Source organism: Periplaneta americana, chromosome 14 (assembly GCF_040183065.1).
Source record: "Periplaneta americana isolate PAMFEO1 chromosome 14, P.americana_PAMFEO1_priV1, whole genome shotgun sequence".
NCBI lineage: Eukaryota > Metazoa > Arthropoda > Insecta > Blattodea > Blattidae > Periplaneta > Periplaneta americana.
In genome coordinates, this window is record NC_091130.1 from 77,376,732 (window position 1) to 77,502,802 (window position 126,071).

The 126,071-nt window shown below is 35.3% G+C and overlaps 2 protein-coding genes across 5 annotated transcripts; both read left to right on the plus strand.

Annotated features, from left to right (window-relative positions):
* Positions 1-27,244: 27,244 nt before the first annotated feature.
* On the plus strand, positions 27,245-114,336 carry Syx7 (syntaxin 7). Of its 4 annotated transcripts, none has more exons than XM_069845609.1 (10): positions 27,245-27,366; positions 27,757-27,907; positions 28,608-28,677; positions 35,500-35,599; positions 48,925-48,966; positions 64,721-64,871; positions 70,523-70,647; positions 73,817-73,972; positions 84,564-84,665; positions 92,591-114,336. In XM_069845609.1, exons 2-9 carry the CDS (start codon positions 27,793-27,795, stop codon positions 84,657-84,659), a joined length of 855 nt encoding a protein of 284 aa, XP_069701710.1. In that variant the 5' UTR covers positions 27,245-27,366; positions 27,757-27,792; the 3' UTR covers positions 84,660-84,665; positions 92,591-114,336. The 4 variants fall into 4 exon arrangements, with proteins under 4 accessions (XP_069701710.1, XP_069701712.1, XP_069701714.1 ...); XM_069845610.1 differs by lacking the exon at positions 27,245-27,366 and adding an exon at positions 27,373-27,555; XM_069845611.1 differs by lacking the exon at positions 84,564-84,665.
* Positions 114,337-114,452: 116 nt separating this feature from the next.
* LOC138713479 (histone-lysine N-methyltransferase SETMAR-like) lies at positions 114,453-121,381 on the plus strand. The gene is made up of 2 exons (XM_069845608.1): positions 114,453-115,689; positions 116,015-121,381. Exon 2 carries the CDS (start codon positions 120,121-120,123, stop codon positions 121,192-121,194), a length of 1,074 nt encoding a protein of 357 aa, XP_069701709.1. The 5' UTR covers positions 114,453-115,689; positions 116,015-120,120; the 3' UTR covers positions 121,195-121,381.
* The last annotated feature ends 4,690 nt before the right edge of the window (positions 121,382-126,071 follow it).

Genomic DNA, 126,071 nt, shown 5'->3' on the forward strand with positions numbered 1-126,071 from the left:
AGACGCTAAATAACCTAGATGTTGAATCAGCGTCGTAAAATAACGCAATAAAATAAAATAAAACAACAAACAGTAACAACACGCAGTCAGCTGTTCACTCTACACTGCACGATAGTCAACTAAACTAGCTGCGGATTGCTCTGGATGCCAATACAACGTGGGCATGCGCGCAATGTACGTTGAGCTCTGTTCACACCGCGACTTTCATACAAATCTACAATACTCCGTAATTATTTGGGATAGGTAACAATTTTATTACGAAAAGTTGTTCCAAATAACGTCAGAAACATTCTCTGTTACTGGCGGTAAAACTTCGTGAAACGCTCTGTATATCCATGTCTCCTGGACTATGCTGCGTACTTTAACAAACAGAAATAGACTTTTCATGGAAAAAAAAAAATTAAATACAAGACAAGATGAGAAGGAATGACACATATCCTAATTTTTACACAATGATAAGTGATTGTCAAAATGGAAACAGGATGAGATAAGTCACTCCGTACGCCACAGAACAATATATGATTGTAAAACGGAAAACCTTCATAACCTCTAGCCTTCTTTCGTTGCAATAGTGATCTTAAAAAAAAAACGAAATCTTGAACTTCGCAGTTTCTTCATTGTGAGTTGTAAAATACTTTACAGAAAGAAAAAGTTGCAGCATTGAGCCACATGAAGCCTTTGGAAGCTAAACCAGGTTCATGTACCGAAGATGAGCTTGCTGCGATAGAACATCAATTTAATGAAGTGATAAAAAGTGATATCTCTCCATATGAAGATTCGAAACTCCCCAAGCAAGGGAAGAAGAGCCTGAAAGCCTACTGCAAGAAAAGATGGCAGTCATTGAAGGAGAGAAAGACATGTTGGCTGCAAAATCATCATTGCTACAGCCACTTGTGAATCAGAGAATTAGACATCATTTAATTTACAAATACTAAATTTTTTGTTTGTTCCGTGTCATAACATAAGCATAATTCTTCACTAAATTTTTTGTTTGTTCCGTGTCATAAGATAAGGATAATTCTTCACTAAATTTTTTGTTTGTTCCGTGTCATAAGATAAGGATAATTCTTCACTAAATTTCTTGTTTGTTCCGTGTCACAAGATAAGGATAATTCTTCACTAAATTTTTTGTTTGTTCCGTGTCATAACATAAGGATAATTCTTCACTAAATTTCTTGTTTGTTTCGTGCCATGAGATAGGGATAATTCATCACTAATTTTTTTGTTTATTCCGTGTCATAAGATAAGGATAATTCTTCACTAAATTTTTTGTTTGTTCTGTGTCATAAGATAAGGATAATTCTTCACTAATTTTTTTTTTGTTCCGTGTCATGAGATAATGATAATTCTTCACTACCTTTTTTGTTTGTTCTGTTACATATGATAATGATAATTCTTTACTAAATTTGTTGTTTGTTCTGTTACATATGACAATGATAATTCTTCACTAAATTTTTTGTTTGTTCTGTTCATTAAATAATGATAATTCTTGAAGTGATTGTAGTGGTTTATTGTCAATAAATTTGTTTTTATGTTTCCTTGATTATTATTATTATTATTATTATTATTATTATCATCATCATCATCATCATCACTGAAACCTGTGTTTGAAATGGTGTTCTATTTTCCCAGTACAATTATAATATGCGTGAGAATTTAATTTTCAAAGCTGGATTTTTTTTCAACAGTTGACCAATTCAGATATCTTGGTGTCATGATGGAACAATAGTATTGGCCTGTATCCACCTATATAATTTTTATGGAAAGCACGATATTAGTCCCGTCGCAGAATTTCAAGGTAGTGGAAAGAAGGCCAATTTTGACTTATTTCAATAGATCTGTGCCAAGAACTTACAGCAGAAAACTTTCGGTTCTTAGAAAGCTTTTCTTTACGCCTCATGATTTTCCTAAACAAACATGACGTAGTTGGATGCAGGCCGCTATCTTTGAGAATGGAGGTGATTTTACTCCGGACACTATTTTTCAATTTTTGCAGGGTATGTTGATCATTTCTTTACACATTATATTCTGAAATTCTGGAAAGTTAATGCTACAGAAGTGGAAATTTATCCTTCGAAGAGGTGGAGCAACAGTAACAAATATAAATGACATCCGGGAGGAAATTCAACGCAGAATAAATATGGATTATTCGGTTGAGAAGCTTTTGTCATCTAATCTGCTGTCAAAAATTCTGAAAGTTAGAATTTTAAAACTGTTATATTACCGGTTGTTCTGTATGGTTGTGAAACTTGGACTCCCACTTTAAGGGAGGGATAGAGATTAAGGATGTTTGAGAATGAGGTTCTTAGGAAAATATTTGGAGCTAAGAGAGATGAGGTTACATGAGAATGGAGAAAGTTACATAACGCAGAACTGTATGCATTGTATTCTTCACCTATATAATTAGAAACATTAAATCCAGACGTTTGTGATGGGCAGGGCATTTAGTATGTATGGACGAATTCAGAAATGCACATGGAGTGGGGACAAGAATTTGAAGAAAAGAAACACGTCTATTAATTTTCTATTAGTTGGGAGGCCAGAGGGAAAAGACCTTTCAGGAGGTCGAGACATAGATGAGAGGATAATATTAAAATGAATTTCAGGGAGGTGGAATATCATGATATATACTGAATTAATCTTGCACATGATAAGGAGCGATGACGGACTTATGTGAGGGCGGAAACGAACCTCCGGGTTCCTTAAAAGCCATAAGTAAGTGAATAAAAAATATACTGTTTATTCATTTGAAAACTTTCCACTTTGAATAATGTGCTGGGGACAAGAATTTGAAGAAAAGAAACACGTCTATTAATTTTCTAGGCGGAAGTTCAAACCCATTGCTAATTGGATTAATTCCACTCGTTCAACCCCACTTACCCCTCTTCATCATCATGAGCCTTCATTGGAACTGTTACGGTCTCGTGACCGTGTATTTTAGGTCGTCGTAAATTTCTTCCTTCTTTTGGAACATAAGAATTTGCTTAGGCGAGCTAGTACGTTCCATTCTCTTAACATGCTCTTTCCACTGGAGTCTATATTGATGTGGATTATTGACGATAGAATCAATTTTGAGTTCTTTGAGAATGTCTTCATTCCGACGGTGTTCAAGTAATGAACATCCTTCACTTCTTCGCGTGAGTCGCAGCGTTCCTATTGTATAAGGTATAAACAGAATAAATAATTTTATTTTATACATTATCAGGGCGCAGTACCCCTTAGAATCCCTTATCCAACTTTTGAATTTCAAATTGTACATCCTGTCTTAATTAAAAAACACAAACACATAAAAATAATAACATTCATCTTTAACAACCTTTATAATTCGATCAACAAAACCACCAATATCGTGCTCCAATTTTCAAATGTTAAGTTTCACAGTCAGACCACCAGCAGCGCTCTATTTGTTTTCTGTTTCCTGTCGTAACATGCGTTGTGCTCTTCTATTAAGATAGGCGCTCACTTACCGGAAAAAATTCATTCCTTGCGTTCGGATTTTTATTATAGTATCGCTCACTTGTCCACATTTCCGAATTAAGCTATGCGCTCTCTTACCTGAAAAAAATTCGTTCGCCGTGTTTGGATTGTTATTATTTCCATTATTTTAAATGGAGCATCGCCCACTTGGCCGTATCGCTTCTGTCCGCATGACCGGATTCCGATCAGAATTCTGGTCAGAGAATTTTAAACGGAATTCCGTACGGTCCAAGATCGAAATAAAGAATGTCATGGCCATCTCATGGAAAATACATCGTTTGCAAGGCCTCCAATCGCAGTGATATTGAAGGTAGGCCCTATAACCACAGTCTAGTACATACAGTCACGAAGCTTGAGGTGATTTTTTTGCATTTCTCGCGATACAATGCTCCAAGCGATTAGCAACTGAGAGTACTAAGAACAATAGACTCTGCGATTGTAGCGATCCTAGTGGCTAGCAACTAAAGTTGAACTGTCATTGGATGCATATTCCCTACGTATTGAGCTTCGTGACTGTATATACAATATATATATATATATATATGATATTTCAAATGTCAGTTCAAAAATTAAACCGATATAAACAGTATAATATTTGAGATAGATAAAAAAAAACATCACAGTGTTGGGCAAACAAAGGGGTTCTCAAAACATTGGGACGATGTCCGCCATTCTTTTGTTCAACGTACAGTACTTTGTCTGCGACACCATGCACAACATTTTGCAGATAATGTCTTGGAATATCTGTAATATATTGCGAGATGGCAATGTGTCAGGAAAACTCGTTCTTTAAGGTAACCCCACAACCAAAAGTCTGCCGGATTGAAACCTGGAGATCGCTGTTCGATGATTAATTACGAAATGTGAACAAGAGAGCGATACTATAATAAAAATCGGAACGCAGCGACCGATTTTTTTTTCCGGTAAGTGAGCACCTAGCTTTATTTTGTTGTTCTAGGGCTAAAGCTGAATACTAGCCATTTATAACAAGTGACAATAGAAAAACAGAATCAGAACAATAGTTCACTGCCTACTGATGAATATACAAAGATTATACACAATCGTAAATGTTAAATCATGTATAAATAAACTTAACGAAAGAAAAAAATTGCCAGACAATTTCATGATAACAGGAGCTGCAGTCTACCGAGCAAACAACAGATTTGTTTTCTAATACAGGAATAGCACAGTACCTTCATATTTTTAATTGGTTATTTAACGACGCTGTATCAACTACTGAGTTATTTATTGTCGATGAAATTTGTGATAGTAAGATGGTATTTGGCGAGATGAAGCAGAGGATTCACCAAGTTTACCTGAAATTCGCCTTACGGTTGAGAAAAATCTCGGAAAAACCTAACCAGGTAATCGTCCCAACCGGGAATCGAACCCGCGTCCGAGCGCAACTCCGTAACCTTTGTAATATGTCTAACATCAATATTCAAAGATCCTACAAACAGGTTCCATTATTATTATTATTATTATTATTATTATTATTATTATTATTATTATTATTATTTATATAGTTTTCTGCCAATGGGCGGGTCTTTCACTGCAAACCTCGCATTCTCCAATCTTTTCTATTTTCTACCTCATTCTCTGTCTCTGCGTATGATCCATCCTTTATCTATATGTCATCCATAATCTGATATCTTCTTCTGCCCCGAGTTCTTTTCCCGTTGACCATTCTTTCCAGTGCATCCTTCGGTAGACAGTTTCTTCTCAGCCTGTGACCCAACTAATTCTTTTTTCTCTTTCTGATCAGTTTCAGCGCTATTCTTTCTCCACCTACTCTTTCCAACACAGCTTCATTTCTTATCCTGTCTGTCCATATCAAAAGCTCCATACTTCTCCATATCCACATTGCAAAAGTTTCTAGTCGCTTCTCTTTACTTCGTCATAATGTTCATATTTCTGTCCCAAACAATGTCACTCCACACAAAGCACTTCACTCGTCTCTCCCTTAGTTCTTTTTCCAGAGACCCCCAGAAGGTGCTCTTTTTTCATTAAAAGCTCCTTTGCCATTGCTATCCTCATTTTGATTTTCTAGCAGCAGTTCGTGTTACTGCTTATACAAAGAGAGGCAGCGAAAAGTTATGCAGGGGACGTCGGGGAACAGATTGTTCGCAATCCATTGCTCAAGGGTAGGCATGGTCGACTTTAGTAGAATGTCGGAAGGCGGAAACTTGGCAATATGTGCATCAGGCATCAATCTTCTTACGAGCGTGTGGTGTATACGATTTAAGCCTAGCTTTCGCGTATTGAAGTGTCTTGACAATTTATACTGAGTCTTTCTTTAAACGTTTTGGCATGAAATCGCCCAAGTATGGATTTCTAAAATGATCCTCGGAAACACTTGAAATACCAGACGATATAGAACCGAAAGAAACGAAATGGTAGATGTACCGATAGCTCCATTTTTTATAATTATCCAAGATCTTGATACTTTTAGCTTTGAAGCTGATACATCCAGCCTTCTGAACATATCAGCTTATGTCTCTTTCAAGGTATCCTCAAAATCACATTGCTCACTTCGTATTGATTACTTGGTAGGGAAAGAAACCAACAATCAAGATATTTAAAATGACAGTTTTAATCGAGGAGGACTTTACTCTTCCTTCAGATTTTGTACTTTACATTGCAAGAATTGCCCATTACTGCATTGTAAATACATTGATTTCAAACAGTGTTCATGAAAAAACTATGTAAAATGTGGAAATCAAAGGAAGTTGTTGAAGTTACTTTGTAAACTATGTATGTCCACGTGCGATGGAATAAGTTAAACTTTCTGATATAATACTTTCAGTCATTATGAACACAGTTAAATAATAATAATAGAAAAGAAGTAGACAAGCACCAATTATACAAGATTACTTCCGATTGAGAATCTGGCTCATATCTATTAATAAACAGCAGTACATCACTTATATGTCAGAGGAAGAGCAATTGTTTGTATACATCTGATTAGTGAAATAGGTTACTAATCATCGATGAATGCAGTGGAGGGAGAAAAGAGATGACAAGTCTATCCAATTATCTCCTGGCTTAGTTGCTTCATGAGTGATGCCTCATTAGTGTCACTTATGAGGTTCAAACCTGTCTTCGAACAGTTGACTAAATAATATTTATAACAAGATTTATTGCCACGCGAAAGTTTGCCACAGCAAATGGCACTATTATTATTATTATTATTATTATTATTATTATTATTATTATTATTATTATTATTATTATTATTATCATTATTATTATTATTATTCCTGGCCGGGACCCCCTTGAAGATAGAGCCCTAGGCAGCTGCCTGGTTTGCTTAGACAGAAGTTCGCTGCTGTTCCTATGTAATGTTTATATATTTCATATTTAATTATTTATCTTTTGGTGCGACACCGTACGATGTAATATTTTGTGTGTATTGTTAATTTGAAAAATTGATGTAATGAATTTTTCTTCTAGTGTTTATGTACTGTTATTCAGTATTTATTATGAATATACTTGGCTTTTTTACTTTAGTGTATTTCTGTTACGGTAACAAGAAAATAAATTTTAAAGGAAACTCAGCTCTTATATCACATACAATTAAGTATAACAGGTTTTTATATTCTGAGGTTAAAGTATAGATACCGGTTGAAGCAGTAATTAGGAGAGGGAGAGACCGATTTATTAGCGAAATGATATCTCCATATTTTTTTGTTACATGTATTCGCGGGGATGTTCTGGCGACTTCGTTAGAATTAGCTTCCCCACACAGGTGTTTCGTCACTTGTCAGCATCGGACAGATTTAGGGCCACCTTGTGCGTGATTGTATATAGACACTCGGCGATGCGTAAAAGCCGGAGTTAGACTGGACCCGTGGGAAAGATACTGCCAAGCTTGGGTTTTCCAAAGAACGGGTATTCTTGAGAGATATACAAACTAATTAGATGTTATGGGAAATCCAAAGTTTAAATTTAGAGATGACGTATTTCGCGCCCAATAAGAAGAGATCTTGGTTTAACTTATGAGGTCACTTTGGACCAATAGGGAATAGATTTTAGGCCGGTTAAGTGACGTCGTTTTTAACCAATAGGATAGTTAGTTTTAGCGTAGGATAGGTTTTTATAAATAAGGGTGACGGGGAGCGGAGATGAAGGACAACATCTCATCGTGTCAGCGGCCCTACATACAGGGCACAATCACTAATATTCCGCTTCGTGTCGACACGATCACAACATCTCATCGTGTCGGCGGCCCTACATACAGGGCACAATCACTACTCCTTTTCGTGTCGACGGCCCTACATACAGGGCAGAATAACTACTTCGTTTCGTGTCGACAGGATAACTACTTTTCTTCGTGTACACGGCGCGACAACTTTTTTTTGTGTCGGCGGCCCAACCTAATAGTCTTTCTTCCGGCGAAGACTCGATAGTTAGAACTTTGTCATCGGCGAGACCACTCGTCAACGTTTAGGAGCTTCGATCATAGTGTACTGGACAGAGTATTGAATTTATAGTATCGGATAGAGCTTATTCAGAGCTGCCATAGAGTCGATGCAGAAGTGCGACCAACGATTGAATTATAAGTCAGCCGGAAATACATACTCTAGGGTTTACCAAGTGAATACGACAATAAACTTATAGTTTTGGAGTTTACACTGCCTTTTATATAAGTAGCCGGCTTGGTATTATTCCCGACATCATCCTACACCACAACCGTACCTCGGCTACCCTGAGTGAATCTCACGCAACACCGAGACGCACCCACCCTCAAATGGTCCCCAACGTGGGGCCTCAATAACGACCACTTCACCCTCAAATGGTGCCCAGCGTGGGGCCACAATAACCACAATAACCACCCTCACGGTACCTATAAAAATCGATAAATTTAGTTAGGCTTACATTATTTTACATTGGATGTAAGGTAATTAAATTTGTGACAAAACAAAAAATTATACAATTTGGACGAATAAATCTTTCTAGTTCAAAATATATGTTTCGGTTTATACCAGTACTACAGTACAGCATATGTTTAAAACTCTATGAATATAATTGTGCACTCTTCTTATATCGTAGCTATTTAACTTTTATTTTAATTTAATCTTTACTATTCCCAACACATATTTATCCTGATCGAGAGTAGTGCATGTAAATATGTGGCCTAGATGAGGCAAGAGATTTCTTTTATATAGGCCTACTGCATTTGTTTATGGTTTTAATATTTTTATATTGGTACGGTATGTACTTTTTAAAGTTCGAAGTAATGTAGAGCACATTACACTTAATTTCATTTAAGTTTAGGGAATTCATAGTTCATATTAAATTGAAAGAAATAGTTCAAGATAACCCAAAATATAAATAATTTCAATATGCATACACGGACTTGGGCGGTAACACCATTGTAACAACTGTGTTAGAAAGAGAGAGAGATTCCCTCACCAACATGGCGACGCGCGAACTAGAGCTGGGGACGGAGCGAGTAGAACTGTTGAGTTACTCGGTTCTATCGGTTTATGGGCTTGGCAGCGGAGCAACGAAGTTACTCGGTTAACCAACCGTAGCCGTTACCGGTCAGTTCAAACGTTCAAACAGAGTTCACGTGTTTTACTTAATTCTAGCAGACAACAACGTAGGTACTGCTGTATTTAAATATTTTCTGCTGCAGAACAAATTATTTCCTTATCCCCAAGGCGGGCTGAAAGGCCTCTAGTATTGAAGAGGAGTTCATCCTATTATACGACCTGTCAAGTGGGCCTAATGAACACTGCCAGTCTGAACATATTACTGTACATAATAATAATAATAATAATAATAATAATAATAATAATAATAATAATAATAATAATAATAATAATAATAATATAGAGAAAACACGGGAATTTTACTTGAAGCAAGTAAAGAGATAGGTGTGAAAGTAAATCCCAAAAAGACAAAGTATATGATTATGTCTCGTGGCCAGAATATTATACGAAATGGAAATATAAAAGTTGGAAATTTATCCTTTGAAGAGCTGGAAAAATTAAAATATCTTGGAGCAACAGTAACAAATATAAATGACACTCGGGAGAAAATTAAACGCAGAATAAATATGGGAAATGTGTTTTATTATTCGGTTGAGAAGCTTTTATCATCCAGTCTGCTATCAGAAAGCTAAAAGTTAGAACAATTATATTACCGGTTCTTCTGTATGGTTGTGAAACTTGGACTCTCACTTTGAGAGAGGAACAGAGGTTACGGGTGTTTAAGAATAAGATGCTTAGGAAAATATTTAGGGCTAAGAGGGATGAAGTTACAGGAGAATGGAGAAAACTATAAAACGTAGAACTGCACGCATTTTATTCTTCACCTGACATAATTAGGAACATTAAATCCAGACTTTTGAGATGGGCAGGGCATGTAGCACGTATGGGCAAATCCAGAAATGCATATAGAGTGTTAGTTGAGAGGCCGGAGGAAATAAAACCTTTGGGGAGGCCGAGACGTAAATGGGAGGATAATATTTAAATGTATTTGAGGGAGGTGGGATATGATTATAGAGACTGGATTAACCTTGCTCAGGATAGGGACCGGTGACGGGTTTATATGAGGGCGGCAATGAACCTCCGTGTTCCTTAAAAGCCATAAGTATTGTTGTTATTATTATTATTATTATTATTATTATCATCATCATCATCATCATCATTATCATCATAATATTAGAGGGTTTGATTAATATTAAAATGTGTTAAAAAAGGAAGTGCATTATATTTTTCTTCTATTTGTGTTTATTGGATTTGTGTTAGCTCATTAGTCATCATTTTATTTCTATTTATTTCTACGAATTATGTTACCTAAGTACCTTAATTTATCAATAATATTACTCTTCACTAAAGGGAACATGGTTGTATTGAAGGCTAGTAATGTTATAAAATAAATAAACATTATGTTCTTCAGTTTAAGATTCCACGTTTTATTGATTGTTTTATCCACTTTCCGTAATAGTAAATAATTCTGTGTGTTATTTTTAAGTGTTTTAGGCAGCGCTTCATGGAGCCCGTTTCTTTCTATCTTCGTTTTTACTTAGCTGCAGAGTTTAACATTTACCTCACATGTTAATTTATTAGCTGTTAGTATTATAAATTATTTTATCAATTTTATTTCGTCTGTCATATAATATAACAACACTGAAAGTTAAATAGGCCTTTCATACAAAATAACTCCGCAAATAGTTGTAATCACGCAAATGAAATTTGGAACCGCCATTTTGCAAAGAAGAGAAGTACTTTTTTCTCGTCAATTGGCTAAGCGAAAGCGCTTTACTATAACACTTTTAAAACACGCTTGGTTTCATTTTCAAAGTATGTTCTAATATCTACTCAATCTATCTAAATTTTAAATCTGCCGCCACAAATTTGTACTCGGTTCAACCGAGTAATGACGTCACAGTAACTGCTCCGAACAGAACCCCAGCCCTAGAGCGTACCTAGTGGCACGATATTTTAGGATACAGTGTTTCCTCCATTTTAGTATAGAGCTCAATGTTGTCAGGTTTACTATGTTGCCATCTAGTTGCGACTGTGCTGCCATCTCGTGTTCGTTTACGACGGACGGTTGGCGATCATGGCGGTTGTTCTCTTCAAAGTGCAACCGATTTTAACATAGGAATGAGCAATCTTATATGTGATCTGGAGTTTAATATACACGCCTATGAATCGTACATATCTGAGTTTAGTGCATAATGTAATGGAATATTTTTATAAATAATATAAAGCTATAGCATGTGGGAAATAACGAGAAAAATAATGAAGACACGACATATCCTTTACGAATCCTTGTCTTAAATTACAGCAATTTTTAAGAGGTGGCATTATTCAAGATTTTAAAAATATATAAGAGGATTATTTTACTTTGTTGCAAATGTATACATCTATTCTATCTATAATACGTAATGTATTATACTGGTACCTTGTATGACATATGATTAACTTTTTAACTGTTTTCTTCTGATATTAACATTAAAACTCTTTGGTTCTGTTAGAGTTGACGGCAATTCGGAAGGCGTTAGCCTGCTAGCGTTTGAGTCGAGAGAGACAGATATAAAGAGGGCAATGTCGTAGGCCACAACATTGCCACGTCGTACTTCACGAGCACATGCAATGCAAATAGTGCAGGAGAGAATTTAAATTATCAAAAGACAATAATGACCTTAGCCGTTGACAGAAGTCAACTGGAGCTATATCAGGGGAATAGGCAAGGAAGGGACAAGTTGGGAAATTTTTGGTGATTGAAAATGCATTATGAACCGGAGTGTTGACATGATGAAAGATTCACTTCATGTCTTGACACATCACTGTCTTTTCTCTCCCACATGTTCTCGCAATCGATCTAGAACACTTAAATATTAACACTGGTATCGGTATTTGTCTATTCCTTTAGTTGGTTATTTAAAGGCGTTGCATGAAACAATAGGTTGTTATTTAGCGTCGAAATTGGTGATAGGGAGATGGCGTTAAGAAAGATGAAGCCGAGGATTCACCATAGATTACCTGACATTTGCAATGTGGCTGGGGAAACTCTTGTTAAAATAACCTATTCGGATCATCACCGCAATCTGGAATCGAACTCACGCTCGAACGCAGCTAGGCATAAGTAGACAAACGCACTACCCCTGAGCTATTTCCTTATGTCGATAAAAGGTTCATTATGAATACTGCAATACTGAAGAAAGATATTCATGATGGTGTAAATACGTAACAAGAAAACGCTACAAAAGACGAGGAGGTTTTAAAATGGAGCTGACCAAAATAAAGAAAGATGGAGAGCTCCAAGCCCAATTTTGTAACTGTGGGCTAGGCATCAACATGAAGACGGGAAATTTGGGATAAAATTATGAGAGAAGACGGTCAACTGAAGACAATAACTATTAATAGTAAAGCTGGGAATATCCACGCATCCATCTGGTTTAAGATATAAATATAAATGATTTCGTAATGTGAAGCAAGTTCCAGTTGGTTTTCAGTAGACATTATACCACATGAAACTTTGTTGTTTACCTCGGTATGTGTAATGATTTCGAAACAACTGGTCTCCTGGTACACGCCATTTTCTGCTGCCTTGGAAAAGTAAAAGTGTCTGTATATGTACATGCTATTGGGGGTCGATGAGATCAATAAAGAAAAGTTACCGTGTCTTCCTAACCTGAGAATACCGGGAGGTTGTGTGATTCATTCATTCATAGTGTTCTACCCAAGGGTAGGTCTTTCATTGGAAATCCAGGACTCTCCAATCTTTCCTATTTTCTGCCTTCCTCTTAGTCACCTCAAATGTTCAATGTATCTTAATGTCGTCTATTATCTGATATATTCTCCTTCACCGAACTTTCTTCCTGTTCACCATTCCTTTCAGTGCATCCTTCAGTAGACAGTTTCTTCTCAGCCAGTAATCCAGCCAATTCCTTTATCTCTTCCTGATCAGTTTCAACATTATTCTTTCTTCACCCACTCTTTCCAACACAGCGTTATCTCTTATTTTGTCTGTCCATTTCACACGCTCCACTCTTCTCCATATACACATTTCAAATGCTTCCAGTCGCTTCTCTTCACTTCGTCGTAATGTCCATGTTTCTCACACATGCAATGCCACACTCCACATAAAGCACTTCATTAGTCTCTTTTTAGGTCATTTCCAGAGATCCGCAGAAAAAATATTCACTCCTCCATTAAAAACTGCATTTGCCATTGCTGTCCTTTTGACGTCCTGGCAGCAGCTCATGTTATTGCTTATAGTACACTCCAAGAATTTGAAGCTGTCCATTTGCACTACTGCCTTATTTATAATTTGCACGTTTACCTTCTTTATTTTTCTTCACATAACCATGTCTTCTTCTAGTTTCCATACTGCTCACAGTTGTCATTTAGCTCCAGTAGCATATCCCATAGTATCGTCTTTTATTCTGCTAGCAACGGCATATCATCAGCAAATCTTATGCACTTTATTTTTCTTCCTCCCATAATCACCCCTCCCATGTTATGAAAACAGGTTTTCACTTAAGCTATATGATCAGTAGGGAATGAAGTCTGGACACCAAAACATTGCCTAGAGAAGGCTACAGGTTTAAGGAGCACTGGCCATAGGATGACGTTAGTTGTTTACTTTCCTGATGTGCCTTCAGTTTCGTATGAAAATGAAGGACTTCGCGTGAAGGGAGCTCTGTTCATTCGAAGTGAAATGGTGCGGTTTTTATTGTTTACTGTATTCTAATACGTTGTTTCGACACAGCATGCCTATTTTCTGTTTAAAAAGCAAACCCTTCGTAAGGAGTTCAGTTGTGATCTAGTGAAGGTACTGTGTAGATGTATTAAAATGCCGCTAATAAAATTTGCTACATTGCTTGTGCTTGTAAAATTCTTCGGAGATAATTATTTTTCAGTCAAGGACGAAAATAAATTATGGTGTGAGATATGCAAGTCAGGCATAAAAGTTAATAAGCGTTATGATTTACAAAGAAATTGTGACTAAAATAGAGTAAACATTGGTAATTTCTTGGCAGAGGTTATTTCATGATACTTTTTCTTTGCTCTTTCGTAAACTAACCAATGGTGTTACGAGGTTCAAATTTCCGACAAGGGATTGCATATGTTGTCCGGTATGCAGAAACATACAGCTATGCTTTGTATGACTATTGTAGCTGCTTCAGTGAGCTTTGCTCTTTGGAGAGAGCAAGTTAGCGTCGATTTCTCAGGCGTATAAATTTTGTGGATGTTTGTAATTACATTACAGGCTTATTACTAAAGGTAAGCATGTGATATTTAGTACAAAGATTTATTATATGTTAATGAAATTTTAGGAAATGTTTTTGGAGTTTTAGATACAGCTGTAGTCGCCATATAGGCTTAGATTTACTGATATAAATCTTAGCTGTTTGAGGCGAAATTTTGTTGACCATTAAGCGTTACATTTTATACTATTTTAAAAATTGTATTACATTACGCATTTTAGAAATCTGAAGATAAGATGTGATAACAAAACAAGAAGAGGGAGACGCAGTGGGTTCAGTGTAGCTTATGTTTGATTTGTTATCATGCTAAGTGCCAATGATAAGTGCTAGATGATTTATTTGCAAGAATTGTGACAGAAGATGAAACATGGCTCCACCATTTTGGACCGGAGACAGAGGCAGACAATGGAATGACATCATGAAAATTCACCAAAGAAACAGAAATTCAAAAGTGCACCTTCGGCAGGAAAAGTTATGGCTACTGTGTTTTTCGATTCAGAAGGAATTTTGCTTGTGGACATCATGCCACACGGAACCACCATTAATTCTGACACGTATGTGGCAAATCTCAAGAAACTTCAAGCTCGACTGAGTCTTTTGACGACATCGGGAGAAGCAGGATGTTCTGCTATTGCACGACAACGCACAGCCATATGTCAGTCACAAGATCATAGACCAGGTCAGAAAATTCGGATAGACAACACTGAAACATCCGCCTTACAGTCTGAACTAGCACCGTGCGATTACCATCTCTATGGTAAACTGAAGGATCCCTTCGCAGAACGAGATGACTCCCTTGCGCAGGCTGCTAAAGAGTGGCTCAGATGTGTTGGTCCAGACTTTTACCGTGCTGGTCTACAGGCCCTCGTTCCTAGGTTACGTAAGGCAGTTGAAAGGGACGGGGATTATGTGGAAAAGTGACATTTTGTTCCTAAAGGATACAGCATCTATGGAATCAAATTTCCCCACAACTACGTCAGCTACATACCTGCTACAGGAATCAGTAGTTTCATCCACAGAAACACAAATAAGTGAATTTCCTATGTCGTCTCTAATTTCTTGGAGGACCTAAAACATAATTTATTTTATTTTTGTACTTACAAAAACAACTAGTTTAAAGTACAAGTCAACTACATAAAATACTATTAATGTTAATAAACAATAATAATTATACTTACTTTTTCATACAGTGGGCCCAAGTAATTTTTTTTTTCATTGTGAACTCACCGGGAACTTTCATTTTAGTGAATTTCTTTTAAAAAATCCGATAAATAGCGGATTATCCAGTTTTCTCCAAGGTAATATATTATTAGCTGCTACTAGGGATATATCTTCCTAAGTAATTGTATGATTTTCATTTTCTTTTGGATTCAAATTAAGCAAAGGCTGAAAATGTTTTTCGATGTATTTTTTATGTGAGGTGCAGTTTGCAACTGCTGAACCACTTGGAATTTTTTGTGCAGTTCACCTATTAATTAAAACATTCATGAACTTTAAAATACGTAATTGTAGATAATAATGTGTCTTTGCAAATGAAAAAATGAAAAAGTGGAGAAATAAAAAAAATCCGAAAGCTTACCTTCTTCGAACAAACTTGACAAAATATACTTTTTCCGTCCGATATGTCTTCTCACTTTCAACCCAGCTTTTCAGAAAGGAACTACGCAAACTTTTGCCTGAACGAAACTCACAAACTGAATAAACTCATGAAAAGCTGACAGTCGACTTAAATTTTATTTTTAAAATATAAATCAATTAATTTCTGTTGTTGAAACTGAATACTGTCAGCTGCGATAGATTGAAGAGGCCGTAAAGAAAAAGAAACAAGTGCGCAGTTCCGTAACAATGCAGTCTGTGCTATGAGATAAAGAAAGAGAGTATTGTCACAGTCTAGTAATATACAGTCACGAAGCTTGAGTTGTGAGGGTACTAGGAACAATAGACTGTGCCGGTACTATTTCGCATTGTCTGTAATGAGGCGGTATTAACCCATTAACGCCCAGTGGTCTATTTATAGACCCTTGCACACTCGACTACATTAGATTTTTTTATTGGCGCCCCATTGATTCAATATTAATGATCATCATAAATATATCATGTAAGATGTTAACTAAACTTGCCAACATTTTATCCTCCTTCAAAAAAATAAGAATTCATTAAGGTATCTTGGTTCGAATTAGTTAGGTATAAAATGATGTCGCACTGTGTAAAGAATATAATTAATTTTCCGTATTATAATGTCTCGATATTGTTATTGATTTGTGATTTAGTAGTGTCAAGGTTACTACTATTGCATCGCACAAGAAAAACACAGATTTATGTAAACTGATTGAAGCAATATGAACTGAAACGGCTGCGGTCTATAAATAGACCGCTGGGCACTTATGATATCACATGAAAATAACAGTGGAGAAAGGTGTGTCATTGCACTCTGTACCGTAACAGTTGATATTAGCAAGTGACTGTCGGCAGTAGTACTGTGCTATTGCAAGTAGATTAGCATCTGAAAGATGATTAGCACCTATTCGATCCCCAGAACGTGTTATTGTATGCCCTAAAATGGAAATAAATGTGATACGGTGTACGTCTGCAGTGTATACATAATGGATATATTCCTTTTTAATTCTAAGTACAGTGGTCTATAAAATATGCAGTAATACTTCTCGACCAATAAAGAAAACCATACATCCTATTTTTACCAACATATTATAACAGTAAACAGGAAAAAATTCAATATTGTAATGGTACGATATATTGCTGTCCCGTGCTGTGGCGTAGTGGTCTAAGGCAACCTGTCTAGGACTCGCGTTACGAATGCACGCTGGTTCGAGTCCTCATGGGGGAAGAAATTTTGTCATGAAATTTCAGCCAGTGTATGGGACCGGTGCCCACCCAGCATCGTGATGCACTTAGGGAGGTACGATAGGTAGCGAAAGTCCGGTTTCGTAAACCAGCTATAACAGCTGGGAGGATCATCGTGCTAACCACACGATACTTCCATTCTGATTGGATGATCGTCCACCTCTGCTTCGATATGTGGACGTGAGGTCAGCAGCCAGCTGGTCGGTCTTGGCCCTTCATGGGCTGTAGCGCCAATGATTTACTTTTTTACGATATATTGCTTCATTTTTTTTCGTAATATTATGTCAGATGGTATCACTTTTGACTAATTTCTTCTGTGGCCAACATCACATTGAGGTTTTCTATTCCCTGTGTAAATAATCTCTGGTAAGGACACAGCTGAAATGACGTCAGTAATAGGCACGACTTAGTCTTAGGCAGCAGAGTTGTGCTGAATGTGCTCGATTGCATTATACATCCTCATGCTCACGACACATAATTTGATAATTTTTTTTTAAAGTAGAGACCTTTTGCTCCACCTTCAGGATCTTGGTTTCCGGGTTACAGAAACTGTGAGAGAAAACAGAATGGATGCCTTTACTCTTCAGGATACGAAATTACTACAGAATGCAGTACCAGAGTCCTACGATTGTACATTTGACACTAATAGTGAAATTCTGTTCGTGAAGTGGGATGACAACAGATGTGTACATGTAGGATCAAAATGTGATGTAGGGGCTTCTGCAAGCAGGTGGGACAGAAATGTAAGACAGATTATAAGTGTGCACCAACCACAGGTCATATTTTTAGTAGGTTATTTTATGATGCTTTATCAACATCTTAGGTTATTTAGCGTCTGTATGAGATGAAGATAATAATACCAGTGAAATGAGTCCGGGGTCCAGCACCGGAAGTTACCCAGCATTTGCTTATATTGGGTTGAGAGAAAACTCCGGAAAAATCTCAACCAGGTAACTTGCCCCGACCGGAATCGAACCCGGGCCACCTGGTTTCGTGGCTATATGCGCTAACCGTTACTTCACAGGTCATAAAGAAATACGGTAAGTACATGGGTGGAGTGGACCATCATGATTAGTTAGCAGGGAAATATGCCACTTCAATCCATGGAAAAAAGTGGTACTAAGATCTCTTTGTCAGAATGCTGGATATGGCTATAGTAAATGGTTGGATTGTCTACAGAGAAATACATGGACGAGAATCCCTGGACCTACTTGACTTCCGACGATGCTTGGGTGTTCAATATCTCTAGATGTTTTCGAACTGAAAGAGAATGGAGCGCCCTATTTCATCACCTCGAGGAGTGAAATTTGGTATGAGGATAGATAGTAGAGGTCATTTCATGGCAAAACGACTCTCTCAGAAACACTGCCGGATGGAATTGTGTAAATGCAGACCAGTAACATTCCGCAAGAAGTGCGATGAAACTCTCTGTCAAAGATGCTTTGAGCCTTACCACACTGGGTAAAGACAGATATTACTAAATAAATGTGTTTCATTATAGCTGCAGCATTGTATTGTTGCATTAAATACTAAAACTGTCATAAATAAATTTATTTATATTGGTGTAAATGTTTCTGGTTATACTACATTAAGTACACAAAAAATATATTTACTTTATTGCAAATGAATACGCAGATATCATAAGTGCCCAGCGGTCTATTTACAGACCGGGTGATTTTCAGCTACTTGGTGCACGGAAAAATAAACAAAACATATTCTTGGCATCTTATGGATTAAATTGATGAAATAGTTATATTATTTTCTTTTTTTTTAATAAAAAATAATTTGGGCGTTAATGGGTTAATGATCCTAGTGGTTAGCAACTATCTATGGTTGCATATTTATTATGTATTGAGCTTCGTGACTATATACTACACTGTGGTACTGTGCTCGCGGTTTATACTTTTACAGAATACAATACTTATTTTTGTATTAAAGTAGTATAAATATGCAGATATTATGCTCTTGAAACATAAGCATGCCGTATCGTTAGAAATATGCTCAAAATAATATGCGCAATAAAATTCTGCATACTGATTCCAAAAAAGGAGAAATGCATTAATGTTCTGTCTACAGATCATCAAGTTTAAGGAAAAAAACATGAAAATATGCAAAATCCGCAGCCTAGTGGTGACATAGGTCTATAATGAATCTGATGATTTAACCAAAATCGCTATGCCTCCGTGAGAAGCTCTGGGATCATCGTTTGTGTGTTGCATAATTTCAATAGTCAATCTTTTGTTAGGGAGAAGATGAGTTTCACTAATTAAATAGGCACTTGTCAATATTGTATTAGCCCAGTGTAAGTATGAATAGCACGGATATCCCTATTCTAAAAATTCTGTTAAAATAGACCTATTTGATCTCTTTTGACTTAATTGGCGCTCCAGAAAGAAATTATTAGATATTTTAATTTCTTTGCCTATTTTCCCACTATTTGAAGATGAGATTTCAGAAACACCTTCAATTAGAATTAATAGAATTTTTGTCATTTTGTTGTTTTCATTTTTAAGTCAAGATATTATCGTTTTCAATTTTTGTGTAAATGTTTTGCAATGTTTTAAGAAATCCCAGTACGCCTTGATATCTTGCATAATAAAAGATTATTCAGAATTTATTACGTTGCTTGAAATCATACTGAAATGAAACTTTCTGCTAGACAGTTCAAAGAAATATGAAGATTTTTTTACGGAAACTGTTGTAGAAAGTTGTGTTCTATTATGCTGAATTTCATTAGGCCTACATATTTGAACTATTTGAGATATTACCTATAGTTAGCCGTATGGTCTCTATTACAATTTGCGCAATTAGATAGGCCTATTAAGCTGCTTTCAGCATCACAATCTTGGCTAATATTTCTTTTGCACATTTGACACATTTGTAAGGCTTGACAGATTGAAACATTGTAATGATCCTTGTTCATTTATACATCTAATCTTCAATGGATAGTTTCATATTTAAAATACCAGCCAACTTACGGATGTCAGAAGTATCTGGTAACTATCCGTAATGATATGGGCTCTAGTTTCATTCGAACTCAAACTTCATCTATTCTTGTCCTCTCCATGTGTTTTACTGATTCCGTATGACACATTTTTGAAAAACTAGCTCATTTTGCATTAGTTCATTGTCTATGTCAGTAGGAAGTCCCTTAATGACTATGTTACAGACTTTTAGTAGATAATGTGAAAAAGTATAGAATTCATAATCCATGTTTTTTTAGATATTGGTGAGTTCCAATTTTTTTAACGTGTGATTTGTGAAACGTAACATACCACCTGGAGAGCAGTATAGAGCATTCAGTTCTTCAATAATGATTTTGCTTAATTATTTTCTCAATAAAAGAAAATGTTAACTTCGTTTTCAGTACAATGGTTGGATATTTCTTTATTTTAGCTTGTATAGTAGGAATATTGGTAAAGTTATTAATATTGATGCTTTGGATATAGGATTTATGTTTCTTAAACTCGTGCTTGGATTAAAAAATAGTATCAATAAAAAGTACTCTCTAAATAAGTAGCAATATTAAGCATTGAAATCTATTCGTCGGTCTAGTTAGCGCAGTCTGTATAGCGCTAGCTTTCTGTGCTCGAGGTTGCGGGTTCGATCTCGGCTCAGATCGATGGCATTTAACTGTGCTTAAATGTGACAGGCTCATGTCAGTAGATTTACTAGTATGTAAAAGAACTGCTGCGAGACTAAATTCCTGCACACCGGCGACGCTGATATAATCTTGACAGTTGCGAGCGTCGTTAAATAAACCATTTTTTTTTAAACCTATTCTGTGGAAAGTGTTTGATATTTACTGTAAATATAACTTATGAGATAATTCGTAAATCTTCAAGGGTTCCTTTGATGAATTATAGTCAGATTTTACTTCAGTTTTTTTATCTTTTATTTATTTATTTATTTTACTGTTACTAATTATTTTGTCAATAACTTGTTATCAATTTTGGCATACTCAACTTAGTTTTTCATATTTCAGAGGCATATTTCTGAAGTATTATCATTATTATTATTATTATTATTATTATTATTATTATTATTATTATTATTATTATTATTATTATCATTGTTAATATTTCAGCATATTCTTGAATTTATTCAAGATTTTCTTCACTTTCATTGTCCATATTATGTAAAGTTCCAGTATTACAAATATTTGCAAAAGAAATATTTAACAACACAAATCGTGTTATAATACAGGGTTTCCTAGAACGAATAGTGAGGTTTTACGAGTTCACTGTGAAGCATGTATTATGTGTAATGGATTGAAGATGCTTGTAATTAGTTCAGTAACTCAAACAGGTTACTTTTACGTCATTGTTGCGTATCTTACCAGATTTCCGACAATCCTGTGTTCAGAGACCTCAGAATTCCGCTCCACGCCGTCACAGTCTACTACATAGTAGACTGTGACGCCGTTACATACATAGACATGCAACAGAATTTTCTATTTCCTGAAATGAAGAAAATGGAAATGGAGTTGCAAATCATCTTTCAACAAGGTGGAACACCATCCCATTTCGTAAACCATGTCCGAGAAGAGTTAAATCATCGATTTCCAGACCGATGGATTGGCAGAAATAGTTGAGACGGTGTCGGGTGGAGTTCCCGGGTAGCTCAGTGGTAGAGCGCTGGTACGTTCAACCAGAGGTCCCGGGATCGATACCCGGCCCCGGAACAATTTTTCCTTGAAATTATTCAAATCTGCTTTACAGGTAGCTTCACCTGAAAGACTAGATTTGCAGATTCATCCCATGATCCGCTGAAAGTCCGGACCTTACTCCATTGGACTTCTATCTTTGGGGCTGTGTCAACAATGAGGTCTACAGTGAAAGAATTGAGAATCTTGATTACCTAAAACGAAGAATCAGACAAGTAATCACAAGCATTACACCGGATGCTCTTGTCAGAGTGTGGGCTGAAGTTGAATTTCGCTTAGACGTCTGTCGCAGTGGCGGCTCGTGACGTAAAAAGTACGTGAAGCAGTGTTGGGTCGACTTTTAATTTTATAACAACACAAATCATGTATATGCCTATGTATATTAAGTGCCGGATTATTAAAAATACGTGACATTGATGTGATGATGGTGATGATTATGATGATGATGATGATGATGATGATGATAGGCCTAGTAATAATAAAATAATAAAAAATTAACAGTAATACGTAATCATACCTATTTTTTGAAGACAAGTTGAATCCTTCTGTCCTTCATGGCAGCGAATTTATCGGTCACATCTCGTGGAAAGGTTGATTCTTCATAATTCTGTTCACAATTTCCTTCTGTGTTAAGATTTTTTTGAAGCCGCTTGAGTCCTAGCGCACATTTTAGGTGTTCCGCCGTCCGCGTGCTTGCGAAGGTTACGGGATATATTGAAAAAATCTGAGAATCCTACCTTATTCCAATTGTGTTTATTGACGCCAAGGAGAAGGCACGGCCAGCAGAATAATTTATTTAAATATGCACACCCACACAGCCACGAATTATCACTATACCAAGCATTGTTGAAATGTTTAGTGTAACTTTTTCCAGTAGATGGATTTACTTTAGTTTTGTTTATGTCCAGTACAGGAGTCGGCCTTCCTTTAACCAACACATCCTTCCTATCTTCATCAGTCCAACGGGAAAACTGAGTTTCTAAAACACTACACACAATAACTTATCGTTGTGTGGTTCCATGTCACAAGTATTACACAGTTCCCATTTACTGATAATATAAACAGCACTAAATTCCTAAAGCACACTGATTCTATGAATATTACTCTTAAATTAAAAATAATATCTAATGTAGGCCTAATAAGAACAGTCGAGAAACTAATGAGCTAATCACAATGCGATCTTAATGGACACTCGCTCACGTAACCGCGGCAAAATTTAACTTTGTATATAGGCTACAGTAGTACAACGCTAACAACATAACCAAGTTTTTTTTTTTTCAATTCCTCTTATATTACATTTTCACTTTCCTTAAGACTCGTGCTTGCTTCTTTAGCAAACCAGTTTTAAAAATTACAAACATATTCATTTATTATATACTTCCTATGGGCAAAATTAATTGTACGCTTTTAAATTTCTGTAATTTTCATTGTTACAGTTGGCTACTCTGATTTGTCCCCTTGTTGATTGGCGGAACGTTGTGAATTCGTCTCTTCTACTATTTCACGTCTGCACAAAGCCATGATCCTAACTGTTGTTGGGGGGCGAGGGGTTTAGGCTCGTTTCCATGGTAACCACAGCTGAGTGAAACACTAACAGGATAAGAACGGAGCTCACTTCACCAGCGCAGAACTTAAACGTATCGGAGTCTTGTTGCTACCAAAGACGTTATAATAGTATACGTTGCTACGAAGCAAGCGAAATAGAAAGTCGCAACGCAAGAAGTGGATTCACCGGCGCTACATTCGTTAATTCTTCAGCGTGGCGCGATTTTTGAACGTACATAAACATAAATATCATAAAATAAGTCGCATTGTGATGTACAGTGAATCTAAAGCGAACTTTTTAATTGTTTTAATTTCTATGTGAAGTTGTGCTTCACTTGATTCACCTGAAAAGCCGCCTCTGGTCTGTCGTACTGGTAATGGTAATCATATTAAAATCTACTAACGTTATTTGAATTTGGAAACTGTTTGAGTTACAGAACTATACTTGTTTTTTTGAAAGATGGGGTATGACCATAGACTTACTAAATAAGCTAAGCGGCCGAGTTTGGAACTACAGCGCTATGTTGCCAACACGTGAGACCACGCTATCAGCTGATGTGAGCTAGCAGATGACGTTAAATGGCTTGCGTTAAAACATTCATTAACAATATATAATGTTTCATGCTTTATATAGAACTGTGATACATAAAATAAAGAAACAATATAACTAAATATCGCATATTCTTCGCATCTAAAATAATACAACGAGATGTTACAACAGAATTTATATTTTAACAGCTAAAATACATTCACGAGTAGAGCAGCAGTAAAGTGTAAACAAAAACAAAATGACAGAAATTCCATCAGGGTGTATCGCGATGTTTTAATGTGTGTTCCTGCCATTTTTAAACCACTGGAGAAATGCGACAGATTAACTGAGAAGAATGACACTCGTGAAAACTATTATATATATATATATATATATATATATATATATATATATATATATAGGCATGTCCGAAAACTATAATACGAATACGAAGGAGCATTGATAAGACACAACGTAGTAATACACACTTCAACATTCACAGTAAGGGAACAATAATAATTTTGTATTCACCATTCAGATGGCTTCAATCGACGGGAAGCGGCACTATTCCCTCCATGTCTACTTCGCTGCCACTGCCCTCGCTGTCGGAAGTCGCATAGTCGCATCACTACTGGAATTTGAGGAATCTCCAACTCTAATAATAATGCTGTCTATAGCATTGTCTAGTACACTTTCTCTCTCTGAAGCCTTCTTTATTTCTTTCTCTATATGTGCCACTGCTTTTTTCCAATCTTCAGCATCCACTTTCTCCACCCCTCAACAATAAGCTTTTCCACCTCCCGCAATGAAAAAATTTTATTGTTGGCAGCAACATGTCCCTTAACCTGAGACCATATCAATTCAATAGCACTGTAGTGACAATGGTAAGGAGGAAGTCGTTTGACTTGATGCCCATGTTGCTTAGCCAGTTCATCCACGTAATATGTGGGAGTCCTGGGTTTGATATCTTTAACAATGCCAAGCAGGGCTCCCTTGGTCAAGGTGGGATCAGCTTGCACTCCATGCCTCACAAGCCAGTTCAGCATTTCTTCTTTCCTTGTAGCAAGAGTTGGCGCCTTGTCGACTTGAACAGAGTGATAAGGAGCATTGTCCATCACAATTACTCTCTTCTCCTCGATGTTGGGCAATAATTGTTCCTTGAACCACCTACAAAATCGGTCGTGGTCCATCTCCTCGTGGTAATCCACTGTTTTCTTGGACTTGAAGAGAAGAAGCGCTCCACCTACAAACCCATGGGATGTCCCTGCATGGAGAACAATGAATCTCCCTCCTTTTCCGGTGGGACCGGGCATTGACCCCTTAACGGTATCGTCAGACCAGCCTTTGGTCCTGGTGTGGCCTGCATTAACCCACGTTTCATCAAGCCACACGACTTCTTGTAGATTTACTCCTTGAATGTTTTTTAAAAATGTGCACCTCAAGGTCACAATATCTCCCCTTTCCATTAGTAACTTCCTCCCATTTATACGTTTATATTCGAAACCAAGGTTGTGCAACACTTTGTACAGGGAACTGTAACCGCCAGAAAATAAATCACACTCCCTTAGCGATACTAATAGTTTCTTCTCTGTCGGGTGTTCTCTCCTGATATAATAATCATAAACATGACGTCGTATTGCATCTTCCTGGAAGGAATCTAGGTCGGTAACTGCACTTTTCCTAGACCTCTTCTTTCCCGGGGTGGAGAGCTTAGAAGATTCTTCTGGCGAATTGAATTTCTCCATTGCCACCCTCCACACAGTGTTTTTACTCACACCAAGAGCTGCCGCAGTACGTATCTGAGTGAAGGGTATCAACGGAGTATTCGTTTGACGAATGTTTTCGTTCTCCTTCTCGAAAAAGTTCCTGGCAGCAATTATCATCTCCCTTCCCTGGGATCGAATGGAGACACCATGACCAGCGGTTCTTCGTGACTCTCTGGGAGGATGAATTCTTGGTCGACCTCTTCGAGGTGTCATTATATAAAAAGCAATATTAAAATAGTACTAAATATAAAAACCACTATAAAACACAATACTGTACGAAGAATTTGATACAGTAAACAGCACTATAAATCACTAACAATAAAACACTAACGAAACAATGAATGATGAATATAATATTAACTAAAGGAAATACGGTATATCACACGAGGGTATAAATAATACGATGCAAATATCAACAAAGAACGAAACACGAAACGTACGAATAGCTGACACTGTGTACACAATGAATGGTACAAAGAAAGCGACTGAACACGTGGGAATAGCTCAGCCGCTGTTACCATAGCAACAAGCCTCCCACGCTATGCGATATTTAGTTCTTTTGCCGATCGCAACGCTCCTGTCATACCCCATCTTTCAAAAAAACAAGTATAATTACAAGCACCTTCAATCCATTACACATAATACATGCTTCACAGTGAACTCGTAAAACTCCACCATTCATTGTCGGAAACTCTGTATAACTACTCACTTTTTAACGACACTGGTCATAATGATAAATTGTTTGTGTTTGTAATTTGAAGTAGTTTGCATGATATGTATTATCAATTTCTGTATATCACAACTGGTTGAATTGTTTATGCCTTAAATTTAATTAAATTGTTTTGTATTATAATATAGCTCAACTTATGAATGATCGTTTGCGTTTGTAAATTTAATAATCTGATTGGCAATGTATTGTATATTTTTAGTAGAGCCATCGATGTAGCTCAGTCGGCAGACTTGCTGGGCTGCTGATCCGGAGCTGCGTTCGGGCTTGGGTTGGATCCCCCTTTGGACTTTGGTTTCTTCGGAGGTTTTCCCCAGCCGTGGGACTGAAGCCGGATGGTCTATGGCGAGTCCTTGGCATCAACCCCTTTGATTTGATTACCTGGTTGGGTTTTTCCGAGGTTTCCCCCACCGAAAAGGCAAATGCCGGTTAATATTTTGGCGAATCCTCGGACCTCATCTCATCTCACTACATCTCGCCAAAATGTAAAAAAAAATGTAAAAAATTGTACAAAATTGTAAAAATTGTAGAAAATTACTAAATTGTAAAACTATAAAAATTTGTAAAAATTGTAATTGTAATATTGTAAAATGTTGACATGTTCCACATCTTAAAGCTTCATTGCTCATGTAAGATCTATGGAATAAAATGAATGAATGAATGAATGAATGAATGAATGAATGAATGAATGAATGAATGAATGAATGAATGAATGAATGATCACATCACAAGTTTAAAATACTGTAATAGCCTACAACTAGGTGTACATAATATTATACTTTGTTACAAATGTAATTTGAATCAACCGCCATTAATAATCGATTCTGTCTGTCATTAAATCGACTCTGTTTCTGCTATTAAATCGATAACCTTGTAAATGGCACTTTCTCAACGAGATGGCTCTGGCTGTAAAGTGTTCTACCAACATTCATAAAATCACGTGAATATGATACGGATGGAATAAAATTGGGAACACTGGGAACTGGGAACGAGTAATTTTGACGTAGGTCGATTGTGGAAAGAAAGTGTTTCCGGAAATTTGCTAATCAATAGCAGTGACAGGTAAAGTAAATTCAATTAAGTAGTAGTACTTTGTCTACCAAAACAGAAGTGATAAAACATATATTTTACATTTCACATAATAAAGCTAACGAGAAAACGTTTTATAATTAACTAATGAAAGTCGTTATGCGTCATCTGAGATAGCCCACCTACATTAAATTGTGTATTCAGCGTAGAGAAAACTTTCAAGTAAGTCAATTTAAATTTCAGATTTTCGAACAATTCATTCATTCATTTAATTAATATTGCACGTAAGTCTTTGGCGTTTTAAATATATGTCTTGTGCAATCTTGTACCATATTTCGAAGTTGTGTAACCTTAGTAGTGGTTTTTAGTGTACGTGTGTTAGAGAGTGATAATTTAATAATTATTTAATATGTTTCTCCTTAGGTGTTCAGTCCGACCTCAAGTAATTAAAAAGGAAACATGGAGGGAAATTATAGTTTTTCATCGTACCATAATGGTGGTCCAGGAAGAGAGAAAGATTTTCAGAAACTTGCACAGACAATTGGCACCAGTATACAGAAGATTTTACAAAATGGTAAGTTGCTAAAAACTAAAGTAACGAATAATTTTACTTTCTACAATAACCAATGCCTTGAAATTCACAATTTCATCTTGTTGTTTATAATTGTATTGTACAACACCGAAATATTTTTTGAACGTTGCAAGATGCCGGCGTTATAATATTGTATAATGTAGACTATAATACTAAGTTTATCTTTCATATTTACTTATATGTTTAATCAGGATTTAGTATTTGGTAATTGTATAAAGAGACCGTGACCTGCTTTCTTTCAAATACGTTGCTAAACGAAGCACAGTTTCGCATTATTCATACGTGTTCATTACAGTAGCTATATTGTTACACATAACTGTAGCTGCATTTAGATTAGCAACAGGCCATGACTGTTTGGCCAAGCATCTGCATAGAATTGGAATATATCAGTCTTCTAACTGTCCGTTGTGCAACTCAAATCAAGAAATGGATTCAGAACATCTCAAAATCTGTGCGTCAGTGGCTAACCATGACAATATCTTTGAAAAATATTGGAGTGCAAGAGGTCAAATGCCTGGCATTAGAAAACAACAACAACATATTGTTACACATGGTTGTGCATAGCCTAGGTACCTATATAATAATGTTATTAAACTTTTGTCACGGTTATTACCGGTATGTTTCTCTGTGAATTATTAAGTATGTCATATTTACTAAGTTTTGTCTAACTTTTTTTTTTCAGTCTCGTCAATGCAGAAAATGGTTAACCAATTGGGAACTCCACAAGACTCGCAAGATCTTCGAAATCAGTTGTAAGTAATATTTGAATACCACATTTCATGGCTGTAATTTGGGTGATTAAATGACATCATCGTCATGAGCTGTGTAACCTTCCAGCTGATTGTATATCTACATCCTTGTAGGCCTATAAGTTATGTGTGAGCATTTGAGGAAAAACTGGCGTCGTAGTGGAAAATGAACAAAAATATTCCCATGTTGACATTCGTTTAGTATTTAGTAGGCTACAGTGATGAAAAAATTTGTTGTAACACAACATGTGGACAACATTTTAAAGCATATTTTATAATATTTACTTATATATTCTAGTAACAAGACATGCTTATTTTTATTTTACTCATTAGGCGTTTCCTCAATGCTGAGGTTTTCCTCGATAGAAAAATTGAAGCAAAAAAAAAAAAACATGTTATCTTAGCGTTTACAATTGATATTGTCATACAAATTATAGAGTTACTTTCAACTTAATTCTCTATATTATTTACGATAGAAGGAGTAAATTAGTAAAACGATAATAAGGTTAAGAAACATTATTAATATTTTGTTGTGCCTGGATAGCTTGAAACTTGACTTTGTTTTGGCGTATCTTTATACCATATCTCCTCATAGTTTTTGAAGATCAAAAATGCTTTTGGGTTTTCTTTTCTGTGTTACAGAATTTCTAATTATTTTCCAAAAATCCTCTATTGGTTTACTGTCCGGATTTTACCCTGGTTGTTAGTAATTCAATTCTGAGAAAAAACAAATAGACGGGTTGGAATTGTTGCTCTCATATTTGCTCCAAAGCATAGAAACACTATAAAAGTGTCTTTTTATGTCAAATGTTACACTTTCCCGAAAATGGCATACAGGCAGTGCATTAGATAATAAATTGAATGGCTTACATTTATCAGGGAAAAAGTCTTGACCATTGTACGTCATTTGAAGAACATCCCAAAATATTCTTTCTCAAAATTGGAAGTATTGAAGCAGTAACTTGTTAACTTAAGCTTGAACTGTGCAATTTTTGGATTAATCCCGCTTGACCTTCTGTTATGGTTATATAACTTTATTAGATAGATCCCAGATTAAAATGATATTACTAGACAGTTTTGGATATATGCATTCTGTCTGCTCATGTGTGTACAGACATTTTTCTAAACTGTAGGAAAGATTTTGTTCATGTTCACTGCGTACAAATGATTTTATTCAGTAATGAATCACATGAAATATAATATTAAAGGGAAATAATGTTCCAGGACTGGGTATCCAACCTGGGACCTTTGGCTAAACACACCAATGTTCTGAGTTATCCAGGAATGATACACAATCATGATCCAATTCTTCCCTTATGTTCACATACCTAAAGTGGGTTGACAACGTCAAAGACCCAGCTTGAGAGCACACTATAATGTGTAACTTTAATTCGTGATTTCATGTTATAACGTAGTGAAAAAATCAATCGGTTTTTAAGTGAAGTAAAAAATAACGCAGTGACACTCAATTTCAAGCACTTCTGTTTTTGTATTACCGAGAATAAAGTGACAAATGAGATGCATCACTTGATATTGGTGGAGAAAGATTTGGCTGTGGCAAACTATTTATTATATCGTGAGTTTTTTTTTTAATGGAGGAGGAGCCTGAAGGCTTGCCTCTCAGCCTCAGACTTACTGTGCTTGCCACTTCTGTTTTGTGAATGATATTTGTCGCCGAAAAGTTGCACTCTTGTACAAATGCAGCACACTGCACTGTGGACTTAACCCAGGCTGTGGTGATGATGATAATGATATGTGAATAAATTATGACCATATAAGTCCGAAGTCCAATGCCGAAAGTTACCGAGCAATTCTGCTTTATTTGGTTGAAGGAAAACCTCAAGAAAACCACAATCAGGTAACTTGCCCCAACCAAGATTTGAACCTGAGTCCGTTCGTTTCATGGCCAGGCATGCTAACCATTACTCCATAGGGGTAGACATATATGTTGTGGACTTCCTGGAAAATTTTAAGTACATAGGAAAGCAATGAGACTTGCTAACTTTTTCCATTAAGCTCACAACATATTGAATTATTTGTACTTCTCATTGTGATTTTTTTTAAGGCTACACAGCAGGGTAGATGTAGCAGTGAACAGAGGACAATGGGCTCTTTTTTTCATGAATTTATCATTCTTTGTAAACACATCTGTTATGCATGGGTAAACAATATTGAAGCTTCATCTTGCTAAAAAATTATAATCTTGTAAAATCTTAACTTGTTCCACACAGAGTTGGCAAAAAAGAACTGTTTTATTTAAAAAACATGTTTTTTAAACTGTTTTTATACCAGTTTTAAACAGTGCTTTGAAATAGTGCGTTTTTAAACTATGTTGTTGTTAACTAATGCTAAGTTTACATCTTCCCATCTTCTTAAATGAACATATTCATCATCAAAATTTCACTTCCCTAAATATTTAGACAGCACACTTAAAACACCGATTACTTTGGACTTATTGTTTATTACATGGACTACACAACAGAAACACAAAGACACATTTCCATTCAAAGTGAATATCCGGATTTCTGCTTTCTTATGATGTCACCATCAAGTATCGATTAGTGAGTGAGATTAGGATCAAAAGATTACGTGGATCATAGAAAAGACTGTCTAACTTGCATGAGTTTTTCGTGCACTCATCAATCAAAACGTTTCATGTAAAGAGGTGTTTGGTGGTTTAATGACTGAGTAACTTACTGCAACAGAAAAAATTGGCACCCTGTGGTATACTTTTTAACTTTCATTTTATAGTGCAGTTTTTAATTTTGAAATTTTAAGCTAAGTTTGTAGGAAAATAAAAAAAGACTAAAATATTTTATAAAAACATCCTAAATTATTCTCAGTGGATTTCTTATAAATATAATAAAACATGCTTTAGACAATAGACCTACAGTATATGCAGATACCAGCATTCAAATTCTTTGTTCTGTAAATCCTAATAAAATTTCTTATTAATAATAGGTTAATATTTGTTTGGAAAAAGTAAAAGTTTGGCTCCATGAAGTCAGGAGCACCATAGTAAATTTTATAAAGGCCTGAATAGAAGGCAAACATGATTTTATATTGTAAACAATTAGGATGAAATAAAACAACCAGAAAACAAGAGAAATAACTTGTATGAAATGTCTTAAAGAGAAACATGTTTTAAACATATAGTTTTAAATGTTGTGTTTAAAATTTTTTTTAATCAGCGAATATTATTGTAAACAATTTTGGACACTTTGTCTAAAACTTTTTGTTTTAAAGATGCCAACCCTGGTTCCACATCTTAAGCTTCAATGCTAATGTAAGATCTATGGAATACAATAAATGAAATGAAATGAAAAAAAATTAGAATTAGAATTAGATTAGAATTAAAAGGAAAGAGTCTTCAGTAGCACTAACATACCATAGATTCAAAGAGCAGTGGAGTTTCCAGCTGCACACACAAGATCACGAATATTGTGGGAATCCTGCCAATAGTCATTTCAGTGGAGTGCGGATGTATTGGTCGTATGTTGTGTTCATTGTGACATCACTTGAGTGTTAATGTCTGGCAAATAAAGAAAGTGGAATTGCTTTCACTGTAGCTCAGAGAATTTTTATTGTGAAACATTTAATGAGAAAGAAAGATTACAAGAAACAAAAGCAACATTTTAGACGAGAGCATCTAGAAATAAGAGTGCCTTCAAAATCGTACAGTATAAAATGTGTAATAAAAAAAAAGAACTCTTGTAAACAAAAGAAACTTACAAATGAAAGGGTTGATGGCATTTGACATTTGAGTGTGCTTGAAATTGAGTCCCAAAAAATCTTTAAGATAAATTTATCCCAAGAAACCAGGTTATTTTATTGTTCTGTTCAAAGAGCCACATTTTGAAAATTTCTTCCACGCAGAAGTGGGCTATAAGTCGAAACAGACGATAATCTGAAGCTGCAAGGTCATGACTGTATGTCAGGTGTGACAACAGTTCTATTTTTCGTAATTCCTGTGTCTTTTCCATGGCTCTTCGAGCAGTATGTGATCTCACAGTGTCTATTCTATTTCGGTAAAATAATGCCAGGTACTTCTCTCTCAAAACTTGATGAGCTCATTCTGATAGTTGAGAATAAAGATTTGCATTGACTGCACATCTGTTTGAAACAGAGTTCTAATGAATCACACCTTCAGGATTCCACAAGTCACATAACATTACTTTAGGGCTGAACTGATCTTAACAATAACTTTGGCAGGCTGACGAGGATCGAGCCACTGTTTCGAGGTGTAATAAATATTTCCATTTTTCATCACATGTGATAGTTCTCCTGATAAATCCCTCATTCATGGAATTAGCGATATGCAGATGACATATCCACTTTGCGTTGAGCCTGTTGAGGTGTAAATTCATGAAATACAAATTTTCTAAGTGGTGATGTATTCTTTGAAGCTAAAATTCAACTTATTATGAGTAGCCTATTTTTTATTGGATTTTCTTCCAAACCTCTCTGTGTATTCTCAGTACCTTCGGTTTTCCAGGACGTTGTAAGTCTTATTGTCTTCTTCTCCATTTATTGAAATGCTGGAATCATTATTGTGCTATGCACTCACAAACGACACCTTCACTCTTGACTTCACATATTTTCGAGCTGTGGTAGCACTTTATAATCTTGTTTCTAGTAGTAATAAAAATCGAAATACAAAACAAGTTAGGCCTATACTAGTTAAATTCAAAAGCATGATGATTAAGGATAGGATTGTGAGAAACAGAAGGTTGCTAGGTAACACTGCCACTAGAATTGACAATGACTGGAGTTATGCTCCTTACGAGCAAAAGATGGGTTTTGGTCCCTTTTCTGAAACAAGCTAAGAAAAGAGTCAATTTGCAAAGCTGTGTAGAGACATATTAAAGATTAACAATTTGATCTTTAGTGTGGAAAAATGTCTTAGAGGCATTAAGGAGCCAGAAGTAGGTTCGGAAGAAATGGAGAGATTAGAAGAGTCCTGAAGGAGAAAATTAGGGAATTTGTGTCGATGAGTGTTGGGAGTGATACCAGCTTGGACAACATACAAGAGAATAGCAAGATAAGCGTTCTATAGAGGTCAACAGTCAGCTATGGAATGCAGAAAGAAGAAACCTTAGGTGATCAGGAGAAGCCAGTGACGATCATCAGACAAGGAGGAAGTATCAACATGTAGCGGAATACTGCAAATGCGTCAGAATTCGAGCACTTAGCATTTGGAGGCAATTCTGAAGAGAATACGAGAATTGCAGCATCAGGAAAAAGCAGCAGCAAGGCAGTCGAAGAGGAATGGAACTGATCCAGGAGCAGTGGTGAAGGAAGAGGGGAGTACAGTAAGAAGAAACAATATGATTTAAGGAGTTGATGTGGTGGGGAAGTAGTGAGAGAGAAAAGAAAGAAAAAGTAGGTAGTATGGGGGAACAAGGATGTCAATGGCAAGTGAAGTGGGCGGGGGGAGGGGAATAAGTGTGGGTGCCAGAAGTGGATCATCACTAGTATGAGACGTGGGGAAGTAATAGATGGGTAGGATGAGGAACGAGAGGTGACAAAGATATATTTAAAAGGAACATGGATGGAAGAGGGAATGAAGTAAGTTATGACTTGCATAAATTGTAATACACCCGTGGAGTAATTGTTAGCGCATCTGGCCACGAAACCAAGTGGTCCGGGTTCGATTCCCGGTCAGGGCAAGTTATCTGGTTGAGGTTTTTTCCGGGGTTTTCCCTCAACCCAATATGAGCAAATGCTGGGTAACTTTCGATGCTGGACCACGGACTCATTTCACCGGCATTATCACCTTCATCTCATTCAGATGCTAAATAACCTAAGATGTTGGTAAAGCGTCGTAAAATAACCTACTAAAAAAAAAAAAAGGTGGGATGATACTGTATACAAAATATGAGCCGTTCAGAGCAAGAGTGGTGTAAGTCAAAAATGAGTAATGAGGGTTAAAGTAAACATTCTGTAAAATACAGTGCAAAGTAGCAATTAATATTCAATTTATTTAAACTATTAGTAGTCAGTGAATAGCAGGAAGGCCATATTAATTGCTACTTTGTATTGTATTTTACAGAATTTTTACTTTAAACCTCATTACCCAATTTTGACTTACACTACTTTTGCTCTGAACGGCTCATATGTGAAGTACCATCTCGCCGGAAGAAATGCTTAACGACAAATATATTATATCTTTTGAATAATAAATAAAATTGTCCCTAATATAGGCCATGAAGGCCCATTTAGTTCAAGAAAATAAAGAATAAGTGGCAATATCATATACAGCATGATGAAGAGATTGAATTGTTGCAAAATGTGTAAAATTTATGAGAAAGTAAGTGTCATCATAACTTTTTTTATATAGGCTATCTTCATTTGTTGCACATCCAGACCATTTCAATCTATGTATTTTTAACTTACAGATTCTCAGTATTAAGAGTTTATCGAATTGTTTAATCCTTTACTGCCTAGGACAGTTTTGCACACACCGGTTTAATATTCATATGACTTAAGTAGTTCTCTCTTTCTCAACTGATGTCACATATGGTCAAATCCAGTTATTGAGAGTGTGCCATATCAGTCCCAGTATGCAGTTTGGAATATTATATGCTTATATTATAAGTTACATGAATATAAAAGCGGTATGTGTCATATCTGTCCGAGTATGCGGAAAGGGGTTAATTTTTTATACATCCTTTTTTGTATTCATTAACATACTCATACTCAAATTTTATTTTAATTATCCTAGATCTGTTTGCATCTTCCTTTGTGTGTGTGTAGTATAATTTACAAGTTTCAGTTTATGTAACCAAAATACGTGATTGTGTTTTCTGGTGGATGTGTTGACAGGCATCAAATCCAACACTACACTCAGCAACTGGCTAAAGATACAAGTGCTAATCTCAAAGACTTGACAGGCCTTCCTCTTCCAGTCTCGCAGTCAGAACAGGTAAGAAAAATAACATTTGTATATGATTTACTCCATAGAAACTGCCATGTAACAAGGAAAAAAACAACAACTCTTCAAACTGATCAGTAGTAGATACGAAGAAAGCTCACACTTGTTATGAAATAGAAGAATCGTGAAATAGTTGTTTAGACCTTTATCAACAAAGTCAGTCCCTTCAGTGGGTCCGTCGCTGTGGAGTAACAGCATGTCTGACCATGAAACAAGCAGGCCTGGATTCAATCCTGGTCGGGACAAGTTACCTGATTGAAGTTTTTCCCAAGGTTTTCCCTTAGCCCATTAAGAGCAAATGCTTGATAACTTTTGGCTTTGAATCCTGGACTCATTTCGCTGACATTATCACCTTCATTTTACTCAGACATTAGATAACCATAACAGTTGATAAAGTGTCGTAAAATAAACCAATTAAAAACCCTTAAGTGGTCTGTCCATAATTTTATCACCTCCCCCCCCCCCGGAAATATTCCAGCAAAAGTGTTTGAATTTCATATTTAATAAGAATGTCAGCAAAGGAGAATGTGTAGCAAATATCCGAATTATTTTCAGGCCACATAATTATCCAATTTAAAAGAGCTAACTTGTTCAGTTGATTTAACATATGCAGCCGAGCTTTCAGTTGTCATTACCATATTTACCCACATAATGTTGCCCCCGCATAATGGACGCATCCCAATTTTTCGCGTTATAATTAAAAAAAAAAAAAAATCCTCACGTCCACCTTCGATCTGATGTTTTCCAATTCACTGCAAGCTAAAGCAAGGAGATGCACTATCACCTTTACTTTTTAACTTCGCTCTAGAATATGCCATTGGAAAGTTCAGGATAACAGAGAGGGTTTGTAATTGAGTGGGTTACATCAGCTTCTTGTCTGTGCAGACAACATGAATATGTTAGGAGAAAATCCACAAATGATTAGGGAAAACACGAAAATTTTAATTGAAAGAAGTAAAGCGACAGGTTTGGAAGTAAACACCGAAAAGACGAAATATATGATTATGTCTCGTGATCAGAATATTGTACAAAATGGAAATATAAAAATTGGAAATTTATCCTTCGAAGAGGTGGAAAAATTCAAATATCTTGGAGGAACAGTAACAAATATAAATGACACTCAGAAGGAAATTCAACATAGAATAAATATGGGAAATGCGTGTTATTATTCGATTGAGAAGCTCTTGTCATCTAGTCTGCTGTCAAAAAATCTGAAAGTTAGAATTTATAAAACAGTTATATTACCGGTTGTTCTTTATGGTCACTTTGACCCTCACTTTGAGAGAGAACCAGAGGTTAAGGGTGTTTGAGAATAAGGTTCGTAGGAAAATATTTAGGGCTAGAAGGGATGAAGTTACAGGAGAATGGAGAAAGTTACACATTGCAGAACTGCACACATTGTATTCTTCACCTGACACGATTAGGAACATTAAAGCCAGACGTTTGAGATGGGCAGGGCATATAGCACATATGGGCGAATCCAGAAATGCATATAGAGTGTTAGTTGGGAGGCCAGAGGGGAAAAGACCTTTGGGGAGGCTGAGATATAGATGAGAGGATAATATTAAAATGGTTTTGAGGGAGGTGGGTTATGAGATATGATTAAAGAGACTGAATTAATCTTGCACAGGATAGGGACCGATGGTGGGCTTATGTGAGGGCAGCAATAAACCTGTGGGTTCCTTAAAAGCCATTTGTAACTAAGTAATAGACACATCTCATTTTAAACAAAGATCGTTTAAATAATATCGAAAGTCGTAAGACTGGAAGCACTGCTTATGTTTAAATTCAAGTGTTTAAACAGCAATACGTGGTACCAGCGAATGAGGTAAGGCTAGTATTAATAATAATAATAATAATAATAATAATAATAATAATAATAAAGTGTCTTGTCTTATTGTCGCTGTATTCATTGTTATAAGTTATCATCTATTTATGCAACTGTTGCTAACTATTGATCATGTTAGTCGCAATCCATATATTGTTATGTATTCTATCAATTAGTTCAGCACAGTCGTCATTACCAGGCTTCGAGACTTGGGACCCGATACAATAAGTTTACTGTGCATGTACTATAGGTTGTTGACTCGCTGCAGGTAGTGAAAGGTAGAGATGTGTTGAGGTAACAACGTTGCTATTTAGAATAGAGTACGGTAGTATGGGGAAACACACACATATGGACATCTGAAAGTAAATATACATTACACAATGACAATGTCAAAAGAATGTGAAAAGCATTTATTCTCTTGTCTTTTATAAGCATTTGTGTTTAATTTTACACAGTGTGAATGGTGGAAATAAACATGTAGCAATTTTAATATCTTCATTTATCCTATTGGTCGTCTTTAGGAAGTGCAGTTACAGTACCAAATTGCAATGTACTACAAGATACATTTTCAGTGTCTCAAACGTAAATCTTTTTCGGTTATCTGCCAAACATAGTTTGTACTGTGACAAGCTACGCTCTACGTGCATGATGTGTTAGGAGCAAAATGAAGAACCCTAACATCATTGCAGTCTCTAAGAGACAGTCTTTTATTCTCGGATGACTTTTGTCCACTAATTTGCTGCTTATATTACACAATGTTCCATATCCGTTATTTTTGCATAAAATTGATTTCCACTTCTGTTTTACATGTTCAGTACCCGAAGTACTTGGTGTCTCATTAATTCAATTAATTTGAGGGCTTCCGGCATCTCTTGCTCTGACTTTTCTAACGGTGTAATAGTTTCAGACACAGTTTTAAAATAAGTTTGTATGAAAACCAAAGTATTCATCAAAACCTTCAAATTCAGAGCGTTTTCCTTCGCGTATTTGTTGACATTCATTCTACAGTACCCCCACCTACTGTACGCTTTACTACTGTACTCAGTAGGCCGTTATGCAGATTTCCCACTGAACTGCTCTATCGGGTCCGAAGTTTCGAAGCCTAGTCATGACCATGTTGCATTAACGTAGTCATTTTTACTTTTGTGTGTATAATTGGTTTTCATACACCTGTACCTCTGTGATGCATTTTGGTGAAAATATGTACTATTAGCAAGAAACCTGAGCTCCCAGAAAAAACTTCTTGTGTTATCTGGGCCATGGGCTTGCCCAACGCAAGTAATAAATTGCACCATCATGACCATGTTGCATTTAACGTAATCATTCTTACTTTTGTGTGTATAATTAGTTTTCATATACCTATAGCTCTGTGATGGATTTTGGTGAAAATATAATAATAATAATAATAATAATAATAATAATAATAATAAGACCTTCTCTTACACTCATCTAATCTACAATTAATACAAGTGCATAAATAATAATAATAATAATAATAATAATAATAATAATAATAATAATAATAATAATATGTACTATTAACAAGAACAATCATTACATTGATATTATTATTATTATTGTTGTTGTTATTGTTATTATTATTATTATTATTATTATTATTTTTATTATTGCCCTTGTCATAATCATTAGTCACAGTGGCTATCTCGTTTGCCATGCATTCAGAAAATCCTGGGTTCGATCTCACGGGGCCAGCTTTCCCTTTGGGTTTTTCGAGTGGGATAATAATCTTGCAAATAATCAGGGCCGACTTTCTTCACAAAAAAACTTAAATTATGGCTTATTTAACGTCGCTCGCAACTGCAGAGGTTATATCAGCATTGCCGGTGTGCCAGAATTTTGTCCCACAGGAGTTCTTTTACATGCCAGTAAATCTACTGACATGAGCCTGTCGCATTTAAACACACTTAAATGCCATAACCTGGGCTGGGATCGAACCCGCAACTTCGAGCATACAAGAGTACGCTACCAAGACCGACTTCTTCTCAATCCTGTAACCCTTCAGTGTTGCATTATTTCGTGTCAATCACCCATCTGTGGTAGAACTGTCATTTGTCTGTTAAGTATCACAACTGGCTGAATATGCTCGCCTCTGTCCAAGATTGACCTATTATTATTATTATTATTATTATTATTATTATTATTATTATTATTATTATTATTATTACTGTAATAAACTGCAGTGGGTCAGCCCGAGTTAATATCTGACGATTATTGCCAAATCTTGCAGGTGAAGCACATGATTTATCATAGAAATGAGGGACCCAGATTGCAATTTGTTGGGGCAAAGAGGAAGATTTCCTTTTACTGCAAAATGCATCCCCCATTCTGCTCAAATTTGCTTAGCCCAGCCAAGATCATAATTTATTTCCTGCAGAATTGTCTTAGAATTGAATTTTTAATATGTGTTTAGTTCTAAACATACTGTATTTATCACCTTTATTTCGAGAAAAATTCGTTCCGGCACTGGGAATCGAACCTGGGACCTCTTAGCTCTGCGCGCTGAACGCTCTTTCCAACTGAGCTATGCCAGGACACGATCCACGGTGCTGGTTGAACTCTTCTCATTGTAATGTTTACAGCCTACTACCTGCATTTTAGACATATATAAGTCATATATGCAGGAGCGCATATTTAAATGACTTTATGGCTATATTCAACAACAGTTTGGGAAAACTGTTAACATTTAATAGAGCAAATACTGTGTAACTTTCGGTGTTGGACCCCAGACTCATTTCACCGGCATTATCACCTTCATATCATTCAGACGCACAGGAGTTCTTTTACATGCCAGTAAATCTACTGACATGAGCCTGTCGCATTTAAACACACTTAAATGCCATAACCTGGGCTGGGATCGAACCCGCAACTTCGAGCATACAAGAGTACGCTACCAAGACCGACTTCTTCTCAATCCTGTAACCCTTCAGTGTTGCATTATTTCGTGTCAATCACCCATCTGTGGTAGAACTGTCATTTGTCTGTTAAGTATCACAACTGGCTGAATATGCTCGCCTCTGTCCAAGATTGACCTATTATTATTATTATTATTATTATTATTATTATTATTATTATTATTATTACTGTAATAAACTGCAGTGGGTCAGCCCGAGTTAATATCTGACGATTATTGCCAAATCTTGCAGGTGAAGCACATGATTTATCATAGAAATGAGGGACCCAGATTGCAATTTGTTGGGGCAAAGAGGAAGATTTCCTTTTACTGCAAAATGCATCCCCCATTCTGCTCAAATTTGCTTAGCCCAGCCAAGATCATAATTTATTTCCTGCAGAATTGTCTTAGAATTGAATTTTTAATATGTGTTTAGTTCTAAACATACTGTATTTATCACCTTTATTTCGAGAAAAATTCGTTCCGGCACTGGGAATCGAACCTGGGACCTCTTAGCTCTGCGCGCTGAACGCTCTTTCCAACTGAGCTATGCCAGGACACGATCCACGGTACTGGTTGAACTCTTCTCATTGTAATGTTTACAGCCTACTACCTGCATTTTAGACATATATAAGTCATATATGCAGGAGCGCATATTTAAATGACTTTATGGCTATATTCAACAACAGTTTGGGAAAACTGTTAACATTTAATAGAGCAAATACTGTGTAACTTTCGGTGTTGGACTCCGGACTCATTTCACCGGCATGATCACCTTCATATCATTCAGACGCTAAATAACCTAGATGTTGATACAGCGTCGTAAAATAACCCAATAAAATAAAAATAAACATTTAATACATCACATATTCATTATATGAGGTCTCGCCACCATCATTGAAATAAAGGTGGTAATACACATTGACTACTCATAGTAGTCTTGATAATATTCAGTGAGGGTGGCAAGACCTCATATAATGAATATGTTATGTATACTGTATTTACTCGCGTAATTTCTCCCTTTTCTCTCAAAATTCAGAGGCGAAAAATCAAGGAGGGGGAAATTACGCAAGAACTACAAATTATCGAGAATAATCTGAACAGATATAACATCAAATAATTCGTGTACCAATCAAATCATCATTTAATACTAAATAGCTACAAATACTACTCATATACAATTTCAGTAATTATTATGGACAATTTTGTGGATTTTCTTTGTACCACCTTATTTCAGTTCTAATGCCTTCTGCCCAGTCTTGACTAATCTCAGATCCTGGTGTTGAACTTCACACCTAAATTTCGTATCAAAATTAATTTTTACCTCTGATTGAGGTTCTGGCTGATATGTATATTATCAGGCAGTACATCTCACTTGACGGTATGTGTCAGAGGAAGAACAATTGTTTGTCTGTATCTGAAGTCTAATTAGTGAAATATGTAACTAATCGGCGATGTATGCAATGGAGGAGGAAAGGAGCTGGCTGCCCTACCCCATTATCTCCTGGCCTAGTTGCCTCATGAGTGGTACTTTGTTGGTATCACTTGTGAGGTTCAGACCTGTCTTCAGACAGTTGACTGAATAAAAAAAAAATTAATTTCGTAAAGAATTTAAACATAGGCTACATGTGTTTTACAGTGGACTGCTTTCAATAGACAACAAAACCGAATTATTTTCCTTGTCATCAGAGGAATCATAGCTTTTTCATTATAAAAGGGATGAATAAAGATCTTGGGCTTCTCCCTGCTTATTTTTTCGATACTTGAAATCTTCACGAAAGATGCCTTTGAAGAGGAAAGGTGTATTCAATTTTGTTTCAAGTGAGAGGGAGGAATTATGCAAAGAAAATAAAATTCTGAAAACATCCTAAAAAAATTGAGGTGGGGGGGAGAATTACTCGAGGGGGGTGAAATTATATTATTGTATCTTATTCTTCATGGCCTTTTTTAAGGCTACAAATTTTCATTTTTACACACTGTTATCTACAGTGTCGAGTGGTCAGTATTACGTAAGTGTGCATGGTGAAATATATTTTTGTGAAATGAGAGAGAGAGCACAAGTTGTCATCTAGCTTATGAAAGAAAAAAATTCTATGTTGTATAAGAGATACACTAGCCTATTTTCAAGAATGAAAGTACAGTTCTATTGGTTAGAATGTTTTGTTTTTGTTTCGGTTTGCAACAGGAGAGTGTGAGTCTATTATAAGGAAAGTAATTAATGAAGGACTTGCAATATATAATGAAGCTACATTCCAAAATTTCTAGTTCACAACAAATTTTTCACTGTGGTTCACTCTGTATTTTATGTGTCTATTATCGGTTTCCGTACTGGACAACTCGCGATTAAAATTTAAGCAAGTGGTCACACAGATCTGTAACTGTCTTTGATGCCGAGATATTACTGACAGATCGTGTGGCATAGTTAATTTTATAAACAACTTCAGCACCCTCCTGCCTGTGACAAGTGAACATAGTATCATTGGGCTTGGTGACACAAGTTACATTGGTTCATGGCCTAACTACTAATAACATTAGCATTCGCCTGTTGCAAATAGTGTCATTACAGCAAGCATCTAAAAATTCTGCCATTTTTTGTTTCATTATGAATCCTGGAATGGATTCCTGTACTCGGTGTGGGGAAAGACATACTGTACATCAATAACAAACCACACAGATGGAGACTGCTATAGTTCTGTCCTCAAATTATGAATAAGTTCTCGAGACTGACTATTTACAGTTTCCACTATTCCAGTTTTGCTTGAAAATGGCATAGTGCTAAAGTCACAACATTATTTACACATATTACTACGATTCACAGAATTTACCACACTATTAACCATTCTAAATATCACAGTGATGTGTTACAGTAACTTGTTACTATAATTATGTCCCATCTATTTCAATTCGCAGACAACAGTTATGAACGAATTACACGATTATTTTAGGTTAAATTTTGTGTACAATAACTAAATTACTATTTAAGTTATAGCATAGGCAGTTTTTTGCAATATTCTTTTTTTTGAGAAGGAAACTCACACTTAAAAGTGTAAAAATAAAAGCAAATGAGAATCCTAGAAAAACGAGGACATTGGATTTGGCACTTTGGCTTGGTTGCTATGGAAACTCGAAAGTTTAAAGGTTGGTTATATGATTTGCACTTTATGTCGCAGTAACATTCTCAGCAAATCTTGAATGACTCCACTCTGATAAATGTTGTTTCAAAACTTGTAGATAGAATATAAATATGGTAATAATAATAGTGGTAGTAGTAAAAAAAAAAAAAGGTATCCCCGTCACATGCCATGAAGGCACTTGGGGCGCATGGAGGTAGAGCCCCAAGCTTTCCATGACCTCGGCACTAGAATGAGGTGTGTGGTCGGCACCACGCTCTGATCACCTTTTATTCCCTGGAGGGACCCAGTACTCAATTTTATAGGAGGCTGAGTGAACCTCGGGGCCGTTCTGGAAGTTTGGCAACAAGAAAAATTCCGTCACCACCCGGGATCGAACCCCGGACCTTCCAGTCTGTAGGCAGCTGCTCTACCAACTGAGCTACCCAGCCGCCCCAATAGTAGTAGTAGTAATATAATAATAATAATAATAATAATAATAATAATAATAATAATAATAATAATAATAATAATAATAATAATAATAATAATAATGGTGTTACACAGTTTGATTTGGATATGAGAATCAATCAGACTGCATGTTTATTGTATGTTTATATTCTTAGTAATATATTTTATTGCTTGCTTTGATGAAGGGTCCTTTAATTTATTTTAACAATTTATTGTAGAGTCTTGATTGTTAAAGCAAACTCTAACCTTCTGCTTGCACTAATATATTTCTTCTGCATTCGAATATCTTGGAAAAATGTCTTATTTAGTAACACTCTTCCTCTTGACTTTTAGCTGTTACTTGTGTATTTTAAAAGTTAAACCTAACCTAACCTAATTATAATTAGTGAAACTTTTCATCTTTCCAATTCTCTTTAAACTTTTAATAATATTTGATAAACATGATGTTTAAGATTAAACACATTTTCCATAGCATGAGTGAAATGTGTAGAGTGATAAGATCCTTCCTAATGCAGAACAAGCAATTTACATGATTTCAGTAACAGTTCATGCAGTATGTGTAGTCAGGGACTGTTAGCTGGGTATGTAAAAGGACCCTGAGATACAGAAAAGTAGCATTATTTACGTTTATTAGTATTTACAGTTTGTTTGCGAGAAGACTCATGACAGCTGTCAAACTGCACGTATGTTGTGAAGTGATGTTGCTACTATTCACTGACTTGCTTGACCATTAACTCCACCTCTCTCTCTTCTTCTATACCCTTTACCAATGGGTCTTTTCTTCTAACTTATATTTTAATTAGGTTCATTGTTGCCAGCTAGTATTATTACTTTGTCAGTCATCACACACTTAGCTCTGCATACTGTGCAGAAGTTGGCCTCTAGTTTATTAACTTCAAGTTATTGAGCGGTTTTTTTTCTTCCATATTTGTATTTTCTGGGTTGCAACGAACAATCTCTTTCGATCCTTCCAATTACAGTAAAATCCCTCGTAACCTGCAATATCAAAACAACGGCACTTTCTGCTGAGCCAAAATAAAATTTTGAATCTGCCACATTGCCACAATCTGAACCATCAGTTTTGCCACATTAGGAAGTTCGCACTAATTTTCATTTGCAGTGAATATTCCAACCTAAAATTAGTGTATTATTTGTGTTGTGTGATGTGTTTTAATAAAGAAAATCCACACAGTTCTTATGCTTATTTAGTTATGTTCAGGCCATCAGTGTTGCCACATTAGGAAGTTCACACGAACTTTAATTTTCGAGACTATTCAAACCTAAAATTCGGCCTGGGTGGTACAAGCGGTATAGCGCTGGCCTTCTGTGCCCAAGGTTGCGGGTTCGATCCTGGCCCGGGTCGATGGCATTAAGTGTGCTTAAATGCGACAGTCTCATGTCCCTAGATTTAGTGACATGTAAAAGAACTCTTGCGGGACAAAATTCCGGCACACCGGTGATGGTGATATAGCCTCGGCAATTGCGAGCGTCGTTAAATAAAACATCATTTAAATTTCAAACTTAAAATTAGTGTATTATTTGTGTTGTGTGATGTGTTTTAATAAAGAAAATCCACACAGGTTTTATGTTTATTTGATTATGTTCATGCCGTCAATGTTGCCACATTAGGAAGTTCACACGAACTTTAATTTTCAGTGAATATTCATACCTAAAATTAGTGTATTATGTGTGTTGTGTTTTAATAAAGAAAATCCACACACTTCATTTAGTTATGTTCAAATCGTCAGTGTTGCCACATTACGAAAATCGCATGAATTTTAATTTTCAGTGAATATTCTAACCTAGAATTTGTGTATTTGTGTTGTGTGATGTGTTTGAATAAGGAAAATCCATACAGTTTTTACATATATTCAGGATGACCAAGTGATAGAGAAATAAGATTGACATGGCTGCAGTTTCAACATTTGGCACCATGAAATAAATTTTTTTTTTTTTGTATATACTGGTATTTATTCAATTATCCAACAAAATCTCGTATCCAGAACTAGCCTGGTTCCTTTGGTGCCGGGTAAGAGGAATTCTACTGTATATAGAAGATTAAACATATTAATAAGTTTGAAATTTGGTACATAAGAATGAGTAAGCTGAAAAAGGAATCTACAGTTAATGACGTGTATAGATAGGTTGGCAACTTGTGGCAGCATCTGCTTATGTTTTCTTATCAACACGTGCCCCAACTTTCATGTCTCCCTTGCTAGCTTGACAGCCATCATGTGTGGTCTTTCATAATAAAGAACACAGTTACGCTTGTCACAAATCATGGATTGTCTTTAATGTCTCACTATGTCTGAAAACTTCGAATTAAAGAAGCTGAGTTAGCTCTGTTGATAGTGACTGGCTGAGATCTAGAAAGGCCTGGGTTTAATGCTAAGCAGAAGCAAAATTCTCTCCTCCTTCTCCAGGAATCAGATCTAATCAAGTTCCTCATACATTGCAGTCTAAGCACAGTGTGTTGATTCCTGCTTTGTCCTTCAGAGGTCTCTGTGGTGTCACAAGGCATTGGCCCACAGAGAGACATCTGTCATCAAAGTATGAAACCACAGGAGCAAGAAAACAACTTGTCCGTAAATTTGTTCCTGTTAATCATATACACTATATTTTTTTACGCCCTATGATTATACACAGTGTTAAAAAAAAGTATCCAATATTTTAGAATCTGATAGTATGCATCAGAACAAGAAAAAAATGTCTAATAAACATGGGTCCTGCAATACATACTTTCTGAGATCTGAATAGAAGGTTCATAGGAGGTGTTCAGAGTGACGTCCATTTATGGCAATGCATTTCTCTGCCCTACAATACAGCAGGCTATCAGATAATTATATCTTAGTTGACACCCCTGACATGGAAAATTGATATGTTGCAAGGAATACTGAAAAGAAAAGTCTGGTTGCAAATATGAACAGGGTTCAGCAGAGATGGTGTTGTGAATTTTCGTAATCAGCATGTGTGGGCTGATGAAAATCTCCATGCAGTTTAAGAAATAAGGCATCAGCACCAATTCTCAATCAACGTGTGGGCAGGCGTTCTTGGTGATAGATTATGGGCTATATGTACTACCACAGAGATTAACTGAGGCTCGTTATCAGGACTTTCTCATTAATGTATTGCCTACCTTGCTGGAGTATGTGCCATGTCAGCAATAGACTACAGATGTGGTTCATGCATGATGACACACCAGCACATTTTTTCCTCATTGAGCGTGAACACCGGATGCTGACATTTCAGGACCGCTGGATTGATTGGGGAGGCCTCACACCTTGGCCTGTTCGTTCCCCAAACCTAAATCCCTTAGACTTTTGGTTATCAAGAAAAACCAGGTCAATTTCAAAGAGTGCGTGATTCCTTACGCCGAAGGACAAAAGAATGTACTGTCATGAATGGACGTCACATTGAGCACCTCCTATGAACAAGTGTTCAGATCTCAGAAAGTATGTGTTGTAGGACCCATGTTTGTTAGACATTATTTTCTTGTTTTGATGCATACTAGCACTTCCTAAAATATTGGATACTTTTGAAAGGAAACCGTACTAAAATATTAAATCCCTTAATACATTTCCTTTGGCTATGTTTAAATCCAGTGGCTGCACTTTTAAGCTAACAACCCAGTGCTCCTGTCTCACATGTAATTTCTGCCGGGAATTAAAATCTTGGCTGATACTTACATCAGAAAAGGACTGCTTAACAAAAGGCTGTTTATTGTTGAGAGAACAAGACACATAGGAAGACCAAAGTTTAATGAGAAGCTGGAATGAAACAAACCCTGGAGGAAGAGAGAATTGTAGGAGATTGGCAATAAATAAAGAAGATTTTAAAACATCTGAGGAAGTACAAGGCTCACATAAGACTGTAGAGCAGGTCTGCACAAGGTTTGCGCTCTCCGAGCCGGCTCACAGCTCATGAGCAGACTGCAGATATTAGCTGCGCTCTGTATAAGGGTGGACTGGAAGAAGGGGTGATCTCGTACAAAATATACACAAAAGGAAAGTACTATTATGAGTGCTTATGAAATGAATTCCCGTTCAGTGTTTGCAGAACTATCTTGGACTATTATTAATTAATAAAGAAATATTTATTTTACAGAAGTAATAGAAATTCTATAGCTACTTAAATGTACAATATCATTTTGTTATATTTTTATTTATCAGTACATCAAAACGAGATTTTATGCTGTTGGCAGCTGAAAGGAACAGTAGCCTACTGATCATAATGAAACATCAGTTACAAATGTTCGATGTTTGCCTTTATTAAAGTTGATTATAGAAAACAGTTGCTCAGAAATATAAATGTTGAGCCAAACATAGCAATCATTTTCACAGCCAGCCTGTGTATTTATGCCTATAACAGGGCAAGCCCCAATTATAATAGACAGTACAGTAACCAGGCTAGTAGTATTATTCAAACGATCTTTAGCTCGTAGGTCACATTGAAGATCAATAAGTTCGAGCTGTAAATCGTTAAATGTTAAATGTTATGTTCCGTCTTTTAGATTCCTCCATACTATACTGTAGCAGTAGGTAAGCAACGTGAAACAGTTACTGAGAATAGGCCTACACACTGTACTCCACTAGATAACTGAGTGGTCGTTTCCCTCTCCTCTACCTATAGCAAGTCTATATCATTCTGATGTATCTTCCTCTCCGTTTTGGCGAGCGGTAAACACTGCTCTCCCGCTCCGAAGGAGCACTCGTGCTCGTTGACCACTGTTTGTGTAGGCCCGCTGTAGAGCCAGGAATGATGATAGTGATGATGTTTTCATGGATAAAAACTAGCTCAAATTTTGTGAGATGAAAGAATAGGTCGAAAGTATGTATCAGTTATTCTACTAAAAATATTTAAAAAGTAGCTTTCAAACCGAGAAATATTTCCTGTTTTAGGGGTTCAGAAATTTCTCAAGTGGAAGTCCAGAAAGACAGTCTTCCCATTGTCTTCATTTCTAGCAATTTTAACAAAATTTCCATTTACGTTTGTTCAGGTACTCGAACCACTTCTGAAGAAATGGGATTCTCAAGATGATGTAAGTCCAGAAAAAGTAGATGTAAATTGTTTTGTCAGTGATTGTTCTGCAATGGTTTTTGGGAAGTGTGTTTTCACGTTTGTCCATCAAGCAGCTTGTAAATATTCCAGAGCAACCATTTTAATTTAAACAAATCAGATCTCATAGTTTTGTGGATTTTAGAAATTATTTTTATATGATTGACTTGCACCTTTTTCATAAGTTGGTATTTGAAATCAGTCATGTTTTGTGCTTTATAATATTCGTTCAAAGTAAATTTCCTCACCTAAAAAAAAATTCTCAGAAAGGGGCATCTTCCTTATGTTTAGCTATAGCTAATGTTTGAAATGCTTCAGAGACCTTAGCTGTATATTGTGCTTGAAATGTGATGCTGGATGCAGCGTGAGTTTTGAGTTTCATTGCATGTGATTATTTCCTTTGGCACTAAATTATTTTCAGTCTCACATTTCTGTGAACCAGAAGAAATATTAACTCTAAATTATAATTGTATTACATTATTTTTGGTGGCATAAAACACGGCCTACTTTAAAACTAGATGAATACGAAACGAAAATACAGAAAATGTAATAGCTGTGCTGTTTGGATTTTATGTATAATTTCTCCTGAGAAATTTTTAATTACCAGTAGGGTATTTGGTAAATAAATATGTATCTAATTAAAGATTGTATTACTCTGCCATATAATCCGCATTCTTTCAAGTATTTATTATAAAGAGTATATTTAATAATACATTAAATTCACGAAAATATATAAATCATTTTCATTACATTTTGAATAATTCTTATGACATTAACAGTCATTGTTCTTTTATTTGGAATCCTATATAAAACAGTACTTTGCTAATGTGTGTTATGTATTATGAAAAGGTGTAATACCAAAGAAAATTAGGAACATTTTTTAATATAAAAACTTACAACGTTCTGTAAAAAGCTGTAAGAATTATGAAGTTTCCCGAGTTTAGAAGTATTTACCCAGACTCAAAAAACAATACAAATAAATTTTGTAAAATTAGCCACTCGCCAAGTCAGGGTAAAAATCCAAAACTTGTAAATTAGCCGCTCACCAACATAGGATAAAAAATGCAAAATTTGCCGAAAATTACCGTAATTCTTGCATAATAAATTTTTCTTTGTCAGATATCTTAATTATCACCACCATTGCCATTGTTCTCCTTGTCCTCTTCCTTTTCCACAAGGATTAGTTCTGTTACAACAGTTTAATATCATGACATTTTGGGACTATAGAGAATTTCTTTGTATGTACTTCAGAAAACGAAAGTTCATTTCCTTATTTGGATGCATATTTACTCGTAATTACTGATTAACTTTGTAACTTCTTTACTGTGTTAATATGAGGAATTTTACCTGGATGACTAGTTTCGAAGTGGTATTCTTTAAGCCTATTAATTATATTTAGTTATTTCACTTAGGTATGTTTTTTTTTTAATAATAGTTCAAGAAAATAAACTATGAATAGTAATATCATTCACACATGATGATGGAACTGAACTGAATTGCTGTTTCACCTTCATAACACTCATTTTTTATTTTATTTTATTTTTTATTATATTTCTAACGTGAAATGTTTATGTTCGAGTGTCAATTATTGATTAAAATGTTACGAAAATTTCAACATTTGACGTCAGTTGCTTAGCAACGGATCATTAAGATGAAACACAGTAATTCCAATGAAACATTATGTTCAACTCTCAATTGATAAAAATGTTACGAAAATTTCAGTATTTGACATAGGTTACTTAGCAATGATTATGAGTTAGTCACACAATTCTGACGTCACTTGCTTAGCAATGAATCATTAAGTTGAAACACAGTAATTCCATTGTATATACTTGTACAGATATAATATACCATATTATGGTATACGTATATTCAATAATGAAATAAAGAAAAGATAATCATTAATAATACAACACATAAATTTCATTAAATTTATTTCACTCTCAATCATATTCACAATTCTTATAAATAAGAACCAATTCCTTAAAAATCTGAATGTCACAGTAACACACAACCGAGAACATAAACATTTCACCCAATGATAGGGATCCTATAATCCCGTTACTTTTTTGCTAAATTGTTATCTTAATTTTTTTTTTCCTTCCTCCCTGCTTAAGGTTCCTTTTTATTTAATTTTTAGTTGAATCAGCAGTATATTCATAGAAATAGACCACATCATTGTCATCGTCCCTTTCTCCCCTTCTAATGGCATAGGGCCTCAATAAATACATGCCATCACTTGTTGATGACCTTCTGCTTGAAGCCTGCTCAGCTTTTTCCTTATCCTCGCCTCACTGTATTTCTTTATGTATTTCTGGGTCTTCCTCTGTCCAGATTTAGAGTCTCTTTGCAGTGCATTGATCATATAATAATAAATTTATCCACTTTCATTTTCTGTATCTAATCTCTTTCATTTGTTCTAAGTCCCAACTCTTGGTTAGTTATTTTTGCAGTCTTTTGTATTCCTAGAATATGCCTCAAATATCTATTTTTATATACTTAGAGTTTATAATTTGGGTTCCATTCTGCGTTTCACATTCGTAGAGTAATGTACCTTTCACATATGTATTGACAGCCTAAGTTCAGTTCTAATCGATATTTGTTTTGTTCTCCACGACTAGGATAACAATAAAAAGACTGTTCTTGTTTTCGTAATTCTCGCTATAATACATTCATCTGAACCCATGCTATACAAACAATACTATCTATGCAAAAGGACAACAAAGTAGTTCTAAATAGCCTCATGTGTTGCATTAAAGAATTGAGGAGTTTGGTATCAAAGTTGGACAACTCCACTTTTGCTTTTTTACAGGAGAGACGAAAAACTAGGTCCTTGGAAACCAATGTCACCGTTATACGTACATTTTTTTAAACATTCTCATGGGTTATAGACTTTTTTTTCAGTCTCAAAATGTGATTAAAATTAATATTAAGGTCGAAATTTAAGTTTAAAAAGTGGAGTTGTCCATCTCTGAAACTAAGTCATGGAGTTGTCTGTTATTGAAACCAAATGAAATCATATTTAAAGTGAAATTGTCTACTTTTGAATCTATGTCTCTTATAACTCGGTTTCAAAGCCAATTTACGTAAAACAGTACTTATTCATCCACAAACCGATTATATAAACAATCAGCCATGTTGGATTCGTGATGCATAATGGGAAAAGGTGGTACGAATGTGGGCTTCTCATTGTCTACTGAAGGAATTGTCCTAATTTGAAACCAAGCCACAGTGGAATTATCTACATTTTGATTCAAAAACACGCAATTAAGTGCTATTTTCGCTCTGTTCTGTCCGTTTTTGAACCTAAACAGTTCCAGAATCGCATTCAGCACACAAAATTCTATGAGAAACGATCAATATCTCAAAATCGCAAAAAAATGGAGTTGTCTAACTTTAATACTATGCTCCTCAACTGTCCGTCATGTTTTGGTTGATTGTAAGTGAAGTCAGTGCATTTTTCTCATATACAGTAAAATTGAATAGAATGCTGTCTGTGCATGTTTGCTTTTGTGGCAGTTTCAGTTATAGAATATTACAATCTGTTATCTGTGGGTAGACTTGTCTTGCTTGCAAATCTTATCTCCAACAGAAGTAGTTTTTTTATTTAGATCCAGATACTGAAGTCCACCTCTTGATTGTATCTTGGATCATGATCTCTATCGAGTCTGGTTCGAACATAGCTCAGTCAGTATGTGACTTGACAGCAGAAGTATATTTCACAAATATGATGTAATGGTTTACAAGTAAAGTTCCTTGTAATTAATAGAAATAAAAAATATATATATGCTATGCAGAATCTTTTAGTACAGTTCTACGTTATTACTCCATACTTATTAATTACAAATGACATTTGCATTGCTCTATCACTCAAAAATATATTTGTATTAGTAACATATCTTATGTGGGATACGAGAATAATAAGTGCAAAATATATTCTTTTAGAGTTATAGAAGGCAGTGAAAGGAAAAAAAAGACCCTTATGCATTTTGGAATATTTCATACACTCGCTGGAAAAAAAAAAAGTGAATCACTTTGAACAATTTTGTTTTCGTTAACATTTTAAGGGAATATTTAATTTTGCGGTGTTTCTCTTTATAAAGAAATGTTTTCATCACCCTCTGGATGTGGTCCGAATTGATTGACTCTTAGAGATAATTTTCCCTTCCATTAACTTTTATGATTTTATGATGCTCCCTTTTAACATGGTTCCACACCCCTTATAAAGCTTTAAAGTTACTGTAAACATCTGATAAAATGTTCTTTGTAAATTCAAGGGAGTTCCATACCATTTTATTCAGTTTGTATTCGATCCTTATTGAGTCAAAATGCCTCTAAGTAGAGAAAATGTATGCGTAATCACCTTAGTTGAAGACGGTTGCAGCCTTTGGTATGCGGTCCGTGCTGTAGGAGCATCTTATGGAAGTGTCCAGAGGGACGTGAAACGTTATTATGAACGTGAAACATGCGAAAGGATACCTGGATCTGGACGTTGACGGATTACGAACGCCAAGGACGACTGATTTCTTGTCCTTCAAATCTTGAGAGATCGAAGAACAACAGCATTCAGGTGAGAAATCGTCTATAGGCTACAAGAAATGTCCGTATGAGTGAGAGAACCGTGAGGCAAAGACTCCAGGAGGCTAATCTTACTTCAAGAAGGCCACTACAGGCCCACTATTAACAGGGCAGCATTGGAAAAGACGACTTGAGTTCACGATGCAGCATCAAAACTGGACCATTCAGGACTGGAGCATGATGCTTTTTACAGATGAGAGCCGTTTCTGTCTAAGGTCTCCAGATGGGCGAAAAAGAGTGAGGAGGAGGCCTGGAGGGCAATTCTCACCCATACCTCGCTCCCAAATGACACCATTTGAGGGAGCCTCTGTGATAGTATGGGTGGGGGGTATAAACATTGAAGCCCATACCGAGCTTACGATACTTGTTGGTGGTTCCCTCACTGCACGCTGCTATGTGGAAGAAGTTCTGTGGGATCATGTTGTACCATTTGCACAATTTACAGGTGACCATTTCATTTTAATGCAAGACAACGCTCGTCCACACATCGCCCTTATCATCACACATTACTTACAAGAAGTCGGGATTCAAACTCTGGACTGGCCAGCAAGGAGCCCTGACTTAAATTCCATCAAGCACATGTGGGTATAATTGGGAGAAGACTTCGGTCTCAAAATATCGAGACCCTGGCTGAACTGAGGGCACAACTGGTGGTAGAATGGAACAGTCTTCCTCTGGAAGCAATTAGGAACCTAGTGGTCAGCGTACCTCAATGCCTCCAAGAGATCATCATTGCCAGAGGAGGAAACATCAAATTTTAATGTTTCTAGTGGTTTACTAAAACATTTTTTGACAGTGTATCTCAGTGGAAGTGGTAAAATTGAATACAGTGAAAGAAATTCAAATGAGTAAAACTAAAAATTACAAAAATTGCAAAATGTCATAATAAAGTGAACGTGAGATAAAGTTTGGAAGTGCATTTAGTGTTTAACATGTAAGGAACATGATGTTTGATTAGTATTATCAGTATAATTCATTATTTAGGACATAAGGCTAACATTATATTCAATAAAACAAAATTTTTCAAAGTAATCCATTTTTTTTTTTTTTGCCGGCGAGTGTATTTTTATACACTGAAAAAATTGCGTGTTTTTGACTTAGATTAGACTTTATTGAAGGAGGTAGGTCATAGCTTTGGTGCTACATCCATTACTGAACTGTTATGCTGTTTCTCAACTACTACTCAGTCAAGCCTTTGTTCAGAGTGAAGAAAACCAGTTGTCTGATTGGAATGTTTTGGAAGTCACTTGATTTGACAAATGGCAGATCCAAGTACCGACTTCTAGCTGTATGTAGGACTTCGCAATCACACAGTAGGTGCTTTGTTTTTCCATCATAGAATTGACATCATGTGCTGGGTTGGTCATCTGAGACACCAGTCCTATGGAGGCGACCATTCAGTATGCAGTACCCTGTTAGAATATGAGGAACTCATCATACTTGGTTTCTTCCTAAAAGTAGTATCTACTTCTTTTCCTGCAGATTTAGATGTCCTCATTACGAAAGACGCAACAGCCTCATGCTCTGACAGACCTTACCTATTTTAGGTATTCTTTCTTTCTCCATGTCCTTGTAACATGTTTTGGTTTTCCCAGTGGGAATCCCCAGAACAGGTTCTGGCCCCAGAAATGGATACAAAGATCTCGTCTGTCTAGGAGATCTGCAGATTCATTTCCTGCAGTTCCCTCATGTCCAGGAAGCCATGTAAGTTTGACTGTATTATGATTATGTAGCATGGTTAGAATTTCCAAGCAGTTCCAGACTAGTTTAGACTGGATTTTATACCTGTTACGAGGTCTAAAAAATACAGATTTCTTTATTTATATTTATATTTTCGTTTTCCATCATATTTGCTAAAATAGCATATCTCTGCTTGGAAAACAGACTGAAATTGTGAAACTAGTTTCCATGTTTGAATTCAGACTACTAACTCCAGCTCCAGAACAGTTTTTGATCCTGAATTCACTTTTATAATTTTCATCAAATTTATAATTAACTTTTCGATAACATTGTTCTGGAAAAATGGCAATAAGTAGTTAGGGACCATATATTTTTGTAATAGCAATATGCGCAAAATTTTCCACAATTATGTTCTTTGTTACATTTACCCTTCTAGAAACCCAACATACCATATTTAAGCAAAACAAACTCGCGAAATTTTTATCAGTGTGCAAAATACGTCAATAACCAGGAAATATACCCCCTCCATCTTAAAAACTGTTAAATATGCACCAAAATGTTATTCAGTATTGTTATAAAACGTGTTGGTAACTATTGTTTCAGTTAATTTGTCAATCTCTTGGTAATGCCAGTATTACGATGTATTCTCTAATAGGTATTGTGTACACACACTTCTACTGTCGAAAAAAAAGATCGATTTCTGTAGTCGATTGCAGAGATACATTTGAGCCTGGTGGATACTGCAAGGAACTCTACTCGCACTGCGAAGGACAAAGTACCTTTCAGTGTGCAGACTTACACCTTCCAGCATTTCTTCTTCCGATCCTGCAGTCAGCTTCTCCAATGCCTCGTTCCCCCCATTATGTGGTAGCTATTAGGTTACGTCAATTTTCGACTTTTTCTCCTTCAAAATTTTCTACAGCTCCTTCAGTGGAGCAATGAAATCTGGAGTGAGACAAGTGACCAACATGCTTGGAGCTCACACATTCAATTTTTCTCAGCCCCGAATTCCCTTGTGAGAACGTGTTTTCGCGTACCTTTTAAAGTTTCTCCTCCCATTTCCCTCTCCTTTAATTAAAAAAATACTGCAAGGAACATACTTCTTCTTAGCACCATATCAAAAAAACACTTTTCCAGGGTTACCCAGTATATTGTTCTGCAAAATGCAGTGAAGAAATCTGTGAGTAATGAAAACAAAGAGGACTGTGTTGTTCATATTTCGGGGGGACTAGTAGAGAACCAAAGTTAATTTGGTGTCAGTTGTTTGCAGCAGTGTGGTTCTCTATATCTAATATATGCTTTCCTGTATACACGAAAATACTGACTGTCGCGCAAGTCTTCGTGCGAACAATGGAGAAACCTTGACCAGCCTCATGGGTTAGTGGTCAGAACTTCTGACTACAGTTCATGAGGTCCTGGGTTCGATTCCTGGTTAAAACACAGGAATTTTTCCTTAAATGGGAATGTTTCTGTGTTCGTCCATGGTCTGAAAATCAGATTAGGTTTAGGTTTAAGACCTTTCCTGGCACTTCATAATCATTCTATCATAATATCATCGGGGCAGTGTAACTTTTCCTTCCAGGAGAGACGAGAAATGTTAAATGACAACCTGGTGGCATTGGATAAAAAAAATGCAGAAACTATGCTTAGTTTATACTTCGATGATGCTGATATGTGATATGTATAAGAAAGAAAAAATAACAATAATTTTATATGAAACGTAACATAATACATTTAATTGACAATTTATTTCACAAAATACCCACTGAAATAGTGGCAGGTTTAATATCGAAATAATCTATTTTATTTCACCGAAAAATACAATCCTTATGGATATTTAAGAAATACAAATTTCGGAGTCATGTAGTCAGAAGTCACCTGGAGGATGGATTACCTTGTCCATGATTTTCTCCATCTTACACTGACCAAGCTTTTAGTTTATTATTTATTTTGTCTGAATGTATCAACGGTTAATTACCTGTCATTGGAGTATGACGTTAACCAAGCAGCTGTGAAGAGTATGGTGTTTGTATGTGTTAGTGGAGTGATAGGTAGGAGAAAGGGGTATTTATCTCCTCAACATGACGAAATGCACTCTCTTAAAAATGTAAAATAATGATGTGTTCAATGAGCATAGACTTGATTGTTGTAACAAAAAATTTTCAGAATAAATAGCACTTCTCAATTACAATTTAACAAAATAAATCTTAATTAAAACATGTTATGTATATGAAGAAAATGTTTTCGTGATACAATTGAAAGGAAACAAAACAAAATGAGTATGTCTAATCCAATGAAAGCCTTCACAATACAAAAGGCATTAATTCTTTCTGTGGTCAGCCTAATCTTGCAAGCGATTACATGGTGTATTCATTCATAAAGCATGCTAGCTCATTGTATTGGTATAGCCATATTGCTGTTATTTTCGGTGTGGCTCCTCCTCTTTGTTTGTGTCTTAAGCTGGCCACATTGTTGTACATTCTATATACCTGCTTGCTGCCGATCAGGACAGTATATTAATTAACAGCTGTTTACTAAATGTGGTAGCAGTGGAAGTGCATAACTTCATCAGCGGCCAATGACAAGACGTGCACGTTTAAATGTAGCCGAGCTGCAATGTGATTGGCTGCCGGAAATAACAGCAACATGGCTATAATACTGCACAAACTGTTATACTAAGAAACAATATTGATTCTATCTATCACCCAGTAAAATATTTGCACTTATTTCTGTACTGCTTTTCCCACTAACGTAATCAAGGTGATTTGGTATATTATAGTCTATTTACATCAACTGAGTTAAATATGCAACCCAGTAGCATAGTGAAAATGATGGTGAATTTAATATTTATTTTAATTAATGGCGAGTACTTCACTGTATCATTTCACCCAAGCGACCCCATCTTGGAGTGACATGCCGAAACTGTATCATATTTTGTTATCCACTTCAGTGTTCCCTCAGTACACCATGTGAAGCAAACTACGTAGTACTGCATAATGATTTGCAACATATTTGGAGAAAGAATGGACAGCCCTATTTTTAAACAGAGGGCACGAGATCAGAACCTTTGCGTGACATATAGAAGAAAAGTTATCTCCGGTAGTAAAGCAGATACCATGTTAGCCATTGCATCCAAGGTTCATGGGTTCAAACCTGGGCAGAATGAAAGTAAAGCTGTGAGGCCATATCGTAAATTTACAGGACATGAAAGAACAATGCCCTTGATATAAATCTCTGGGCAAAATTTGTTAGTACTTTTTTTCCCCACATTGAATTTATATGCTGAATAACATCTGCAGTTGGACACATGTTAAATAAAACACCAAACAGTGCTATTAGCTGGGCATCAGTTACAAGGGACGTGGTGTTTTCCTTTTATTATTTGGTGAAAATCTGTATTATTTCTAAAGAATTTCTAATTATTATTATTATTATTATTATTATTATTATTATTATTATTATTATTATTATTAACTAGTGAAATGTACTGTACTTCATTGACGAACTACAGGCTTCACCAGGTGGGGTCGGAGAAGAAATGAAGATATATTGGAAAATCTGAAAGTGACACTTGTCTTGAACTACATCCAAGATTACCAGAAAAATTGGCAGGACCATCTTAATAGGATGCCTAGAACACGGATCCCTAAAGTCATCATGCAATATCACCCACATGGCAAAAAAATATTTTGGTCGTCCAAGGAAGAGGTGGTCAGAGAACACCAGTATTTCATTCAGCCATAACAGTTCTTCAAGCACTAATACATGGAATGGTTATGGTGATGATGATTATTATTATTATTATTATTACTTAGAATTTCGTATTATTTTTAAATAGATTTAAGTGTTTTTAAGGACATCGTCATTTTTATAGATCTTTGGTGATACCTTATACATTTAAAGGATTTTTAGAGGGATATATATATTTTTTTATGGGTAAAAAATCTTATTGCATGTACTGTAAATCAATATTGAACACTATTGAATTTTTATTAAAAAAATTACATTATTTTATATTAACTAATTGTCAAAGAAGAGCATTTCCATAGTATTCACATTATCTTGTTTCATGTTGCATTGCAAGTCGCTCAAACTCCTGAGTGAGAAGACAAGAAACGTTCACTGTCAACATTGGCACAAATTGACTGAAGAGCTCTGTATTAAATTCAGAATGACTGTCAAGCAAACTAGTCAGAACTTTCACAATATTATATTTCAATCTCACAACATAATTTGATTTGTTTGCTCATGAAGTTCATTGTACCCTTTTATGATCACAAAGAATGAAGTAGACTTCACTTTCCCACCAAGGTCGTATTCACGTTGTTGTTAATGGTGAATCCTGGACTGAACACATCAGGTGCTGAATGCAACTTGCGAAAAACTTATCGAAAAGAAAATCATAAATTGTAATTTTGCGCCATTATTTACATAAAGTTGATAATTATGACAAATTCGCTTTATTGTTAGATTTAGCATTATTTAAAAAAAATAGACAATAATTTCTGTTTATTAACATAATGTCTTTCCAAGCATTTTGAGGTTCCGTAAAACATGCTGACTTGATACGCTGGTAGAACTTGATACGTTTTGTAAGTTCAAGTCACTCCGTTTTACGGTATGTGCAATAATGGTCTGTTTTATTGAAAAAGCAAAAAATGCAGATCCCTATCAATTACTGATGAGATTAATTGAATCGATTATTTTTGAAAGGTCGTATGTCCATTTTCGTCAATTTTACAGAAGAAGCAAAAAACTGTTTATTTTGCAAATGGTACTTTGTAGTGTAATCAGATATTTTTTTATTTGATGACAGAGGTGTAAAGTTACATTTACTTGTATAAACTAATGGTAACAGCACTAAAACTTAATTGTAAAAAAATGATATTTATAATGGACTTGTGCCCTTTTAATACTAAACAGTAAGTAAAACAATTGAAATAAATGTTTATGTTCTTAAATGTGTCTTAACTATTATTGACTAACACAGTGGTCGTCAGCACTCGCTGAAATGTGCAACGGGTACACAGTCCCATGTACACCGTCGTGCAGCAGGGGGAGATAGAGAGAATGCCCACTAGCAGCTACGCAGTGCATTATGGTGCGCTGTGTTTTCAGCAGGTAAGAGATGCTAGCCCCAGCGTGCTCTGTGCTGACGACCCCTGGACTAACACGTACTTAAGTATATACTGTAACTGTTGCGAACATTATTTTGCTGAGGTAAGATCTCTTATTTCTGAAATAAAGCAATTAAAAGCATAACAACTTTTAAGTTTCTTCATTAAACACTTCCTCTGAAGTTTTCAGTCATCTTTATTGTTTCTTTCTTATGTTGACCACTGGAGAATTTTTTCACAAAATTGAAGATATTCAGGAAGTACATACTGCATAACTTCGCTGACATCTTCAACTTTCTTCTTATTTATTGGGACTTTTCCATAATATACTCTACTTTCAGTTACCAGTTTCAAGTCATTAGGATACATCGCATTGGTTCTAAGCAGTAACTTGAATGTGTGTGTCATTACTCCATCAATATACGATTGTATAATCATCATATTCATATGCAACCACTGTGCCTGGGGACTTAACATCAAAAACCATCTTTGAATACTGTGAAATTTGAGGTGTATTTTCTGATCGTTTAGGCACTCCTTTCTCTAACTTGCAATTTTTAACTGTTGTAACCAAAGAATGGAATCATGGGGTTTTATATTGTACATCATGCAAATAATGATGCGAGAAGAAGAGAGTTTGTTATTGATAGATCACATGTCCTGGACACGTGCCCTTTTAACACTAAATGGAAAATTCTTTACACTGTAATATTCGGTAGATTGCACATACTTGTGCCGTTTCTTTGGCAAACGGTATGCTATACTAAGAAGAATATGATGGTGGTCCTAACTCAATTTGCCAAAAAGGTGGACATGTGACCTTTCAATAATAATCGATTCAATTGCACTGCTGGCTTGTTCGTCATAACAAGTATGTCTTCCAGGTGAGCTTGTTACAATGATCATTCCTGGTGATATGCACTCATTTGTGTTCCTGATAGTAGAGCCTCATTTGTAATTCGGGTTCTAAAGCACTGTTAGTGAGAGAAAATGTTTGATACTCGTACATTGTTTCCTGAACATTCAGCTGCTTTGTGTAATTTGTACAAAATTAATTACATGCATATTTATATTCATTAATATATGGGATTATTTGTGTGCTTTTAAAGTGGCAGGTCAGAAGAATAAATTATAATAGTTACTTACGATACAATTCATTCATTCATTCATTCATAGTTTTCTGCATAAGGACAGGTGTTTCACTGTAAACCCAGCATTCTTCAATCTTTCCTATTTTCTGCCTTCCTCTCAGTCTCTGCATATGATCCATACGTCTTAATATCTCTGTCATCTGATATCTTTTTCTGTCCCGAACTCTTCTGTCATTCACTATTCCTTCCAGTGCATCCTTCAGTAGGCAGTTTCTTCTCAGCCAGTGGTCTAACCAATTCCTTCTTCTCTTCCTGATCAGTTTCAGCATCATTATTTCTTCACCCACTCTTTCCAACACAGCTTCATCTCTTATTCTGTCTGCTCACTTCACACACTCCCTTCTTCTCATATCCACATTTCAAATGCTTCCAGTCACACAAGTAGTGTTAAAAATAGCATTTTGATTTGTTAGTAGGGTTGTTTGCAGAATGACGTCACAGGCCGAGTGAAGCAACTCTACAAATACAATAAAATCATTTTAACATGTGTTGTACATTATTTTTAGAGAGTCATTCATCCGTGCTTGTATAGAGACATTTGCTCCCACTTCTCCACTGCTATATTCCCCCCTCACTGTAGTACAAAGTAATGAAACTTTATTACATTAAAAATAAGTGGTGGTATAGCTCAGTGGTAGACCATTCAACTGCAGATCGAGAGGTCCCCTGTTTAAATCCTGATTCCTATATTTTTTTATAATTACATTTAATTCTTAATTGTTTCTTTATAGTTATTTAATTTGTGTACGTTTCTTCACCAAAGGAGTCATTTTTAAAATAGGTTTATTGATCAGTTGCGATTGCTGCCATGTGGCATCTGATGGAAAAGATTGACAATTGGTGGAAACAGTTGAAAGTCAGTGTTAGAGCTTATTTCTCTTTTATCGCAATGTTGTGTTTTTGATTTCAAATAAAGGAGGAATGAGCAGCTAAATTCCTTCCAGTTGTTAACAGTATTGCTGAGCGACTTTGTTGATGTATTTATTTGAAATTTTCCTAGCCGATAATGTTTATTTTTGTACATGCAACAATTTAGAGTCTTAGACTTGTATACACTAGCCTACAATTACGAAAATTCTGCTGTTTGGAGAGATCCTGCATAGGGTACTGTATCCACAATGCCTCATACGAACGCACATATTGAAATTCTGGGCAGATGCTGACAGTAGTCCGAAATTAATGCAGAAATATTCCCCACGTTTTTTCTGCAACTTACGCACGAGCTTTCGTCTATAAACAGTTGCTTTATTGAACTGACATCACGGCCAATGGGATATAGTAAACAAACAAAAATATTCCATTCTTGATAGCTTTAGTTATTGCTTGGTGCTAACTTCTTGTAAATAATGTATATTAAAATGGAAACACTTGATGATAACGTATCTCTTCATATCTAATCTTGATTGACTAGAGCGTCTTATACAAGTATAAGGTCTTAATTCAAGGTCGTCTGAATCTAGTTCAGCACTAGGAGGGAGATTGTCTTTGAAGAGATTGAGATTGTAGTAGATCACTGGGGTCAATATGTATGAGACTGATGATGATATTAGTGATGAGTAAGAAAATTTACATTCTCTTGTCATTGAATACATCAACATACATGAAAAAATGTTAACTTATTGATTCAGTAACCCATCAATTCACCAATCCACCAAATTGAACTAACAGTCCAAATGGTCGACTGATTAACCTGCCCTAATGATCCACTGATCAGTTGACTGATCTAACCTAATAATCCAACTGATTCATTGATTGATCTGACCTGATAGTCCAGATGATCAATTGATTGATCTGACCTAATGATTCAAGTGATCAATTGACTGACCTGACATTAATGGTTTAACTGATCAATTGATTGACCTGACATACTAAAATAATCAATTGACTGATATGACATTAATGGTTCAGGTGACTGATTGACTGATCTGATATTAAGAATTCAACTGATCAGTTGACTGATCTGATTTATTAGTCCTACTGATCAATTGACTGACCTGATCTAATGGCTCAAGTGGTCAATTGGCCGACCTGACCTAATGGTTCAAGTGATCAGTTGACTGACCTGACCTAATGGTTCAAGTGATCAATTACCTGACCTAATGGCTGAAGTGGTCAATTGGTTGACCTGACCTAATGGTTCAAGTGATCAATTGACCAACTTGACCTAATGTTCAAGTTATCAATTGACTGACCTGACCTAATAGTCCAGCTAATGAACTGACTGACTGATCTGACCTAATGTTCAAGTGTTCAATTGACTGGCCTGACCTAATGGCTCAAGTGTTCAATTGACTTACTTGAGCTAATAGTTCAGCTAATGAAGTAACTGATCTGACCTAATGTTCAAGTGATCAATTGACCAACCTGACTTAATGCTTCAAGTGATCAATTGACCGACCTGACCTGACTTAATGGCTCAAGTGGTCAATTTACTGACTTGACCTAACAGTCCACCTGATCAACTGGCTGATCTGACCTACTAGTCCAACTGATTGACATAACTTGACCTAATGGTCCAACCTATCGTATAACTGAACTGACCTGATCAATTAACTGACCAGACCAAATGGTCCAACTGATAAACTAGCTTACCTCACCTAGCAGTTCATATGATCAGCTGATTTGATGTATTGGTCTAACTGGTCAACTGAGATACCTGATGTCTTGGTCCAATAAGCTGACCTGATCTAGCAGTTCAGTTGATCTAATAATCTGATTTGCTTTAATGTCACTGCTATATACATAACAATGTTACCCAGTTGCTTCTCTAACTATAATAGAAATTATTACGAATTGCAGACAAATAATAGAATGGGAAATTGTTATATTTTTTTTTTTTTTGGTTTTGGTATTTTTCTATAACAAGTGACCATGAATTGTCATGAATATGATTGGTCATAATAGAGTACCAAGTAATACTGACCACAACAATGAGCAGATATCAGAAGTATCCAGAACATTCTAAACAAGTCATGTGTACCCTTTCCTTATGAAGGGAGAACTTCTTTATGGCGAGATTTACCGACAAAATGAAGTGTAACAGACATTTGTGAGAGGAAAAGTAGAATATTATATTATTAGCTAGAGCTAATGTCTTGCCAACAATAAAAATTTATTAATAAGAAACTTGTTCTATGTTCGTTTTCAATACACAGAATTCTCACTTACTTGTTTCGTATAAATGCTAATTATCATATCTGTTTCTTTCCAGAGGCAATGGAAAATGCAGAAGGAACGGCTGGCTGATGAGTTCACTTCAGCCCTTAATTTGTTCCAAGCCACTCAGAGGAAAGCAGCTCAGAAAGAGAAGGAACAGATGCAGAGAGTCAGAGCGAACTCTGGGCTGGGAGATCCCTTTGGGGGTAAGTTGGACTTCCTACCTATGAGGTTGCCACATTTCCATAAAATATATAGTAATTGATTAAAACACATGAATATATAGTTGCGTAGAGAATTTGAAACTGCATCTGTTGGCGTTAATGAAAAATGTCTTACGAAGTAACTAAGGGTTAAAATGTCAATATAATGAAAATTTACCCCAAATGCAAAATCTTCGCTACACAAAAAATATCACATCATAACTCCTATATTAAATCCCGTCAGAAACTTTTCCTTTTTACTGTTGGTAAAGAAACATTCACTTTCCACGTACGTAAGTTTAAATCTTCATTTGAGTGATAAGAAAATGCAAAATGTCTCTTCCTTTTTAATCATAGTCAGAAATTTTTACATGAAAACACGAAAATGTCAGCCAGCGGAAAACTTTTTTCGGTGTTGTCTATGCATGGGGTCAAAGTGGGAGAAATATCCTTCGAAGATGGAAGTTATTTTTAAAACAAACCTCAAGTCTGTAGCTCGTTTAGTTCCAGATTTATGATTTAGAAAAGGGTAGATATCAGTTCTGTTTCGTTTTGACGCTCTGAGATAGCTCTTGCAGCTATCGTAGAACATACACAAATTCGAATTTTGCCTCATAGAGATCACGGAGTTATATACATTTCAATCTTGAGACGGTCACATGCATTAACGATCATAAGTAATTTTATAGTGTAATATATCCAATTATATACAAGTAAGGATAGTAATTTTATGTATGTGTGTGTGCGTGTGTGCGTGCGTGTAGAGTTTCTTAAAGTAAAACTTGTGCAAGATAAAATATAGGCCTATATGATATCAGAGTGTAAAATGGATTCTCAAATTAAGAAGAAACGTTCCATAGACAAGCGTATGTAGTTGTGACATTTCACTTAAGCCACTCTTGCGCATATTCTTCTGCAGTTGACGTCGCAACAACACACCCCATAAGCGCTGTACTGCAATATTTGTCTGAATACACTATAAATACGCGCCATTGTTTCTTAATGCAGCATTCCAGGTAAAGTTCCCTTACTCTTACAGTTAGTATGGGCAGCATGTTAATACAGGGTGATTCAAAAGTCATAGACATAGACAAACTCTGTTATTAGTGCAGATAGTGAAAAATTGAAAGAGGAGGAGGTTGTTGGAAGTATGTAGTTTTCAATATAATTTGCTTGAATTTTCAATGTAGAATACACCATTGAGGCTGTACACTAGTATGACACACCTACCAGCCCCAATGCTGCTAAATTAGTGGCTTTTCTTCTAGTTCTACTGGACTTTACATATACATTATTTAATTGAGAAAATAGTTGACATGCAGAGTTTAGCAGTTATTTAACTTCTCACAGTGCAGAGAATAATTCTTTATATTGATGGCATAAGAATTCAGGGTAATTTCATTCTTGTGTCTAAAGTCCGGTAGAACTAGTGGAAAAGCAACTAATTTGGCAGCATTGGGACTGGCGAGTGTGTCATATTAGTGTACAGCCTCAATGGTGTATTCTGTGTTGAAAATTTAAGCACTTTAGATTGAAAACTTTTTAGGATACGGAAACATTACTCAAAGCTTTGTATGAATCAGGAAATTGAAATCAAACACCTAGAAGCTTCAGGCCTCCCCCAAGTGTTAGATTATTATACTATCGTCATGCACCTACTATTATTAGAATTTAAAATTACATTTCAGCAACTTTCCCTCTTTCCATTTTTCACTATCTCCACTAACAACAGTGTGTCTATGTCATCGGACTTTTGAATCACTCTGTGTATATTTCTATAATATCTACTGTGGAAATATGTGTGCGCACTTTGAGGTGGGATTTCGATACGAGTTCATTAATAGTTTTCTTGTTATTTGAAAGATGGACTTCATCCTCATCTGCTGGATCAAAATACTTTATTGTTTTTTCCTTTGTTGCTGAACTCAAAGTACTGAAAGATTTTCTTAAGGACTTGGAATGAAGCACCAGCTATGAGACAGGTTAAATTCTCTATCAGGGACAGGGTTCTTCTACGTGCCATTAATTTATGATACGAAAGCCATGGTTTGCTTCTCTCCCAGAGGAAGCTATACTAAAAATGTCATTACCTTTTCGAATCCATTACCCTCGGCTGTATTTGAACCTGCATACTTCGGATCCAGAAACCAGCATTGTAACCATTAGACCATCTAGAGCAGCTATTTTCAACAGTTGTGCTACAAGAAAATAAAAATAATAAAGGTTGTTGTAGCAAAAATTGGAAAAGTAAAAATGAAAAGAGTAGTAAAAGAAGTGAGTCCACAAGAGTCAACTTTCAGCGAAAGTGGCAGGCACAAATCAACATTCAGTAAACACAGTGTAGGCATGCGATCGACAGAGAAGAGAATGGCTGACACGTAGTCAGGTTAGAATACCGTACCAACCTTGAATTGAATTGAATTTTAATTTAAGGGAGGGGACAATAAGACCCATCTCTGCAATCTTTAGATCTATTTCGCTGACCCTCAAGTTAGCTCAGGGCTGGACAGCAAGAGCGGAATCTACTCTCTCACGGGAAGCCATATGATTTCTCTTTATCCCTTTCTTCCCCGCCGAACACTGCACAGCGTTGATTCCGTGCCTGATGAATATTAAGTATCTCCGTTTAGAGTCTGGATGCGCTCCCGTTGCCCAGCCCTGAGTTAGCTCATTCCCAAACCCACATGAGCTGACCACACTAAGATATACTGTGTACCCAGGTTCCTATCAGGCAATGCCACTCATCCCTAAACCAGACCCCTCCACATGTTGCATCGCAGGCCAGGGTTTGGGAAATACTATTGAATTGTATTGGAATGGAGAAATGTTGATAGACTAACATAGATGCCTAATATGGAGAAATGGGAGAACCCATAAGAAAAATTTCAACTGCTATTTCTTCCGCCACAAGTGTCATTATGGACCAACTTCAAAAAATATCGTATTTTACTTGTTTTTATGACAAACATTCCCCCTAGTCAGGAACCACCAGTTTATATGAGTGTGCCACATGTTGAAAAAGGTTGAAAAATGCTGATCTAGAGTGACTTATTTGTATCACACAACTACTGTACATGCTAAAACTTCCTGCTTATCGTTTCCTCAAGTCTGTTATTTTCTCTACCTTGCTTAGTTTCGTTTTTATGATGGCAAGAATGTCATGAAGCAAAAGTATTGCCTTAAATCGGAACTATGAAATGTTTGTAAGTGCAGAATTAGCCATGTAATAATACAAATTATTAACACAGGATTATTCCATGTATTGTTGTCAGCATCTGGGATAAGCAGTGTTAGTGCAAATGTAAAAAATAAATAAATGAACTTGCAGGCACAAATCAAATAATCCACTGATCACATATTTATATGACATAACTCTTGGTGTTCTACTGAGTGAGACTGCGAATGCAAAAAGTAAATAAATGAACTCGCAGGCACAAACAAGTAATCCACTGATCACTTAATTGTATGACATAACTCTTGGTGTTCTACTGATTGAGTCTATGAATGCAAAAAGTAAATAACTGAACTCACAGATACAAATCAAATAATCCACTGATTACATAATTATATGACGTAACTCTTGGTGTTCTACTGAGTGAGACTGCGAATGCAAAAAGTAAATAAATGAACTCTCAGACACAAATCAAATAATCCACTGATCACATAATTATATGACAAATATCTCTTGGTGTTGTACTGAGAGAGAGAGGGGGGGGGGAGGGAGAGGGGGAGAGAGAGAGAGAGAGACTGTAGATACAAAAAGTAGATAAATGAACTTGCAGACATAAATCAAATAATCCACTGATCATTTAATTATATAACATAACTCTTGGTGTTGTACTGAGAGAGAGACTATAGATGCAAAAAGTAAATAAGTGAACTCACAGACACAAATCAGATAATCCACTGATCACTTAATTATATGACATAACTCTTGGTGTTGTACTGAGTAAGACTGTAGATGCAAAAAATAAATAAATGAACTCTCGGACACAGATAAAATAATTCACTGATCACTTAATTGTCTGACATAACTCTTGGTGTTCTATTGAGTGAGACTGTAGATGCAAAAAGTAAATAAATGAATTCGCAGACACAAATCAAATAATCCACTGATCACTTAATTATATGACATAACTCTTGGTGTTCTACTGAGTGAGCATATCTATGAAATGACAGTGTGGCGTGGAGTTCACGTCCATGGAATGTATTCTCTTAGCCAGCTGGCGACAAGATTTTGCAGTTAAACTTGCAGTACTAGAGTGACTATCTAAGAAAATATTACGTTTTTGTATTTTTAAATAGCTATGTATTCGACTCATGTCATGCAAAGAGATGCTGAAACTATCTACCTTCATATCCCACACATTTCTTGTGTATTAACATAGCCATTTAAGTGGAACAATTTCATCTGAAAAAAAAATGAGTTTCGGATCAGTTTCTCCATCAAGCACTACCAAAATCTATTCCTAAGTACTTTATCATTCAGTTTAACTTCTTGCACAACAGTAATTTTACACAATTTTACCTTAAGTAACTTCGTGGTCTGTTATAAGGGTAGGAAATTCCCTTTTGCTGAGAAAAACACCATAGAGATTTGTAGGCGAATTTTCCAGCTTATGACCAATGTCATGCAGAGTTTCTTCTGTGGGCACTGTACATCCTCCTCTTCGTTTCTTATCTTGAGCACTTTCTGTTTCTAAAAATTTCTTAACCAAATTATGAATCATATTAAGTCCTGGAACTCTTAACACCTAGGAATTTCTCTTGAAATAATCTCCTGACAATAGGAACGGATTCAGTACAACATAGGAATCATAAACGAACACTTATTGAGGAATAGAATACAGTCAAATCTGATAATTTGCATGCAGTTAATTCGCTTTGCACATAATTCGCAATTCTTTTTTCGGGGGAGGTGCTTTAAGTAACGTCATTTCCTTTTTTTCTCGATTTATGCTCTATCCCAACCTCTTGAGAAATTTGCGATCTAAAATCGAAAAAATGAACAATCCCATAATAAACAAAAAGAAAATATTATTTTTGTAATACTAGTGTCGTGATATTTTGTAAAATTTGTGTTTCTTGTTTTAAGATTTTAACCAACTGCAGTAGTGTATAATGTTATAATGTTTCACATTTTGCTCTTGATTTTGAACTGTATTTTAGTAATAGAACCTGTCAAAGTAACTTTTAATGGACTTTAATTAATAATAAAAAATTTTGCGAATAATTCGCGATTTTCGATATTTCGCGAAAATTCGTGCATTATTACCACGAATTATTGAACGTCAACAGTAATTATTTTCCATTCCATTTTCCTTTCCTGGCAGACCATACATACATATTCACCAACAAACACATGAATTTAATATCCACTCTCACAAGAAACTGCTACCTCACCACTCCATATATATCCCATTAAGCAGGATTCCCCTCCTCCCGAAATATCATTTAAGACCAAGCTAACCTTACACTGGAGTTCTGCTATGCTCACATTTCACAGATAATTTGCTCATTCTGTATTTGTAATGTATAATAATAGTAATAATAATAATAATTTCTTATGTGTAAAAAGTCCCAGTATACCTAGGTATATGTGAAGGTGTTTTTAAGTGAAACTTGAAAGTAATAAAGCTGTAATATCGTAACAGGTAGCAGGTATAGTGAACAGTTGATAGAACTTCAAGATAACACTGGGCAGCAGGATGCGCAGATGATGGACGAAATGAATCTGCAGATGTTAGAGGAACAGGAACAAGCCATTCGACAATTGGAGGTGAGAATAGTTTTCTGCAACTGAGTGAAATTTTTCAAGTCTCGTACTGTCTCAAACTTCCATTAGTCAGATGTGTGCTTTGAGCATTATGCCTATGTGTACAAGTCCAGGTGAAGACGATATTTTTCAACAGTAACTTTTTCAACATAACTTTTACAATGACATTAGAGTCACTAATTTTCATATAAAATTCAGTATTGCGTTTTTGCGTTTTTCTCAAGGGTTAAAGGCAGCTGGAGTCTTGTGCTGACATCACTCACTGCCATGCTGTGAGCTTGTCATTGTGTCCCTCGTAACATTTTGCTTGATACTTTACAATAGCTTTATGTGTCCATTAACCTGAGAGAAGGTGCATAGCAGAGAAAAGACCACACTTTGTTTTAATCTGCACTATGATTTATACCTTATATTTGTACTTACGAAATATCTAATACTTAATACTCCTTTACTTTTAGGTTATAAATCATTTAAGGTATTTGAGTCTGTTTAATGGCAAGAAACCTCTGATCGCCTCATTCTTTCATACCCTTAATTAGTGCCTTGTTGACAATTTTGCATCTGAAATAATAACGTGCTGTATTTTGAACAGATGCTTGTTCTTTTTATAGCTCGGTGTTTTTGACTGCGTGCAGTCTCTCATGTTACAGCATGAAAATGCATTCCTCCATATCCCAGTAAGGTGCATGTTGCACTAAACTGGCAATATTCTGATGACATGACTTCCCCACTCCCTCATAACTTTAATTAAAGCATTGTTGGCATTTTATGTACTTGCAACACTCACAGCTGTGCACTTATAATTACGTGCTCTTTTTTCTGTGTTGTCAGACAATCCTCATGCTATATAAATAACAACTTACTATTCTGTTTTGCATTTTATATGAAGAATGGTTCTGCCTTATTCCTAAAATATTGATATATTATTTGTGTAACTTTATTAGTTCTGTTAATGTTACTTCTGTAACACAGTAGTGTCTCGTTAATCCGAACTAATTGGGACCAAGACCTATTCGGATTACAAGATTTTTGGATTAACCTAAATATTTCCTGTAATGCAATGCATGCTATTCATGTGCGCCAAGAGACGGTGGTGGGAGTACCCTGTTGCTATTTTTAAAACCACAACCAACAGGTTCACTTCATTAGGACAACAGAAAATTACTGATTTTATGAACATGACAGATAACTAAATTATGTACAGTAGTGGCAAAAAAAAACCGGACCGACCCTTGTAGCTGATTTCAGAGCCTTGTTCACTCCAGAGTACGATAGACTGGTAACTAAGACTTTCGTGGTTCGAATCCTGCCTGGGAAGGAAACTCTTTTTTTTTTTTGTTCCTTATTCAAATTTATTTTCAATACTTTTTTATTGCAGCGATATTTTACTACTTAATTAACTTATTATTCCCAGAACATGAATTTTACCAGCAATCAAAAAGTATTGGGAATAAATTTGAATAAGGAACAAAAAAAGTTTCCTTCCCAGGCAGGATTCGGACCACGAAAGTCTTAGTTATCGGTCTATCGTGCTCTGGAGTGAACAGAGCTCTGAAATCAGCTACAAGGGTCGGTCCAGTTTTTTTTTTTTTGCCACTACTGTACAGAAAACACTTTGTTGTAAGTACCATTGAATGTGCTATTTTCATAATTTTTTAAAATGTAATTGAGTGAATTTATACTTTTTTTTTTCGCTACTTTGTACTATTACAATAAATTTAGTTTTTTTCTTAAAATAATTTTGTTCAGTTTAACCAGATTTTCGGATTAGCGTATTTCGGATTAACGAGACTCTACTGTATTAGATGAAATGTAAAGCATATTAAATCATATTTTCTATATAATATTGTAATATTCATTTCTGCAGAATCTTTCTTGTTGTGTTACTTTATTTTTTATAAAATCACTATGATATTTTCTCCATTTGCATTAGAGATTTAATTCAACCATTGTGTTGCTGCAATTTAAATAATTATAACATTCAAGAAAAAAAATAAATACTGTAATTAACTTTTGAAACAGAAGAAAATGGAATAAAATGTTCCAAGATTGTATTATTAAAAATCTTGTAATGTTTAAAATAAAAATAATAATGTCACAAGACAAAATGCGAAAGCAAAATTAAGTAAGTTGAGTTTAATAACATATTTTCATTAATGCTTTCTTTTTGACCGCATACGCCTCCTCATGTTATAACACATATATGAGTCTTCTCCTGGGCTAAAATTTGTCTTAGAGCACGTCATCTCTGGCTCAAGTGTCACGTCATTTAGAACTGAAAAAAGTGCAAAGATTGGGGATGGCTGACTAAGATTGTTTCTTGCAGATATTACCAACTTAATAAACATACAGCTCGATTCAGCATTAATGCCCCCTGTCCTTTGTTGTTTCGCTAATGAGCGAAATGTGTGTTGCATCATAAGAAAGGAATTTAATCACAAACGTGCATAGGAAGGAAAGAGGAAGAATGAAACTAATATCTGTGCTCGAAGCTGAGGAACACTCATGTCAAGAAAATATAAGTCACCATGACATTGTTTAGTCAATAGACATAGTGGTTAGTAACGGGATGTGTGGAAGAATATTGTGTTTCAAGACAGAGTGTTCTGCGACATGTTAAGAAGGAAGTCTGACTGCGCAGCCTGACCTTGTGGCCCAGTCCGCCAGTAGTGATGAGTAACTTGCTCTTAGTCTATCTACTTACTTTTTGCAAGGGCCAAAATCCCTTAATCAAGCTGTATGTGACCTCCTTTTATATCTACTGAAGTTTCATAACTGCAGCTCTCCTCTCAATCACTATCAGAACCCATGTTGCTAATGACTATTGTCTGTTACATCTGAAACATTTCCAGTCATTTCCAGTACTAGTTTTTCATTACTTCTACGTGCTGCTGAATTCACCCCAATATTTTGGAGCAACTTGATCCAGAACCCAATTTACAATCTGTAGTAGTTATCACTTGAAAAACCTGCACTAGCATTGTTCTTAGCCACTAGATGCTTGCGTCTGTCTACTCATTTTCAGTATTAACAGTGTTATTTCGCTCACATATTGAACAGAACATATACTATAGCTGGCCACATTGTTTTACCATCTCCATCTCTGACTGTCCACACAAAAATGCTACTAGGTCATGTACTGTACACTGCACTATTTTTGTCTTTTTTTCAGAGTGATATTAGCGATGTTAACCAGATTTTCAAAGAACTGGGAGCAATGGTCCATGAGCAAGGCGAAGTGATTGACAGCATTGAAGCAAGTGTGGAGAAGACAGAAGTGTTCGTGAATGAGGGTACCGGCCAATTACGGCAGGCCAGCAATTACCAGGTACTACCATTGTAAAAGGAATTTTTGATATCATTAAATTGCTATAAGTTGACCCTCATTTCAGTTTAATTTCATTTTAATTTAATAGACTGTTACCTAATAAGAGCCAATAATTTCATGAACTGGCAGCTATACATTGTACCTCAAAATTCATTATACAGGGTCTTTCATAAGTAACAAGTCTGTCAAAAAATCAACTATTTTGGATAATTTTTTGAAATGATGTTCATCCTCACGAGAAAGAACCCTTCTTGGTGCCTTACAGTCGATTTGGAAACAATCGCCTCCTCTCTCTGCCACCAGAGGAAGCCACTTATCCATGTGTAATGTGCATTTGAAGCTAACTTAAAATGACCTGGAACATGACCTTCTATACGCCAAGGGCTTAAAATGACCTGGATCATGGCCTTCTATACGCCAAGGACACATGGCCACGCCTATATACATTGTTGTGATAGACTGGAATGATAAAATGCCATGCAGCCGCTTAACATTATTGCAGAAGAGAAAAATTACTGCCTGGTTTGAACTTGGAAACGTGTCGCTCAAATTAAGCATTTACCCTGTACACAAAGTGTTTCCAGACAGGTGGATTGCACAGGCCCAATCCGTTGGCCTCTGCAATCACCTGATTTGAATCCCCTGGACTTCTTTTTTCTGGGGATTCATCAAGGATCATGTCCATGCGACTAAGCCATGCACCATTCCTGAATTAGTGGAACGAATTGAACACACGATACAGATGGTTACGCCTGACATGCTCACCAGAGTCCATGAAGAGTTGATGCATCGCTTACATTTGTGCATTCAGCAGAACGGGAGACATTTTGAAAATTGCACACCATAATTTGTGAACAGTTGAAATTGTTTTTACATTTATGTGTTTTAATAAAGGTTTAAAACACTAACCATTCTTTCGTTTAATAGCTCTGGCAGTGAGTGTTTGTTTTCTAAACGACTGTACGGCACTGGGAGGATGAACATCATTTTAAGAAATTATCCAAAATAGTTAATGTTTCAATAGACTCGTTACTTATGAAAGATCCTATATTTACAAGTACAGTGGAACTTCAGTTATCACCATTAAGGCAATTCACAAAAATAACAACAGTTACCGAAATTATGATAATCAAGTCATTAAAAAATATATAATATATTTTAATTACAAATCGTTTTGAATATAAAACTTAGCCACATACAGAACGTCTTTCTTTTAGGTTATAACTTTGAATAAAACTTTGTATTAAATTAAATATCATTTTTAACACTATATTATATATTTAATTTAATCAGACATGAAGTACAAAGAAACAAAGAAAGTTAAGTGCTGTAAAATGTAATAAATGTAATAAAACAGAACCACGTGTTGTGTTGTAAATATTTCTTTTGGAGTGGAGGAGAAGGCTTTATGGCCTTAACTCTGCCAGTAGAAATAAATCTATTACTACTACATTGTCATCACGAACTTTCATTACTCTGATTGTTCCAGACATTGCTAATTTCACCAAATTTTATATTTATTCTTCTCTTTGATGATCTAATTGTACGCAGCATTTTGTATGTAAGAGGTTATGTTCACAATTAATATATCTGCCTCAAAGTCACGAATTATATTTAATTCAGCTTCCAAAGAAGTGACACTTGCATATCTCTTTACTTCTTCACATTCATGGCACTCTTTTTAGCCATTTTGCATAAAATAAAATCATGACTTAGTTAGCTGCAGTCAACATATTTCAATGATAGCTTTGATTGAACCTTTCAATAATCAATTGTGAAGACGAAATGCTTGAGATTGTGCGTATTTTAGTTATCCAAGAGATATGTACCAGGACAAGCGATTGTTAGTAGAATTTCGATTATGATAGAATGTAAATAGTGAAAGTGCATAAAAACGATAATAGTAAAAAAATATAATAAAAAATTCACTGTAGTGCCACCTGTATACCGAAAGAATAGACAAGTGCACGTGGTTTTTGTCAATATCAATAACTTATGTGAAATGTGTTATTGTATTAGTAGTTAAACACATATCAGCATTTGTAGCGCATGCAGATATTGCATTTTGTCAAAAGTTAGACAAAAGAATAATAGGACTCTAAAAATGCTCCAATAAATACTAGGTGATGAATCTATGGACCTCATTGCAGTGTTCTAATTGGCGTGACATTTCGTGGATGAGAGGGGCATAGATTTTCTTCAGTACAAAAAGTAAAGCTGGTAGGTGAAAGAAGGGCACATCTACAAAAATGATGTTTTGGGAAAAACTCTGTTGAAAATTTGTTATAACTTTAATATTAGGAATCACAAATAATAAACAGAGAACTCAGTAGGAATATTACAGTTTTAAAATAAGTATTCTCAGATTTTATGTAACACATTATCAATAAATAAAACACAAAACGAGAACATTTAAACCGTCCTGTATGATGCCCTTGGTTACATTAGCTTCTTGTCTATGCAGATGACGTGAATGTGTTAGGAGAAAATGCACAAATGGTTAGAGAAAACACGGAAATTCTACTTGAAGCAAGTAAAGAGATAGGTTTGGAAGTAAATCCCGAAAAGACAAAGTATATGATTATGTCTTGTGACCAGAATATTTTACGAAATGGAACTATAAAAATTGGAGATTTATCCTTCGAAGAGATGAAAAAATTCAAATATTTCGGAGCAACAGTAACAAATATTAATTAAACACAGAATAAATATGGAAAATGCCTGTTATTATTCGGTTGAGATGCTTTTGTCATCTAGTCTGCTGTCAAAAAATCTGAAAGTTAGAATTTATAAAAGAGTTATATTACTGGTTGTTCTCCATGGTTGTGAAACTTGGACTCTCACTTTGAGAGAAGAACAGAGATCAAGGGTGTTTGAGAACAAGATTCTTAGGAAAATATTTGGGGCTAAGAGGGATGAAGTTACAGGAGAATGGAGAAAGTTACACAACGCAGAAGTGCACGCATTGCATTCTTCACCTGACATAATTAGGAACATTAAATCCAGACGTTCGAGATAGGCAGGGCATGTAGCATATATGGGCGAATCCAGAAATGCATATAGTGTTAGTTCGGAGGCCAGAGGGAAAAGGACCTTTGGGGAGGTCGAGACGTAGATGGAAGGATAATATTAAAATGGATTTCAGAGAGGTGGGATATGATAGTAGGAACTGGATTAATTTTGCTCAGGATAGGGACCAATGGCGGGCTTATGTGAGGGCGGCAGTGAACCTCTGGGTTCCTTAAAAGCCATAAGTAAGAATGTATGGTGCCCTTATTCTGTAGAACAGTCTTGTAAACGTAAACAGAGAACTCAGTAGCAATATTGCAGTTCTAAAACAAGTATTTTGTGGGCAGTAATATGTTGATTTGTGAGGAATAGTAGTCGAATGTTGTTCTATAAGTTCCCAAACACTTTCATGTAGTTTGTGAGGTCTCGTTTGATGCAGAATATCCTACATAAAGATTCATTTTTGGTTCTACAGAATTTATCTGTTATGGTAACAATTGTTATTAGAGAGAATATCCTACATTGGCTAACATTTTAGCACGAAGAACTCTCAGTCTCTTTATTGACACATACAAAAGTTTTAGAATTATAGTACAAGATACTTGTACATCTTGGTGTGTGGATAAGCTTCAGGGCTTCTACTGTGTTGTCTTGGTGTTATTGGCTGACGTTTCGACCGCTGTGTTGTGGCCATCTTCAGAGCAGTTGTTGGATAAGGAAATAGTCTGCCAGCTCTTATATATATAGTAGTCTCGATGGGGGGGAGTACTTGCTGTGATAGGTCGTAGGTTCTCCTTCTGGCATTTGATTGGTCCTACGTTGTCCAATCCGGTTGAGGTCTGTATGAAGGGGAGTATTCATATTAAATACTGGCACGGTATCAAGGTCACTCTTTCAGACCTTATGAGGGCCAGTATTTAATATGAATACTCCCCTTCATACAGACCTCAACCGGATTGGACAACGTAGGACCAATCAAATGGCAGAAGGAGAACCTACGACCTATCACAGCAAGTACTCCCCCCCATCGAGACTACTATATATATAAGAGCTGGCAGACTATTTCCTTATCCAACAACTGCTCTGAAGATGGCCACAACACAGCAGTCGAAACGTCAGCCAATAACACCAAGACAACGCGGTAGAAGCCCTGAAGCTTATCCACACACCATGTTCACCAGCCGCGGAAGCCTACGCGAACACTTACTTGTACATCTTGCCTACCTACTGATAAAAAGTAATACCATATGTTCATGGGGTTTTTCGGATCCTTGGACTTTTCTTGGTTTATTCATGCCAATTGACTCTCATACAATTGGCTAACATAGTATCCTGTGTTTCTTTATTCTTCGACCCCCAGAAATTTTCAAATATTTGCTTTTGTACTTCAACAGGAAATTTACTACAACATCTTGATGAAAACACTCCAGAATAACAGAAAACGATTTAACTTTCACATGTTTCTCATAAGAACTAGTACAGGGTTGACCAGATTGCCTTGCTAATTTTGATTTTTCACTTTTCCATTCAGATTTATTGACAGTTCCCTTTCTACCACGATTATTTCCTGCATTATTATTCATATTATCCATGTTTATTCAGGGCAACAGTGTACACTACAAAACAGTCCCCAATAATGTGCAAAAATGACAATTTGTAGTATTAAAATGCCTCCATTTAAGTGCTGCCACTACACTGTGGTAACACGTATTAAAAAAATTCAGACTTGCCATTTTAAGGTATGGAGAGTTCAAAAATGCGTTCTCTGGAAAAAGGGCACATCGACCAACATACCCTTCTTCCACCTACCGCCTCACTGTTGCAATGCAAGTTCTTCCCATTTTATTCTAAAAGAAAATTTTTCTCGACTGTTGCCAGCAATTGAGGGGTGCTCTGCAATAACAAAGTATGTGTAAGAGTGGGTTTTTGGCATTAAGTAAAAGTAACATTGTTTTCATTAACAAAGAAAGGCCTTTGAAATCTGTGTTTTTGAATTAGTATTATTGATAGTTCATATGTATAAGTTTCATGCATTATTCGTCAAAATCTCGCTATTGAATTTGTTATTTTAATACAGTAACAGTAAAGTACTCAGACTTATCTTATTATTGCAGTAATAAGATACAACTTTCCTTGGTATCACAATCATTCGATACAACTTGCCTTGTTATTGCAGTCATACGATACAACTTGCTTTGTTATTGCAGTCATACAATACAACTTGCCTTGTTATTTCATATGCATGAGAACATTGCAGATTCTTTCCAAGGTTGCTAAATGTAATAAGGGTTAAAATGTAATACATGAACATAAAATAATTTAAGAGTTGAACTTTATTTTCACAATACAAGTTAAGTATACAGTACATGATGTAAGAAAATAGAACTACTTTTAGGTAGTAGGGGAAAAAAAGTGACTTCTCAAAATCAAAATAAATCCAAAATAGTGGCATCACCTCATGAGCATTGTCACAGTATTGCTTCCAAAACGTTATCTTCACAATGCTTTGATCAATTTACAAAGGAATATTTTATATCATCAGTCAGTATTCCAACTCGTATTCATCACATTCAGAATCTAGTGCTTCTGACCTATGTGTAGCTTCGAACAGCATCTGATAGTTCTGTCTGCTCCCTTCAGTGACGTCTGAACATTTGCACCGACACTAGAGCTCTCTACTGTCTAATGAAACTGCAACATAGTCATATTATAAGCTGTGCTTAAGCAGTAAGACATTTCATACTCGCCACCTATGTGATGGAACAGCAAGATAAGTGCATTTGCTTTGTATTTCTAATGGTGGCAACTATATCGAGGTATGTGTATATACCTTATTATTGCAGAGCACCCCTCAATTATACCAATGCTGACAAGTGTATCGGACTTCAAGGTTATTACTAGAGCCTGAATTTTACGTAATATGAAAATGAGAAACGTGTACATAAATATGTGACTAAAAATGGCAAAATATGTAATAAATTAAAAATATGTAACTTAAAATCTAAACTTTATTAGATGTACTTTTCTACACTGATAAGAAAACAGAACTGAAAAAATTACAGGTGCACATGTGATTCAACCTCATTTAATTATTGTTAGGAGGAGCAATTAATAATTAAATATTTTTCCATATTTTCTGCGATCATCAATTGCCTTCTGTCTGTTAGAATGTTCTTATAAATGTTCTCAACTTCACACAAAGTATCCACGTAAAGATTAATTTTTGGTCCAACAGAATAAATCTGTTATGGTAACAATTAATGTTAGAGAAGAAAACACACATGTCGAACTTGGAGTCAGGCCACAAAGGGAAAAACACTGGAGGAGGGGAATTCGATCGGGTGCTGTGGATTGAACTTCGGCGTAGTTCAATGGTTAGAGCACTTGGTACATAGAACCAAGGACCTGGCTTCGATTCCCGACAGTGGAGCAAATTTTTCTCCTCTAATATTAATTATTCACACGAAACTTCTGCAGTGGCTGAATGGTCAGACCTTCAGACTGTCATGCAGATGGCCCAGGTTCGATTCCCGGTCAGGTCTGGGATTTTTTTTATTGAAAAAATCCATAGTGACACTTGTGGCGGACAAGGTCGCAGTTGGGGTTTTTCCCGGGGTTCTCCCGTTTTTCCCCAAATTAGGCATTTACATCATTCCGTCACCATTTCTCCATTTCATCATCATTCCGTAGCTTTCTCCAAATGCTGGCCGGCGACGCATGGAGGAGGTTGGCCTAGGGACGAGTGGGGTTGCCTGCTCGAAACCTGGACCAGAGAACCTTAGTGTGGTCAGCCGGTGTGGGTTTGGGAATGCATCACCAGAGGGCTAGCGCAATAGATCTAAACAAGGTCGCAGTGCTGGGCCATTGTGCCCTTCTTGTTAAAATCAATTCAATTCAGTTATTCACATGAAGTAACTGACACATATTTCAGTTGAGAAATGATACTCGGAACAATGTTCTCAAGGAGATGCATACACTCACCTTTAAGTATTTTGCATGGAATGGAAAGAATTGTGTATTCTGGATTCTTTTTCAACACATAATTTAAATTTTACTAATTTAAATTTTACTGAAACATACTCACCAATTACTCCCAGCACAACACTCAGTTTATTGGTTGCATCTTTCACTATCGAAATACATTCGTGGAGGACCATTCCAGAAGTGTTCATCTTTTTAACAGTGTTCGAAATCCAACTGAAGTGACTTGTGATGTATGCTATTGATGAAGCTACCTTCGAATCTAAAAGCACTCTTGGACTCACGCACAGATGATGCAATTTCAGGAGAAAATGTTTCCACCACCAACTTCACTGCCTCGAAATGATCTTTGAAAAGTTCACAGCTTCTATCTACATTCCCCATCTAGTAATCATAGGCTGTGGAGGTAAAGGCACATATGGTATCAGTTTCTTGTAGCACTGCATGGGATAGGGAGATTTGTGGAGCACTTTTTTGTTGCTGATATTAAACCATTCATGTCAGGAATATCTCTTATGGTCCCAGCCACTTAGTGTCATTCAAAATATGCAATATCCTTCAAAAGATGTAAAATATATAAGATATACCTAAATATTTATTATACACCAAAATATGTACAGAAACTTAAAACTTCGGAATAATGATCCCTTTGGTGTGATTCGCCAACATGTTATCTCTTCTTATAGCTTCATATATAGGAACAGAATATGTAATACACAAGATGGCACCACAAGTTTCGAAAAATAGAAAAATATTGACATGGCTGCCCCTCATGACTGCTGCCTTGTAAGGAGCAGCATGCTGGACTGTTCTTTATCTCTTCCTACTCATTGTAGATCATGCAGCTCTCATCAAACTGGTGTGATTTTTCTATAAATCTGCCTTGACTTCACTCCTGACAACAGATTTGTTTGGTATTAAAATTCGTTTATTCCTAAACATTTTCCGAAATTTGCGAGTTGTAAAATGCTAAAAACAAACTTTGGTAATGCAGTATAAACTTTCTGTACTTATTCCTTACTTTTATCTATTTTATTCCTTCGTTTTGCAAATTTGCAAGTCACAGATTTCACAGATCCTTAGCCATCAGACTTCACATAACTGTACTTCATGAATTTATTGGCTCTCCAAAGTTTAAATAAGAATCAGGAACGAATTTTTAATGGAGAGCTTGTGTAAAAATATAACATTTTAAATTATTTGTTTAATGTTGTAAATATTTATGGTTGTACAGCTTCTTTTTACTTTATTCTTGTTATGTAAATCAGTCACGCAAACATACAATGGTGATTCAGAGAGTAAGGTCATGTTTTCTATACTGTCTATTTTCAAGATGGACAAACGTAGCATAGTGAAACTAAAATGGCATGTAGAGAAGTGACACACAAGATGGCAGCACAAGTTTCGAAAAATATTGACATGGCTGCTCCTCATGATTGCTACCTGTAAGGAGCAGCATACTGGCCTGTTCTTTATCTCTTCCTACTCATTGTAGAACATGCAGCTCTCATCAAACTGGTATGATTTTTCTATAAATCTGCCTTGACTTCACTCCTGTGTTGTTCTTTTATGACTAAATCTGATTATGCAGCCCCAATGTTAATTTTATTTTCCATAGATAGATTAATACATTTCTTTTCTAAGCTCTTCGTTGATTTTTGTGTGACCTCTAATTTTATGTTAGTCCCAAAACTCTATAATTGGTGTTTAGGAAATCATAGGAGAGTTATAAACATCTTTCATTCTCTCAGAGCTAGAAAAAAAATACAACATACACAAACATACATTCTTACATACGGTCTGCCAAGGTAGCTCTATGGTAGTGTGTCTGCCTCCAGACTGGCCGGCCCAGGTTCGATTCCTGGCAGGGTCAGAAATTTTCATGTAAAATTTCTAACTCGGGACTAGGAGAGATGGCGGTGCGCAACTTCTAATCACTAGATTGTGCACCAATATGCCTGGATTAAATCCCAAATCTTCCCGCAGTGCATATGAAGAGAAGGTATATGTCAATGTTGATAGTTATTCGTCCCGTCCGTTGGATGGGGACGTTAAACCTGGCGGCCCTCTTGGTGCTATTCTACAGGAGTAGGCTATGTGCTGGCACTGGATTTCCCCTTCTCCCTTCCTCATCATCATCACTCATTCCAGACACTACACTTACACGAACATTACACATACACTCACCCGACATAAATCTCCACAGATATACATCATGTACAGTGTAGCCCGCCGAAGTGGTGTACAACTAGAAAATAGATCACAATCCTGTCATCTATTCGCAATATGCAGAACCCGAATCACGTAAAGTAAAGTGGGTAGGCATTGGATACATACATACATACATTCTTACATACAGTATAATCAGTGAATTAATACCCACCGCTATTAAAGCAGATGCTTTCCTTTGAAGAGATAAGATAAGAGTTTGTTTTATAAGGCCTTCTCAGATACTCCAATTACAAGAAGTGGTAACATATGTCTACTAATGATGTGTTAGAATTTTCAAATGAAGTGTTCATATCAACACCACATGAAGTATAAAACAATATTGTCATATCTCGAGTTGATTGATGACGACAAAAAAATTTAGTACTTACTTTTAATTTCAGTTTTAATTAAAAGTAGTTTTATAGCTTAAAATTTTCGCAGTGGATGGTGGTGGTAAAAATCAATATTTTGATGTCAATATAAAATTAATTGTAACTAATAATTTTTACAACGAAAATGTAACAACACCACTTGACGTTACAAATATTGATGTATACAAGAAACATATATATAAAACAAAGTGTGCTGATTGGAAACTAAATGTTCACAGTGACCATACACACACATACAATGAGAGTATTAATATTGAAAATATGCCAAATATGACAGCCAAAGTGTTGGTGTAATGGCGACAAAAACGTTTAATGTAAAGCTATGTTTCACATTTATTTTGTTATTTGTATGTGCAACTGGATTGTGATTTAATTTGTAATCCTGACCTCTGCTGATGAAGAAGCTGTAGCTGTTTAACTATTACGTGTGCAGTGATGTTTCTGTAGTATAAAGGACTTTCATTTTAATGAGGAACTTTTCATTTCTTGGTTACTATTCAGACTAAGTTGATATATCTTCAGCTACTTAACAAACATAGCTGTTGTAATAGCACGCGCATGTTGGTATAATTGTTTGGCATTACTCAAATTGAGCACATGTAACTAGTGATATTATTTCTCCTTATGGTGATTCCTATCTCTTTTTGTCATTTTATTCAATTAATTACCGCTATAATTACTGTGTTTTTGATTCAGATATAGTCTACGTTCACCATCTTAGAACTGGAGAAAATTTGCCCTTTTTGAATCGCCCTTGTATCTTTAAGGATTAAGCACTTGCTTATAGCAGTATGTTGAAAACAGCTTTGCCTCCTATAAGATAGTATGCCTTTGTGTTTCTACCTTCCCCCAGTTGGTAACATTAGGTATCTCGTAGATGAGTAATTTATGAGCTTGTATAAAGACTGTACATTCTAATAGTAGATTGAACTTTTTATTTCTTTGTATTTTTTAGTTCTTTTCTTTCCTGCCATATTGCATTTTTATTTGCTTTGCAGACCAAACTTCGGAAGAAGAAGTGTATCCTAGCAATTTGCCTCACAGTCGTTTTGGCTGTGATTATTGGTATAATTGTTTGGCAGGTCTCAAATTGAGCACATGTAAGTAGTGGTTTTTATTTCTCCTTATGGTGATTGCTATCTCTTTTTGTGATTTTATTCAATTACCGTTTTTAAATTTATTAATGAAATATTGTTACCTTAGTATCATATTTTCTCCTCTGTTGTAAATATACACTCCTCCATTTACTTTGTTACATTTTTTTTTAACTATGTATTATCTACATATAATCCTAGTAACTGGTCAGATACTTGTCATTGGATCCGAAGGTCGTGGCTTCAAACCTGGTGATATGGTATGAATTAGGGATGAAGGGTGCAACAAGCCAACACTCACTTAAGCCTATTGTGCTATTTCCACATTTTGACGTAGGCAAGAAATTTTGCCTGGAGCCATCTATAAGGTACAGGGATCTTTTGCGTTCTGTAAACCTATGACATGGGCTTTACTTCGAAATCTGTTTGTAAAGTTACACACTGGTAGGAGAAGTTAAATACAAAGTATTATTTGTCAATCTGAACAGTAAGGTACTAAATACAGCTTAGGAACACACATGCTCGATATATCCGTTTGTGATTCTTCACATTTTTTAATGATTGACAAAAATATTCTGTCTATAAAATGAGTTGAATCATACAGCAGTTGTAACTGTGAATGTATAAATCAGAATGCCATTCACCTCGTTTTTTTTCATAAAAGTCTTGCTCACGCAGATTTATTTCAAACATTTCACATTTTTTAAGTGTATGCTTATTATGTTAGCGAATTCATTTTCATTTGTCTTTATATTTTAAGAGGTTATGTGCATCACAGTATTTTCTAAAAGAAACCACCCATCCATCCAGGACATCGTATCTTTATGGCAATTTCAGTAACAATGATGATGTCTTAATTAATAAATAAATAATGCATTTGGATTCTTCTTTACTTCAATGATTTACATCTTCATACAAGGAGGGTTGTGTCAAAACATTTGCTGTAGATCTGTGATTTCTGTATCAGAAGAACTTGGAAAAGATTCACTTGAAATGTTTTTTAACATTCAAAATCTTGACGAAATATTAAACTTAATTTTAATTTATCAAAAAAATATATTATTTGTACACAAATGGAAGTAATTAATAAATGTGGGGAGTATAAAGACAAAAATAGTTAATTTTATGTAATACTAATTCTAAAGTACTTAACTGTGCTATTAATTTTCAAATGAATCCAATTCTCAGTAATTACATATTATTTATTATTCATTACAGTTTCAAACATCTCATAGGCATCATATTGATGTGTGAATCATTTAGACTGTCAGTTGCATTGTTGTTTCGAGACTAGGACTCATGGAATGAGGAAGTGATTATGAAGTAGTTAACGAGAAGACTCTGCCTTGTTAAATTGAAATGCAGGAAGTATAAAGACAGAAATGAAAAGAAATATCACATTTTTAATTCAAATCCCAAACATCCTTACAGTCTGAACCATGCTCGCTATAATCGCCACAAACAGCATAGACTTTCACACAATTATAGGAATTTGAGAAATCATTCCCTCCCTTTCTCATATTTAAAATGTGGGGACATCGTGGCAATGCTTCAGTGCTAACAGTGGTCCTTACATATCAACATAATCTCATTTATTCAGGTCAGTGAAATAAATATTATGCACATCTAGTTATAAAACATTTAGTGAAATTACATTACAGTCATTTTAAATTTCATTTTCGTCATTAACTTCAAATGCAGTTTTTGATATCCTTAAGATACTCGTAGTTTATACCATCAAATGACTTTGTCTCTGCTTTAGCAGAAATTTATTAATATGTTCACTAGAACGTTCATGTTAAAACAGTATTAATGCATCGAGAGAAGTGGCTGATTGGTGAGATAATGGTCTAGCATTTCGGAGCTCTTGGGTTCACATCCTGGGGTCAGCCAGTTTTATTGGGGTTTCAGTGGTTTCCTCAGTCATAAAATAACTAGGAAACTAGTTACTTACAAGGCAAATGCCAGCTTTGTTCTCACTTCCACTACAAAGGTACAGATACACGTACTATTTCACAAGACCTGATCATGGACATGTCTCAGATATGACTATTACTAGATGGTAGCATGTGTAGATGGCGGCAAAATTAAAACCCATTTCCAATAGACAGTCACGGTATGACCTAATCAATTAATAGATCCATTTCTGTTGTAAGATTAATCTATCAAAAATATTTAATCGAATAATCGAGTCAAAATTAACCAGTTGTAGTTGATATTAATTATTATTTTGTTAATACAAACTCGCACTAAAAATTCCGACAATATTTCTCTCTCGGAAATTGCTTGCTTAAAAGCACAATAGAGTCATTCCACGTCAAATCGCACAGCAATAAAACACGACCTTCTCGGAAATGGTCGATTTTTTTTTCATGAATTCCAGACATCAAATAAGGAAACCCGTATTTTTTTATTTTCAGAATTATTAATTATTTGTGTAGTTATGAATATTTGAAGTTACGCAAATTATGCGCGCACTGTTACATAAACTCGCATGGAACTTTGTGTCTACATATAATTGAGATTTTCGGTTTGGCGCATTTGAAAGACGAAATACAACACTTTTTATTGCTTTAGGCCTATCACAAATAAATTTAAAATTTGGCCTATTTTTTTAATCGTTTCTTTTTCAAAGCAAAATTGCTATATTAAATAGCCAAGTTAAAAATCTGAAAAATATAGACTTGTTCGCTGATGTATTATCTGTAAACTACTGCATTTATAAATATGGGATCTGCACCCATACATTGGTAACAATTTATTTTCCGGAGGCATGCACGCGTTCGCGATGCCCAGCTACTGAACTGCTTGCAGCCATAGGCTAGAAGGCTGCCCGTGGAAATTCCCCGTTGCATCTGATGTCACCATACTAATCATCAAATGATTAATACCTTAAGGAACAGTAAATATCTTATCTAAAATTATTTTATTATTGTCAGCTTAGCTAAGAGGGGAAGCCCTTCACAGTTTATACTGTAATATAGCCAAGTGTTTGATGATAGCAAGGCTGGGTAAAGCAGTAAACTTTATGGCAGTAAACAGATGGCAGGAGAGAAAAATAATCAGTTTGGGTTTGAATTTCGCGCAGTGACGTGACTTCTATACAACATGAGTGATGGTAAAGATCGCGTAATATATAACAAGTGTTTAAATCCATTTACCTTCCTAATCACGCTTTTAAAAAGAAAAGTACACTAAGAGGCGTAAGTCGCGACTTATTGATAAAGCTCAATTTAAAGGAGTCTTTGAGTGTGCAAATATGTGATTTGTTCCGTAAAAATCAATCAATTTCCGCATAGGTCAGGCAAAATTATATGTGAAGCCGGTAGTTCTTGTGATATTAATAAACATGAATCAAATGAAAGTGCGGACAGAGAAAGTGATTATCCCAGTACTTCTTCTAGCAGTTCTATGGATACAGTGCTAGAAATCAGTAATATTGAGGAATTAAACAAGAGTTTGATGTCAATAGAATCCCCTATCAAGAAAAGAAAGATACAACAAAACGATACCCCCGTGAAAAGTTTCAAAAGTAAAAGGCTCCCTAGCATGTTAAGTTTTTCATGTAGAAGATGCATCATCATCCATTCAAAAGTCAGCCATATTTTATTTTTGATGGAATGCAAAGAAAGGTACAACCTGAAAATTACATAGTTATTGCAGACTTTCCTGAAAATTATTCATTTGTAATACAAGATTCAATACAAGGTGTGCATTGGAACATATGCCAAGCCACAATACAATACAATTTTAATTTTACTTCCTACTTTATTTTATTTTATATTCTCTTATAGGCCTATTAATATTATATCTGAACTGTACCGAACACGAGCGCTGCTCATTCGGTCTCAAATTTTGTTAATACTACTGCATCTCCTTTTTTATATTGATTGTATTATTTTATTTCTATTTCTCTTGTTTGTAATTATATTCTTTATTCTGTATATTTAAATAAATAAATAAATCCTTTCGTAGTATATTTCAAAGGAGATACAGAAATTCGTTACAAAAGTAATGTCATCTCAGAAACCATGAAACATGACACCGATCCCTTTCACTTTTTTCAATCCGAAGCAATCAATTTCTTAAAGCAAGAATTCAACGATATGAAAAAAATCATCTACTTTTCCAATGGATCAAGTTCACAAAAAAAAAAAAAATTAATAATTGCTTACATAAAGACGATTATGGAATTAGTGCTGAATGACACTTCTTTGCAATGTAGCATGGTAAAGGTCCATGTGTTGGCATTGGAGATACTGTTAAAAGACTTGCCACGAGAGTTAGCCTATACAAGATCCTATAACAACACCAAAAAAAAAAACTGTTTGATTAGTCACAAAAAACATTTCTAACGTGTCATTTATATTTTGTCCATTCAATAAGCACAAAAACCACACTGAAAATTTACAGGCCAGATACCATAATCTAAAACCAATAACTGGTACATTAAAATTATATTCTTTCATTCCGTTGTCAAAAACTGAAGATTTAGTAAAACAATTTTCTTTCAAGAAAGAAGGTAGGCGAATGAAAATTTAAAGTGTGAATGAAAAGAAACATTTGAAAAGCATAATGTACAATTATTTGAAGATATCATAATAAGTAAATTAGCAGTGTTTCCTCGAGTAACTTGATCCGTACTGGATGTAATGTTGCAATGTTCAGTCAATTATCCAGTGCCGATAAACCTCTTAGCACGCTTTAACGCTTCCCGTCCACTGCTGCTGCGCCAACCGCTACACATTCTGTCATAAGTAATTAAATTTCCATTAAACTATTGGAGATCCCATTCTGATTTTTTCTGGAATTATTAAGAATACTTCAGTGCAGCTAGTAGGCATTTTTTTAGATTTTTAATAGGGCTATTTCACATTGATGTATATGTTTTAAAAATTTAATTATAAAAAAATATTTGAAATAACTATATTAAAATTAGTTAGTAAATATTTAATAAAAGACAGTACTTTAAGCTTTTAAATGCATTTTTCAAAAAAATTTTAACATCAATATCGTCAGAAATATGACGCTTTAAATGTTGCATTGTGCGACATTTTTAACGAATTTTAACATGTAATATTTTAAAAACATGTGGACTTAGGAGGAAATAAAAATAGACTTGTTGGTTTATGAGACCCATAGAGTTGGTAAAAAAAATATAAACGCAATCAGAAATATGAAGGTCAAAATTTGTATAATTTTGTGCGATTTGACGTGGAATGACTCAATAGTACTGTTATTTTCTAACTGTAAACCAGGTAGCGTAGAGAAAATCTTTGCACAAACACTTCAGAAAGAGATGGGACATGAGGACAGTGACCTAGTCTATCTCTATTGATAGTTGAAACACAATGTGAAAACCGTATTAAGTTTTATGGTTTTCCAAAAAAACTTCCACCTTGTCAGCTCATCTTCCTAGCATATGAAATACATACGTTTCTGGGATTCATCCTCCTCATTTCTTATAAAATAGCCATGTCTACACTGTGTGCAAGTGAGAGCGTAACTGTCTTCTTTTTCTAAAATCAGGTAATTCGGATTACAGTAGGGCCAGTCTTCTGTTTCGACCGCTGTACTTTTGCAGGTGATTGCAGTTTCTGTACTGAGTTTGTATATGACGGTTGTGTGTTTAGTTTGATAAAGAAAAAAAAATAGTTTTCTGTGGTCTGTGAAAAGTGTAAACTTCTTTATGTCATATGAGAATTTGAGAGGTAAACTCGGTGAAATGTTTGGATTTAAATTGAACAATCGTAGAGAAGTGCTTGACAGAAAAAAAAAATTTTTTTTCGTGTTTAGTGATGCGGGAAACATTGTTACTAAACGTAGAGTGGCACTTAATTCGGAGCATGTGAATGCACTCACATGTTTAAAATCATGGTTGAAGCAGTATTAACTAGGTGAGTCTTCATACTTTTTGTTATTTATGTTTGTCTCAAAAATTCCCGGAGAAATTGACACAATAAATTATAAGCCTCATAATAAATATGTTAGTAAGTAATTAAAATAGTTGTTTTGTAATATAACAATACTGTATATACAGATATACAACATTTAATACTTATGCTTATCACCAAACACAAGTTAAATTAAACAGTAATTGTGTTCGGAAAATGTATGATAAGAGTTTCTTGTGTTAAATGCTAACGTACCTTGTTTACATGTTCGACCTATAATGGGTCATCCTCAGAACTGGTAGTTGCTGGTCTTGGCGCCTCTTGTTTTGTTTCCTGTGAGGGTGTGTTCGTGTGGAGTAAAGTGGAGTCAAAGAGTGTATGTGCTGAAATTGAGTTGTGTGTTGAGAATTTCGTTAGGGTGTGTTTTTGTGTGTCTGCATATTTCATATTGTTCTAGTCTGTTTAGTTTCTGGCTTTTTGGTTGGATGTGTAGTATTTCCATGTCTGTGTTGATGTCTCTGTAGGTGTGGTTAGCATTTGTGATGTGTTCTGCATATGTGGAGGTGTTTTGTAATTTTGTTATGGCTGTGATGCGTTCTTTGTAATGTATTTGAAATGATCTGCCTGTCTGTCCTATGTAGAAGTTGTTGCAGGTGTTGCATTTGAGTTTGTATACTCCTGTGTGGTTGTATTTGTTTGTTTGTGTTTGTGTGTTCAGATGTTTTTGTAGAGTGTTATTTGTTCTGTATGCGATGTTGTAATTTAATTTCTTGAATGAGGTTGCAATCTTGTGTGTGTTTTTATTTTCTTATGTTAGTGTGATGTATACATACTAACATACGAAAACAAAAACACACACAAGATTGCAACCTCATTAAGAAATTAAATTACAACATCGCATACAGAACAAATAATACTCTACAAACAAACAAATACAACCACACAGGAGTATACAAACTCAAATGCAACACCTGCAACAACTTCTACATAGGACAGACAGGCAGATCATTTCAAACGCGTTACAAAGAACACATCACAGCCATAACAAAATTACAAAACACCTCCACATATGCAGAACATATTACAAATGCTAACCACACCTACAGAGACATCAACACAGACGTGGAAATACTACACATGCAACCAAAAAGCCGGAAACTAAACACACTAGAACAATATGAAATATACAGACACACAAAAACACATCCCAAAGAAATTCTCAACACACAACTCAATTTCAGAACACACACACTCTTTGACTCCACTTTACACCACACGAACACACCCTCATAGGAAACAAAACAAGAGGCGCTAAGACTAGCAACTACCAGTTCTGAGGATGACCCATAATAGGTCGAAACATATAAACAAGGTACGTTAGAATTTAACACAAGAAAGTCTTATCATACATATTCCGAAGTGGTACAGTGTTAAAAGTTGTGTAATCAAGATGTATAATAATTGTGTATTACAGTATATTAAAACATTTTTTTCAACTCGATCAAAACTCGATTAATCGATTAAATTCAAATAGTTAATCGATTAAATATTTTAATCAATCGACAGCACTAATATTAACACATCACAGTTGTCTGCTAAGGCAATATGAGGCAATCACTTGGCTACATTGAATCAATAATCAAAATCATCAGCCTTTTCAATCTGTGAAACCATTGAGCACTAATAAAGTTCGTCCTTATTTTCCATTGATCTCTGATGGATTAAGAAATTTATTACTTGATGAAAGTTCTGTGTTATCATTGTTATCATCATTGTCTTTAAAAAATATGTCCATTGTTAAATAATAATTTACAAAGGAACAAAGAACGGTAACAAAGAAATACATATATAGGTATTTTATTTCATTCTAATGAATAATCTATAAAGACCATTTCTAGTAAAAGCCATTTCTACACATTTTTATTATAACAAGTTCTATATATTGAAAGCATCGAGTGTTCTCGTTGCTTATGTCACATTGCTAATTATGTTGCAGAAGGAACTGTATTACTGGTCTGTTGATTGTTCCTCTTTTAGACGGGTCGACGCAAAAAGAAGGCCCTGATGCTAGGAATCGCTGGTGTAATATGTGCAGTTATTTTACTCATCATTTGGATCAAGATATAGACCACGTAAAAGCCATGTGATGAGCAAATGAAGCTGATGCCAGGTGCAGCTTAGAAGAAGAATACGAGCTGGATGTTGTGAAGATGTGGAGTGACGCAAGTGCTGTATGAACTGTCTCTGATATTACTTTGTAAATGTATCTTACAGCATTTCACTTTTTTTTTACGGACACATTAACTTCCTACAGGTATACACTCCCCTACATACGGTAGGTGCTTAAAATTAGATAATCCTTTGCTTTAGGTTTTGATAGCTACATGGTTTGCACTAGTAGATTGGATAATATTATTTGTATGTAACATTCCGTTCACACTTTTGGTAATGTTATAAATTATACTACAGTTGAGTTTATTTTAAGGCAGACACTTTTATTAATATTGTATAATGTGTACAGAGATAAAAAAGGAAACTATATATATATATGCGAGAGAATTTGAACTTGTATTATTTACTTAACGTTGTTCTCTCTTGAATATGAAAGCTGTTTTCGTGATTTGTTGATACTGTTGAAAAATTGATGTTCCGTACTGATTCAATATTCTCTGTTGTTATCACTTTTTTGTGTTATATCCTTACTTCAGAAGTGAAGAATTTCTAGTTCTGAGTTATGTTCCATGAATCTTTTTGGGAAAATTACTTGAAACAAATGTAAAATTAAAATACGACATGTTGGGTTTTCATAGTGATTGGTTGTATTCAGAAGTAGATTTTAAGATATTCCACCATGAGCTAGAACTTTAGCAACTGCATACAGCAGATATTGCCAACTCATTGCACCATGGTGCTTGGCTTACTTGCCCAGTGCACAATTCCAGCATTCAGTGCAAATGAAGGGAATGAGTCATACAGTGGCATGCGAAGAATATGGGAAGAATCCGCAACTCAAGTGCGTAGTATAATTGGTGACAAATTTATAATATACATTTACAGTGCATAAATATATACCGTACTTTTAACAAGAACTAATCCTACACATACTGCATTTTCTAGTGTTTGATATGTTGAAAACATAGGGCCTTTGGTCCACTATGTCTCGTCCACTTTTTTTTTTTTTTTTCACTGACACATTTGTCCATTTCACGATTCGTCCATTAAGTTTTGTCCACTGTCCATTTAGTCCATTTTCATGGTTCGTCCATTATGTTTTCGTCTAGTGATTATTTCATCCACTATGGCAAAAAAAAAAAAAAAAAGAAGATGACATGAAACATATTTCATTTGGTGGTGAAAATGTAATTTATTTAAATTTAGATGTGTTGTTGATGTACATACTGTTTGTATTATAAATATGATTAGTCATAATTTTCTTCTTCCTGAAGAACTTCAGCAGGGTTAATTTTTAATCTATATGAAATTCCTCTTTGATATGTTTCCAGCTGGCCATCGTTCTTGTGTCTTCATACTGTGTAACCATTTCCTTGATACGTTCATGTTTACTGACATATGTCTGTCTGACTTAATGGTGCACGGACTCGTGTGTGTCCTCCCAACATTTAATTCCTGTTCATTCAGCAAGACTTCCGAAAACTTCCAAATGCTGGGATGATAAACAACCATGAGTTTTTGAAATTTACTATGCCAACCTTCGACGCCATTGTTAGTTCTCTGTTCCCCACTCAAGACTGCTTTGTACACATTTTATGTTTCCGGTGGAAATCTTGCATTGCGCCCCATTCTCCTTCCTCTTCAACGAATCCTCACATAAACTCTTTCCACGATTCTATAACTTCTTAATCTCTTCTGTTGCTCTTTCTGCCACAAAATCAAATATTTCGAAAACATCTTGTAAAGGTACAAATGGTAGCCCAAACAACATTGCGGCTTCTCGGCGACAATCACTGCCTGCAGATGCATTCTAAGATGGACGAAAGGTTATGGACATAAAAGGTGTGGACAAAATGTATTGATGGACGTAAATTTTATGAACCGATCGGTTGTGGACAAGAGAACGTGGACAAAACAAATTGTGGACAAAAGGTAGTGGATGAAAGGCCTGCAAACTGTTGAAAATTATAATAATTATACAGTAGAATAATCAGCATGGAACTATATATAATGTACAAATTCAGATTGTATTCTTGAAAAAATTTAGTATTAACAAATATTAATATTTTCTTCGATCATTTAACAATACGGTACTGTAAAGTTTAGAACCAAATAATAACAACTTGAAAGAACTTAAAACTATTTCTAAAATACAGTATTTATTACAATCTTTATTGCTTCACTGTGTGCATTTAGGATGATTTTTGTGCTCTTCTGTTTTGAATAAAGTCTTTCAGTGTTTGGTGTGATCAGGGTTGGCTCACCCATAAGAGCTGCGGAGCTGCAGCACTTCCTGTTAGTCAATAAAATAAAAATAATATTTATTTTAATTTGTAGAAGAATTTTTATAGCTTTTCTTAAGTAAATTGCTTTCCAATATGAACTTCCCCTTAGGGGACGTGATGAAAAAACGATTCGAAGAACCCTGGTGTATTACGTGGGTTGCAACAGTTCGCGAGTAATCTAAATGAGCCTCTCAAAAATAATTTGGAACATGCAACTGTCTTCAAAGGTAATTCTAAAACAATTCAAAATGAACTGTTAGATTGCATGTTGAGTGTCTGCCAATCTGAAATTAAGACTGAAATCGATAGTGCTAGTATTTTAGCAGTCATGGCAGATGATACCACAAACGTCTCCCAACAGACTCAGGAAGTTTTGGTTTTTCGGTACGAACATAACGGTATGGTGCAAGAAAGGTTTTGGGGGTTTACAAATCCATCATCTCAAGATGCTAACAGTTTATTTTCTTTCCTATTAGAACAATTAAGACAGGTACTTAAAGGATACAATGAGAAACTAATAGCCCAAGCATATGACGGAGTAGTGCAGCTGTAATGAGTGGGGTAAAAATGGGGTCCAAGCAATTGTAAAAGAAAATCATCCAAATTCTCACTTCGTTCATTGCTATGCCCATCAGCTAAATTTAATAATGCACCAGGCAGCATCCCAAAACTCCCAGATTCGGATATTTTTCAGTGATCTTTCTGGAATTACTGCCTTTTTCTCAAGAGCACCACAGCGCACTTCTGTATTTAATAAAATATGTTCTCGAAAACTTTCACAAGCCTCTGTAATTAGGTGGAATTTCAACAGTAGAATTGTGAACACTGTCCATGAAAACTTGGAGCCTCTTAAAGAATGTTTTCAAGAATTATAGAAAGTAAAAAATCGCGCAACCTATCAACCAGCAACAGGTCATTACAGGCACTAGAAGACGAAAATTTTTTGTTTTGGCTGTCGTTTTTTCATCGATTGATGCCTCATGTAGATGTTCTTTACGATCAGCTTCAAAGAAATGCTACTTCAGCCAATATCAATAGAGCTTTGCAATAGTTTTATGAGGTCATGTCCAGAATCAGGAGCAAGTGGTGCAGTGAAAATTGTGATGAAGCACATACTTCTGCCAAAAGAAGGAAAACTGATGCTAAGACTATGGACATAGCTGCAAAAGAAATTTGCGATATGATTTGTGTCCAAGCCAGAGAAAGATTTGATTTCACTGCACACCTTGCAGCCGCTAAACTCTTGCAAACAAACCATTTCGCTCTTTACTGCAAAGAATTTCCAGAGGAGTTAGAAAACACAGCAGCAGTATATCCAATGTTAAAGAAAGAACGTTTGCGAACAGAATTAGTCATATTGTATGACAGGAGAGAGTTTCATGAAGAATCTGGTGTACTGAAACTGTATCAGATCCTGATAGATAGTGGGCTCGAAAATTTTCTGAGTGAAGTGTTTTCTCTCTTCAAAATTGTACTAACAACCCCTATGACTACGGTGGAAGCTGAGAGATACTTTTCCACACTGAAAAGAATTAGACATTTTTACGTAGCACAATGTCCGAGGAACGTCTGTCAGCACTCGCTATGTTGACAATTGAAAGGAACTTGTTGAGACGACAATAGACTTCAATGAAAAAGTAATGGAGGAGTTCATAAAGCGCAAGAACAGAAGAATGAACTTCACTTACAAGAAATGAATGTTCACAGGTAATTTTTCCATTTTTTTTTGCTGCTAATACTGCATGGAGTAAAGGTTATACAGGTAGGCTACATGTACTGCATTTATTTTCGTCCTATGCTTATTAGTAATTATATATCGAAGTGAAGTTTATATATACGAAAATCTACTGAAGCTCCTCCAATCCACAAGTTCACCAACGTGCTTCTTTGTTGCAGTTGAGCCACATTCATCAGTGAAATAGTGCCTCACACAAATAAGTATAGCCAAACATACTTAGTATTCTTGCAACATGTCTGTGCAGTCTGGGAAATCTTTCTGAAAGTGTGAATAAAGTGCAGTAGACTAAGTCTGCTTCAGAACTGATTCCTTAATTCAGACCATTCTGAACATCGTGATAATCCACAGAAAATGGTGTTGCAAACACTTGAAACTCTTTTTCCAATTTAGCCACCCCTTGAAATCATACTTCAAACTTCTTTAATTGTCTCAATAATGTGATGAAGATTAAATTTCCTTACAAAATTTAAAACTTTGTGACATACTAAGCATTTTGCCGCAGTGAGAGGAAAGTTTCCTCCCAGTCTGGATTGAATGTTGGAGTCAAAGGTCTGCTCCATTTCAGTGAGTCACAGAACCTTACCATTCTGCAATTGCCAGTTTGCATTGCGTTACACCACTGAAATGAAAGAAGTAACCTTGTCCACAGTCCAACTACTGTGCATTAAATATACCACTGAGCTTGTCACAGCACCGACATGCAAAAACATGAGTTGGCAATGTCTGGCATATAGGTTATACAGGGTGATTCACGAGGATTTACCGTCCTTTACAGAGCTTATTTCCGAAGACATTCTGAGCAAAAAGATGTCATATAAACATGGGTCCTATTCCCAATATTTACAGAGTTACGTTTCGTTATTGGAACACATTGCTGTGAACACATGATCTTGGCCAGCGTGCAGTCAGTCAGTCAGTGTGAGCACTACAGAAATCAAAGATAGCCGCATGCATGTGATGAGTGCCATTCACAAGTGTACAGCCAAGTGTACTCAAGCGGACAGCGACATTTTTTAAAATGTGTTGTAAACTCTCCAAGACTGTAAATTAGGATGCAAAATTGGACTGAAAATAATTAAGTTTGTGGAAGTGGTGTGATTTGTAATAACTGTTGTGGTAAGTGCGTAAGAATAATGTAATTTTATAGTTAAAAATAGAAAAAGATGTCTGTACAAAGCAACTAAGGAGTTCACAGAACATTTTTAGCTTCATAATACTTGCCAATTAAAGAAATTATATTTCTGAATTGTTTATTCTCTTTGTATCATTCTTTTACCTTCACACTAAAGAAAAAATGTATTTTACAAACAACTTTAAATTAGTGTAACTCTGAAAATATTGAGAATAGGAACTATGTTTATATGACATTTTTTGCTCAAAAGTCTTCAAAAATAATCTCTGTAAAGGACGACAAGTCCTCGTGAATCACCCTGCATCTGCAGGGCAGTGTAGTAAGACCTAAATGGTCACCTATTCTGTTGACGTTGTCATGCTTAGCTATTCCAAACAAGAGAGCATGGGGTCAACCATGCTTCCTTTATGTAGTATCGACTATGCAACCACTATATTGAAATATACCATCCTAGAAAAATCTGTGGAAAAATATATATCTTTTGTACAGAGGAGAAAAATTCGAATATTGAAGTCACAGTATTGGTGGAAAATAGTAGCTGTGTGATTAGCAGCATAGTAATACCCATAATGCAATTAGTATCCGAGCTGCAGTGAAATTCAATGTACCTAGGTACATGAAGTAGGCAGAACTGTGAAGTAAAAAGAATTTTATGCTCGACCATGCCGAAATGTAGTAATTATACACCTGGTAGCAGTCCTTTAATGCATATCATTAAAGTACACCTACTCATTGGTGCTTTCAGCCAATGACAACTCAGCTTACAGGTGTTCAGCCAATAACGAGTCAGCTTTGTACCGTTATAAAACCTTAAGTATCGATTATTCTCGGATATGCAATTGAAAGAGAATTAGCGTAAAGTCACCGAGGCTGGAAATCCAATACTGTCGCAGAAGGTTATGTTCTGTTACTATAATAATTAGCGTTAATCGTAAATAATATTCAAATAAATTCAATTTGTCATCTCGTTTTTCAATGTCGAATTCAATAATCAAAGTTATACCAAGTTTAACGGATTACACAAGGTCAATGACATTATTGTTCCTCGGAAAAAATCAATACTTTCGCGTCTGCGCACATCTCACAATTCACGACCTAGAACAAGGTCACTTCCGATCTTGTCAGATACAAATAAAATGTATACATCTGAATACTGTAATTTCAAGTTAGAAATATGGTCGAGCATAAAAAGTCGTATGAAACTCGCTTATAATGGTAATTAAGACGCTCATATGAAAATTATGAAACTCGCGCTCTTTTCATAAACATCCATACTTGCTTCTTAATTACTATCATTATAGGCTCGTTGCATAATGTACTATATAGTAATGGAGTTATTGTTAAACTAAGTTCATTGTGAATAGTGAGATACATTAAGCTGTGAAACACGTAAATTATTGTTAATAATTTGTATCATGCCAGTACTCTCTGTGTTTCTTTAAGAATATGTCAAATCAGTTTTCATGTTTTGCTCAATACTAACTGTGCACGAATCCACCATAAGCTTTGTATAAGACCAGACTTCCATGAACCCACAGAATAATGTGTATGTGCCCTGTGCAGAAATACTACATTTCGTCAAATGCTCCGAAAGAACGAAATCACTAAGAGAATACAGTAAAGACTAACCAATAACCTCATACACTTTCGTATGCAATTTCACTATTACAGTAAAACCTGTCTAGTTGGATACTTCTATATCCTGGACACCTTGCTATGTTGGACAGTTTTGATTGAACCAGCGAAAATCCTATAATATTACATGTCCACAATACTCTGTATCTTGGACATCCCTTGTGGTCCTATCTTGGACAGTACAGCACATTGTCTTCTGATTACCTGCTGAAGTATTGAATACTGGTCAGTATTTTGAAAGTGGGGTGAGAGGGTCAGTTCCTCCAGTGTTATGAAAGTGGAGTGAGGCTAAATGACTGGTTTTTCCTATAACTGTACAGCCTTTAAGCTTTATTTTCTACTTCTCTTTACATTAGTTTTACTTTTTAATGATGAGCTGCTTGTGAAACCATTGTAGTCTTATTGCAAGTGTGAGCGTGAAGTTTTACGTAATTTTATCAGTATGAGTAAACTTAAGTTGGTGGAGCTATCTATTGAAAAGAAGAAAGAAGTCGTTGACTGTTTATTTAGTGACATAAGTTACAGGAAAATTGCACAGGAATTTGACATTTCAAAATCAACAGTGTCAAACATGAACAATAGAAAGGCATGGATGACAGCTGATATTTTTGGCTGATAATGCAACAAGTCATGTTGATCTTAATCTGCCGAATGTCACTTCACGTTTCTCCCACCCAACTTAACCATTGAGGTACAGCCACTAGACAAAGGAATCATACAGTCTGTTAAACTTTTGTATAGAAAACAATTAATGCAGTGCTGTAATTATTAAAATGTAAATAGGCTTAGTTAATTTGTCATATTTTATCAAGGTAGGCCTATTTGTGATGTAAAAAGTTTCCTTCTATGTTGGATACCTGTCTAAGTTGGACAAGTTTAGTGTGACCATAGGTGTCCAACCTAGACAGGTTTTACTGTATTATTATTATTATTATTATTATTATTATTATTATCATCATCATCATCATCATCATCTTTTACTCGGTATGAAACCACTTTCCCTGTTAATTGTTCTAGGATATTGAGCAAAACATGGAAACTAATTTTACATGTTTTTAAAAAATGCAAAGAATGATGTGATATAAATTCTAAACATTAACTTCATGTCAAGCTTAATATATTATATCTACTATTCACAATATGCTTAGTTCAACTGCAGCTCACAAGCGAACATTCTCATGGGGGCAGATAAAAAAGTTTTTTTTTTCTTCCATCATGTTAATAATGTCGAAACAAGTGCTTATACAAATTTTGGCCACTCGAGCGCAATTACGTTAATGGATAAATGGAATTAAATGAGGGCGGAAAAAGAAGTGGCTTTTTTTTTGTATGCATAAATAAATCAAATTTCTTGCCTGAACTAAAGTAATCTTGGTGTGCCACAATTTCCAGTTGTCATTAATCAGGAACATACACAATGCAGTAATGGTATGCCTCAAAAAAGTGTGTAAAGCACAACTTTACCATCCTCATTTAATAATTGCTGCCTTTGCACACATATCACAAAATCCACTCAAATTCGTAAGGCAGTAGTCAGTAGTGTTCTGAACTCTTTCTTCATTTTTTTGTGCTAATCCAGCCAGAACCCAACCATGCTGATGTGCGCGCTGAAATCGCAGAGAGAGGAACTGTTGAAATGCCAGCGACTGTAGCGTGAGGATGTTGTTTCACTGCTGTAAAGTGTCGGTTGATAGATGGAAATCAGTGTTGTGTGATAACTCACGTACCATGTATTACACATACGGAAAAAATACCGATCTAGGGGTTGAAGTTCGTATGTTCTGTTAGCTGGTATTATCTTTATTATCAGTTTATCGGGTTCACGATCTCCAACTTCAAGTAATACACTGACATTTTCTGTATCAATATGAACCACCATAGGCATCTAGAAGAAGCAGATTCCTTGAACTTTAGTAAGGAAGAAATGCTTCTTTCAAAAATGACGTAAATGTTACTTTTGTCATTTTCCCTGATGAATTCCATTTCACAATTAAATTTTCGGGCTTGAACATCTTTTCCTCATCTTTGTCACTTATACCACTCGGTTCGTATAAAATCACAAATAATTTTGGTATTAATCTACCTGATCTAGACACTATAGGCATGATTGTTTATGAATGTGTGGTTGTACCCTTTGACTGAACTGCTCCCTGTACTTCAGTTGCACCTCTAACCTCCAGTGTTCTTCCCATTGGCATTTCTTTATTTAAACCACATTCATCCGCATTGTATATCTGATCATCATTTAAAGATCTCATGATTGAATTGCAATCTTTTTTGAAACTCTCGATTACTCTATCTTGCTGAAGCTGATCTCGAACCTGTCATTTTGTTACAAATGTTGTGATTTTGCGGCTAACTATTGAATAATGCTTTTTAAAATGATAGAGGCAAGATGAACTTGCTTTAAAGGAGGTTTCATTTCTAATTCAAGTGCCTTGAGTGTTGATTCAGAGATCGTTGCTGTAAGAATTGTTGAAATATATGTATTTTTCTTCTTTCAGTTTATCCCTAGTGGTTTTGACACGGTCAACAAATTTTTTCATTTCATATAACTGCCATTCACCTGTTAGCCATGTATACTTGTGTTTCATGAATTTCCAGGATTTGTAGTTAAATTTCTTCTTATGATGTTTCGGTGTCCCTGGAAGAAGCCAATAATTAACCACTTTTTCTTTTTCTGCAACAGAAATATCTCTAGATTTTTTCTTGCTAGGAGATGGAGCATACAATGATCCTGACTGTGAACTAGTGGACTTGCCTTCAGAAGAGGACATCGTTTGTGAAGCTTCTCCTTCGAAATAATCAGAGAAATCATCATATGGCTTTGGTTCAGTATGGTCAACATCAAGATTATGTAAGGGCGCAAATAGCCATAGTAGCTGACTCGCCCTTTTTAAACCCTACTACTACTCAAGATTATATCTTTTTCCACTGTTTCTGATACATAATGATTCATAATTTCACAAATTTCACCAGCTATTTCCATCTCTGTTTCTGAAACAGTAGTAGTTTCGTAGCCCTTCCCTTCAAATTTTGCTACAAGTAATTTTGCAATATTTAACAAATTCATGTTTCCAATACCTATAAAATTAATACACTTGTCATATACTGTATATAATACACGCACACTGTACACAAGACACCCTGCAACTTTCCGAGCTCACAACTATCTACCTGCATGCTGACTCATCACGTTATAGTGCTCCCTACGTGCTTTACTACATATACTAGTCAGAAACCTAAGACGTAATTTAAGTTTCTCGTGTTTTCTCCTACAGTAATTGCAGTCGAGTTGCAAGAATCTGTATATTAATATTTTTGCTAACAAAGAATTTTATAATACGAGAAAATGTAACTTTTTTATCTGCCCCATGAGAATGTTTGCTTGTCAGTCCACTGCTGTGGAGTAATGATTAGCATGCGTAAACATGAAACAAGCGGGCCTGGGTTCAGATACTGGTTGAGACATGTTATCTGGTTGAGATTTTTTCCGGGTTTTCCCTCAATCCATTAAGAGCAAACGCTGAGTAACTTTCGGTACTGGACCCTGGACTCATTTCACTGGCATTATCATCTTCATCTCATTCAGACACTAGCTAATCATACTAGTTGATAAAGTGTCGTAAAATAATAAAATGTCCTAAGCCCAATGGTTGGTGAGAAATTAACAGAAAAATTAATGAAACATCTTGCAGTTCCATATACTACTGTATACTTGATGTGCTATGGCAGATCTTCACACACGGCAACACATGAGCACCATAACACCTGAGCAACACACACAACTGAATTCATGTTCACTTCACATTTAATTCAGTTGCGTTATATCCATTTTTGTTCTTATAGTGTTTGTTTACATTTCATTTAAATTCTTCACTAATCATTAGTGTTGAGTTGAGTACATTGCTGCTGTTGCTGTATCCACAAGTAGCGTTGTGTTTGAGTCTTGCAGTGCCATTTGTATATTCACGTAGCTGTCATTCCTGGGCTCTAGTGTGAAGAACAGCAGCCACATAAACACAACCATGAATACACTTCTCCTGCATCTGAGGTGTAGTTCATGGAATGCTTAAGGACATCCTCAGTCATTTGTTTTATGTAATTTTTTATTTTCATGCCGTACTGAGTTTGTGCTTAATGTGAAATAAATTTACTAGAACAGCACAAGATACAGTATTTTCAATAATGTATTATATCACAATGTTTTAAAACTTAGAAGTACGTGTATAATGCCGGATTCTATTTAAAAGTTCACTTATCAATATCTCCCAGTTTGTTGCACTTTGAACATAAGCATATCAGAACAATTTCGAGGGAAAAATTGTTCCGGGGCCAGGAATCGAACAGGGAGTTATACCTGGAAGCTTGATTTGCATAAGCATATCAGGTTAAATCGAAGTAGATAAATCCAAACTACATTATCCTGAAGTGTTTTACATTCTTTCTGGGACACTCTGTAGATTCCCTTCATTTCTCATACTTCATCTAGTATCTACTACATTGAATTTCAATGTGACTTTCAGTAGTGGTTGTATTATGGGTAGCATGAGTATCAATGAAGTTACTGCAGTCCTGCAACTGAAAGATTCGAATATTTCTTCTCTGAGCTAACTGCAGATAATATTTCTCAAAATGGCTTAATTATATCTAATATAAATTATATCTTTATCTACATGTATGCACTCATTTTCTTTTGCATGGTTCATTGATTTCACTGGTTATATAATCAATACAATGCAGAGTAAACATAGTTGACCCTATGCCCAGTTGTTTAAAGTAACCAGACATAACAGCCACAACAGAATAGGTGTTCCTGATACTGATTCTTTAGTATATTGTCTTATATAACTTATATGCAGTTATAAAATGTTGGAGATGTAAAGTTTCAGCACTTAGTGGAATATCCAAAAGTATGCTTCTGAGTGAAGTTACAGTTTTATTGATTTCTGTACATCACTTGAATTTCACACTTACTCTAGCAAGGAACGTGACCTCCTTCAGTTTTTATGACCTCTTAGACATGTTTTGGCATTGAATTTACGATATATTATGTTACCACACTTAATCACTTTCTCACACCATCATCACATTTTCTGTGAAAAATAGTTCTATGATTGTATAATGTATTGTTTTGAGTATCGTCTTTGCTGTCACCCACAGATTCTCTATAGGGTTGAGATTTGGTAATTTTCCTGGCCAATAAAGCATACTGATTCTATTCTCAAGAACATTGATTATTTTTAGTGAATTATAGTAGAGAGCAAGGTCTTGCTGAAAGATGCCATCTCTATCCAGCAATTCTGTTTCCAAAGGAGTGAAAGCATTCTGAACAGTGTTTGAACATTAATAAATATCCCACATTTCTATAGACTCGTCATACAAATCATTCAATTTGAATCCAGTAGTCTGTGGTAATAAAAAAAACATGTATATGAAAAAATAAGCTTGCCCCATTAATTTGCATGTTATTGTATGAACTCTTCAAAAGAGAATTGGTATAAATAAAAGGATTACAAGCTTATTACTAGGGGGTGGATGCTGATGAAACGTCGTCATCTTATTTTTCACATTAGGATGATGCCTGTTAATATATAAATTCTTTCTATGTTAATATCAACGTAAAAAATTAATTTCTTGTGTTACATTTTTTTGACGTTTTTGAATTAATAGGTCATTTTTATATTTTTTTCGGCATTTGTTCATCATTTTTAATACTTTGAAGAACTTTTAGATTATTTGGAATGTATTTTACTTTCTTATTTTCAAATAGGCCTGTTAAATGTTTTTCTAAGCAAATAGATCAGTAGTAATTACCTACTGAATAAGTGAATACAGTGAAGTTTGTGTTTTATAGCTTTGAACAAACTCTGAAGTCCATCCGTGATTCCACTGAAGGCTTTACTTTGCACAACGGAAATAATGTAAAATGCTTGACAACAGCTTAGTTTAAGTGAGGGCTATGACTGCTACCGTTTTTTTTTTTTTAGGGTGTCTTTAGAAAGGTCTTTATAGTTCGAAAGGAATGTACTGTAGTAGACAGTGGACAGTATTTTTAACACAAAGATTGCAAGAATGCATGCTGCATCCACAATTTCTTTTGTCATTCACACTCCCTTATCTGGAAGGTCTGATAACAAAATTGAAGAGCGGAAGGAGGAGGAGATGGAGAATGAAGGCACTGACATGGACCACCCCTGATTGAACACATTGTAAACCCTAATTAAAATCTATAGTTTTCCCTTAAAACCTTCATTTTATTGCATGTCCTTTTCCTTTATCTTAGTCAAATTGGAGGAAGTTGCCTCTCTCTCTCTCTCTCTCTCCGAGATTTGGAGTGCAGTCATTGCAACAAGGTGACTAATTTTTAAGAAGTTGTGGTGCTGATACTTTGAATAATATTTAAATGTTGTTGTTTTTTTTTAATTTTATGTCATTTTCCATTACTTTTAGGACATTTTATTGATCATTTTAAGTAGATTTTTAGGCCATCAACATCCACCTCCTACTTATTACAAAAAATAGTCTTAATAGAAACTGAAGTTGAAATTCTAACACTTTAATAATATTCAATCTTATTTCTGAATAAGAAGTGTTATACTTGTGTTATCTGTATTCAGAGACACTAATTTCTTATCTCATTGTTTAATAGTTGTCATATTGCAATCACTATAAGAAGAGATTGAAAAGTCCGTATCATTTACCAAAGGCATTGAAATCGTTTATACTTGTAATTATGCATAAAATCGATTTCAAGATTTTCACAGAAATACACATTTTTAGCATCCTTGATATCAAAAGACTAATATTGAGTATGTCGTCTATGTATAGTGATTTCTCTCAAACTGAACTGAAATAAATAATACACCATGTCCCCAGACACTTATGTTACGGAACAATTAATTATCGCATTGTTTATTACTTATTTCTAGTTTTTGTTGCGAATTATTTTAGTAATGAGCAAGTAGGTATACAGTTGAACTTGGTTATTGCGTCATCAAAGGGCCTAAAGAAATGTCGCAATGAATGAGTGTCACTATAAAAATAAATACAGTAAATAATATTAAAGAAAGAAATACAGTACATTACAGTATTACATATTTTATGCACTACTATAATTTAATTTGTAATTTTATAATTCCGTACCTTATTTCACCAAGGGTGATTGTCACAATTATGAGGTTTTCAGGAAAAGCAAAAAACTAAATGAAATTGATTGTGATCTACTGCCTTATGACCATCAAGAAAATTGTTAACAATAAAGGTGGCTGTCCATGAAAACATTATTGTTAATTGTAAAGCCAGAAGTTCACATTTGCCCATAGTGATCCAAAAATGATGCTGACTTCCGAACTTGTACAAACAGATGAAGATTGGGTAGAACGGAGAAAAATTCTTTCTGGCACTGGGACTCGAACCCATGTTTTCAGCTCAACGTGCTGATGCTTTATCCACTAAGCCACACAGGATTCAAGTTCTAATGCTGGATTGAATCCTTCTCAGTTTAAGATCTACCTCTCTGTTCCCCCTTTGGTGGGCTACCCTCATGTACTGTGTCACAGAATATGTGACAGTGGCACAATGTCCAACGCACTATGTACAGAGGTGCACTCATTATGAGTGACTAGGTGGCCAGGGTCCGATGGAACAAGGCGCCATCTTGAATCACAAAGTGATTACTTACACGAATCATATTACTATGATGTACCATATGATAATGCAGAATTCCTGCATGGAAAAGTCATATGTAACTTCTGTACATCATAGTAATTTGTACAGATTCTCGTAAACTATTGGGAGTTTTACTACCAGCTTTTGTGATCTGATAGAGAAACCTTTTCTTATTAAGAATCTGAAAATAGTAAAAATGGACACCCACCCTTAGTGAAATAAGGTCCAGATATAGACCTACAGTGCTACAACTTCTTTAAATGTTTTACACTGTTTTTGTTTTCCTTTATTATTTTGAAAACTAAAGATGCTAAACTGCATTGTAGAAAACATTGGAATACGGAGTAAAATACTATAATGTATAGTACCGGTAATTAAAATACATACAGTGTTCACAGTAATTAAGAACATGGGTTGAGGAAATCTATAATTTTTTCTGCCTCCAAGTTGCAACATACTGTACTTGTAAATCATTCACAATATTCTTCCTTAACCAAATTCACAGCATACATCAGCTTTCTTTTTACCACACTAGATTTGTTTTATAACTTCCACTTTATCTTTTGCACTTGAAATTTTACTTTTCATAGGACTTTGTTACACTATATGTAACACCTATTTCCAAACTGAATGTCTGGAGAGCGGTATGGTTTACAACTTGGCCTGCTCTTCTTTGTAAAGGGTTGGCTTGTCAGAAGAAAGAGATTTTTTTCTCTACCCCACATTCCACTCTCTTGTCTTAGAATTCCAGTTCTTGACCCCTAATTTCTTTTATCACAGTAACTGAAAACCATATCAGTCCCTGTGACATTACCAGCTACCTACAAATTCCTTTACGTTTAATGTACCTACGTAGAACATTAATTTCCTGGATCCGAATCCCGGTCGGGGCAAGTTACCTGGTTGAGGTTTTTTCCGGGGTTTTCCCTCAACCCAAAACGAGCAAATGCTGAGTAACTTTCGGTGCTGGACCCCGGACTCATTTCAACGGCATTATCACCTTCATTTCATTCAGATGCTAAATAACCTAGATGTTGATACAGCATCTTAAAAAAACCAAATAAAAAATAACATTAATTTTTAAAGAATTTACACTGTTGCTAAATGTTGCTATAAACAAGATGCTTATTAAACTATGTCATTATAAAAACAATAAATCGCATTTTACGGAGTAATACAGATCTAAACCATACTTCTTAATGACTATTGCTGTAGCCAATTTTTTACACTAACTGTGGTCACTATAACCAAGTTCAATTGTATGTAAGACTAGGAGATCCCATTGAAAATAGAAATTTTCGCCCACTTGTAAAAGCATTTGTTGCACTTGGGCACATCATTGAAAGATAGTCTGAAATGTTCAGAATAAAAAGGGAGGCATTTGTTCGAAGTCTTAAATAAACTATTAATATTCTTTTGACATTTCAATGGCAATTTTTGTAAATAGAAAGTATTATTACAGTATACATACATAATATAACTATCTTATTGTAAATTTCTGAAAAATAAATTACTTTTATCTACTCAAACTGTACAATTTATAAATGAAGTCAATTGGGACTGTAGAGAATGCCTTTTGTGTGAAACCCAGAATACGAAAATTAGCTTATTTGGCTGCATTAATACTTCAAGAAGAATTTTAAACAGTAATATCATTCACAATATGATAAAGCCTCAATTGTTGCAAAATGTGTAGAACACAAGATAAATTATGTTCCTTCCATGATGCTTACTTCTTCTTTATGTCAAAAGTAATGATCTGCTTTATCCTTTGAAAATAGAGATCCGTGAAATTCACGAGGTGCTGTAATGCAAATTGTTCTCATTCAGTTTTTTGCACGTTTCTTTATACTTCTTCCCATAACCCCCCCAAAAAAACTCATTTTTGAATCATGCTATAAAAACATAATTCAAGTTTTTAAACGAATTCCAGCAATACTTGTTATTTTATTTGCATATTATTTACAACATCTTAACAGTGAAGTAATGTTTTCATAATTCCAGTCCTTGTTTTTCGTTTTTTTTTTTTTCAGTGGCACATTTCGTTCTGCTTTTTTGTCAACAAATTAATGCAGCCTCATATTAAAATCTATATAAATTACAAGAACTGAAAATTGATGATGAAAATTCATCTGTGTACCACTATTATCTTATTTAATATCAAGTCAGGATTATAAAACTTCTTTATACTTAATGTTTAGTAATTTATAGTATAAGAGAGTAAAATTAGATTTTATGTACAAATAGAAAGTTTAACACCTGAGATGAAACCGAGGATGATAATTTCCATGAGCGCATAAAATCTGTTTATTCTCATGTGGTGTACATTATTTTATCCATTACTGATACCTAAATTTCTTTATTGGTATCTAAATTCGATTTTAAATTATACACCTTTTCTTTGTAAAGTGTTGTTTGTGAAGAAGTTATAAATAAATGAATGTATGGATTTTACGGTTGCTAATGTGGTGGTTGTCATGGAAAAAGTTTTTAAATCACAGCAGTGAATTAAACATTTTTAATTCAGTACTTGTTATTTGTGAGATAGGTTCGTAAAGATTCTCTTTTTAGCACAAGTGTAAAGTTTGTGAAACAAAACAAACTTTACACTCGTGCCAAAAAGATAACTTTACGAATGTGTGTCATACAATGTTTTTTCTACAATAGCGTAAATTTACATTAAATAAATATTTCAAGTTGGAGAGGTTATAAGATCACAATGTTATGGCCATCTAAACTCAGAATCAATAAGACATAAGTATCTATGGAATGACAGCCTGGTTTATTCATGTTCAAGATTTCATTTCTAAACCAGCGATATAATCAACAAAACGGTTAGGAACAGTTGAATGATAAAATCTTGTTACAATCAGTACTACATGTAACTTCAGAATAATAAGGGCTAAAATGTAGGTATGAATGTTAAATTTCTTACTGAGTGAAGTTTGTACATGGAATATTACATTTTCTTTGACAGTGCGTAAAATGAATAGCAGTGCCTAAAGTGATTACTTACTTTTTTATGCACTAGTGTTTTAAAGGGCTCACTTTAGGGTAAAATGCAACTTTACGCACTATCGTAGAAAAAAAATTTTTAATCAGTGCTGTGAATAAAGTCATTGTTTAGGTTGCTAAGGATGATGAAATAAAGACCAGCTTAGATACCAGTCATGGATAGAAAATATTATCGCCTAATTGACAATAATACCGACTTTTTTTAATTTTAAGATTGTTATTAAAAATAAATCCACTTTCACAGGATTCTGTTCATAAGTTGAAGCATTACAGAAACATTTCATGACGACTATTATGAACACAAATACATTCAAATTTCATTTCAATTATTTGAAGTACATTAGAAAACTATTTCTTTCTTAAAATAATATCAATTTTTTATATATATGATGCTTTCTGTGGTTAGAGAGAAAGAAATATTTTGGTACTCAAGAATAAGAACTGTTTGATTAAAAAATGTAGAAGTGAGTGGAAAGATTTAAGAATGAACAAATATAACAAACACAGTGTGCTGGGTTCTCTGTGATTACAGTCTCTATACAAAGATCCTGTGATAGTAATATTATTATCGAAATCACGCTTATACTACTATTGGATTATGTAAATAGTGTTTTAGTAGATACCATGTTCATCTTCTTTGAAAAGAAGGTAACACTTGCTCTTTCTTATTTTATTACCCTCGTACAAATACTCCATTTGCGTCATCTGTAGTGGCATTTCGCTGTATGTATAAAATGGGAGCTTCATACTGCATGTCTACTACAGTAAAGTCCGAAAGTCTTGTAACCCGCCTCCCCCCCCTTATTTGTATGTTGATGTGAATCCATTTTGAATATGTCATAACAGATGTGTGACAATGGGTGATACATTACCTTCCAGCTTGTTTAGTGATCCAGAACATCACCTGTGGAGTAACTGTCAGCACGTCTGCCCGCGAAATCAGGTGGCACGGGTTCGAATCCCAGTCGGGATTCGATACCTGGTTGAGATTTTTTCCGGGATTTTCCTTCAACCCAATACGAGCAAATGCTGGGTAAATTTCGGTGCTGGATCCGGACTCATTTCACCAGCATTATCACCTTCATTTCATTCAGATGCTACATAACCCTAGTTGTTGATACAGCGTCGTAAAATAACCCAATAAAATAAATAAATAAACATCAATATGGGCACTGTCATTGTCGCGGCACAAAATGATGCTGCGCCATGTCCTGTGTGAAATTTTCCGCAACAAATGTGGTTTGGTTTCTGTGTGGGGAATAATTAAGCAGCATGTGTCGAAACATTGATATCAGACAATTCAAGATTTGAAGCAAGCTGTTAGGGAGACATGTTCTGAGTACACTGACAACCTCAAGGCTTATTAGACTTGTCAGCGAAAGTGGTGACAACGAGATGGTATCTGACGTGATAAATCCAAGGACTAATATTTGCCTTACAATTGGGAAAAGCTTAAGAAAAAATCCAAACAGAATTTGAATCTGCGACCTAGCATAGCCTCGGATCTCCAGTCCAATTTGCTATCTTCTGAGCTACACTAATGACTAAAATGTATTGATTTATTCTCCTTTATCTAACATATATATTTTTATCATCTGCCTTGGAAGATCTCTGCAGTTTTGTGGACCTCTGAACGTGAATTACAAAATTAATTTTGATATTTGTAAAGAGTCCCCTTCTTTGAATGTCTCTTTCTCCTCTTTATTACTTCCTAATTTTGAATGTATTGAAGTACAGATTCCATTTTCATCTCTTACAGTCCATTTTCATTTGATCAGTGTCCAACAGTATGCATCTTACAGTTCATTCCATAAACTTCATTTTGGCTGCTGTTGGCTGAATCTCATTTGCTTTTGTATCGTCCATGCTTCATTGTCATGAAACAAAACAGGCCCAATTTATGTACTTTTAATCTAGGTGTGTTTCTGTGCTTGGAATGGTACAGAAACTTGATTTTTAATGCCTGTAACTTTAATAAATTCTGGAGATTTTAATGACCATATTTATCACTTAAAGATATGATGATGATGATGATGATGATGATGATGATGATGATGATGATGTTTTCTTGTTCAGTTATAATACTATCAGTACCTATTTTTCTGCTGCTTTAAATGTCGTAAATTTTGTTCTGCTTCAAGTCAACTCCATATCAAATGATAAGTCATGTTCTGTAAGCTATGCAGTTCTCACTGTGCGTCATTGTGGAAATGACTCTAGAATACAAGTAAATAGCTACAAACCATGCCGTAACGTTGCAATAAATCAAGACCAATTTTTACAGAGAAGTTTGTATTGCCGATTTTTTTTTCTGGTGCAAGGAAAAGCACTTTTTTTTCCCCCAGGGAAAATACTGATTCATTGATCAAACAAATTATTCATTTTAACTTGATATTTTGCAATATCTACTTAGCTACCCAAAATCATTAGGTCCAGGAATAATAATATTCGGAATACATTGCATAGCCATCTTCATTGATCTTCTCTTGTTTCTCCTCTCTTTTGGTTTGAAGCTTGACACTGCATGATCACTAATGCTGGAACATTTTGCTTACATGTATTCTAGAGTTTATCATCATTCAGTACTTGTATATCTATTTCATAATTTTGCAGTATATGGTAGCATAAAAATGTTACATTGTCTAAGTTACACCCTACTTATGTATATTAAAGTACAATTTTACCTACATTCTTAATTTACCCTTAAGTCTAAATGTTTTTATATAGGATACATAAGATTAGACTAAGTTTTTATGGATTTTACCTCTTTTTTGTAACTTAAACATTATACTTCATATCTTAAGCTGCTTTCTTCATGTATTTTGTTCATTTATATAGACAGTAATTCTAAATTGTCGTCATAATCTTATGAATGTTGTCTATCATATGTTTCTTAGGCTTTCCTTGTTTTCTTTCATGATCAGTAATGTAACATTTACAAGGCTAATCTGTGTTATTTTTCTTGTAGGTCATATCCAACCAATGTGTATTTATTTTGTCCAGAATGGCTGTAATTTCTAGTTTTTGTAAGGTTTCTTCGCATGAGAATTCTCATCTCAAGTTTTAGTTTTAATAAATTTCGTTAGTGAAGAGTCCAAATTTCACTACTGTACAGCAGTTTGGAATTGTCGTAGTATTGCATTATTATAAATATATAAATTAGTATTTTTTTTATCTTAGTTCTATTTGAAAAATTGATTTGACATTTTTAATATTTGTTGAAATTCAGTTAGGCTATCTTTTTTGGAAATCATTTGCACTTCAGTACAATAATAAAAGAGTGCTACATAAAATTAGCAGAATTACAGCATGTTCTTGTGTCTCTGTTCAGTGCGATATTCTGTAATTTAATGCATAACTGTGTATCAATTTATTCATAACACAAACCTTTGAGAATATTGAATCATACAATTTTAATGTGCGTTGAAGAGCTCTTTGTCAATCCAAATTATATAATAATTGGGGGACGGGATAGAGAAAAAAACTTCATACAGAATGTTGATTGCTGTGATGATTACATAATAAGACTCTTAATTTATAAATTTTATCTTACGATTACTCATACTGCAAAAATGGGGTGAATAGGAATGCAGGGGGGTGAATAGGGACAAAGTTTTATTATTTTTTTATTTCTTTGTGTCAAAGATTAAATATAATAATAAGAGTGTTTATGTTTTTATTCATAATGAGTGAACAAATAAACACTCATTATATTTATTCTTTGATGCAAAGAAATAAAAAATAATAAAACTTCGTCCCTATTCACCCCCTGCGTCCCTATTTACCCCATTTTACGGTATCTTGTAACAGTTGAACTGTTTTATCAACTACATTCTAAAGGATTACTTATGTCAGGAATTTTCTGTCGTTTGAGAGGAAAGCATGAATATTTAGAAGAAACTTTCAATTTCTATTAATATATCCATATAAAGTATTTTGTTTGTTTTATAAGCTACCATTGTTATTTGTAAGACTTCTAAAAAACCAAAGACTTATTTCCTGCAGAATAATACATTTTAATGATTTGAATTTTGTCATGAAGCGTGTTTAAAATGGATTGTACAAAAGATATAAACAAAATGAAGGACTTAATTTGTTTTTATTATATTAGACATTAATAAAGAGGTTGTGTAAAGCCCTTGTTTGTAATTCGGAGTGAGTATAGTCCTGCTACCTATTTTCCATTCTTTATCTCTATTATAAAACAAAATCCACCAATAAAATGTCACACCACATTCAAGAATTTCTTACTTCATAACCATTAAAGAAATAAGGATGTCAGATGAAAAAATATTACGTAATGATGACTGAAAATAATATGTACCAATTGGATGGATTGGGTCTGATGGTCTACATCAGTCATTACCAACTGGTCGAGTTGTGACGTCGGAGCATGCTTTTCCTCTCGGAGAAGAGGCCCGGAGAAATTGTCAGACCCGAGCTCGGAGCTGCGGCAGATTGTGGATTGTCAGAGCTACTAACTCTGGTTGAATTTATACATCTAATAGCGTAATCTAAAGAATAAGTAATATACAGAGAGGAAAGTAGATATCGGTTCCTTTGATTATTATGAAGCCGTGCTGGCAGCCATGTTGAAATCAGGCTTGCTATACTTACTAGTAATACCAAGAAATACAAAAATGAAAAAGTATTAGGTACAGAATTAGACTTATTATACATAATAGGAAAATACAGTAGTAGTGATAGTAGTAGTAATGATAATAGCGTAATAATGATTCTAATTATATTTGCATATTATCATATTATATACGGTATGCAGGGAATATCATACTTAAACGGGCAATCCTTGTCTCATTTTTTTTAAATTCCCATTCATTTATGAAGCAACTCCAAATATGTAGAATCTACATTGTAGACCTACCAGTTCATGCCAAACATAGATTACACATTTCATTGTACAGTATCTGTATTACCTAATCCTACTATTTCATCATTCGATAAGAAGTAAAAAATGACATGTCATCTGAAAATAAGACAATATTTCTCTATCTCACTTAAATTACTCACTTTCAACTTTACACCAGAAAATATAAATTCATTTGGGGCAGGAGAGTACTGCCATTTTTTTGTCATTTGTCTTAAGCACGTTGTAGACAATAGAAGTACTGCATAAACTTATAAACATTAATAACATCGTTAGAGCCACAGTTTTCAGTTCCTTTGGGTATCACATTTCTTTCTTGCTACGATCCTGTAAATCCACTTGAATTTTCACAGTGTGTGCTAAATCTTTACGGTAGTTAAAAACATATCACATAAATCTTTAATTGGTTGCTATTTCCACCAGCAAGCTGAGAATCACGACTGTTTTCTCCTATAGATGACAATGGGGATACTTTACTTCGTACATGCCATTTTTAAGTCATTTTAATTTCCTCAATCTTTCTTTTCTAGGATTGTGAGCTGATAAATCAACTTCACTTCCAACAGAAATAGTTATATTGGAACACTTTGCAGAAATTTCAGGGTTGGTGCGATTACTTGCATTTTCATTTATATCTTCAGCCTTGTAAAATTATTTAAAGACATGTAGTTCTGATATCTAGGTTATATCAGGTGACTTTCTACATAAGTAAAATATGCCTACCTACTAAATAACTGCATTCAGCTTGGGTTGGCACAAAGGGTTTTTAATAAAAGGCCAAGCCGCCCATGACTATAGTTTAGTCTAAAATATGTCCACATGAACTTGGAGTACATTAAATATATCAGAAAGATACCAAAATTATTTAAGTATAGTACAGTGTACACATCTCGTTCCTAAGATATTAATATATTATTATTATTATTAGGTACTGTAAATGCTAAGCTAAACTGGTTTGCCATACACCAATGCTTCGATACGGTCTGGCATTGTGGTCTGCTCTGAGAGTCTACCTGGATTGCTACGGAGAACGAGAGAAGCTTGCTATGATGTCACTGAGCATTGAGTTGAAAGTGACTGGCCTACATCAAGTTCATCGTCATCATCATCATCGTTCCAGTTGTAATATGCACATTGACTTCATATAAACATGGTTGTGGGTTTGAATCCCGCCAACTATAGAATGATGTTTGTAATATCCTGTGGTGTCTTTAATAGAAGTGGCCTCATTAGAACTTAATGTAAAGTTGAAAAAGTACAAAAATATTATTATTATTATTATTATTATTATTATTATTATTATTATTATTATTATTATTATTATTATAGACGTTTGAGATGGGCAGGGCATGTAGCATGTATGGGCGAATCCAGAGATGTATATAGTGTGTTAGTTGGGAGGCCGAGACGTAGGTAGGAAGATAATATCAAAATGGATTTAAGGGAGGTGGGATATGATGGTAGAGACTGGATTAATCCTGCTCAGGTTAGGGACCAATGGCGGTCTTATGTGAGGGCGGCAATGAACCTCCGGGTTCCTTAAAAGCCAGTGAGTAAGTATTATTATTATTATTATTATTATTATTATTATTATTATTATTATTATTATTAGAGATAAAAGGTGAACCTTAAAATATGACAGCAGTCCAACACTGTTGATTCTATCATATAGAGCAGTGTTTCTAAACCGCAGGGCCGTGGCATCAATTATACCGGCCCATGTGATGTTCTCTTGGAATTTGTCATTTTACTTTTCTGAGCATTTTTCACAAATAAATATTTCATATTGGAGATATTCTTATTAGGAGAATAATTTTCGTGACTGTGTCAAAAAGCGCAGATCCAGATTAACTCTAAAATCTGAACAGATGTAGCAAATATCAGTGATGATTTTAATGATCGGGAATTTTTCAGACTTGAAATCTTTCAACATTCGGGAAAGGGAATACTGCTGTTAATGATGGTCATAAAAATTGTCTGCAAGCTGATTACAGTAATGGACGGCAAATTCTCTGTTCTCAAAATTGAACTAAACAACATCTATGTTGCAGATGTCAGTGACCAATTAGCTGGGATAAACAAAATTTTTTTCACCTAAATTGAAAATAAAGGCAATCTGTAACCGGACTGTCTCTTCGCAAGTTTGCATTGCAGTGTGTAAGTACTTGTTAAAAACCCTAGTGTTGTGATTTTGTAAAAGTAATAAGCATATAGATTTAAATATTGATATGAATAAATGACTAGTGACTTTGCTTAATTTTGATATTAAGAAATTTTGTACTGAAAGTGTTTGTGATGCAACAAAACTAAATGATACATCCATCTTAAGTCCATAGAGCAATCTCCAGGAGAAGCAAAAGGAAGGAAAAACTATTGGCACACTGAAGAAAAGCATGCATTCACTCGTAAGTGCATGGATAACAGAAAATTTGGTTTCATACAATGCCCTGACACTGACCAATTGTCACGACCTCATTAATAGAACATTATAGTAAATTTCCATTTTATTTAACAATATTGCTCCATTTTTTTTATGGTACGACTAAAAATAAACAATAATAGCTTACTGCACAAAATCACACGAACTTTTATCTCTCCCGCTTCCATAAAGCAGTACCATTTTCAAAGAAATTTCTGGTTGTGTGATTTTCAAAATGGGACGAGAGACTTCTAGTTTCTAATATTCGTTGAGAAACTGCTACAAAATTTCGCCGATTAGGTAACCTTCTTTGCGGAAAACGTTGACGATACATCGTTCTTGCTTCACTTGAATTATGACGATTTTCTCCATTAGGTAACATATGATATTCCTAAACTGTGGATGACATTGTAGGTTGTTTATCGAATACTTGTACTGAACTGTCATCCGCTCGGTAGTAACAGGGAGCGTGAACTCAGCTGTCATGTACGTACATCTGTGCAGAGTACTGGCTGTTGAATATGTTGCCACGTCTCTCACGCCAGAATATTAACAAATTTAAGCATGCATTATTATTATTTAATTTCACGAAAACGTAATAGAACACATAAATATTTATTTAAACTAATATTAACTCATTGCTAGATATACCTACTGATATAATTGTTTTCGTAATTTTATAAGGATATAAACAGTATACTTACGTACTTAGGCCCACTTATGGCTTTTAAGGAATCTGGAGGTTCATTGCCGCCCTCATATAAGTCCGCCATTGATCCCTATCCTGTGCAAGATTAATCCAGTCTCTATCATCATATCCCACCTCCCACAAACCCATTCTTATTGTGTGGTTTCGTAACAAGCTGTTTTTTTTTTTACTTCTTCGCCCAACCCCAAAGCTGGAGAACCACTTCTTAACGGCTGTCCACGATTGCTTATTCAATATATTCGCAGCTACCCTCCATATATTATGGAGGCCGTCTCCTCTATCCGCAACCTGAGGACGCGCCATGCCGTGGTGATAGGTATCCATAATACATGGCATAAGCAGTATAATGCAAATAAAATAAAAAAGGAAATATTTTTTTCATGGGAAAAGTATAAAGTTTTGACCCTATATTGTATGGACAGTTTTTGATCCTGTAGACCGTCCCCGACAACTATGAAAAGAACACATTTATACTCCTTACACACTGTAGAAGAACTTCCTCAAATATACTGATAGAGCAGCTCCTGGACCTATCACAAAAAAAAAAATCAGCAGAAAATTATGAAAACCGTTCTTCAAAAAAAAATCATGGCTTTACAATGGTTAATATAAGAAATTCTTTGCTAGATTCTGACAAAAGCAATCTACTTTCGAACATGACCAAAAATATTTTTTGATCGCTCCCATTACAACCTGTAATATGGAGCTAAGTTTTTCACGTAATAATCATTGTTTAAATGACAAGAGAATCTATACTTGTTTTTGTTTTTTTTTTTTTAAGTTATTCGTTGCTATGTGTTGAACAAAATAATAGGAGATGACGTATAAATTAATATCTAGTATATTTTTCATTCCACAAATTATTTTTACTTACCAGATAGGTAAGTATCCTCATTGTAATTTATTACGTTTCCAGTTGTACAGAACTAATTATTATTACAATGTAAACTAAATTTATTTATATTGTATATTAAAAATTTGTTTCACATCATTAGTTAATACTTGTACGTTATTGTAGTTAGCTACTTACACACTCTGTCCTTATTGTTTACAGTTCCAGATTACCTAGATGCGTCTTCCACCACTCCTCCCAGACAAGCTATAGGCTACTCGCAACGCGCACATATTGCAAGAAACGGGATATTTCTCCGAGCTCTAGTTATAATCAAGTTCAACTGTACTGCCTTTTCTGTATGCAACCTAGAAAACGAAAATTCACTTATTTGATTGGACATAAAATAATGTCATTTATATAATTATGTCTTTCAAACAACATAAAAATAATTAGCTCTTTCTCTTTGTGTGGTGTAGGATGACATCTAACTTCCACCAAATGGACAAAGGACCTGTTAAAAAGACAATTTTTAAGGCTTAAAAATAGTCGTAACAATATAAACCCGGGAAAGGAACTGGCCACCCTACCCCATTATCTCCTGACTTAGTTGCCTTATGAGTGATGAGAAAATAGTGCATTTTTTAAAAGCAAAAAACAAAAATGTGATTTTTTGTCACCTACACTACCCGGTTTCCATAAATCACAACTCTTAATTTCATCGAAAATTATAATAGTTGATAGGAGTCGCAAATTAAAGACAAATAGAAGAAAGTCATGCGGCTCACTGTTCGAAAAAAAATCGCGGAAAAGTATGGTATAATTTGTGCGCAGAAGGAGGAAAGAAGCAAGGACACGATATGTGCGTGTGCATAAAGAAGTAAGAATTAATTACATATTCACTATTCTTATACGAGGCGCATCCAGAAAGTAAGATTCCCGATTTTTTCCCCTTGAAAGTAAACGTAATTAGCCGTGTCAATTGAGCATGCGTAACAGATCTATGACGTATCAATCATATGCCAGCCGGACAGGTCCCGCCTGGTGCCAGTAGCGTGGCAGTAGTGGTCCGAAATGGAAGCTCTTATTCCTTCTCCCGCCGCCTGCGAGGTTCGGTCGATGATAAAGTTCTTTAATGCACAAAGCATTGCGCCAATTGAAATTCATCGGCAGCTCTGTCAGGTCTATGGGCCGAACATCATGAGTAAGCAGATGGTGCGTCGCTGGTGTAGGCAGTTTTCCGAAGGTCATCAAAGTGTCCATGATGAAGAGCGCAGTGGGCGAACGTCCCTCATCAATGATGATCGTGTTGAGCTGGTGCGGCAGTGCGTCATGGAGAACCGTTGCTTCACGATTACGGAGCTGAGCAGCCATTTTCCGCAGATATCGCGATCCTTGTTGCATGAGATTGTCACTAAGCATCTGCTGTTCAAGAAAGTGTGTGCCAGGTGGGTGCCAAAAAACCTGACACCCGAACACAAAATGCAACGTTTAGGAGCAGCACTGACATTTCTGCAACGGTATCACGATGATGGCAACGAGTTCCTCGACAGGATCGTCACGAGCGATGAGACATGGATTTCGCACTTCACCCCGGAAACCAAGCAGCAGTCAATGCATTGGCGGCATAGTGGATCTCCGGTCAGGACGAAATTCAAACAGATGCTGTCGGTACAGAAAGTGATGTGCACGGTGTTCTGGGACAGGAAGGGCATTCTGCTCATTGACTTCCTTCTAAGAGGTGAAACAGTGAACGCTGACCGTTACTATGAAACACTGCGAAAATTGCGACGTGCCATTCAAAACAAGAGACGTGAAATGCTTACTGCAGGTGTTGTGCTCCTCCATGATAATGCTCGTCCACATACGGCTCGGCGCACAGCAGCTGTTTTGACGGAATTTGGCTGGGAGTTGTTTTATCATCCACCCTACAGTCCTGATCTTGCTCCCAGCGATTTTCACGTTTTCTTGCACCTCAAGAAATTCCTGTCCTCCGGTGAGCGTTTTGGCAACGACGAAGAGCTGAAGACGTCTGTCACACGCTGGTTCCATTCACAGGCGGCAGAGTTCTACGACAGAGGGATACAAAAGTTGATCCCACGATACGACAAGTGTCTCAATTCTGATGGTGGCTATGTTGAAAAATAGCTGAAACATTGCTGTACCTGTTGCCAATAAACGTTTTCCTGAAAGTGTGTGTTCTTTTTTTTTAATATTGGGAAACTTACTTTCTGGATGCGCCTCGTACATGAGTAGTCTCATCGGAGGTTGGTAGCCTTGCGAGTGTAATTAAGTGGTGGACAATTCCCTTCCTTCCTCTCCTCACCTCTCACACGTGTGAATGAGTGAGACAAATACGCCACGGCAGGGGATCTAGTGTCCCCTGTGAATATGGATTACATAGAACGGGCATTGAGCGAATTTTCGTGTTCTGTTTTTCTGTGTTCGTGCGCTCCGTCGGCGTTTAGTTCCACTTTCAACCACTAGAAGTTATTGTAATCGAGAAAACGCAATAGTTCCTCGACAATAAAATTGAATGTAAGAGTTGAGACCAACGAGTTAGAAGAGACAGTAACTAACTCGCTGGTTGAGACACAAGATCCAAACATCGCCCATCTTGTTGCATAATCCAGTAACGGCTTTGCTTCCAATGAATTCAAATTAACGGCTTTTCCTTATTTCTCAATTATAAACTACTACTACTACTACTACTACTACTACTACTACTACTACTACTACTACTACTACTACTACTACTACTACTACTACTACTTCTTCTTCTTCTTCTTCTTCTTCTTCTTCTTCTTCTTCTTCTTCTTCTCAAGGCATTTTCCGTCTGCCCTAGAGGTGTATATTTCTACTGATCATTTTGTTACATTTCAAACATGATATTTTCGTTTCCTTTAAAGTAATCTTTACGTTATTTAATGTTATATTTGAAAAGTATTGGAGTGTAAGAGGTCAAATGACTATTGTCAAATGTCTGGCATTAGAAAACAACAACAACGTTATTTAATGTTCTCTGGTATTGTCTTAATACTCTTTATTGTCCCGTTTCACACCACTGTTATTCTTATTACTGATCCATGTCCTCATCATAATATCAGGAGTTATTTTCAGAGTCTGTTATATTGAGACGATGAAGATGTCTTTCCACGTAGTCAGTTCTCACTATTTGCCAATATGAATAAGGGGACTGCGTCTCTTCTTGTTTTAAGACTATGTTCCATCCAGACGTCACTTGCCCTCTATGTTAAGTTAAATTTTCTTTGCACATTATTGTAGTTTAGTCCAGTTTAGTCCTACTTCGGTTTTATTACACGTTTCATAAAGTCTTATGAGTTTTCTGTTAAAGCAGAAAATGTATTGTCATTTTAGAAATTAATATTTTATTATTTTATCCTTCATATTGGTGTTGCAATATCAAAGTTTGATGTTTCCATTGTCATGGTATAAGTCAAGAAAATGTCAATTGTTTAATATTTCAACGTTGTATATATTGTGAAGTGTATGTCTCTGTTGGGTACAATTTCAACTCTGTTTCCTATTTTAATTTATGTTATTACGTCCCCATATATTTTGTCAGTAAAATAAATGCTCTCGTATAAAAAAATATTAAATTTGTATAATATGTAACGAGACTTCTTCAAGTCATTCCCCAAAGTTAAAAAAAAAAAAAAACAATTTTTTATGTTATATAATTGCTGTGAGAGATGTTCTACTATTCGGTGAAATAATTTAGAGAGTGGAATTGTACACGATTATCTGAAGTTAACTGTGCAGGCATTTTACTACTGCTCGTCCATGTGACAACGAAAACACTGGACTCTTTCCTTTATCGATCATACAGTCGTATCCAAAGAAACTACAGATTATATTGAAGTCGTCGAGTTTTATTTTAATTTAGTAACAGTGTACTATCAAGTTCATATTGTACAATTAAATAGTACATACTACAACTGAAGTATTGCAGGAAATTTAGATGTAAATGTAACGCATGCGCAGTAGGTACCAATCACTTCCAATCCAACAGTAGCTATCGGTCAAGATATACCGGGAGTATTATATATAGGCCTACCAGGTGTCAATCTGCGCCGTTTTAAAGACGATTATATATAGGAGGTAAAACGCACGAATGTGCATGGAGATAGTATAATAGTTTAACACTTTTCCTTGCTGTATTCACATAAAGTCTTTCTTGCCTTTTAAGCACTTATTATAAATGGTACCTTTCACATAGTTTCCCAAATAGCTCACATACACAACTTGGGTTATGGAAATAATTCTTTTTACAGAATTTATGGTGATAGTCATGTACTGCTAAAGTCGCGACGCTGTTATTCTTGGCGTGACTCCTCCTCTTTGCTTACGTCTTAGGAAGTGAAGGCTCTATAAAGTCTAGGTAGGTAGTATCGTTCGCCATTTTTGTTCTTTCGTTGCCGAGCTACCATACGAGGAATCTATTTGCCACACCGTTAAACATTATTATGTCGTAGCTCCTATGATAATAAATCAAACGCACTGCAATTCAGCAAATAATTGAGCGGCAAATAACGTCTTCGTGTGCTTTCTGCGAACGCCAACGAAAGAGCCAAAATGGCGGGCGATTATATTAAGTATTTATCGAGCCTTAAGAAATGAATAGCGTCTTCCTCAGCGAATCACAAGACGCACACGTTTAAATGTAGCCGACCTGCAACGTGATTGACTGCCGGAAATTAGAGCGACGGGACTATAGTCGAGTGATCGCGCTCCTTAATTGCTGATTGGGTCCTGTCCAGTTTCTATTAACCATGGCATCAGTTGCATAAAACTCCTCTCAGATCTCGTCTCTCTCCTCTCTCCTTGTTCGTAGCAGTTCTTGCTCTTGGGGTGTAGATTGTAGTTGCATACATAGTTATTCGGATATCCTCAACAAGAAGGTCTCACTGGCTAACTCATAAGCTAGGCGGGAAGGTATATATTTTGAGGTTCCTAGCGTTCTCTCGAGATATTTTGCCTTTGTGCTTTCTATTGCTTTTAGGTCTGCTACCTTGAGGTGCTTCTAGACTAGATCCAAGCCATATGTGATTACCGGTAGTACTTTTGCTACATAGCTGTCGTCAACGAGAACCTTGTGGAGGGATGTAATTTCATAGCTACTTCTTATAGCGGCAGCTACTCGTTCTCTAATGTGTAATCTGAAAGAAAGCCCTGTCGTCTGCAGTGTGATGCCCAGGTAGTTGAAGGAGTTCGCCTTCTCGAGCTCTTCTCTATGTATTATTATCCGTCTTCCGCTGCTGTTCTCTCCCGAAAAACGATTATAGAAAACTCATCTAACAGAAGAGCACAAAGAGTTTTCTACATTACAGGGATAATGCCTTCATAAAATCAATGGAATTGAATTGGAAGCGTCTTGATTTTACAAAAGAAAGCCATTAGAATTTTATGTAAATCAAACTATCTGGAACATTGTCGGCCACTTTTCAGACAATCACGGATTTTAACAATCATAAATTTGTATATATATGATCTAGTACTTTACACTCGACAAAATATCGACAATTACTCATTAGTGGCCAATATACATGATCATGAAATTAGAAATAGTGAACAAATTAATATTCCATATTGTAGATTACACAAGAGCAACACAAACTTTTTAATTATGGGGATGAAATTATATAAAAAGCTCCCAAGTCAATATTATAAATTACCAATCAATAGTTTCAAAACTAGATTTTACAATTGGTTATTAAATAATCCTTTTTATTCTGTTGCTGAGTTTTTCAACACAAATTTATATGAAATTGTATTTTAATAAATAACTTAATTGCAATTTAGTTAGTTTTCTTCAATTTAAAAGTTTCAAATTATTTCATGTTTTCATTGTATTACTTAAATTTTACTGTTTCTATTATTAGTGTTTTTAAAAATGTATTTATATGTTTTTTCAATGTATTCTGACGAAGCCTAAAACTGTAGACTATGTCTAATGGCCAAATAAATTGATTTGAATTGCATTGAATTGAATGTGATGGCGATTGTTGCTGTTTACTCGTACATCCGTGGTTAAATATACTGAAACAGATTTGTAGCTTGTGGTGATGATAATGATGATGATGATGATAATAATAATAATAATAATAATAATTATTATTATTATTATTATTATTATTATTATTACTGCTATTATTATTATTATTATTATTATTATTATTATTATCAGTATTATTATTATTGTTATTATTATTATTATTATTATTATTATTATTATTATTATTATTATTATTATTATTATTCATTAACATTACTTTCAAACCACTGTCTGTAAAGGCTACGAGTTGCAGCTGCATTTCGTCTTGTTTCACCATAGACCAGAACAAAGTCAGTGTACTCATTATTTGTAAACGCTCCAGAAACACCGCTGTTATCATAATTAGTAACAAAACAGGAACAAAGTAAATAGATAGGGTTCATAACCCGGTTACTAGTTGTACTTGACATTTCAACCACTAGGTCACTCGAGTCAAACGCTTGAATTTGTTTTGGCATCCGTTCCTAAGCCTCAGAATAGGTACCGTCAACGCGGGCTACTTGAACCCTTAAGGTGTTACTTGAACCCAGAAGAAAAAAATGTTTTCGTCGATGTAAAATAACAGTTTGGTGTCGAAAGTTGTGGTTTTTTCTCTGCAAACTTTCATCTGTATAAATATTTTCACCTAAGTTACTCCAATGGTAAGTAAACATTTTTTTTCTTCTGGGTTCAAGTAACATCTTAAGGGTCCAAGTAGCCCGCGTTGACGGTAACTATTTAGCGTTTTATGCACGAAGGGAAGTCAAGTTCAAGAAAAGACGGCGCAGATGGGCCACATGGTAACTAGAGTTGCACTGAACATAAGAAAATATCCGAAATTGAAGTGAACTGGTCACTTAAACAATACCGTACTTACACTGCAAGAAACTCCTTTCAACGTCGCAAAAAGTGGCTGATGCTTTAGAATAACATGAAATGTCACTGATTGTTTGCATGACTAAATAGTCTG

Bases quoted from the DNA above. Each gene is read 5' to 3' on its own strand.
- LOC138713479 (XM_069845608.1), top strand. From the start codon at position 120,121: ATGGAAGCTCTTATTCCTTCTCCCGCCGCCTGCGAGGTTCGGTCGATG.
- Syx7 (XM_069845609.1), top strand. From the start codon at position 27,793: ATGGAGGGAAATTATAGTTTTTCATCGTACCATAATGGTGGTCCAGGA. The intron at 28,678-35,499 runs GTAAGTAATATT...ATGTGTTGACAG, and splicing joins CAAGATCTTCGAAATCAGTT to GCATCAAATCCAACACTACA. The intron at 73,973-84,563 runs GTACTACCATTG...TTTGCTTTGCAG, and splicing joins GGCAGGCCAGCAATTACCAG to ACCAAACTTCGGAAGAAGAA.